Here is a 144,179-nt window from a genome sequence, read left to right on the forward strand (position 1 = left end):
GAGCAGTAAGACCCCCGTTCACCATCAAGCGCGCCTGCGGACGAAGGTACAAACTACGAATCCATTCGGGAAAACGGCCAACCAGGCCGTATTGCTGCAGAACCCAGAATAAAAAATGCCATGAAATGCTGTCAAAGGCCTTCTCCATGTCTAGCCCCACGATAGCCGATTTACTCCCCGTCCCTCTTCTCGAATGCAAGGCCATTAACGCCCGAAACAGATTCATGGAGGCGTACCGGCCCGGAACGAAGCCCACCTGGTCTTCATGAATCAACAAAGGGAGAACAGCATTCAGGCGGCGGGCCAATATCGCCGCCAACAACTTTACGTCTTGATTAAGCAGCGAGATCGGGCGGTATGACCCCACTTGGGCAAGATCCTTCCCTGGTTTGGGTAACAAGACCACATGGGCCATATTGCGCGGTCCTAGACCCTGTCCTGCATGCAACTCATTAAACGCATCCCCCAAAGCTGAAGGAATCAAATCAGCCATGATCTTATAGTATTCGGGCCCAAACCCATCTGGGCCTGGCGCTTTCGTGAGTTTCAATGCTTTGATACCCAGCTGGATCTCCGCCGCCGTGACCGGAGCATTCAGAAGGTCAAGCTGGGCAGCAGTCACCTGAGGCAAAACCAAACCCCGGAAAAATTCCGTGCGGTCAGGTTCGGAAGAGTCGCGGTGGGAGTATAGATTCTCATAGAATTGCACAAACTGAGACTGAATGTCATCCGCCCCGGTATAAAGGCGACCCGCACCATCTTTAATAGACAGGATGACCTGTTGTTTGCGAGGAGGGCGCACCAAATTGGCCAGAAGCCGTCCGGCCTTCCCCCCCCATCTATGCAAACGATAACGCTGGAAATAGATATCCCTATTGGCCCGCTGCGTCAGAAGGACCTCTAGCTGTGATCGGACCTCCCCCAGCCGGCTTTTGTCCTCCACGGAAAGCGAAGCGACATGGCGCCGTCTCAAAGCCTGCAGTTCTCCAGATAGCCGCAAAAGATCAGCCTCCTGGCGCCGCCGTGCCCTAGATACATAAGCAATAATATATCCCCGGAGGACAACCTTAGATGCCTCCCAAAATGTCACCGGATCAACATCCGGGGAAGCGTTATGGTGACAATACTCCTGCCATTGTTCCCGGAGATATCTATGAAACTCCAGATCTTTATACAGATAGCTTGGAAACCGCCACCCCCTGCGCGGAGTATCATTCGTAAGCCTGACCGACAATATTAGCGGGGAATGGTCCGATAAGGGAACCTCCTCAATAGAGACATGGTCTACCTGCGGGAGCAGCGAGGGCGACGCCAGAAAGTAGTCCAGACGAGCATAAACATCATGAGGGTGCGAGTAAAAAGTATATGTAAGCTCAGTAGGATGCAAAGTCCGCCACAGATCCATTAAATGCAACTGGTCCATCAAAAAATTTACCCCCTTGGCTCCATGGTCCCCCGAACACGCCCTTGCCGGCCTACAGTCCATGGAGGGATCAGCCGTGATATTAAAGTCCCCTCCCACCAGAAGTTGATAATCGGAATACTGAGCTATCTGGGCCAAAAGCCCAGAAAAAAATCGGTGACTATACACATTAGGGGCATAGAGATTACAAAACATCCATTGCTGGCCCCACAATTCCCCCAAAACTATTACATATCGCCCCTCCTTATCCTGCAGAGTTTTATGGATATGTATAGGTAATTGTTTGTGAAACAAAATCGCAACCCCCCGCTGTCTGGAATTAAAAGAAGAGGAGCATACCTCCCCCACCCACTCCCGACGCAACTTGGCATGCTCAGCCCCCGATAGGTGGGTCTCCTGCAGGTAAGCAATATCTATGTGATTTTTCTTGAACCAATTCAGCAGCTTTTTTCTCTTTACAGGAGAATGGATACCATCTACATTATATGTGGAAATGCGAAGGTTAACCATTATCAAATAGAAACCTAAAGAACAAGACAGGAAATACTAATAGTAGTGTCAAGAGGAGAGGGCCCTCCCAGCTAAGACCCTCCCCTCGCTGCCGGCAGGGCATGAAAACAACCGCCCCCACGTGCTTCCGGCCCCGTCCGGAAGCCGCGGGCCCCAAGATAGTATAGAAAGGTGTCATTCCCACACACACACCCCTAACCCGCCCCGAACCACACTGCCATTCAGCCGTCCAAACATCCCACAAACCACTACCAAACATCCCAACAAGCACACACCCCCACCCCCCTCCCCAATCCCAAAGAACTTGCCCCCAGGACTCTCCCCAAATCCCCCACAGACCCAACAAAACCAGTACAGGAAAACAAAATCCCATAAGGGAAATCTAAGAATAGGGGTTAGTGAGCTGGGCAACCCACGAACCAGTACTAGCTAGAAGTGACAGCTTCTAGAGCAGTATACCCTGTTAACAGAAAACAAGAACATAATCACCAGCTCCGGACAGAAACAGTCTCCGGACGGAGACAAGGCATCCAATTCCCCAACAGGGTGGCCCTGCACACCAGCCGCACCTGCCACGGTAAAGGCAGGGGCCAGCCGCGTCCTCCCCTGCGGAGCCACCACAAGTCCCCTCGCAATCTCCAGGAAGGTCCAGGTCAAAGATACACAGGACAGAACAGAACCAAACGGCATCAAATCAGAAGATCATGCAGTCCCAGAAGAGGACCATCGGGACCAACAGGGGATTCTCGTCTACGCCGAACAGGCCACCCCGTCAGATCATCAGCTGCCCGGGACTCCTCCGCCCTCTCCAGAAGGATCAGCGGCGTTGATGGTATCCAAGAAGCGCTGCGCCTCCCCCTTGGTCAGCAGAGTATGCACCTTGCCTTCTCTCCAGATCCGCAAGCTTGCAGGGTATACCAGAGCAAAGCGTACCCCCTTGCGATGCAGGGTGGTACAGATGGGCGCCATTTCCCTCCGCCGAGAGGACACACCCGCAGAATAGTCATTAAAGAGGAGCAACCGCTGTCCCTCATACTGCAGACCACCAGCCAGACGATACGCCTTCAAGATTTGTTCCTTCTCCTTCCAGTTCACATACCGGGCAATAGCCGCTCTGGGCTTCGAGTTAGCTCCTGAAGTGGATCCCAGCCTGTGTGCTCTTTCACACACAAAAGACATGGCCGAGGTCTCCAAGCCAAGATGTTCTGGCAGCCAGGAATGGAAAAACTGGTACAGTGCATCCGCGCCCTGCAGCTCCGGAAGCCCCACAACCCTCAGGTTATTTCTTCTCTGGCGGTTCTCCGTGTCCTCAAGTTTTTCCGTGAGGGCAGCCACCTGTGATTGCAGGCTATCCACCCGCCGCTGTGTCTGAAGGGCCTCATCCTCCCCAGCTGAAACACGGTTCTCCACCTCTGTGAGCCGTTGAGCCTGGGTCTCAAATTTTTCATTGATCCCATCCACCGCCGATTGCAATTTATTTAGGCGGTCCTCCAGGGCAGTGGTCACCAGGCGAGAGATCTCGAGAGCCCAGTCGCCCAGCTCCAGCGGCGGCGAGGCGGGAGCCGACGCCATTTTTGGCTCCAGCGTGCTGTTTTTACTCTTCGGGGTTTTTGCTGTTTTTATGGGCATACCGGGGCTTCTTCCGCACGGAAAAACACACCGCCGAACCTCCCGGTCCCGACGCTCCGTGCCTGCCAGTCCAGCGCACCCCCCGCAGCTGCCAAGTAGGATATTTATCAGGGTTTTTGGTGATCGGTTCGCGGAGCCCAGCAACGCACGTCCGTTTACTTCGTGCGCATCACGTGACCCCCGCAGTGACTGTTCTAAATGAGTGAGGTCTTGCAATACAAGTACGTATAGTATTTTGTATTAAAGTTTTTGGGTTGTGGAACGAATCATCTGAGTTTCCGTTATTTCCTATGGGGAAATTCGCTTTCATATGCGAGTGCTTTGGATTACAAGCATGCTTTTGGAACGAATTATGCTCACAAACCAAGGTTTTACTGTGTGTACTGCTTAAGTGCAAGGCCTCTGGACTGAACTGCCATGTGCGCTTAAGCGGAGTACCACTTTTTAGTCAGGCGGTCATTTAGCCAGTATCGGCAGCTACCTGGGGTGATTGCAGCAATAGCAAGCAGTGCTGAGAGGAAGGTGCTAGTGAGTGCTCGGCGCACTGGCGTAGGTCTCCCGTCTACTTGCTGCCTAGGACGGCTTGTGATGCTGTGACGTTCCAGGGAGGGGGATGGAGGGATAGTAAATGCAGGGCAATAAATACAGAGGACCCATGATTGCATTTAACTGGAGTGAATATAATGGGAAAAAATAGAGGTGGGACCTATGACATCATTGCGCATAAGTGGATTGTGTGCTTATCAGAAGTGCAACTATCCAGAGTTTACGCCCATTGACTTTAATGTAAAAGAAACGGGACCGTGGTGGTAGGGTGTGGATAACTGGAGTGTGCGCTTATCCAACGTGCACTTAGGTGGAGTCGACTGTATATATAAGCACTCAATACTGTGGCAAATGCTCTATCATCATCACTTTGTCAATAATGTTATAAGTTTCTTGAAAACTTATCGGTTGTTAGTTCCAATTTGAGCATTATTAATCACTTTACATGCATAACTGCCATTCTTCTTTAATGTATAGTATGTGCACAATTTTACGCACCAGCCCGTGGATTCTATATGCCACGACTAAAGCTGTGCACACAAATCTGTGTGCTTTGCCAATTTGCACGCACAACTTAGCTAACATGCCAATCCATGCTGATAATTGCCAATTAACCAGCAATTATTGGCACTAATTAAAGTTTGCATGCACAGATTTCTAAGCGTATTCTACAAAGTGATTCACATAAGTTCTGCTTTATGGATCTCAAACGGGTGCATGGGCAGGTCATGGGGCATTCCTAAAATTTAGATACAGTATAATCCCGTTATAACGGACTTCAAGGGACCTGGAAAAACAGTCCGTTATCCAGAGCTGCTTTTTTAAAAAAAAACACAAAACTTTAGGGCAACCTGAAACAACGTAAATCGATGATCAACAGTCACTGCACAAGCATATCGGCAACATCAATAACAAAACTCAGCAAAATATTGGTATGGCACGAAATGACTGCAAACCAGAACACAGTACTGGAAAGAAAAATACTCTGTCATTTTGTTTTTTTTTGGGCTGCATTTTGATACTATATCACCGGCATGCCACGTGCCTTGTAGGCGGAGCCTACATGTCCGTTATAGCCGAATAAAGCTACAGCTAAAAGTGGCTCTGGGGACCAAAATAGTCGTCCGGTATATCCGAAAGTCCGTTATATGCGAGTCCGCTATATCTGATGATTTTCTGTATATTTATAATAGCGCTCAGCTGGGACCAGCGGACCTCGTCCGCTATATGCGAGGTTCCGTAATAAGTGAGTCCGGTATAATGGGATTATACTGTACACTTATAAAATATGCCTGATCTGCACAAAATTTAACACACAGACATTTATGCCAGGTTTTAGTTGGCTTAAATGGCTGTGCATAACCTTTAGTCACAGGGACAAGTGCTACGCATATTCTATACACTGCGCCTCACACTGGATATGATTTAAGAATAATGCTAAGCACTGATTTTTTAGGTGACAGAATCTGGCTAAGTGTGAACATGCCTGTGCAAGATTATTGAAGTAGGGGAAGAGTGTATCTTTCCTTTCATGTGCCCTGCTTTTCACTTGGCTTTTTGAGCCCATGTCCTGCACACAGCTTCTATGGAACAGTTTATTTCCGACTGGCATTTTTATCCACATATCTTTACTATAGATCTTCATAGGGACCCCTGAAGCTGACATTCTGTCGAAACACGGACCGTGTTGGGTCCAGGGTCCAAAGCTTTTCAGCGGACTGCGTCCTAGAGGTTTTTATGCGGTTTGCCAATTTTAATATTATTTTAACATTAATAAAGTCCATCTCAAGAACATCATTTCTCCACATTGTTTTTTGTTTCTTCTTGGATTTGTCTGTGGAGATCATTGGGTCAATTCTCTTGTTTGAATAAGTCTAATTTTCACAAGACATTTTTCATATCAAGCTATAATAACTCAAGCATCACAATAACAGATTTAAATGTATATTTGTCCACCATAAAGCTTTTTTTTTTTTTTTGCAAAGAAATACATTATAAAAGGTCAACCCTGGACTGAATCCTGACATTACTAATTCACACATGACACTTAATGAATCTGCATGCGATTCCCAACTAAGTTCATTATCCATCTAGCCAGGCCATGCTATGCTATAATATTGCAGTTGGGATTTTAAGTGCAAATGATAACAGACTGAGGAACATAAAGATGGAAAAAAATCTATAATGAGTAATCTGAAAAGTCTTAGTCCAATAAATTGTACATGGACAACGTTTCTCTTGAAAACATTTCCAGGCATGCATCCCACTGTAGGAGGTGTGCCACACTGGTAAGAGCAGAGGGAGGGTGGTACTCAATGCCCTGATTGCTTGTACCTATGACTCATTTGTTAGCATCTCTATGACCGGAGCTGTCATTTTGACATCTCACTCACAGAAGTTTCCAGTCAATTCATCTAGGAAAAATCAACAAAGCAGTCAGCTTATTGGCTTGGGAGAAACTGCTGTTATGGTACAATAGGCCATGTGGAGAAGAGTGATAGAGAGGCTGGTACAGACTGTCTGGCAATGGCAGAACAAAGTTAGTTCTAAGCAAATGGAAATACGATGAATCACAGTTTCTGTATCAGACTTTTTCTTTCTTTTATATCAATCAGTACTAGGTTGGCTTATGTGCTGTACATGCCAAAAAGAATGACTCACTGTTCCACTCTCCTCCCCTCCACCCCCAAGTCATTCCTGTTTTCATAAGCAAATTATGACAGGGCTGAAATCATACACAAACCCATGCCACTGTAGTGAGATACGGACTTCCATATAGAATGAGCCTATGTGAGTGTTAGAGCTGCAGTGAAATCATGACTCATTTCTTTTTGGGTCAGGCAAGGAAAGGAACACGGCATACTTTGGCTATGTAAAGACTCCTGAACAAAAACATTTCCAAGCTGTTTTCTTATCATGGACCTTTTAAGACTAGCATGAGATTGCACCAAGCTCTGCCCCTGAAAGGCCGAAAAGTTCTTCTTAATAAATAGAATTGATATGGGCTCTGAAGTGATGATGTCACTCTGGGAGAAGCTGATCCAGCTCTACAACTGAGCAACACGTGGCCCCACTTTTTCACCCCTACTGACTTATAAAGATAAATCTCTGTACATGACCCCACGTCCCAGAGGAGAAGCAGAAGTAGAGGCGTCAGGAAATGAGTATGGTTGGCAGAAATTAGCCCCCTCTTTTACTAAGGTGCACTAACCGCTAACCTGCCCATAGACTAACATGCATGCGTTAGCGTTTAGCGCGTGCTAATCGGTTAGTGCACCTTAGTATAAGAGGGGGCTAATTTGTGAGTGTGAGTGTGGATGCTGTCTTCTCTCTCCTTCCTCAGGAGCAGCACCCAGGTATGTGGTAGTGGCTTCATGGGGTCCAGAAATATCTAAAAACTTGTAAAAAGTCTCTGTCTAACGTTTGAATTTATGAGACCCCTGAACATCCATACTATGCTATGAAATGTGTGTACACCGCCTAGACAGCTTGATAGGCGGTATATCAAATAAAAATAAACTTGAAACTTGAGAAGAGAACACAGTCAGTGGCATAGTAAGAGGGGGGAGAGGTCCTCCCCCGGTGCCATGTTGGTGGGGGCGCCAGCTCGCCTCCTCCTCTCTGCCCCGCCTCTTCCCACTTCCCCTTCCATTCACCATACCTCTAGTTTGTTCAAATGAATCCCTAGAGAAGATAGATGTATATTAAATAATGTGGGGAGAGTGGGGAACCCTGAGGGACCCCACAAGGGTTTTTCCAAACTACAGAAAGCTGATAGTTAGACTTAAGAACATAAGCAATGCCTCTGCTGGGTCAGACCTGAGGTCCATCGTGCCCAGCAGTCCGCTCACGCGGCGGCCCAACAGGTTCATGACCTGTGCAGTAATCCTCTATCTATACCCCTCTATCCCGTTTTCCAGCAGGAAATTGTCCAATCCTTTCTTGAACCCCAGTACCGTACTCTGCCCTATTACGCTCTCTGGAAGTGCATTCCAGGGGTCCACCACACGTTGGATAAAGAAGAACTTCCTAGCATTCGTTTTGAACCTGTCCCCTTTCAACTTTTCTGAATGCTCTCTTGTTCTTTTATTATTCGAAAGTTTGAAGAATCTGTCCCTCCCTACTCTCTCTATGCCCTTCATGATCTTGTAAGTCTCTTATCATATCCCCTCTAAGTCTCCTCTTCTCCAGGGAAAAGAGACCCAGTTTCTCCAATCTCTCAGCATATGAAAGGTTTTCCATCCCCTTTATCAGACGCGTTGCTCTCCTCTGAACCCTCTTGAGTAACGCCATGTCCTTCTTAAGGTACGGTGACCAATATTGGACGCAGAACTCCAGATGCGGACGCACCATCGCCCGATACAATGGCAGGATAACTTCTTTTGTTCTGGTTGTAATACCCTTCTTGATTATGCCTAGCATTTTGTTTGCCTTCTTAGCGGCCGCTGCGCACTGTGCCATCGGCTTCATTGTCATGTCCACCATTACCCCCAAGTCCCTTTCTTGGGTACTCCCCTTTAATAACATCCCTTTCATCGTATAGTTGTACCTCGGGTTTCCGTTTCCCACATGTACATTTCTCAACGTTGAACTTCATCTGCCATCTCGTCGCACATTCCCCTAGTTTGTTCAAGTCCCTTTGCAATTCTTCGCAGTCCTCTTTAGTCCGAGCTCCACTAAATAGTTTGGTGTCATCTGCAAATTTTATTATTTCGCACTTCATCCCTGTTTCTAGATCATTTATGAATATATTAAATAGCAGGGGCCCGGGAGAGACACAAAAAATAGAGGTGTTACCTTGTGAGGATCTGTTACTGCCCAGGACTGCAGCGCTCTCTACCAACTTGAGCTGGAGCGTTGGGAGCCGAATCTCTGCGGGCACCCATAGAGACAGATGCTCTGTCGTCACGCAGGTACTCTTCCCGTGAGTGAAAGGGACGCCGCGACTGCAGAACCCCGAAGAGACACAGGAAATAGAGGTGTTACCTAGTTAGGACCTGTTACTGCCCAGGACTTCAGCGTTCTCTACCAACTTGAGCTGGAGCATTGGGAGCTGAATCTCTGCGGGCACCCATAGACACAGACGCCCTGACGTCACGCGGGTCCTCTTCCCGCAAGTGAAAGGGATGCCGCGACTGCGGCGCGCGGCCACAGGGTGTGGCCAAAGGGGCGTGCCTTAAGGGGCTCTCCCTGCCCCTTGGAGACACGGGAGGAAACTGTATGTATTAAATATTTGACACTATGGGAAAAAGAAAAGGGAAAGCTAAAGTATCTACGCCCATATTACCAGGTCCCATAGATAGACACCTGGTTTCTACCAGTGTCTTAGGCCACAGCCAGGGAGCGGATTCGCTTTCACTTAGTCCTCCAGGTAGAACTCCACCGTGTCCACCCAATATTCTTGTTGTCCTGGAATCCAAGATTGGCTCCAGTTTTCAACCGGAGGGAGTCTCAGAGCAACAGGTATCGTCCTCATTAGTATATGGGGTGATACCAAAAGCCTTATCTTTTCAAGATGAAGTTTACTTGCAAGAGACTCCCAGGTAGAACCTCAGGAATTTACCTTAAAAGATTTACGGCAAATCAATATTAGAATGGAGGGGTTGTTAAAGTCAGTGGTGACACAGAATGTTAAATTTTCACAGAAAGTGATTGATAAGTTTGAAAATGTTGATTCAAATCTGAGGATTATGGAAAAATCTATTAGAACAACAGAGTCTCATGTGGTCACATTGCAAGCAGTATCTTCAACAGCTGTTAAAGATTCTCATATCACTCACATGAAATTCGAGAAAATGGAAAATTTACAGAGGGCAAAAAATTTACGTTTAGTTAATTTCCCAAAAACTCATTTGTTGTCTCCAGAAATATTGGTTAAGAAATATTTTAAAGAAGTATTGGGGATGGCTGACGTAGAGAATTTACCTCTTACAAATCTATATTATATCCCTCAGAGGAAAAGAGTTCCTGCAGAATTGGGTGTAGATCAGTTAGAACAAATTGATTTTGATTTAACTGGTTTCCTAGAGGATTCACAAGATATAATTCAAACTAGATATACACTTTAATAACGTGTACAAGAGAGATAGATAAATCTTTAATCATGAAAGCTTATTTTCAGAATAAGCAAACAAAATTTTGTCGAGATAATGTATTAATATTTCCAGATGTGGCCCAAGCAACACAATTGAGAAGGAAATCATTTTTAGCTTTGAAATCAAGGGTGTTAGCTTTAGGGGCTACATTTTATTTGAAGTTTCCTTGTAAATGCTTAATCAAATTTAAAGATAATGACTATGTTTATTAGGACTCTACTCAGTTGGAACAATTTTTACAACAATATGAAGCTAGTTAGCCACCACGTGAATTAATATTTGGAGTTTTGATATATAAAGCACCATAATGTTTGATCTTTATGATCATGATTATTTTGAATGTTATGTTTAGCTAATACCTGGATGTTCTCTCTCAATTATGTGGACTTGAGGAATCAGTGATATAATCTTCGGAGTTTATAATTATCTTTTCTGTTCTTTTTCTGTAAATTTCCTTTCTTTGTTATTATTTGTACAAATGATAATGTTAAAATATGATAAATAAAAAAATAAATAAATAAATAGCAGCAGCCCGAGCACCAAGCCCTGCGGGACCCCACTCGTGACCCTCCTCCAGTCCGAGTACTGGCCCTTCACTCCTACCCTCTGTTTCCTACCCGCCAAACAGTTTCTGATCCATCTATGTACGTCTCCTTCCACCCCATGGTTCTTCAGTTTCCGAAGTAGGCGTTCATGGGGCACCTTGTCAAAGGCTTTTTGGAAATCTAGATATATGATGTCTATGGGGGTCTCCTTTGTCCATCCGTTTGTTAATTCCTTCAAAGAAGTGCAATAAGTTCGTTAGGCACGATCTCCCCTTGCAGAAACCATGTTGGCTGGTTAACAGAAGTTCGTTTCTTTCAAAATGTTCATCGATGTTTTCATTTATCAGTGCTTTCGGAACCGAGGTCAGACTCACCGGTCTGTAGTTTCCCGGGTTACCTCTTCATCCCTTTTTAAAGATGGGCGTAACGTTGGCTATCTTCAAGTCCTCCGGGATCATGCCTGTTTTCAGGGATAGATGCAAATTTGCTGCAGTAGTTCTGCTATCTCCTCCTTTAATTCCTTCAGAACCCTTGGATGGATTCCATCCGGACCCGGGGATTTGTCAGTTTTTAGTTTTTCTATCTGCCTGCGTACATCTTCAAGGCTCACTCCCATGGATGTTAATTTTTCTGCTTGATTTCCATTGAAGAATTGCTCAGGTTCCGGTATGTTGGATGTGTTTTCGTTTGTGAATACAGACCAAAAGAACATGTTAAGTCTTTCTGCCACTTCTTTCTCCTCCTTCACCACTCCCTTCCTGTCTCCGTCGTCCAGCGGTCCCACCTCCTCCCTAGCTGGTTGCTTCCCTTTAACATATCTAAAGAACGTTTTGAAATTTTGTGCTTCCCTGACTAGCCTCTCTTCATACTCTCTTTTGGCTTTTCAAACCACTCAGTGACATTCTTTTTGATACTTCCTGTGCTCTTTCCAGTTCCCCTCAGTTTTGTCCTTTTTCCATTTCCTGAATGAATTTTTCTTATTGCCTGTTGCTTCCTTCACTATTTTAGTTATCCACGCCTGGTCTTTTGTTCGACTTTTTTTGCACCCCTTTCTGAATCTAGGGATATACAGATTTTGTGCCTCGCTCACCGTGTTCTTGAGAAAAAACCAGGCATGTTCTACCATTTGCCATTTTTTGGAAGTGTTCCTAAGTTTTTTCCTTACCATTTCCTTCATTGCTTCGTAGTTTCCTTTCCTGAAGTTGAAAGTTGTTGCTATGGTTCTCTTTCCTTTCGGTATTCCTACCTCAACCTTGAACTTGATCGTGTTATGATCGCTGTTTCCCAACGGTCCTACTATCTCTACTTCCTTTGCAGGTCCCCTTAACCCATTTAGGATTAGATCCAGAGTGGCATTTCCTCTCGTTGGTTCTCTAACAAGCTGCTCTATGAAACAATCTTGTATAGCCTCCAGGAATTCTGTCTCCCTAGCGCATTTTGAGCTTCCAAGACTCCAGTCTATCCCGGGGTAGTTGAAGTCTCCCATAATAACCGTGTTACCGCTTTTGCATTCTTGCTTCATCTCGGCTTCCATTTCTTCATCAAAATCTCCAGTTTGCCCGGGTGGACGATAGTATAGACCCATCTTTATTTCAGGCCCTTTCTATCCCGGTATTTTAACCCATAGCAATTCCAGCTTGTTGGTCATCTCTGCTGTGTCCATTTTTGTCGATTGTATGCTTTCTTTTATGTATAGGGATATTCCACCTCCTTTCTGTCCTGACCAGTCCTGGCGATAGAGCCTGTATCCTGGCAGTGCTGTATCCCATTTGTTTTCTTCATTCCACCATGTTTCAGAGACTCCAATGATGTATATGTCCTCTGCATTGGCCATGGCTTCTAATTCCCCCATTTTGTTTCTTAGGCTCCTTACATTAGTATATATGCAATTTAGATCCTGGTATTTTCTTGTCTTCATTTCCTTTCCCAGTGCTTCGGTCTTTAGTTTCTTGTCTTTTGTTACAATCCTTCTAACCTCCTCTTCTGAGTTAGTCGACTCCTGTAATTGGTCCATTGTTTCTTCCCAGCCTTTTTTCCCCTCGGTATCTTCACAGGACACTTTCTTCCGAATCATCGACGCTTGGTCGACTGTCGGCTTTCCCCTTCTTCTTAGTTTAAAGCCTGTTCTATTCCTCTCCTGACGTTGTTTGCTAGAAGTTTTGTTCCCGCTGTGCTCAGATGCAGTCCCCATCTCTCCTGTAGAGCTTGCTCTTGCCCCAGAACGTTGTCCAGTTCCTCACTAAGTGGGACCCTTCTTCCTCACACCAACTCCTCATCCATGCATTTATTGATTGTAGTTCCTCCTGCCTTTTCACATCTGCCCTCAGTACTGGTAGGATCTCTGAGAACGCTATCTTCTGGGTCCTCATCTTCAGCTTCCTTCCCAGAATCTTGAACTGTTCTATCAGCATGCTTCTTCTGTAGTCTCTCCTGCTGACATCGTTCGTCCAGATGTGGATCATTACTGTGGTCTCTTCCGTCTCTGCTCCTTCCAGGATCTTTCCAATTTTGTCCACAATGTCCTTGGTTCTCGCTCCTGGGAGGCAGGTCACCAGTCGATCCTCTCTCCCTCCTGCTATGTGGCTGTCCACATGCCTCAGGATCGAGTCTCCCACTAGGATCGCTGACTTTCCCTTCTTTAGGTTTCCCTTCGGTCTCAGGTCAATGTCCTTGGGGTGCTTCGCTGCTTTCTCTCCTGGGCATTGACTAGACATTTTCTCCCCCTCGTGCGATGTTCCTCTGTGGGTGTCTTCTATGAGGTCATCTGCTTCTTGTTCTCCCTTCCTTAAACTGATAGTCTCGATCTAAGGAACCCTTTGAACCACGAGAGAACATTACCTTGCAACCCTAGGGCATCTAGGCAGGCCAGTAGCTTGGCGTGATCCACCAAGTCAAAGATGGATTAATGAGCAGAGAGATCCCTGCATTCTCTCTTCCCCTGGATGCCTACCATTCTCCTCCTACTCACCCAGGACAAACCTCTGCAATTTTACTTGTACCTGTGGTGTAGAATGGGAAATACTTTTAAAACCAATATGAGGAAATATTTTTTTCTCTCAGAGAAGTTAAGCTCTGGAAAATGTTGCCAGATAATGTGGTAAGAGCAGTTAATGTAGCTGGTTTAAAAAAAACAAAACAAAACAGGTTTGAAAAAGTTCCTGGAGGGAAAGTCCATAGTCTGCTACTGAGACATACATGGGGGAAGTCACCACATGCCCTGGAATGTTGCTACTATTTGGGTTTTTGCCAGGTACTTGTGATCTGGATTGGCCACCGTGAAGACGGGATACTGGTCTAGATGGCCAACTAATCTAACCCAGTAAGACTATTCTTATGTACTAAATTTTTCTTTGTATCACCAAATTTAAATGAAGATATTACATCTGTTTTAAATGATACAATCTATAGTATCCAGTCAACCATAAAGATACTTGGTGTAATTTTAGATCGTACCTTTACTATGAAAAATCAGGTTGCCTCGTTGGTTCGAAAGGGTTTCTATACTTTATGGAAACTAAGAACTATTAGAGCATACTTTGATATTAACTCCACTCCTTTCAATTGTTGGTTCAATCACTTGTCCTTAGTCAGTTGGACTATTGCAACATTGCTCATCTTGCTGGTACTCAGAAAAATCTTCATAGACTGTGCATAATTCAGAATGCACCAGTCAGATTGATTTTCAACTTAAAGAAGTATGATCATGTTACTAATTTTTATCGTCAACAGCACTGGCTTCCAGTTGTGGCATGGGCTAAATTTAAGCTCGGCTGTATTTATTTTAAGGCATTAACAGGCTTAATTCCTGAGTATCTTATAGAATCTTTTATCATTACAAACTCTAAACATTCTAGAAAATCTCACTCATTATTTTTATTCCCTTCTGTAAAGGGATGTTAATATAAGAAATTTCAGGAACAATTTCTATCTTTTCAGGCAGCCTTATAGACTAGGGATTTAATTCATATATTCATATTCCCAAATTCGTATCAACAATTTCAACGTGCCTTAAAAACATATCTTTTTAGGGAATCTTTCGGAAGTTAGATATTGGATATTTATTCATTTGTAATACTAGTCTTTGTGAACCCAAAGAACTTAATTGTATTTGTGGTATACAAGTGAGTTTTATGTTATGTTATGTTACTGTCCATGATTGTAACTCATCTTGATCTTGGATTTTGAAAAGCCAATTAAAATCTAAAACCAAAATCCACACTTCTTACCCCACCCTCGGATGGACAGACCCATTATTCTTCCCCTTATCCCCTTATGGACCCAACAATGAACCTCGGTACTCTTCCCCTTCTCCATCGTGGCTAGACTAGTTTGTTTTACTTATGTTTAATCTGATGGATGAAATTGCCTATTCCTGTTCTTCCAATATGGACCAGAAGATAATGCACTGCCCCTTACTGTTTGTGGAGTTATACCAGACATATATTTTGCTTTAAAGATATAGCAGACTGTTCCTGCTTTTTGAAACTTACAATCTAATAACACAGCCAGACAGATAAGACATGTGTGCATATGTGGTTGGGGGAAAGGGGGAGAAGGTTGAACAAAGTCAGTTGTAAGTAGTGAGGCCTCAGATCTAAGTATGTTAGTAAATGGTGTTCAATGGAGGATTAAGTCTGCTCCACTCAAATATTATTGTTATTTATCATTTTTATAATGTTACAGGTGTATGTAATTCTTCTCAGAGACATGCGACATATAATTGACTGCCTGTTTCTTGAAGCTTACATTTTAATCAATACAGACTGACAAAAAACACTCAGACAAAATAGGTTTAGAGATAAAACAGGGAAATGAATTGAAAAGGACTAAACCATGTTGATCTTCAACAAGGCAGAGTAACTTAAATTGAGTGAAATCGGAAGGATTGAGGTCTCTAAGGAGACTGTATCAAACTGCCACTTTCTCCCTCTCACTCTCTTTTTCACTTATGTGCTTACTTTCTCATGCCCCAGATGCTCCAGAGTCCAGGCCATCTCCTTTCCTCAATCTCACCCCTCCAATTCATTTTACTTGCCCTAATATTCCCCCAGCCTCACTTTATTCACCTCTTTACTTTTCTTACACTTACTACATCTCTGTTTGCTTGTTCTCCCATTGTTTTGACCCATTCATTTTTTTGTCTGCAGCTTCTCTTTTCTCCCTCTCTCCATTCACATTTTGTTCTCTCCTTCCTGCCCCAATCTGCCTTTATTCACTGTCTGTCCTGCCTGTCCACAATAGGAGGAAAGCAGTGCAGTGATAGCTTGCTTTCTTCCTCTCCAGCTCACTGAAGTTGTTTTGATCTGTGTGGGGAACCATAGTCTTGCTGTGACTTGATGGATGTGCTTAGGGTCAGATTTCATAGTGGGCTAGAGAAGGAAGAGGGAGCAAGAAGTCACACACAAAAAAATTGCACTCATCTCTTCTTTGCAAAAGGTATCTGAAATGCAGAGGAATAGAAGCTGGCTAGTCAGGAAGAGAAGAGGATCCGGAGTGAGGATGTGAACAAACCTCTCTGTTATTCACCTAAAATCCAGCCTGTGTGCTCTCCAGCACTAGATAATGCTGTAGTTGGTATCTGGTTTCCTTCATTCTGTAAAATCTATAGCTTACCATACATACTTAAGGTGACCATACGTCACGTTTTGAATGGGACAGTCCCGTTTTCGGATCCCCTGTCCCGTTGTCCTCACATATAGCTTCGGGACGCCAAAATGTGCCGTTTTCAGGGACAGCGTCCCGAAGCTGTGCGCGGGGACAACGGGACAGGCAATCGCTTCCTGTCTCTCCCCTGCCGCACCAAAAAAAAAAGCCTCCTGCCAATCGCTGCCTGGCTGGCCCAGAACGTCCTCTCCGACGTCAGAATTGACGTCGGGAAGAAAGCTTCCGGGTTCGAGTAGTGGCAGCAGAGGAGCAGCGGTGGTGGACCTAAATTGAGCCTGGAGGGAGGCTTTTGTTTTCCGCAGTAGGGGGGGAGGAGGTAGGCAGGCTGGCTGGCTGGCTCTGGGGGAGGGAGGGAGGTAGGCAGGCTTTGGGGGAGGTATGCAGGCAGGCAGGCTCTGGGGGAGGCAGGTAGGCTGGCTGGCTCTGGGGGAGGTAGGCAGGCAGACTGGCTGGCTTTGGGGGAGGCAGGCAGGCTGGCTCTGGGGGAGGCAGGCAGGCAGGCTGACTCTGGGGTAGGTAGACAGGCAGACTGGCTTTAGGGAAGGCTGGCTTTGAGGAGGTAGGCCGGCAGGCTTTTTGGGAGGGGGTGGGACAAAGGCTGGAAGGCAGTGAGAGGACATAGGAAGGAGGGATGAAGGAAGGAGATAAAACGGCAGAGAAGGGGGTGGGGTTGTAAGTAGAAGGAAGACTAGAGAGATAAAGGCCTGGACCAAAGGGGAAAGACAGGAGGCAGAAGCAGGACTTTGGGAGGTGCAGACATAGGGGGAGAGCACCTGAGGAAGAGCAGAGAGAGGCAAGATCATAACAGAGGAGGGAGAGAGATAGAGAGGGAGACCTGGAACAAAGGTACAAAGTAGAACTGACACTGGATCTGGAGGCACTAAGGACATAGGAAGGAGGCACTGGGGGCACTAAGGACATAGGAAGGAAGGAGGGAGGGAATAGAAAGGGACAATTATTGGGCCTGAGTACAGAAAGAAATGAAAGATAGGATGCACAGTCAGAAGGAAACGCAACCAGAGATTCATGAAATCACCAAACAGCAAAGGTAGGAAAAATGATTTTATTTTCAATTTAGTGATAAAAAAGTGTCAGTTTTGAGAATTTATATCTGCTGTCTATATTTTGCACTATATTTGTCTATTTTTCTATAGTTACTGAGGTGACATCATTGAAAACCCCCAAATATAAATAATTAACATTTTCTCTGCATATAGGGTGCTTTGTGGGTTTTTTTTTTTAATTTTATGGTTACCATTATGAAATAATAAGATATTGTATGTACATGAAAAATGAATGGAAGAAATTGGGGGCGGGGCTAGAGTGGAATTGAATATTAATAGATGTCCCGTTTTGATGAAAAAAATAAATGGTCACGTTATACATACTCGAATATAAGTCGACCCAAATATAAGTTGAGACCCCCATTTTCCCCTCTAAAGGAGGAAAAATGGTTGACTCTAATATAAGTCAGGCAGCTTAATATTCAAGTGCCCTGCCCTGTCAGGCTCTGCACCCAAACCCCTTCCTTCCCTCTCTACCCTGTCAGACTGCACCCTGTCCATCGTATCTCCTCTGCTGATCCCTGGTGGTCCAGAGGTGTAGTGGGCAGGCGCAAGCTTTCTGCTCTCCTGCCCCGCTGTTAACCCGGTTGGTCGGTGACTGCTGCGAGTTCTGGGTGTTTCAGCCGCTGAGCAGCACCAAGCAGGAGCGCGCTTTGGCACTGAGCGGCTTCCTGACTGACTTCCAAAGAAAGGAGGTTTTGCTCTCTGACAGTTGGTCAAAAATGAATTAAAATTAGTTCAATGAAAAGATATCATCTTAATTCTATTTTCTATTTATATTTATTAACCTTTATAAACACAGGTGCCACACTACTTTATCCTGAATTAAAAATAAAATTATTTTTTCTACCTTTATGTTCAGCCATTCACTTCTCTGGTTTCTGCTTTCCTCCATTTTATGTCTCTTTCCAGGAATTTTCATAATCTCCCTCCAGTCTCTCTCCACTTCTATCCAGGCTTCAATCTCCCTCTTTCTATGTATATGATTCCCCCACCCCTTTCCATCTAACATCTCCCCTTCCATCAACATTTCCATCCTCTTTGTATTTCTCCCCTTCCATATGTCTCCCCCTCACCATCCATCCAGCATTTCCCCCTTCATTTTCCTCATTCCCTCATCTCTCTCCCATTCCCCAACATCTGCCCTCTCTCTCCCCTGTTCTATCTAGAATCTGTTTTCCCACTTCTATACAAAATCTACCCCCTCTCTATCCCCATCCCAAATCATTTCCACCAGTTTTTGTCCCCTCTCTTTCCTCCCATCCTACTGCCACCAGTGTCTATCCCCTCCCCATCCTACTGCCACCAGTGTCTGCCCCCTCTTTTTTCACCAGCATCTGCCTCCTCTCTCTCCCCAACCCACATCCACCGTCTGCTTCCTCTCCCACCCACCCACCCCACATCCACCAGTGTCTGCTACCTCTCTCCCCCCTTTCCTGAAGCTGCGGCAAACTGAAACTGGCTGCTGGACCTTCCCATACTTATCCACAGCTGCCGGCTTTGCCCCGGAAGAAGAAGTGAGAGGGTGGACCGGTAGCCGCTAGTATATATGGGAAGGGCCTGCAGATGGTTTGTTTCAGTTTGCTGCTACTGCTGCTTCGGGAAAGCAGTGGCACAATATAGAAGAGTGATACTGAGGAGTGCTGGTCCTCTAGCTGTGCGGTGGGGCTGAATGACTGCATGGCCTCCTGCTAAAAGGTGCGTGACTGTGCAGCTGCACAGCTTAGAGCAGGGGTGGACAACTCCGATCCTCGAGGGCCGGAATCCAGTCGGGTTGTCAGGATTTCTCCAAGGAATATGCATGAGATCTATTTGCATGCACTGCTTTCAATGCATATTCATTGGGGAAATCCTGAAAACCCGACTGGATTCCGGCCCTTGAGGACCAGAGTTGCCCATCCCAGAGGGAACATTAGTTTACTGTATTTATATATATATATATATATATATATATATATATATGTATGTATGCACATGCTGTTAATTTAGAACGGCATGTGTGGATATGGATTTCATGTCTTCCTGCCTCAAATGATGTTCCAATAAGGTATGATCTCCTCTCTGGTCTTTCTTTCTTGGCAGGATGCCAGTCCTGCTTAAGAAAAATTCAGCTGCAAAAAAGCATTGTCCCCTCAACTAGTTGGCTCAAAAATGGGCATTCAGTTTAGCTACAACTTACAATTACCAGTCAACCTTAAATCTCATTTCTCCTTCAAACAGCCTTCAAATCTGTTTCAATCGCTTATAATCTGTCCGGCAGAGTTTAAATCACAATTTCAATCCAAACACCCTTTGTAAGTCCTCCAGTAAGGTTTAAATCACAGCTTAAATTCAGCTGCACAGCCACTCCCTTGACACCACCCTTATGGCTTCCTGATTCAGATTTCTTGATTAACTGAATGCCTCCATATCAGAGCCAACACCATCTTCTGTCAGTTTTGTGAAAACAAAAACTTTTTCCAGCTAACAAAAGCAGTTCTTTAACTTTCACTGTCAATTTTTCTGGTAGTCAGTCCCTCTGGGATATCCTCGCAACTCTAGTTCCACCAGGAGACTGTTTTTGGTCTCTTTTCAAGTTTTTTTTTAATACCTTGGCAGGCAGGCCTCTCTTTTCTGGTCCTATTCCTTCAAACTGATTGAGAAACCAAACACTAACTTCTGTACCTAGTGCCCTGGAAATCCTGGCCTGGAATACTGCCCTTCTCTCTCTACCCAGTGTGGTATAAAATCCTGACCTACAGCTTTGCCCTTGACTCTGCTTTCCCCCCCAATGATATATATACACCATATACAAAGTGGAGCATGTATGTGTGTGGAAATGTCTGTAGAGATATTTTTCTAAGAGTTTGGGGGGTGGGGGGTTGGAGTTTATGTGTGTGTATAAGGATATGGGTATGTGTGTTTATGCATGTAGAAACATAGAAAGATGACGGCAGAAAAGGGCTATAGCCCATCAAGTCTGCTCACTCTACTGACCCACCCCATTAAGTCTGAGTACTAATGACCTAGTTCCTTAACTCGACCCTCGTAAGGATCCTACTAGGGCATCCATTTATTCTTAAAGTCAAAAACGCTGGTGGCCTTGATCACCTGCTCTGGAAGCTTGTTCCAGTGATCTACAACCCTTTCTGTGAAGAAATACTTCCTTATGTCACTATCGAATTTCCCTCCTCTGAGTTTGAACGGATGCCCCCTTGTGACCGAGGATCCCTTGAGAAAGAAGATGTCTTCTTCCACCTCGACACGTGATGTATTTAAATGTCTCAATCATGTCCCCCCTCTCCCTGCGCTCCTCTAGAGTGTAGAGCTGCAATTTGTTTAGTCTTTCTTCATACGAGAGACCCTTGAGCCCCGAGATCATCCTAGTGGCCATCCGCTGAACCGACTCAACTCTAAGCACGTCTTTACGGTAATGTGGCCTCCAGAATTGCACACAGTACTCCAGATGAGGTCTCACCATGGTTCTGTACAGTGGCATTATGACTTCAGATTTGCGGCTAACGAAGCTTCTATTGATACATCCCATAAGTTGCCTTGCTTTGGATGAGGCCTTCTCTACTTGTTTGGCGGCCTTCATGTCTGCATTGATGATTACTCCCAAGTCTCTTTCTTCTGAAGTCCTAGCTAGTGTTTCTCCATTTAAGGTGTAAGGTTTGCATGGATTTCTGCTACCGAGATGCATAACCTTACATTTCTTAGCGTTGAAGCCCAGCTACCATGTCGAGGACCAGTTTTCCAACGTAAGCAGATCCTGCGTCATACTATCCTGCAGATTGCTTTCACTTACTATATTACATAGTTTGGCGTCATCAGCGAATAGAGTTACTTTACCCTGAAGCCCTTGGGTCAAGTCCCTTATGAATATGTTAAAAAGGAGTGGACCCAGGACCGAGCCCTATGGCACTCCGCTGGTCACCTCTGATGTCTCAGAGAGGGTGCCGTTGACCACCACCCTCTGGCGTCTTCCACTCAGCCAATCATTGACCCATGCAATTAGTGTCTCACCTAACCCCATCGATTTCATCTTGTTTAATAGTCTACAGTGTGGGACGCTGTCGAAAGCCTTACTGAAATCCAAGTACACTATGTCCAGAGACTCTCCCGAGTCCAGCTTTCCTGTTACCCAATCAAAGAAGCTGATAAGATTGGATTGGCATGACCTACCCCTAGTGAATCCATGTTGACTAGGATCCCTTAGATTCCCCTCATCCAAAATCGTGTCTAATTTACATTTAAGTAGTGTTTCCATGAGTTTACACACTATTGATGTGAGACTTACTGGTCTGTAATTTGCAGCCTCCGCTCTGCAACCCTTTTTGTGCAGAGGAACGACGTTAGCTGTTTTCCAGTCCAGGGGGACTCTCCCCGTACTTAGGGAGAGATTGAAGAGCATGGTTAACGGTTCCGCCAGGACATCGCACAGCTCCCTGAGCACTCGTGGGTGCAGTTTGTCTGATCCCATGGCTTTGCTCACCTTGAGTATTGACAGTTCGCTGTAAACATCAGCTGGTGAGAACCCAAAATTATGAAATGGGTCTTCCTTGCTTGGCTTTGCTTCCAGCTGTGGCCCGTGTCCAGGTGCCTCGCAGGTAAAGACTGAGCAGAAGTAATCGTTCAGTAGTTTGGCTTTTTCGGAATCTGTTTCCACATAAATCCCATCTGCTGTTCTAAGGCGTACCATCCCGTTTGTGTTCTTCTGCCTGTCACTAATATACCTGAAGAAGGATTTGTCCCCTTTCTTAATGTTCTTTGCTAGAGTTTCTTCCACTCGAAGTTTGGCCTCCCTGACTGCTGTTTTGACCGCTGCAGACCTTGTCTTGTATTCAATGTTAGCTTCTTTCTCCCTGGTGCGTTTGTATGAAAGAAATGCTCTTTTCTTGTCCTTGACTAGGTGTGAGACCTCATCAGTGAACCAACGGGGTTTCTTCTTTCTTTGTTGTTTATTTACCGATTTTATGTAGCGGATAGTTGCTTCGTGTAGTGTCCTTTTCAGTGTTGACCACATAGCTTCCACATCATCCGTTGTTTCTTGAGCCTGTAGCGTCTGATGGACGAAATCACCCATGCTTGCGAAGTCAGTGCCCCGGAAATTGAGTACCTTCGTTTTTGTTTGTGATCTAGGGAAGCCCTTTCTAAGGTTGAACCATACTATGTTATGGTCACTGGTTGCCAGCATTTCTCCCACCGAGACTTCCGTGACGCTTTCCCCGTTCGTAAGTACCAGGTCCAGGATGGCCTGGGCCCTAGTGGACTCTAGTGCCATTTGTTTGAGCTGTACTCCCTTCATGGATGTTAATATCCTCCTGCTACTACAAGTTGTTGCTGAGAATGTGTTCCAGTCTACATCAGGCATGTTGAAGTCCCCTAACAGGACAACGTCCCCCCGTAAGGTGATATTCTCAATGTCTTCAATTAATTCTGTGTCCTTGTCCTCTGATTGTCTTGGAGGTCTGTATACCACACCGAGGTATAGGCATTTCTCTCCGCCTCTGGCCAGGTTTACCCAGATGGATTCCCCAGTGTACTTGACATCTGTGATCCTAGTTGTCTTGATGTTCTCTTTGATGTAGAGTGCTACCCCACCTCCCAACTTACCCTCTCTATCTTGGCGAAGCAGGTTGTATCCTGGTATAGTTATATCCCACCCATGAGAGTCTGTGAACCATGTTTCGGATATTGCTACCACGTCTAGGTCTGCATTTACTATTTCTGTTTCTAGTTCTAGAAATTTATTCCCTAGGCTGTGTGCATTTACATACATAGCTCTCCACTCTTTGTGTCTACTAAACTCCTTTAGAGAGTTACCCATCTGAATTAGAGTGTCCCCTAGCGAATCTTTTGCAGCAAGGGTACTTACCTCTGACTTAGAAGTGGAGTTTTGGTCCACCTCATCAGGATTGTTACTTACTGCTCCGGTATATAAATGGGTACCCTCCCCCAACTTACCTAGTTTAAAGCCCTTCGAAGCAGGCGGGCTACTCGGTGTCCGAAGACGTTCTTACCTCTGTTGGTCAGGTGGAGTCCGTCTGATCCCTGGAGTCCCTGTAGTGCCTCCCCGTGATTCAGGAATCCGAAGTTCATTTCCCAGCACCATCGTTGTAGCCACTCATTTGTCTTCAGAATACGTTCGTCCCTGTCTCTTCCCTTGCCCCTAACAGGCAGAATTGAAGAGAATACTATCTGTGCTCCTGTCTGCTTCAGCCTCTCCCCCAGAGCTCCGAAGTCTCTAGCTATGCCCTCCAGAGTGTTCTTGGCAGTGTCATTCGTTCCGACGTGGATGAGCAGCATTGGGAAGTGGTCCTCGGGCCTGAGAAGCCTATCAAGACAGGCTGTCACATCTCGTATTCTGGCTCCAGGCAGACAGCAGACCTCCCTCGACTGCATATCTGGTCTGCATATTGGTCCCTTGGTGCCCCTCAACATGGAGTTCCCGATGACTATTACTCTGCGCTTCCTTTGGGGATGTCTATCAGATGTCCCCGGAACTGGAGTCGTGTGATGGGCGTCTTCCTGATTCTCGTCGGCCGTTCCTTCCTGTAAGATCTGGAATCTGTTCCTCAGGATGAGTTGTGGGGTTGATGTGAAGCTACCCTGTGTACGAGAAAGAGAAGAAGATGAAACTAAATAAGGGGGGGTCTTCTGCGCTTGCCTGTGGAGGATGTTACTAGCTGCCATGAGTTGGCGTCTCTGGCTATCTCCTGCACCCCAATCATTGGTCTCAAAGCTGAAGGTTTGGGCGTCTCGAGGATGGACTCGTCGTGCGCCGGCACGGTGATGTGGGACAGCTCCTGGACGACCTCATCGATGGATGCCTTATCCTCTCGGATGCTCCGCAAGCGTTTCACCTCCTCCCTCAGGTTCCATAGTTCCTGCAAGATGTCACAGTCCAGATGTTCCACCTCCTCTGTCTGCGTAGAGACTGTGGTATACTGCTGGGGGAAGGCCTCGGTCTGCACCGCGACCTCTGTCCGTCTCGGGTCCTCCTCTGTCTGAGCGCAGGCCGTGGCCACCCCCTTCAGCCCCTCGGTGACAGGAATGCTGTTCTTGATGGTAGTCTTAACGCTTCTTGTTCTCCCTGCCATATCCAAGTTGGATAAATAAAAAGAGAAATTAGAAAAGTTTGCCTAAGGTCAGTGTGAGAGTGACTGTGTTGGGCTGCCTTCTATATAGTTAGAGAGGTCTGCCTGTTTGTCAGAGTATTTTTTCCTGCTTGTAAGTGAACCTGCTTGTGAGTGTGTGTTGCCTGCTTTTAAATGATCCTGTTTGTTAGTGTTTTAGCCTGCTTGAGAGTGAGCCTGCTTGTTAGAGTGTTATTGCCTACCTTTAAGTGAGTCTGCTTGTTAAAGTGTTTGGCCTGCTTATTAGTGTTTTTGCCTGCTTGAGAATGAGCCTGCTTGTGAGTGTGTTTGGCCTGCTTGTGAGTGTGTTTGGCCTGCTTGTGAGTGTGTTTGGCCTGCTTGTGAGTGTGTTTGGCCTGCTTGTTAGTGGGTAAGAGGGGACCTCTTTCTGCCCTAAGGTGTCCTGTAGTCTGCTCTCTGGCTCTTCTTAAGGCTCTTCGCAAAGGCGCTCTCGCTAAGGCGAGCGCCTTTGCCGCGCGCCAACGGCTGCGCGCCGTTGGCTCGTGCCTTTTTATGGGGAGAGATCGGGTGTGTGATGTCGGGGGGTGGGCGGAGCTACTGCCTGCTGCTTCCCCTCTCCGAGTCTCGATCGCCTCCCACTCTCCTGCTACAGATCGCTGTTCACCTCTCTTCTCCCCTGTCCAGCGATCTCTGCCTCCCAACTGCCTTTCTCTCCTCTCCGCTCCCCGTGTGCAGCTTGCTCTGTCTCCAGACTACTTTTTCCTCTCCTCGCAGCTATCTCAGCCCCAGCCTTACAAGCACCCGCTCTCTCTGCTCACCGCTCTCCCTCCACGTGCTTGTATCTCTCCTCTGCTGATTTAGCTTGGAGTGGTCCATGGGAGTGTACGGTTGGACAGAGTATTCCCTTCTCACCAGTGTCCAATTTTCTCCTTGCCCTCACTATCCCATCTCATTCCCATTCTCTCCTCTCCTCTTCTACCCTAACTGCATATCTATATCTTCATCTGGCAGGGTTTGGGAACCTTTGAAGGAACTCTGATTTCCTTAATACCACTGCACAAGCTGCCAACTTCAGCTGGTGAGGTTTGGAGATCCCAATGACACTTTAACTGTGATCACTACTAGGTGAATTTCCATCTTAAGCTAGCAGGGTTTGGAAATCCACGTGGTGCTCTGCTCTCTACAGCAATATTTTCTCTCATCTTTGTTTAGTGTTGGCTGCACATGTATACAAGCACTAATAAAGTATGGACGGACAGGCAGATGTAGATTTTTAGATAGTCCTGGATTTCTGACCTTCCAATCCTGGTGCATTATGGGACTTGCAGCACTGATTTCAATGGATAAGGTCAGGTACTGCAAATCCAACATTGCTTTGGGATGTACAGTAAGTTAAAAACCAGGACTGTCCAAAATATCCAGCCTGGAGTTAAATAACTTGGCATGCTGCCAACATCTGAATACTGCCTTGTCTACATGCCTAAAAAGCAAAAGAAAATATGAAAGAAACAAAGAGAGAAAAAAAAATTTCCTGAGCACAAAGTATAAACTAATTCAGATTAGAGAGAGTTAAATAATTCTCCTTACTGTGCTGAGATTCTGTCAGAGTATCTCTGATGTGGTACAAAGGGGTTACTAAGAGCAATAAAAAGACCTGTTGATCTAAAATTAATGTAGTGGTAAGCACTACATATCCAATATTGTTTTTTAATTATATTTGTATAGTTTTTGGTACCTTTTTAATTACATTCAGATAGGTTTTGGCAACTCTTTTCTCATAGTTGTGGTCTCTTATTATTGCTTGTGGTTTTATTTTCACTTTAGGCAAAATGAGAAATACGATTGCCTGTTCCCTACGTCCACTACTCCAGAACGGAAAGAAGGAAGCATGTTCTGGGATACACGACAGTAAGTAAATGTTTGGACTACGCTGCTTTACTGGGGTTCCTAGATCACCAGGTACTACTATTAATTATTTCTATAGCACTACCAGATGCACGCAGCACTGCACAGAGTCACAAAGAGTAAGAAAACAGTCCCTGCTCGAAAGAGCTTACAATCTAAACAGGCAAGACACACAAACAGGATGTCATGGATACAGTTAAGGGGAACGGTTAATCAGCAGGCTGGGGTGGAGGGCAGAGGGGAGTACAGGACAATCAAGCCATTATGACATCACTGATGTGGTTGTCTCTTATTGGTGGAAGGAGGCATTATGACATCACAATCTCAGCTCTGCTTCCCAAAGAAAAACAGGATGCAATGGATACAGTTAAGGGGAACGGTTAATCAGCAGACTGGGGTGGAGGGCAGAGAGGAGTACAGGACAATCAAGCCATTATGACATCACTGATGTGGTTGTCTCTTATTGGTGGAAGGAGGCATTATGACATCACAATCTCAGCTCTGCTTCCCAAAGACAAACAGGATGCAATGGATACAGTTAAGGGGAACGGTTAATCAGCAGACTGGGGTGGAGGGCAGAGAGGAGTACAGGACAATCAAGCCATTGCGACATCATTGATGTGGTTGTCTCTTATTGGTGGAAGGAGGCATTATGACATCACAATCTCAGCTCTGCTTCCCAAAGACAAACAGGATGCAATGGATACAGTTAAGGGGAACGGTTAATCAGCAGGCTGGGTTGGAGGGCAGAGGAGTAGGGTTAAGGATTGAAAAGTATATCAAAAAGATGGGTAATAAGAGAACTGAATATTGATTAACATTTTTCAGTTGTGTGCAAAAATCAACTGTCAAAGTGCTACTGGTTGAGGGCCATGTTGGTATGTGGGATATGCTGAACGTTCGTTTTCTATGAGTAGTATCTCACGGAGCTAACTGTCCCAGTCTTAGTACCTCAACAAATTTGTTTTTGTTTAAAGACTTTCCCACACAAGGGAGTGCCAAGTTTGGGTGACTGCTGCTCGAGACTGATCTTGGTTTTTTTGGAACAAGAAGTTGGATTGTATGAGAGTAAGCACACTTTGTCTCAGTGATTGGCAATCCTGCTTAAATTTATGGCAGCCAAGAGGAATGGGAAGAAAACAAGTTTCCTAAAAATGAGCAAGTGAGAAAGAAAGGGTAAAAGAATATTTTCTACGTGTCTTATTTTTGACCAACAGAAATCTAATTTATTTATTTAATTTTCTATACTGTTCTCCCAGGAGAGCTCAGAATGGTTTACATGAGTTTATTCAGGTACTCAAGCATTTTTCCCTATCTGTCCCGGTGGACTCACAATCTATCTAATGTACCTGAGGCAATGGGGGGATTAAGTGACTTGCCCAAGGTCACAAGGAGCAGCGTGGGTTTTAACCCACAATCCCAGGTCCTGAGGCTGAAGCTTTAACCACTGCGCCACACTCTCCCCACTCTCACAATTAAATACTGTCCATCATACCTTGAGACTGAGTGACCAATGAGATACCATTTCAAGAAAGTTTGCCTAGGAATATTTAAATAAATTGATATATCTTCTCCTGAAGTGAGTAAGAAGAACCTATGATAGAAATTTGTTTGGGAGGTAAGTCTACTCATGTTGTTTAGATTAGAGAGTTGCACGGGGACAGAAATCCCACCCGTCCCCACGTGGAATCCCTCCATCCCCGCCCATCCCTAGAAACTTCAGAAATAGTTATTTCATTTAATTATGCTACTGAATTAAAGGCTCTAGTAGAGACCCATTTAGAAATAAGCAAAGACACTTTATTAATTTGGAAATATTAATTGGGAAGAATTCATACTTTGTAAATGAATTTCTACCAGAGCCTCTAATGTAAATATAAAATATAAATACTCGGCTAATGAGAACCCCCAAGCTGTCAGCTGAGTACTTCCTTTGCAGTTGGCTGGGGGGGGGGGGGCCCTTTTGCCAAGCTTGGCAGGCAGCAGTAGTGGCCCTGAGTTACAGATGCTGGCAACTCAGTGGCTCATGGATGTTGCCAGCGACTGCTATGCTTGGTGGAGGGGAGTTTTGGCTGTCTCTAGAGGAGGTCCTCTGCTGGCGGTGCTTGGGGATCCCCACCATTCACAGCAAGGGTCAGCAAGCACTTCAACACTGTAGAAATAAAACCAGAAATGCATTTCCTTTTCTTTTGAACACAATACAAAGACATCTGCTATATACATTTTCCAAAGCTAACAAATTTTAGTCAATAAATTCTGTTTTTTACCTTTGTTGTCTGGAGACTTATTTTTCCATAAAGTTGGTCCCAGTTTCTTTTTTCCGCTTTCCCATCTTCTGTAAATTCTTCTGTTGCTGTCCATTGCTTCCTCCTACCATGGTCCAGCATTTATCTGTTTCTCATCTTTCGCCCCTGCCCACCAGCCCCATGCCCAACATTTCTCCTTCTATCACCCCTCTCCAGCACCATGCCACATCTGTCCCTCCATTCCCTTCACCACTATGTCCACCATTCCTCCCCCTTGCATCCATTTCAATCTGTTCCACTGTTCCCTTTCCACCACAATATTTCTTCCTCTCATCTGTTCCTCCCTCCCTATGACCAAAAATTCAACTTTCTTCCATTCCCTGTGTACACAACCATCTCTTTCCTTCTCACTGACACACCCACGCCTAATTCTCCCTTTCTATTTCCTCCCCCACCTCAACATCTCTTTCCCTCCCAAGTTCATGCCTTCTGTGTCCAAAAACGCATTCCCTCCCCCACCTCAGCATCTCTTTCCCTCCCTTCCTCCATCCTCTTTCCCAAGTTCATGCCTTGTGTCCAAAAACGCACTCCCTTCCCCTTTTGTGTTCCGCGTTTGCCTCCCATGTTCGACCTCCTTCTGTCCCTCATTTGCCTCCCACGTTCGACCATTTCTGTGTCCTGCATTTGCCTCCCACGTTCGTGTCCAGCCCTCATCTGCTAGCAACTTTCTCATCCAAATGGAGCTCTGGGAGGCAGCTGGAGCCGCGAGGCTCGTCTTGTATTTCCTGCAGCAGCACACATAGCCGACCGGAAGTCTTCCCCGATGTCAGCGCTGACGTCAGAGGGAGGGAGGGCTTTGCTTAAACCCTCCCTCTAACGTCAGCGTTGACATCGGGGAAGACTTCCGGTCAGCTATGTGTGCTGCTGCAGGGCAGGTAGGAAAAGAAGACAAGCCTCGCGGCACGAGTTGCATCGAACCCCATGGGATCCCCGAGACCACAAGGGGCATCCCCATGGGATCCCTGAGACCCGAGGGGGTGTCCCCACGGGATCCCCGTTCAGCTCTCTAGTTTAGACAGACACACAAAGAAAAAGGGAGTCTGCAGCAGAGACAGATACAATGAAACATACATGATCTGATGTACTACAGGTGTGATAAAAAAAAAATACCTCCCATCTATTCTATGCAAATCAGAAATCCATTAGGCACTGATTTTTCCCCCAACCCAGTCATCCTATATAACAAAGTTACCTCCCAAACACTGATAACCCTTCCACTTCTCATCTATGATGTCTCCTCCCACCTCTGTTCATAAAGTTTAAAATATTCAAGCCACTAAATTCCATCTCATCCCAAATTATAAGAAAAATACACTCCAAAGCTAAAATAAAGAACTCTGTTCTTGATTACCCCTCATGCTCCAAGCAAATAAAATACCTAAAAAATAAATCATCTGAAGCCAAAACAAAGAATCTCCTACCTCAGTCCTCTCCCTACTTGACTGAAGCTAAAACAAAATCTGAGGAACCTGGTAGGAGGAGTCAGAACATGGCTGTTTACTGGTCTACTTGGACGTAAGTAAAACTGCATAATCATTGGAATACTTATGAGATTTCTAGAATAGAAGGACTATTTTGCTTGTTTGTTTCAGGCGGAGGCAGGATGGGAACGGAGATTGTTTTTGGCTTTTGGTGCATAAAGAGAAGTGATTTCTTTTGCATCAGACAAGTGAGAAGACCATTTCTTCTGAACCAGGCAAATGGGAGGGATGACTGGCTGGAGCAGGCCATTTGTTGTGGACTGGGTTGATAGTGGAGGATTTGGGGGTTAAGGACAATTCTTTTGGATAGAACAAATTGGGGGAGGGATTAGGAGAGTTAGGGTCTATTTTCTTTTGGCTCAATGACTGGGGGGGGGAAGAGTCATATGGTTTGGATCAGGCAGTTGGGAGAACATAAGAACTGCCATACTTCATGATAATGCATATGAGAACAGACTTAAAGATCTCAATCTGTATACTTTGGGAGAAAGGCAGGAGAGAGAAGATATGAATGAGACGTTTAAATACCTACGTAATATAAATGTGCATGAGTCAAGTCTCTTTCATTTGAAAGGAAACTGCAACGAGAGGGCATAGGATGAAGTTAAGAGGTGATAGGCTCTGGAGTAATCTGAGGAAATACTTTTTAACGGAAAGGGTGGTCAATGCGTGGAATAGTCTCCCGGAAGAGGTGGTAGAAACAGAGACTGTGTCTGAATTCAAGAGGGCCTGGGATAGACATGTGGGATCTCTCAGAGAGAGAAAGAGATAATGGTTACTGTGGATGGGCAGACTAGATGGGCCATTTGGCATTTATCTGATGTCATGTTTCTATGTTTCATTCTGCCCCCACATGAACCACATGTCTCCTTCCCTGAGCTCAGGACCAATATTGATTTTTGGTCGTATATCTTCTTGAGTAGCAGCATACTTCTTACATCATCATTCGCAATTTTTAAGACTCCTGAGGCAGGCCTGATGGCCGAAACATCTACATGTCGAGTCGATGAATGTGTTTTATTGATGTTTGAACAATAAAGATCTTCAAATCATCAGACATATTGGAGGATACTTCTTTAGTGCACATCATTTTCTCCTGGACAATTTCACTCTGATTTGTGCAGTAGTAATTCATGCATAGATGGTGGAGGCATATGCCCTGGGCAACTTTGCTGCTTTCTTCTGGGCCTCCTAACTCTGGCTATGCTCCTAGCTTTTATACTTTATAGTTCTTATTCTTTAGGCCAGTGTCGCAAATGTTTTTCGTGGCACATTATAATTGAAATGATAAAATTGCAAAACCAACAAAAAATTAAATTTCAGAGTTATTTATTTAAAGTTCTTTAAGCTATGTATGGGTAATTGTAACAATGATGAAACTAAAGTAGATAGAACAGAATTGCTAATCAACGTGATGGATCTGCTTGTTTATGAGTTTCAAATTAACTCAAAATGAGGCTCGATAGTTGATAAGCAAACACGCATTTCATCATCCACCACCTGCAGTCGTTCTCTTTTTTTTCAATTTAATTTCTGTCAGAGCTAAAAATCCAGGTTTGTAAAGTTAAGAAGATCCAAATGGTAACAAAGCCTTGATTGCTTTGTTGCTCAAGTTTGGATAACTACTGCATAAAAAATAAAACTAAAATTACTTGACATTAGTTTTCAAGGACCAATCACATCACAGAATGATGCTTGTCTAGGCGGTTGTATCCTTACATACAAAGACATTCATAACATTGACAGACTTGCGTATTCAACATACATGTCATGTATTCTAGTGTATACTTATGAAGGGAATTTTTGCTTCATTTGAGGAATCCTGAGTCTACTATTCCACATTTATTGGACTTGATTGAAAGATTTGGAAAATTTTCAGGATATAAAATAAATTGGAATAAATCTGAAATTCGTTCACTTAATTCTCAAAAAGGTTTGTTTGATCAGTTCCCTTTTCTTTGGCAAGAAGAGGGTATAAAATATTTAGGAATATGGATTTATAAGACATTGGAAGAAACAATGAAAATAAATGAAAAATCTTTATTATTAAAGGTTACAGAAATGTGTGAGCAATGAAATCCATTACATATATCTTGATGGGGGAGAGTTAAAACAGTGAAAATGATGATTTTGCCTGTGGTATGTTATCAAATGGGAATGTTGCCAATCTATTTTCCAAGTTCTTTTTACAAGAAATTGAATAGTATTCTCATAAAATTTATTTGGATGGGCAAAACTGCTAGAATTGCTTTAGTATCTTTACAAAAATCAATTGTGGAGGGAGGGGTAAATTTCCCACATTTTTATAGGTATCATCAGGCCTATATTCTGCGTAAGGGTATGTACTGGATCCTACCTGACCTCATGGATCATTATCCAGATTGGCTAATTTTGGAATGGAAAATTATGTCCCCAAAGCGTCTCTCATATATTAGACATTAAACTACCCAGTTACGCAAAGGACAATAACATCATTTTTGATACTTGGAAGACCTTGAGATGTATAAATAAGTTAACCAAAATACCTATAGAACAGTCTTGGTGTCAATCCCTATGGTTGAATTACAAGATACAAATAGGCGGCTCTAAAATTGCCTGGAAGGATTGGATGCAAGTAGGCATAAGAACATTAGAGGATGTTGTGTTAAATGGAAAAATGCTGGATTTTTCACGGCTGCAACAATCTTTTAGAATTTCAAAATTACAATTTTATAAATGGTTGCAACTGAAGCAGGCCATTCAGAAAGGGTTCCGAGTGGCGTAATTTAAAAAATTATTACAGCTTGCAGTTCCTCTGTTTTCATGCAGACATGCTAGGACACCAAGTCGCCAAGTGGTATAAATTAATATATGAACTTATGAATAAGAAACCCAAAAACGCTCTTAGAGACATTTGGAGCATTGAGATTAAGCAGTATATTTCTGCATCTCGATGGCCATGTATTTGGTCTTGGAGGATGAGATGTACAGCTTCAGCATCTATGAAACAAACTTGTTTTTTTCTGTTGCATCGTTCTTTTTGGACCCCGGTTAGATTGAATAAGTTGGATAATTCAAAGTCTAATAGATGCTGGCACTGTCATCTAGACATAGGAACACTGGATCATTTACTGTTTTATTGCCCAAGATACTGTTTTATTGGAAATCGATTTGGGGACATATTACTAATATTTTAGAATCTGAGATTCCTTTAACTTATGAAGTAGTAATCTGTGGTACCATTTTGTATATCAAAGATCCCCTAGATAAATATAAAAGAAGTCTTTTTAATTATGACAAGTACAGCTATACAATTGATTACACGTAACTGGAAAAGCTGCGATTGTCTAAATTTTACATTCTGGTGGGCTAGTTTATGTCAAATATATAAGTATGAAAAAATGAGAGCTGATCAGTTAGTGAACTTTAAAAACTTTAATCTAAAATGGGGTCCTTTGACGTCTTTTGTAGATTTAATATAATTATACATTCTTGTTGTTAGAAGAATTGCACATCCAGGGAGGGAGGGTGGAGGGTGGAAGGAATATAAAGATTATAATCAATTATTATTATGGATGAGGGAAGGGTGATTTAAAAAGTTTAAAATATGTCTAAGTGGGTAAATATGTAATTTATGTTTAAAATATGTAGTGAATTACGGAATTATGTTAAATTTATAGATACATGAATGATAAAGGATAATTTGAGTGGGGGGTTATTGATCTGTAAGAATCTTGTAATATTTTAAGTGATGTCTATAGTGTAAATGTTTTATTTACTGTTCTTTACTTATTGAAATTATTTTAAAATTAATAAAGATTATTAAAAAAAAAAATAAATAAAGTAAAATTCCGGAATCTGTCGTGGCACACCCGGAATCTCTTCGGGGTACTCCACTGTGCCATGGCACACAGTTTGAGAGACACTACTTTAGACTCTACCCCTCCTGTGCTATGTCCCCCATAGGTGAGACTATGGATCTTAAGGTGGTTCTGACACTGTGAATAGAAACCTGATGGCAGATAAAGGCCAAATGGCCCGTCTAGTCTGCCCATCCACAGTAACCATTATCTCTTTCCCGCTCCGAGAGATCCCACATGCCTATCCTAGGCCCTCTTGAATTCAGACACAGTCTCTGTCTCCACCACCTCTTCCGGGAGACTGTTCCATGCATCTACCACCCTTTCTGTAAAAAAGAATGTCCTTAGATTAATCCTATGCCCTCTCATTGCAGCGTTTCCTTTCGAATGAAAGAGACTTGACTCGTGTGTATTTACATTACGTAGGTATTTAAACATCTATCATATCTCCCCTCTCCCACTTTCCTCCAAAGTTTACAGATTGAGATCTTTAAGTCTGTCCCTATACGCCTTATGATGAAGACCACTCTCCATTTTAGTGCCTTCCTCTGAACTGACTCCATCCTTAAGAAGGGCAGCGTCCTTTAGACCAGTGGTTCCCAACCCTGTCCTGGAGGACCACCAGCCAGTCGGGTTTTCAGGATAACCCTAATGAATATGCATGAGAGAGATTTGCATATAATGGAGGTGGCAGGCATGCAAATCTGCTCCATGTATATTCATTAGGGCTATCCTGAAAACCCCACCGGCTGGTGGTCCTCCAGGACAGGGTTGGGAACCACCGCTTTAGACCCCCTCATAGGGGCCAATGACCAATGTGCCAGTTTTAGTGCTGTGTAGATTTGATAGCATCTTTGTCCTGGTACTAAAGCTCTTGCTATATTATTAGTTTACTGTGCTAAAAAATGCATTCTAATTTTGTCTGTTAGCATACTTTTAGTACATTTACCACACATTGCTTTCATAGTTGACATATACTAACGAAGAGCTAACATTTACATTGTCAGCTGAATATATAGTACAAGTTACTTGAAGTTGTTAATAATCTGGCATCTACACCAGGAATTAAGGCTGAGGTTCTTTTGGGGATATATGCGTTTCCTTTTTTTCGCTAATTCATTGCTCCCACAACATCACAGAGTTCAGGTTTTGGCTTTACAGCAACTTTATTTAATCATAGCAGCACACAGGCCAGGGATGTACATGACCAATTTAAGATAGTCTCTCTGGAATATGTATCCGTTCTCTTCACCCCTTGGACTTTGCATCCAACACAGCAATTGTCCTCCTTCTCCACTTTTAGAAAGAGAGTCACTCCTACAGTTGGTCACATTGACAGCTATTAACCAATTTATCATTCGGATTTATCTGTGTAGCTTAGTACTCTCCTACAGTCCTTTTTGGCAAGTATGCAAAATTAGAAGGCTCTTAAATATGGTTTATGGTTTTATCTGTATATTCCATCTAGACCAAAGCAGATCACAAATTAAAACATATAAAGTTGAAGAAAAAGTAATGTCTGCACTGCCATAACTTTTGTTCAAATGAAAATATTGTAATGAATAGAAACTTGATCTGTAGATTTGCCACCATTCAATGCACATTTCTGCCAACAATAGGCACGTTTTTGAAAGCCATTGTAAAAGAACTGCATATGTTTCATCGGCTTTCACAATCTTTTGAAGAAGTTACTTACTTTCATTCTTGTATTGGGGCAATTTCTCACAGATTTCAAGTTTTGAAGCTTTCATTTCTGCAGATCTGCACACCAAAGGTGGCGAAGCCAATCCGGAGTAACTAGAATCACAAGGCCAGGAAGCGTTGCTATCCAGTGGATGACACGACCAATCAAAGTCCATGGAGGGAACATTATACAGGAGCTTGGGAGCCAGCCAGGGCCAAACCAAGGCATCCGGTCCTAGCTTTTCTTGCTGTTCATTGACCGAAAAAGAGCCCGGCCTTTGAGTTCTCTGCTAAAGCCAACAGAACTCATCCTGCGAGAGGGACCATGCTCCTGTGTCCAGGAACATTCGGCCGAGGAAGTCTGCCTGAACATTGTCAATTTCGGCCCCATGGGCTGCCAAGAAAGACAGAAGATGTGCTTCTGCCCAGTGGAACACCAATGATCTTTCTAGCCCAAGAGAGAGAGCACTAGAGTTCCCTTGTGATGTACGTATGTCACCACTGTAGCGTTGAAGAATCTTGCACCGCTGGTCCTTTCAGAAGGGACTGGAGAGCAAATAGCGCTAGCTGAATTGCCCGAAACTCCAGACGATTGGTCAACTGTTTTGGCCAGGAGCCCATTGCCCCTGAATGGAGTGGGCCCTGCAGTGAGCCCACAACCCAACAGGCTGGCAACTGTCCTAAGAGTCATCCACTCAGAAATTCAAAGAATCCAGTCCTGACTAAGAGCCTTCCCCTGAGTCCACCAGCTCAAATTGTTGCTAGCTGGCACTGTCTTGAGGAGCGGCATCTGAAGGGGAAAACTCTGGGGAGACCATCAAGATAGGATGGGCTCCCTTAAAGGATCCAGGTGAAAAAGCGTAAACATAGCTTTAGAAGGTTGGAAACAGCTATCTGGGTATCACATTGTTCTGAAACCAGACCAAGGAGCTGTGGACAGAAGGAAAAAAAAGGCATAGGAGAACGGGCCAGGACTGAAGCCTGAGAAATAAAAGGTGGAGAATCCAAATGGAGCTCTTTCAGAACATCATTTTTAAAGAGGCAGACAGAAGCCTGCTTAAAAATCTGTGAAGAAGGGTCAGTACCTAAATCCAGATGCTCACGGAGTCCGAGGAGACCAGTCTCAGCAAAGGCTTTAGCTGAATCCAAAACAAAGACAGTAGCAGGAGACAGAAGAATCATAATATCTGCATGGCAACTACTGCAATTGAGGTCTGGCACAGCCAGATGAGAAAGCTCCCAAACAGGAAGCTTTGCCAAAGGCGCAACAGACCGAAAAAGACCCAAGGCGCCCTCCAATTGTGTCAAATGAGCGGGGCCTTTCAGAGGAGCCGAATAAAATCCAGGGAAAAGGCCCACTCCGCAACCATGACAGGTTCTGTTGAGGTATATGCCAAAAGAGTCCCCAGACTCGGAATGCAAGCATTTTGAGCCAGACTCCAGGACGGCCTTTGGGTGAGATTTTCTTTGGAAGGCAAAGACCCAGCCCAGCTCACCAGCCCAAGATTATTCAGAGGAGGTGAAGTCCGAAGCTCCCACCCCCTCCCCCAGCATACTACCGGCATGCGGTACACAGTCGCTGATCCAGCGCTAATCTGGTGTAATCAATTGCCACATGCAACAGATTAGGGGCTAGGGAGTCCATCCCAAATGATTTTGTGTCAAATCAAAGGGTTTTTGAGGCAGAAATAAAAGTTAGGAAAAAAGATCAATTTTAAAATCCAAGATGGCTGCTGTCACAAATTCGCACCACAAATGGCAAAAATAAAACCCAAAAATAAAAAATAGCAATTTGGGGTCTGGGGAGGTGGAGGACCTGAACTCTACCCTCAGAAACTGTGAAAAATGACTTTAAAATTATTTTACAAACCACCCCCGAAGTTCCCATAGGAGATAATGGAGGTTCACAGTATGCAGTGCCAGACTATCAGCAGCTGTAAACAACATTTGAATGGAGGAAAATGATTTTCTGCCTCAGAAACAGCTCCAAATGGATTGAGATTTGAGATCCCTGGACTGCCAGCCGGCCATAGACCAACTATGACCTCTGCCCCCACTGATCCTTGTCTACATGGTCAGGAGCGGGAAAGGCAGCCTGCTTCATGAAACATGGGTGGGTTTCACTCCAGACCCATAATAGCCTGCACTTGAAACCCGTGACTCCCAGGGGAAGGGACCCCAAGTCTAGAAATGGTGGCACACAGCAGGCTGGCTCCACAGATCCACCAGAGTTTCTCTGTGAATCAGCAGTCTTGACACCGTGGGACTTCATCCTTTCCTCTGACAGGGGACCACCAGGAAGGGATCTCAAGGCACTGAAGCCACTGAGAAAATAAATTTTAAGCATAAAATAAGAAAAAGAAGCAGAGCAACTGCAAAAGATTTCTGCACGGATTGTTTGCAGAAATTGTAATTGGATGTATGTACTAGTTTTCAGGCCAAGGGGGTGGAGCATGTGCTCTGAAAAGTTGTGGATTTCTGCAACTCTCGGATTGCAGATTCATAGGGACATAATAATAATAATAAAAAGTCTAAGTCCCCTTTTGGCCTAAGTCAGTAGACGCTGAAGCTGGCAGCAGGGAAATATCCATTCTAAAAAAAAAAAACCAACCTTCCAAATTGAGTTTTATTTTTTTTAGAATGGCCTACCTCATTCAGCAATCTACTCGCCCAGACTGCCACAATGTCTATTAGAGAATGACACGGTGGCGGTTACCCGCAGCTAGCTGCGTTTAGCCACGGGTAACCCGCCGAAACGGGGAATGAAAACTAGCAGTGGCTGCGGGGACTGGGACAAGGCCATTCACCGCCCCGTGGAGCGGTGAATGGTCTTGTCTCCGCAGTGAGGTATCAAGGATCGCGTGGTCCCCACAGCCCCCACCCGCCTGCCCAATCGATCTTAATGTTTAGCTAGCTCTCTCCCTTCTCCTCACCTTAGTTTGTAGGTTTTCTTTTTCGGCGACTCGCACGCTATCAAAGAGCCGCGCACCTGCGGCTGCTCAGTGTTGAATCTTCTGCTCTGACGCAACCAGAAACAGGAAGTTGCAGCAGAGCAGAAGATTGAACACTGAGCAGCCGCGTGTGCGCGGCTCTTTGGGAAAGTGTGCAGGTCGCCGAAAAAGAAAGCCTGCAAACTAAGGTGAGGAGAAGGGAGAGAGCTGGCTAAACACTAGGATCGATTGGGCAGGCGAGTGGGGGCTGCGGGGACTGTGCAATCACACGTGTTCCCGGCTCAAACTGGAAGGAGGGAGTGAAAGGGAAAAGGATTCTGGGCCAAGGAGATGAAGACGGAAAGAAAAACCCACAGCAGGAAAGAAAGGGAAGGACAGGCAGGTGAGCCAGATGCTAGAAGCAAGGGGGGGGGGGGAAGAAAGAGGGAAAAAAGCTAGATGGGGTTGAAAAGAAGAGAGACACTGGTATGGAAGAGGAAGATAGGGGAAATCTGGACACAGGAAGGTAACAGAAAGAGGGGAAATTATGTGCATGGGGCATAGGGACAGAGACATAATGGAGACATGCCATGGGGATGGTATATGGACACGGGGGGGGGGGGGGCAATGGCAGATACATAGGAGAGATATTAGAAATGGGGAAAATAGGAGCACAGAAGCGAGATGGTTTGTGGGGATGGGACAGGGACCGAGCTCGCAGGCTCCAGTGGCTTGCACAAATTACATTATAACGTGCCACGAAAATAATAGGGAGGAAGGTAGATAGATAGGCCATGTGAGAGGAGCTGAAGGGTGGTAGAAAGGAACAGATGGTAAAGGAGGGAGGGAAGGGTGGTGGTGGAAAGGAATAGAACAGACATTGAAGGAGGGTGGAGAGGAACAGACCCTAAAGGGAAATGTGGAAGACAGAGTAGGAAGAAGACAGATGCCAGACTATGGGGGAGCAGAGGGAAGATGATGGGTGCTAGACCAATTGGGGGGGGGGGGTGAAGGGAGAGGCACAGTAATAGCAAATGGAAGATGCAGAGAGAAGACACACAGTGGATGGAAGGAATTGAATGAGAAGATGTGGAAAGCAGAAACCAGACAACAAAGGTAGAAAAAAAAATTCTATTTATTTATTTATTTTTTGCTTTAGGATAAAGTAGTATATTAGTTGTGTTGATAAAAAAATTTATAAACAAAGTCCTGCCAGCTGAACATCTCTTTCTCTAGTTCAGCAGCAGGAACTTTGATTTATAAGAAAGGAATAAGCTAAATATTACAGTACTAAGGCTTATATGGATGCAGCGGGGATGGTGACGGGATGGTGAATGGGATGGCAGTGGCAGTGACGAGGCGGTGACGGGGCGATGAAGAGGATGGTGGGCTGGGGACAGGGCGGTGATGGGGACAGATTTTTTCCCCGTGTCATTCTCTAATGTCTATCCCTACAACATATTCCCGACCAAAAAATTGCTCAAGTACCAAACCCTGACCTTTTAGGCGAAGGAGGGGCCAGTCCTTTACCTTAAAGCAGGATTCTGTAACCGTCATCTGTCGAAAAACAACACCAGTTACAGAATCCTGTAACTGTCCCCCCCACACACATCGCAATGATCACGGCAGGAGAGATGCCTAATTCCTAACGATTGCCTAAGGATTCAGTTGGCCCATGTGCCTAAGGCCCCGCCCATAAGAGGGGCCTTAGGCAACTGGCCCAATTCAGGTTGGCCCAGTTGCCTAAGGTCACTCTTATGGGTGGGCCTAAGGCACCAGGGACAATCAGGTCCTAGGTCCCTCCCACAATGCACCAGGAAGGGGCAGGCCCACCATTTGGAAGATGGTGGGCCTGCCGGCCGGATGAAGAACCCGTCCATTCAGCAAATCTGAAAAGGTTAGTTGGGGAGGGGTTACAGGATGGGCACGTTGGGGGGTTCAGGGGGTGCACCTTCTAGCAGGAGGACCTGGCCTCCCTCCTGCCAGTATTGTCAGGGTGGGGGCTGTCGGGGGGGGCGGTGCACCTTCGGCAGGAGGCCAGGGCTCCCTCCTGCTGGTATTTGTGGGGGTGGGGGTGCCGGCAGGAGGGCTTTGGATCCTTCCTGCTGGTTTGCGGCAGTTCGGGGGGGGATCGCGATCATGGCAAGAGAGATTAGGCCTGTCTCCTGCCATAAACGTTGCGATGGGGGGGGGGGGGGCAGATTGCCGGGGCTGCTGAGCTGATTGCGGCAGCTGCGATCAGCTCAGCGGCCCTATTCACAACTTATACCTGTTTTGACTTGGTCTAAGTCAAAACGTATAAGTTCCAACTGGGCAATCTTGTTAAACTTTTGGTTATATTTGCAGTATGACTAAGTCTAGGTTGCCCACCTCTCGCCCTTTCCCCTCCTCCAAAAGTGCCTCGTTTCCCTCTAGGCATTCAGAGGCAGGATAAAGGCCTAAGCTGGTTTTAGATATGTCTAAAACCAGCTTTGATTATTGGTACTTGGATGATCTGTCTTTCTGATCGTCCAAGTACCGATTTAGGCTAATTTTTGAATGTTTTTTAAAATTATTATTATGAGCCCCCTGGCGTATGGAATCTGGAAGGGACGTAACAGAATTTCCAGTTCTTAAATAATTGTTGCCAGCCAACTGCAATTAACTCCCCTCTCCACACACTTTTTATCAAGTTGTACTAGAGGTTTTTAGTACTGGCTGGCGAAGTAAGTGCTCCAACATTCATAGGAATTCTATGAGTATTGGAGCATTTACCATGCGGCCTTGTGCTAAAAACCTCTAGCACAGCTTGATAAAAGAGGCCCAAAATGTCTTAACTTTGGTTTGCAATTTGAATTAGCAAATCCTGGATGGATAGATCTTAAAACTTACATCGAAAGTTAGGGCAGATGAACAGTCAGTAATTTGTTGAATAATGTTCCAGATATCAGACCAAAAGGTATATTATTTATTACATTTAAATGTCATGTGTTTCAGAGTGCCTTGGGATGAACCACAGTGCCAACCATTATCATTAGGTAGAAGATTGGCTTAAGTTTCTCTCTCTTCATGAGTGATCATGCTTTGTTTAATAAGTGTGTGTGTGTGTGTGTGTGTGTGTGGGGGGGGGGGGGGGTTCTTATGCATTTTTAAGTTTGTGATGATATACAGTACTTCCCTGAAATTCACGGGGGTTCTGTTCTAGGAACCCCTGTGAATCTTGAAAAACTGCGAATACGGTTTTTAGGCAGGGGAGACAGGAGAGGGCACTGGAGAGGCAGGGGAAGGCAGCTGGAGCACCGGTGAGTGAAGGAAATCACTTGCTATATGCTCCGACTGCCTCTTCCTGTACTAAAGTCAGGCCTCACCAATCAAGAGCTGCTTTGACACGCAGCTCCTGTTTGGTAAGGCCTGACTTCAGTACAGGAAGAAGCGGTCGGAGCATACAGCGAGTGATTTCCTTCACTTGCCGGTGCTCTGGCTGCCCTCTCCTGCCTCTCCAGCTGCCCTCTCCTGCCTTCCCTGCTCAGTCATTCACGGTTGGAAAATATCATGAATGACCGGGACCGCGGTCCGCCAACCGCGTATTCTCAGGGAGCACTGTATACCCAACCGCGTATTCTCAGGGGAGCACTGTATACCCATTGTTTTATTGGTTACTCTTATTGTAAACCATTCTGAACTTGTTGGTTGTTGTGGTATACAAATAAAGTATTATTAATATTTGCATGCCATAAGCTTATTATGTACTGTGGTATGTAGTTTCTTAGCTTTGGGTTAAAATGATTTGAGCTAATTTAGAGGTCCTTTTACTAAGCCTGGTAAAAAATGGCCTAGCATGCCCTTACTTTGATTTCTTCCATATATTAAGATCATTTTTAACACAGCCATAAAATGGCAGATTTTTTTATTTTATTTTATTAATGGCCAAGTGCTAATTCTGTCAGCACACAACCATTAAAAAAATTTCCAGGTGAGCACTCACCGCCAACCGTTTTATAAGCAATAAGGGATCTTGTGCTAATGTAGACGCACTGTTTAGCATTGGAACATTCAAACTCTGTCCCCTGACACGTAGTTATCGTAGGGAGCCTGAGTGGCATAGTAAAAGAGCCCCTTAGAACAGCCATACTGGGTCAGACCAATGGTCCATCTAGCCCAGTATCCTGTTTCCACAGTGGCCAATCCATGTCACAAGATGATTACAATATACTACAGGGTCAATATTCAAAGTGGAATTGGGACTTGTATACCCCTTTTTTCTGTGTAGTTTACACTTTTTTTTTTAGACATGTACTTAATTTGTACATGGGACAGTGATATGTTAAGTGACTTGCCCAGAGTCACAAGGAGCTGCAGTGGGAATCAAACGCAAGACCTCAGGGTGTTGAGGCAGCTGCTCTAACCACTAGGCCACTTCTCTTCTTCAGTTAAATGCTTAGAAACAGCTTCTGGCCAGTTAAATTGCCTGTTTGGGGCTAACCAGTCATTTTCTGCAGCATTTAACCTATTAACACTTAAAGCAAAACTAGCTATGGTAATCACATAAATAGGACTGCTTAAAAGTTAGTCCTATTTTTTATGCAATGGCCCATAACTGGTTAAGTGGTGAAGGGCGCTTAACCAGCTGCGCTGCAGCTGGTTCTGGAAACTTAGAAATTCAAAGTAGAAGCCTGGACATGGCCCAGAACTGAATGCCTGACTATCAGCAGCAGTCAGCAATACCTTGAGCGCTACATGGTATATATGGATTACCACTGAGACCTTGCAGAGTGTCATTGTGGCTATACTATTAGCATTTCACCTTTAAATATTTTTTTTGAGTAGCATCTATAAAACCATGTGATTGAAGAAGGGCCAATGGAACCAAATTAGCAATGACTGTGAAAAAAGAGCCATTTGGTGTTATACAATAAAGCTTTACAGACTCCAGGCACATCATTCTCTTATCTCAGATACATAGCATAACTCAAAGCTGAGAACCTAAATACATCTGTAACATCAGGCAACAGTAGCAGAATGTTCCTGAAGCAGCTGCTTCCATGTGTAGGATCACTGAGGATGAGTTTTATTGAATTCAGTTTATTTAACAAGGATAACCCTTGAGATATGCATCTCATTTACAAGAAGGAGCTGGCACAAGCCAGGCTTATCATAAGTGCATACAAAAGATAAGTGCACATGTATTTATACATAAAAGATTGGTTTATCTTTTTAATTGCTAACACTTCATGAGCACAATCAACATGAAGTGAAAGGCACAGAAAAATATCACTTAAGTACATTGGCTAAAACAATTACCTATACTGGCAAAAGAGATTATGGAGAATGCTTATGTTTTTTGGCTCTCATTTGTTTTCTGTCAGAGAACTTTTTAGAATTATGGAGCCGATAGAGAAAGCTACCATGAGCCAAACTGTTATGTTAATGTGTAGGTTACTGGCTGAGCAATGATGTGGAAGGGGACAAAGCCCAGGTATCATGTGGTAAACATGGCTGCACATCACATTAAAATGATAGGTAATCAGGCCATTACCTATTCCTTCAGAAAGCAAAATTTAAAAAGTTTTGATGTGCACACAATGCGAGAACTGTTTCATTAGGTCTGGGGTAGTGTAAAAGGATTGGTTCAGAGGAGTGTCTGCTGGCATCCCCTCCTTCTCTCCAACCTGCCCACCTGTCCCTCATAGCTTTCCGTATCAATCCCTGCCGTCTATGGGCCCTCCTCTCTGCTCCTCGAACTGACCTTACCCAACTCAATCTGACAGCCTCAAAATTAAAAATAAAAATCCCCAGTAATCTCCACTCTTTCACCCGACCTGACTCAACTCCCCCTTCCTCTGATGTAAAAAAGAATTCCCTGGCCTGAAAATCCCCCAGATAATGTCAGCCTTTATGACAGAAAGTTGCATTAGCTGCCGGTGGAGGCAAGAGTTATTTTCAAGTTTGCCTGCTTGTGCTTTAAAACTTTGACTGGTTCGGCCCCATATTATCTTTGTTCCAGTGGCGTACCTAGCATATGTGACACCCGGGGCCATCATTTTATGACACCCCCCCTATCTGTATGAAAACATGATTTTTAGTAACAAGCCACATGTCACACATGAGTACCTAGGAAAAGGCAGCTTCTTACATACTGCAATGAACAGTACATCAATACACCCATTGTAAAACTAAAAACAAGCCAGACTAGTACAGATCAATCCTGCAGTCAATCCTAACAAAAAAACATGTCTTTCGAACACACCAAACTACCTCCGCCTAGTATGGAATATGTAATCACAAACTAACCCCTCCCCCTTTTACAAAACTGTAGTGTGGATTTTAGCCATGGTGGTAACAGCTCCGACGCTCATAGAATTCCGAGCATCAGAACTGCTACCACCACAGTTGGCGCTAAAAAACACTCCACAGTTTTGTAAAAGGAGGGACAAAATAGAAATACATAGACAAAGGTTAAATTGAACCAGCAAGAAGCTGGACTCTGCATACAATGCATCACAAAAACAGTGACACGTCTCCTAAAGCAATAAATAAATAGAAAATTTTTTTCTACCTTTGTCTTCTGTGGTTTCTGCTTTCCTCATCTTCTTGTAACTCTCTTCCTTCCATCCACAGTCTGCCATCTCTCTTCCCCCTATATGGCATCTTCTCTCCTTCTATGCTCCTTCCAGAAACTGTATGCCTCCCTCTTCCATCTCCTTTCACCTCCATTGCTCTGGCATCTCTTTCCTCTCCTACACCTCTCCTCTGCAATCCCTTTTCCTTTTTCCCCTCATTTTCCTTTTCAATTTATTTTCTGCATCTGTTCTTGCTACCCTCTCATCAATTTCCTTTTTTATTGTCTACCTAAAGCTTGCCACCTCTTTCCCTCACCCCTCCAGTGTTTCCCTAACTCAATCCTTTTTTTTTCCATCATGTGCCCTCCTTTTGTTTATCTCCTCCTTCCATCATGTACCCTCTTTCTCTAACCCTTCCATCTTGTACCTTCTCTCTCTGTCCACTTCCATCCAGCGTCTGCTTCCCTCTTTCTCTCCTCCCATTTCCTTCCTGCATTTGCTTCTTTATCTATCCCATCTGCACTTACATCCAGCATAGGCTCCCCATTACCATCAAATGTCTGCCCTTTCTCTCGCCATCCATCCCTCTTCAATCAGCATCTGCCCCCTTTCTTTCCCTCCAATATCCTTCCCCCTTATGTCTCTCCCCTTTCTCTGTATATCAATTCCATCAGCACCACCCTTCCATACCATCCTGCCCCCTTTCTTTCCCTCTAACACTCTTCCATTCCAGCAGTCCTGCTCCTTTCTCTCCCTTCATGCAGCAAAGTCCTGCGATGACTGTAGCTGCCGGCTGCCAGTCCACCCCACTCCGACGTACTTGCTCTGGAGCGGACTCGGCAGCCGCATGCGGGAAGGTTCCACAATGACTCGTCTGCCGACTCTGCTCCGGAAGAAGTAAGTTCCGTCAGGTCCACCCCCTCCAACGTAACTTACTTCTTCCAGAGCAGAGGCACTGGGGGCACTATAGATACGGGAAGGAGGCACTGGGGGCACTAAGGACATGGGAAAGAAGGAGGGAGGGAATAGAAAGGGACAATTGTTGGGCCTGAGTGCAGAAAGAAAGAAATGAAAGAAAGGATACACAGTCAGTCAATTAATAGATGTCCCCTTTTGATGAAAAAAATAAATGGTCACGTTACCTCTGACTTACTTTCTATGCAGAGTCGGCCGCCGCGCTGAGGTGCAGGAAGGTCCCGCGATGCCTCATCTGCCGGCTCTGCTCTGGAAGAAGTAAGTTACGTCAGAGGGGGTGAACCCGGCAGACGCAATCATTGCGGGACTTTGCCGCAACTCCCTGCGTCTGCCGGGGTCTCCGACGTAACTTACTTCTTCTGCAGCAGAGCCGGCAGACGAGTCATTGGGGAACCTTCCAGCATGCGGCTGCCAAGTCCGCTCCAGAGCAAGTACATCAGAGTAGTGTGGGCTGGCAGCCGGCAGCTACAGTCATTGCAGGACCTTGCTGCATGAAGGGAGAGAAAGGAGCAGGACTGCTGAAATTGAAGAGTGTCCCCATTGCCCCCAGTGCCTCCTTCCTGTGTCCATAGTGCCCCCAGTATCTCCGTCCTGTGTCCTTAGTGCCCCAGTGCCTCCTTATGTCTCCCACTGCCTTCCAGATTTGTCCACCCCCAAAGCCAGCCTGCCTGCCTGCCTACCTATCTCCCTCTTTCCTGCTGCGCTAAAGCCAGCCAGCTTGCCTGCCTACATCCTTCCCTCCCTGCCGTGGAAAAAAAAAGCCTCTCTCCTTCCTTTCCCCTGGTCCGCGCCGCTGCAGTCTTACCTCCCCGCTGCTGCTGCTAATCGCCAACAAGAAGTCTTCTTTCCGACGTCAATTCTGACATCAGAGAGGACGTTCCGGGCCAGCCAGGCAGTGATTGTGAGTTGCATTGGCTTCCAATGGAGATTTCCAATGGAGGCTCAGGTTTTGTTTAAGTTGGGTTGTTTTTGCTTTAAAGGTTATGTATGGTACCGCTCCGTTTTACATGGCTAATAGATTTTCTTTAGCATCATACAAATATAGTAGAAGATCTCATGTCCTGTTTACTTTTCTACCAGTACAGGGCTATAAAAACAAGAAATTTCTTGACCATACTCTAGCATTTCAAGCGGCTTCCCACAATAGAGAATTTTGATTGCTATTGTTTAGAACTTGTTCTTATAAACATTTCAGAACTCAATTGAAAACTTATCTTTTTTCAAAATACTTGGTCAAATAATTTTCCTGCCATCATTAAATTGTCTAGTGTTTATAATCTTTTGTAAACCGCGTAGAACTTATGGTTAAGCGGTTAAGAAGTATGATGCTATGCTATAGGGATGCTGTTCATGCATGAAAACCTACAAATGGGTCTGAATTAAAGCAATTCTGTGAAAAAAAGAGTGGACTAAGATTTCTCCACACCAATGTGAAAGACATATCAAATTATAGGAAGTTTTTGCAATTAGTTTTGTTGTGTTTTTTTTACCCTTCCTCCCTTTTTTACAAAACTGCTACTCTCCCATGAATCTTATTTTTGCCCAGTTTCCTTCTTATTGTGGAATCAAGAACATTAACCTTAGTTGAGGCTAGAGAGGCCTGCAGTTCTTTGGATGCTTGTTTTTTTTTTTTTTTTTTTTTGGGGGGGGGATGTTTTATGATTTCTTGGATGAGTGGTTGCTGAGCCCTAGTAGTAATTTTGGCAAGACAGCCATTCCTGGGAAGAATCACCACTGCTGCAATCTTCTCCTTTTGGAGATAATGGCTCTCACTGTGATTCAGTGGACTCCCAGAGCTTTAGAAATAACTTTGTAACCCTTTATAGCCTGGTGTTATTTCAACATCTTATTTTCTCATCTCTTCTGGAATTTCTTTTGATCTTGGCATATTGAATCCTGGTAGAAATTTTATGGTGACTATTTCACTGTCCTGGTAAGGTTCAATACGTGAGGTTTAGATTTAACAGGGCTGTGTGCAATCAAGTTCGTCTGGGTTCAATAAACTGAATCTCAATTGCAGGACTACAGTTAGGGAATACTCCTCCCAAATATACCGAGAGGTTGTACAACTCTTCAGCCAGTTTAAGAAGCATTTGAAACATAGGCTTCCTTTTACTAAACCGCACTAGCGGTTTTTCACGCTGGGAGCCGCGCTGAATGCCCCTGCGCTGCTTCCAACGCTCATAGAAACTATGAGCATCGAGAGCAGCGCACGGCATTCAGCAAGGCACCCGGCGCTAAAAAACGCTAGCGCAGTTTAGTAAAAGGAGGCCATATTTAATGATGCAAGGCTTCTTAATTACCTACAAAGGTATTAACAACAGTGTTGATAGTGGTGTAAAGATGCCGATCTCCTTTTTTATTATTTTAATGTACTGTCTATTTTACTGTGTATGTCTATTTTTGATGCGAGATGCTTAGTTGTAAGCAGGTTATAAATGAAGTAAATTTGGTCAATTTTGAGAACTCACCTGCAAGGGTTGTTGAAGCAGTGTACGTTAAGGTACAGTAGGTATTTTTATACCCTGGAGAGCTCACAATTAAAAAAAATAAATCACAGAGCTGAAATGGGACTACAACTGGGGTTCACTGGTTCTCAGTCTCCTGCTATAAACATTAGGCTATTCTTCCTCTCCACTCTCATCTTAAGAAGTACTATGAATGTTCATAATTGTTCTGTTAGGCTTCCGTGGCTGGCTTCATGATTGTTGCTGGGAGAACCATGACTGGGATATATTTACACTGGGCTACAATACGTTCAAAAAAAAGGCAGGGTAGGAAGAAAGGGGGAAAGTGGTGTTATACGTTAAGGATATTAAAGAGACAGAATTGTAGGACCTCTGGGATAAGGAAGAGGCACTGTGGATCAGTTTGGAAGGAGGGAATGGAAAATATATGCCAATAGATGATTATAATAAGCCAGATGTTGATTGGGATATCCCTTTTGTAGAGTCATCTAGAAGTAGTGAGATCCTGGATTTTTTTTTTTTTTTTTTTACAGGGAGGACTATTCCAGCAGTTGGTAATGAAACTCATGGAGGATGGGGCCATACTTTAGTGCTTATGCATGAGGAGATTTCTGATGTTACAGTGGGTTATCATCTGGCCTTCAGTGATCACCACATGGCGTGGTTCAATATTAAAACAGGTGTGGAGAGGGTTCATTCGAAAGTGGTGGTTCTAGTCTTAAAAAAAACAACTTTGTTGAGATGAGGGATTAAGAACATAAGAATTGCCGCTGCTAGGTCAGACCAGTGGGAGCATCTGGAAGAAATAAGAAAGCAGTGGGTAAAACTGAAAGCCGCTATTTTTTGTTAGGAAAGCAAATTAAAGTAAGAGGCAAAGAAATCTGCTTTGGTTCTCAAAAGTCATCGCTGAAAAGGTAAGAAAAAAGAGGTTAAGTCTTCATAAACTACAAGAGATCACAGAAAGAGGAAGATGGTCAGCAATAACTGAAAAAAAGCTAAGAGAAGCTGATAAAGTAGTCAGGAAAGCAAGGATTCAATTAGAAGAAAAAATAGCCAATATGGTAAAATAAGATATGTTAGTAATGGGATGATGTGCTAAAATGGCATTGAGACTCAAGAGCGGAAGGGAGGAACATGTAGAAGCTGAGGATATGGCAGAATTGCTTAACAAATATTTCTGTTCTGAATTCACAGATGAATGGTGACGGTGAAAAGGTAGACGGATACTTGTGAGCATAGGGAGAGGAATGACCAGCAGAAAAAAAAGGAGGTGATAGTGCCTCTGTAGTATGACTTCATTGGGAGTACTATATATATTTCTGGAGACCATACCTACATATAATATAACCTCTCCTCTTTCTTTTTTTCTTGCCTTGTATTTCTAGCAGTGATTGTTTTCAATTTCTTTATCAGGTTTGGAGTGATGAAGGAGTTACATGAAACGTCTGGGTCTCCTCTAATTTCATCTTCTGTTTTGGGGTATTATTTTACTATGCATTGTCATTTTTAAATCATCACATCTCCAGAACATATGTCCTAAAAACAAATGTTTTGCATAACGGGGCGCTACAGATTCATAGCTTTTTGATGATCCAAGACATAGTTGTATAATAAATGGGCCTGGAGAATTGGCAGGCTAAGTCTTCTATCAGGTCAGAAACCCTAGGCACTGAATCACAACTACGTCAGACTGCTGGAGCCTCCGCCATGTCTCCAGCTCCCTTTGATTATGGGACTGTATTCTGAGAAGACAACATGCATATCTTGCTTTCTGGCTCAGCTCTGTGGCTTAATGCCTCCCCTGGCAGCAGTTCTTTTGAAATTCAAGAATGTATTAATTAAATTCAGTTCTTTAAGTGCATTATTTGAAACAGTTTCGCTAAGTTCAAGGTGCTATATTTCCATATAGTGTCGGTGCCCCTTCAGAAATTTCTCATATTTTTGCAGATTTTGTCTAAACAAAATATTGTTTTAAGTTATACAAACAGAGCTGCATAAAATTACCACTACAGAAACAGAATGAGTAATTCCAGATTTAACATATACAATACATACAGTTTTATGTACATTTCCTGAGATCAGAAAACATTAGGGTGGGAATATATTTTCACAGCTTAGTACATGGACCCTTTGCTTTTCTAAGGGCAAACACACAGAAACTGTGCCCAGAAAAATGAAACTAAGAACAGTATATTAGCATGTCTGAAAAATGTAGATGCTATGAACTCAACAGACATCAATCTATCCATTCTAGCCTTATAAAAAACTTCATATGGGAGACTGAATTCGTGTGTGTGTGGGGGGGGGGGGAGGGGGAAGGAGGTAGTAACCATACTTACTCAGGAAAGCCCAAAACCATTTGAGGGGTGTCTTGAGCATAACACACTGCTAAGAATATCAGACTGGGTACTCAGACATATAGAAAGAAATCTTTAGGAACAGGAAATCTTTCCTGTACAAAGCCTCTGAAAGGAGCCAACACATAATACAATTATCCCACAATAAATGGCAAAAATAAAACTAGAAACAAACCCCCAAGTACACATAAAATGATCAAGTAAGAAACATATCTACAACTGTGGAGCTCATAAGAACATAAGAATAGCCTTACTGGGTCAAATCAATCAAGTCCAGTAGACCGTTCTCACGGTGGCCAATCCAGGTCACTAGTACCTGGCCAAAACCCAAGGAGTAGCAATATTCCATGCTACTAATCCAGGGCAAGCAGTGGCTTTCCCCATGTTTTTCTCAGTAACAGACTATGGACTTTTCCTCCAGGAATGTCCAAACCTTTCTTAAAACCAGTTATGATATCCGCTCTTACCACATCTTCTGGCAACACGTTCCAGAGCTTAACTATTCTCCGAGTGAAAAAAAATTTCTTCCTATTGGTTTTAAAAGTATTTCTGTGTAACTTCATCGAGTGTCCCCTAGTCTTTGTAATTTTTGACGGAACAAAAAAAATCGATCTACTTGTATTCTTTCTACTCCACTCATGATTTTGTAAACTTCAATCATATTTCCTCTCAGCCGTCTCTTTTCCAAGCTGAAAAACCCTAACTGTTTTAGTCTTTCCTCATACGAGAGGAGTTTCATCCCCTTTACCATCTTTGTCGCTCTTCTTTGAACCTTTTCTAGTACCACTATATCTTTCTTGAGATAAGGAGACCAGAATTGAACGCAATACTCCAGATGAGGTCGCACCATGGAGCGATACGGGGCATTATAATGTCTTGTTAACCATCCCTTTTTTAATAATTCCTGGCATCCTGTTTGCTTTTTTGGCAGCTGCCGCACATTGGGTGGAAGGTTTCATCGCATTGTCTACGATGATACCCAGATACTTTTCTTGGGTGCTAATCCCCAAGGTGGACCCTATCATTCGGTAACTGATTCAGGTTATTCTTCCCAATGTGCATCACTTTGCATTTGTCCACATTAAATTTCATCTGCCATTTGGACGCCCAGTCTTCCAATTTCCTAAGGTCCACCTGCAATTTTTCATAATCCACATGCATTTTAACAACTTCGAACAGTTTAGTGTCATATGCAAATTTAATCACCTCACTCGTCGTTCCAATTTCCAGATCTTTTATAAATAAGTTAAATAGCACCAGTCCCTGTATAGACCCCAGCGGCACTTCACTGTTTACTCTCCTCCATTGAAAAAAATGACTATTTAACCTTACCCTCTGTTTTTTTATCTGATAACCAATTCCTAATCTACAACTGAACTTTGCCACCTATCCCATGACACTTTAATTTTCTCAGGAGCCTCTCATGAGGAACTTTATCAAAAGCATTCTGAAAATCTAGATACACTATATCAACCGGCTCACCTTTATGCATATGTTACATTGGCCACCCTCCAATCTTTAGGTACTACAGACGATTTTAGCAACAGGTTACAGATCACCAACAGCAGGTCAGCAATTTCATGTTTGAGTTCTTTTAGTACCCTGGGAGGTATACCATCTGGTCCTGGCGATTTATCACTTTTTAAAATAATGCTGAGATGGATGCACATGTGGCTGCAAAACATCCAAAGTGTATAATCAACCCCCCTCCCCCCAAAAAAAATGATTCACAGTGCTAGTAAAACCAAGACATCTGCAACATGGGCATTCTGTGGGTGTAACATAGACATGACACGGGCTCCGTAAAGGGATAGAAACATAGAAACAGACGGCAGATAAGGGCCATGACCCATCAAGTCTGCCCACCCCAATAACCCTCCCTACCTTTCCCTGTGAAGAGATCCCACGTGACGATCCCATTTTGTCTTAAAATCAGGCACGCTGCTGGCCTCAATTACCTGTAGCGGAAGATTATTCCAGCGATCAACCACCCTGTGTGTGTCTTGGCGCGATAACAGACAGTGAAAGGATTCGTTTAGGCATTTTAAAACATGCCCAGATTTACATTTGCTTTAAAAGCAAATGAGGAACAAATGGTCTTTTAACCCACTAGCGATTTATTTGCATTGGAAATTGGAGAGCAAGAAACAAGCAACTGTCTGAATTAATGGAGAGTTGCTGAGTGCTGTATTACCTGTCTGTGTCCTTGTCTGAACCCTCACCTAACCAGCCACCTCTCACCCCACATCTACCAGACCCCAGCCACCCTATCCACCTTTCTACTTGCTTGTTGTCTCTCACCCACAGTCTAATGTATATCCGCTCCCAGTTAGTCACTGTGCCCTATGTCACTGCTTTGTCTCTGTGTACAAACTAGTGCTGCCTGATTCAGGGAATTTTAAAAAATTCTATTTGATTTGGACTATTGAATTGATTTTTTGATTTGATTCGATTTGCTTTTCCCGCCCAATCAGGCATTTTTTTTATTTTTCCAAACGTCCTGGCAGGTTTATTTTGTGGCCTCTTCAACTAACCCTTTCCCCTTTGCCTTCTCCAACCCCATGCAGGCACTGTGGTGTAAACAAAACAAATAAAAAAAAGGCTCCCTCTCTCTGTTAGGTCCTAGCTCACGCTCACTGTTTTAACACCAGCTCTGGCAGATACACATTTCAAATAAGACATATCATAATCACAAAATAGAAAATAAAAATTATTTTTTTTCTACCTTTTCTTGTCTGGTCATTTTATTATTCAGGCCATGTTGGTCCCAGTCTCTGGTTTCTGTTTGTCTTCTGTTAACTCGCTTGCCAGGGTCTCCTGCCCATTTGACATTTTCTTCTTTCCCTGTGCTCACCATCCATCTTCCATCTCTGTACTTTGCCTTCCACTGCCATATTCAACATTTCTGTTTCTTTCCCACTGTCTACCATCTCTCTCCCTGCCTTGTACTCTGGGTCTAACCTCTCTATTCCCCTCCATGCAGCATCTCTCCCATCCTCCCCTCCATTATTATGTGCAACATTTCTTTCTCTCTCCCCATGCACCATCTCTCCCTGCCATCCAACCTCTGTCCAACATTTTTCTCCTTCTCTCTCTTCTCCATGCATGTCTCCCTCCCTTTCACCATATATAGGATTTCTCCTTCTCACCCCTTTCTACCTCTTTGTTTCATTTTTCCCTTCATCTTCTCCACCCCACGTTCAACAATTTTTTCAGACCTCGTAAAGCAGCAGCAGCGGTGGTGGAGGTTGGCCAGCAGAGGCAGCACTCTGAACAGGCTGCTCATGGCCTGTCCCGCCAGGGATTCACTTTGCCACATCAACAGTGATGTTATCAGTGATGTGGCAGAGGGAAGGCCCCTATGGAGCAGACTGCTCTGAGCGCTGCCTCTGCTGGCTGGCCACCGCTGTTGCTACTGCTGCTTTAGGAGGCTTGAAGGTATGTCAGGACTCACTGAATCAGTGAGTCCAATTTTTTGCAGAACTAATCAATTCGAATTGATTCACTGAAGTGAATCGGTGAATCAATTCAAATCCAGTGAGTCAGGTAGCACTAGTGTGCACTGTGTCCTGTGAGCTGAAGAGTGAGTGCCGAGTACTGCAGCTGTGTGTGAGTGTGGGGAAGACTGAGTGAGTGCTGCTATAGGTGTTTTTGTCTGAGTATTGTGTGCCAGGTGTGGGAGAGTGATTACCTGGGTGTTGTCTCTCTGGGGAGGGGCTCATTACTTTGTTGTAGGTGTAGGTGCACACAGTGGTGTTTTGAAGATAATGGGGCACACCTGTGTGGGTGGGTGATGGATTTACTGGTGGCAGGAGCAACCAGCAGGTGGAAGAGAGTGGTGAGGGAGGGCCCTGCAGGAGATACCCCCGTGCCAGAGTGTTCAGATCTCATTTCTGTTTCCTGGACTAAAAATTTCTTCTTTTCCTTCTGTTTCGGAAAACCTCCCAGGTTTCTCCCTTTCCCCCCATTCTTTTTAACTTATACATGAGACTTAGGTTTATTGTTCCCGAAAAAACATGTTGGTTATTTATTCTATCCTAATATTATGCTAATCTTTCCTTTACTATCTACAGTTGCATAGTAAGTGGAGGGAGGGGGCAGTCCATCCCAGGCACCAGCACTTCTCCTCCTCTCCACCCCCCTGCTCCTTCCCATTCCTCCCCCCCCCACTGCATGCACGCCTTCAACCTCCCCACTGTACCCCAACCTGCGCCAGCATCGGCTATCCCTCAGACATCACGGGTCCCGTGCCTAGGGTGTGACATCAGAGAGAGAGCCGACGCTGATGCCAGGGAAATTAAAAGAGGTACAGGTAGGGAAGGGGTTCGCATGCGCAGCAGGGGGGCGGGGGAGGGGCATAACTGCCCCAGGCCCCTCTCACCCTCGCTATGCCACTATCTATTGTGTCTTCAGTTAAGATTTTGATGAATGATGCGACTGTGGCAGTTTTTAATTGGATGTCTCAATATTCTTTGAAGTTAAATTCGGATAAGACAAATGTAATATGGTTAAAAACCACCACATTTTAATATGATCTTGGGGGGGAAGGAAATCAAGTTGATGCTGTAGAAAAAGGTGAAACTCCAAAATATGAATGTCAAATACAAAACTGAAATTAAACTCTGGGGGGGTTTAGTTGGACACAGGCTTAACTACGGAAGTTCAAAAAATTATGATATAAATTAAAATTGTTGCGTAAAATGAAGTATTTCACAGAGAAAAATTTTCTGCAGGTTATAGTAAAGTCTTTATTACTTACCTCATTGGATTATTGTAATATATGTTTGCTAGGTCTTCCTTCCAGACAGATGAACGATTGCAGATTTTGTAAAACGTTAACTTACCTCCTCTTTTATGAAGCCGCATTAGCGTTTTTCTATTGCCGGCCACAGCGGTAAAAGCTCTGATGCTCATAGAATTCCTATGAGTGTTGGCCAGCGATAAAAAACACAAACATGACTTCATAAAAGGGGGGGGGGGTTATATTGGGGGAAATAGATTTGATCGCGTTAGCCCATTACTATGAGATCCATTGTATGCAAATCTTTCTCCTACATATTCATCGTAGTATAGGCAATTCCCGAGTTACAGACACTTGACTTAAGTACGACTCGTATTTAAGAATGCGGTTGCAGCTTCCTTGATTTCACTGTGCAGCATTTCCAGTGGCATAGACTCCTACACTTCTCCTGTAGCAGATTCAGGAATGACGCATGACCACATTAAGAACAGTGTGTGGTTGTGCATGCTGTAACTTAGAGGGAATACTGATAGGGACCGTTGTCCCTTTTATTAGTTGTGAGCAGACATAAGCAGCAAGAATCTTAAAATTTACAAGTTCTGAGTTACATACAAATCCAACTTAAGAACAGCTTTAAAAACGTAACTTGTTCTTAACCCGGGGACTGCCTGTAATCCTAAAATCCTGACTGGCTAGGTATGCTACCAGAAAATTGGGAAGCACAGGTCTACCTGAAGGGACCAAGATAAGACCAAGATAAGACAGCACGGCAAGTTTAGTTTTTCTGAATTATAAAGAACTCAATGCTCAAAATTTCTAGTCTAATGCTCTGCTTTGAGAAAGGGATGAGCAATCATACTATTTTTCATCTGAATGCAGCCTCCCTTCAGCCCTATGAAGCAACATGCACAATTGGACATCATATGTTGCTCAGAGTTAACCGGTTGGCCAAGTTCAACAAATTAGCAGCCAGAAATGTTAATCAGATACTTAATCTTTCGACCATGCAAGTGAAATTTTGTGTTTACAAAGGAACACTGCCAGTTTATGCTCATAAGGGAAAGACTGTCAACAGAGTCCTTGAGGCAGACATTCAGCCAGAAAGAAGTGGCTTTTGAAATCAGTTCGATCCCTCTGACCTCAGGTTCAAAGGAAAAGCCTTCTATTTTTTTTTCAAGCTTCTGAAAATGATGGACAATACTTTTTCCGAAATTATGATGAGCAAATAGTGTTGCAGGAGAAAATAAGGCTCATGGAAAAATGAATCAAACATCATCTTGCTTATTGCTTTACTAACAGAAGAGGAAACAGTCTAAATGCCAACTCTGTTATGGAGAATTGTTTGATAGTAAGATTTTCACAGTCTAGAATGCCACATACTGTGAAACATGCTAGATCCCTGAAGAGTAGCATAGTGAGGGACATGGAACAGGTGGAAAGAAACAAATGGCAACAAACATAAGAACTGCATCATTTTGTAATCTTGTTCCAAAATTACAGGGGGAATAGCAACATGATGATGTAATTAAATATTCCCAGCTCCAGAAAGGTTCCCTAATTATTTTTCCCATAGCTACAGAATCGGATTATTAGAACCAGATGCACCATAGAATTCTTCCAGTTTTGGGTCAGTGTAACTATTTTCCCAACAATAGCAAAATGGGAGAGCCCTGTTACGGAGTCTTACCCTTAAAGGCTGCTGAAGGCATGCCAAGGTTCGAAATATCTTGAGGAAGGCTCAGTGAGAAATTTCTTAGCCCCTTGTGGCATTCTCGCCGGGGTAATCTTCTCCTAAGGACTGGCCTAAACTTTGATAATCATGAAAACAAACAGAGAAATCCAGACATAAGGCATGAGTAATGGAAGTAATGGCAATTCATTTTCTAAGAGCTACAAAAGTTATAGAATTTTAAAAAATGTCCTCAATTTCCTCCATTCCACTAGAATATTACAGTCACCCATCACATTCATTTATCTGCAGTTCACACCAATCCCTTAATCTAGGCAATCTTGCTCTTATAGATAATGAAATAGTATTTTAGAATAACCAATAAAGCCTTTAGGGCTCATAATCAAAAAACGTCTACAAACCATCATGTCGGCACTTGGGACATCCTATTTGCCAGGACATCCAAGTGCTGATTTTCGAAGCCATTTTTCTGGCCATCTAGTGAAGCATTTTGCCTGCTGTGTGTCCAGAGTTCCAGGGGGTGTGTTATGGGCATGCTTAACTTGGATGTCTTGCGACAATAAATCTTTCCCAAGTTGTCCTGGGCAGAATTTAGATGTCCAGAGCTAGACCTGTTTTAGAAGCATCTAAGTGCCATAAAGGTACCCAAACTGACCCGATGCCCACTGGATACATGAAGGTATGACCCTCCATACTCCCCCACTTGTCATTGACTACCTCCTAACCCCCCTAAAAATCTGAATGAAAGAGTAAATACATGTCTCTAGAACAGCAGCAATTGATATGGAAAACCCTAGTAGAGCCATCACAAAGGTGTCTTAAGTAATCTGGTGGATGGGATAGTGAACCACAGAGAAGAAGACCCAGGCCCATAAGCCACTCTACCCAATATATTTATGGTGGAAAGTATGAGGCCATCAAAACCCACCAAAAAACCTACAATACTACCACATATAGGTGCCACCTGCAGTCATAAAGGTTATTGGGATGATAGACAGGTGGGTCTAGTTGGTATTGGGGGATTTTTTTGGGGGGGGCACAATAAGTTATAAGACAGGTGGGTCTAGTAGGTTTTGGGGGGACACAATAAGTTATAAGGGGATTATGATGAAATGCACTTCTGGCACCCTTTATGTGAAGTTCACAGCAGTGCCTTCTAAGGTGCTCCACTGCTCTGTTGGCATGTCTGTGTGGCCAGTCCATTACAATGATGGCCACTCCCTCACATCTAAATGGTCTGAATTTGGACATTTTCAACTTGGACGTTTCTGTGGTCAAAAATGGGGTAGAAGGTTAGGCATCCTAAAGAGTTGGGCATCCTGTCAGCCGAGACATCAAATTAGATGATTTAAAAAACAAACATTGGATATCTAGCGGTTTGAAAATGGATGTTTCTGTTCTTCTGACTTTGGACATTTAGCAGGAAATGTCCAAGTTGGATTTAGACGTCCTTTTCAAAAATGGCCCTTCACATATCTGAAGGCATGTCTCAGGCAGATTCAGGCAGGTTTAAAATATATTATTCCCTCTTTAGTCTTGGTTGCCCTCAGGGTTCAGAATGTAGTGAACGTGGCCCTGTCGGTCACATGCAGTATGACATGTATCTTCTAGGTCAGTGCTTCTCAACCAAGTCCTCAGGGCTTACCCACCCAGCTGGCTTTTCAGGATATCCAAAATGAATATGCACAAGATAGATTTGCATACCAAAGAAGCAGCTAAGTCCTTGGGGTGTGCCCGGAGGTCTTAGACTGCTCTACGTGAACATAAGAACACAGGAGTTGCCATAATAGGACAGATCAAAGGTCCATCAAACCTAGTATCCTATTTCTAACAGTTGACAACCCAGGTCCCAAGTACCTGGCAAGATCCCAAAGAATAAAATGGATTTTATACTGCTTATCCTAGGAATAAGAAATGGTTTTCACATGTCCATCTTAATAATGGCTTATGGAATGATAATATTTTCATTTGTGTCTTTGAAACTTTTGTCTTCTTTTTCCTTCTTAAGAGATCAGTTTAAAAATAAAAAAAAACTTTCACAGAGCACAAGAATAACATTTTACTTTATTGTTCCCTATTTAAAGTAGCTTTATTTTCTTGTTTTATTGACTACATGATTGTTTCTAAAAGTTAGAAGAAGCATTGCTTCTGAAAAATTGCAGGAAGACCTTAGGAAATTAGAAGAGTGGGCATCCAAATAGCAGATGAAGTTTAATGTGGAGAAATGCAAAGTGAAGTACATTGGGAAGAATAATTCAAATCATAGTTATCTGATGCTAAGGTCTACCTTAAGGGTCAACACTTGTAGGTGTCACTGTAGACAATACACTTAAATTTTCTGCTCAGTTTGTGGTAGCAGCCAAAGAAGCAAACAAGATGCTAGAAATTATTAGGACAGTGATAGACAATAAGAGAGAATATTATAATGCCTCTGTATCGCTCCATCGCGCGATTTGATTATTGTATCAATTCTGGTTGTTGGATCTCAAAAAAAGATAACACAGAATTTGAAAAGATCCAAAGAAGAACAACCACAATATGAGGGGCCGCTGAAAAAGTTCTCAGCCCAACCAACAAAGCCGGGGCAGTCTCCATCGAGGGTTATACACTTAGGGGGAAATTCTATATAGGATGCAGGTTTCTGCGTCCACCTAAGAAGCGGCTGAAAAATCACACACCAGCGTCCTTTACAGAATTGCGTCTTCCCTAAAGGACAGATGCCAATCCCACTTAACTGGCCTGATTCTCTAACCGTCACCCGTGTCACAAGCGCCGGTTAAAGAATCGCATCTGATCCCCTCCTATCAGATGATCATGGCAAGGGAATCTTAAGGAGAGAATCATTGAAGCAGTAGAACTCAATTTAAAATACTCCCCTGATGCAGCGGATGCGCGACACAGGGCCTGTCGGGATATCTAAATGAAGTTTATAAATGAAATTTAAACTAGTTTCCCCGAGTGCGGTAAACCTGCACTTGATTTCAACTGCGGACTGCGGTGATTTTGTAATATCGGAAGATATAAAACAAAGAGATAAGTGCTCGTTTCTTTTTTTTAAATACATTGAATACTTATGATAAATGATGGAATAGTGACCATTTCAAAGAAATATAATAGTGAATGTTATAAGAGATTACGGAGTTTTTTTTCTAAGACCAAGGATGTATTTCTCTATGGCAATGATGTATTTGCCATAGAAAGTTTCCCTGGCTTGGACCTGAGAAACACTGAGGTCTTTTACTCCGGTTAAATATTATAAGAAACGTGGTATACAATTTCCGATATTAGGAGTGTGGATGAATATTATTTAGGTGTGGATATATTGATTTAACCCTTTCAGGACCATAAGGATCGTAGGCCAATTTTTGTGGTTTTGACGACATTTTTATGGTAAAAAGGGCTTGCAGATGCCAAAAAATTGATTTTTTTTGTGAAATATCATTATTTTTTTTTAAAAAAAATCACACTTCTGGCTTATGGACAGTGTGGCAAGTGAATCTTCTCGTCAATCTGGCAACGACGCTAATGAATGAATGTCGGAACCAGTTTGTTTACATAAAGGCAGTATCATATGGAATCCGTACATATCAAATTTAGAACTGTAGACTATCCCAATCAAAATTTATAGGATTTTAAAGTTATGGGACAAATATGTCCCTTGCTCCTGAAAGGGTTAAGATATTCAGCTTGTACGGAAATATTTTTGTCAAGGGAATCTCCCTGCCAGGATCAGCTGAGTGGCTGCAGCAGGGAACCCCCCTGTGAATTTGGCCAGCAGGAGTAGGGTTACCAGATTTTCCGGAACTAAAATCAGGACCCATGGCCCCGCTCCCAGGCTTGCCCAGTTCCACCCTCCAGTCACACCCCCTCAACCTGATCACTTGTCGGGAGAACATCTGCGCATACGCTGGTATGACGTGATGGTGACATCACGCATAAGCGTGCGTGCGCATGACATCACGTTGCATCTGCACATGCGCAGATGCCATCCCAACGTCACTTCCAACTGGAAGCTATTCAAAACCCAGACAAAGTGCCGGGGATAGAATTCTTCTCATATGAGGAAAAGCTAAAGAGGTTAAGGCACTTCAGCAATAAGAGATGACTAAGGAGGCATATGGTTTGAGATCTACAAAACCTGAATGGTATAGAGCAGGTAAAATTAAATTACATAGAAATACTTTTAAAACAAATAGCTCATTGCCATAGGATGTGGTAACAACGGCTAGCATATCTGTGTTTAAAAAAGGTTTGGACAAGTTCCTAGAGGAAAAATCCGTAGTCTGCTATTAGACATGGGGGGAAGTCACTGCTTGCCCTCGGATTGGTAGCATGGAATCTTGATATCATTTGGGATTCTGCCAGGTGCTTGTGACCTGGATTGGCTGCTATTTGAAACAAGATACTAGACTAGATGAATCATTGGTCTGACCCAGTATGGCTATTCTTATGTTCTGAGTATGTGGCATGACACTATTATTAGATATGAATTTAATTAAGAATTGGCACTTATTACATAATCACCTTATATAAAATAAAGATTTCTTTACTTACTTAAAATTAATGGAACAATCTTTTTATACCTTCTTTCTTTCACTCTCTGGGTGAAGAAGAACTTCCTTACATTTGTACGGAATCTATCCCTTTTTAACTTTAGAGAGTGCCCTCTCGTTCTCCCTACCTTGGAGGGTGAATAGCTTGTCTTTATCTAGAGAATGACACGGGGAAAAAATCTGTCCCCGTCACCGCCCCGTCACCGGCCCACCATCCTCTGCACCGCCCCGTCACCGCCGATCCCTTCACCGTCCCGTCACCGTCACCGCCATCCCATTCACCGCCCCATCACCGTCCCCGCTGCATCCATATAAGCCTTTTTCCTTTCACTCCCTCCTTCCAATTTGAGCCGGGAACACTAGCGATCGCACGGTCCCCGCGGCCACTACCTGCCTGCCCAGTCCATCCTGGTGTTTGGCCGGCTCTCTCCCTTCTCCTCACCTTGGTTTGTGGGTTTTCTTTTTTGGCAACCTGCGCGCTTTCCCAGGGAGCCGCACACGCGCGGCTGCTCAGTGTTCGATCTTCTGCTCTGCTGCAACTTCCTGTTTCCGGTTGCGTCAGAGCAGAAGATCGAGGCTGAGCAGCGGCGGGTGTGCGGGGCTCTCTGGTAGCGTGCGGGTCGCCGAGGAGGAGGATCTGCGGACTGGGGTGAGGAGAGGGGAGAGAGCTGGCTGGACACTGGAATCGATTGGGCGGGCGGGTATGAGCTGCGGGGACCGCGCGATCCTTCATGCCTCACTGCGGGGGACAAGACCATTCACCGCCCCGCGGGCGGTGAATGGCCTTGTCCCCGTCGCCGCAGCGACTGCTAGTTTTCTTCCCCGTTTTCGGCGGGTGACCCGCGGCTAAAATGCGGTGGCCGCGGGTAAACCGCCACCGTGTCATTCTCTATCTTTATCTACTAAGACTATCCCCTTCAGTATTTTGAATGTTTCGATCATGTCCCCTCTCAGCCTCCTCTTTTCAAAGGAGAAGAGGCCCAGTTTCTCCAATCTCTCACTGTACGGCAACTCCTCCAGCCCCTTAACCATTTTAGTCGCTCTTCTCTGGACCCTTTTGAGTAGTACCGTGCCCTTCTTCATGTACGGCGACCAGTGCTGGATGCAGTACTCCAGGTGAGGGCACACCATGGCCCGGTACAGCGGCATGATAACTTTCTCTGATCTGTTTGGGATCCCTCTTCTTAATCATTCCTAGCATTCTGTTTGCCTTTTTTGCCGCTGCCGCACATTGCATGGATGGCTTCATCAGCTTGTCGATCAGAACTCCCAAGTCTCTTTCCTGGGAGATCTCTCCGGACATCCTGTATTAGTGTATGAGATTTTTGTTACTAACACGCATCACCTTACACTTATCCACGCTGAACCTCATTTGCCATGTCGCTGCTCATTTCGCAATCTTCCTGTGTCTTCACTATTTCGTATCATCCACAAATTTAATCACCTCACTCATCTTTTTGTATCTCCCGCCTCTCCTTTTCTCCACTACCCCTTCCTTATTCCACCTCCTTCCCCCTTTCTTCTTCTTCTTTTTATTAAACTCCAATCATTATATTATATTCTACTGCTTATTTTGGAAAGCTAGTCTTTACCATCTCTTTTTAATATCTTTACACTCATCTTTCTTGTTTTTCATAGGTTGAGCTCTTACCAGTTCGTTCAGAATGAGACAGAGGGGCATTTTCAAAAACACATCTAAGTCTAAAACCCCTCATCCTGCTCATAATGTACAAAAAATGGCTCTCCTATAGCCATAATCAAACAGAAAAATGTCTAGATATATTGTTTAATTATTGTAACCTGTGGTTACAAATAAATATATATCTTTTATAGCTGGCCTGGATTAGGAAAGACCTGACATTTTTAAAAAGACTTAACTTTCTAGTATCCAGCAAAGGTAACGTGACAATTTTTTTTCTCAAAGCAGAACAGGATCCTCCCCTGGACCCCCCGGATCCTCCCTCCCCCCCACCCCTTCCCAGACCACGTTAAATATAGTGCAAAATATAGTCAGCAGATATAAATTCTCAAAAATCACACATTTTGATCACTAAATTGAAAATAAAATAATCTTTCCTACCTTTGTTGTCTGGTGATTTCATGAGTCTCTGGTTGCACTTCCTTCTGACTGCACCCTTTCTTTCTTTTTCCCTGCTCCCTTTTTCTTTCTTTCTTTCTCTCTCCCTGCCCCCCCCCCCAAGTCACCGCTGCCACCCATGCCGATTTCTCCAAGCTGACGCAATAACAGATGCGTGCAACAGATTTCTCCAAGCCAACACAGCAACAGGTGCGTGCAGTTGTAAGCCTACCCCCCCCCCCCGTCAATTCTGACATCAGAGAGGAAGTTCCGGGCCAGCCAGGCAACGATTAGCTGGCCTGGAACTTCCTCTCGGACGTCGGGGGGGGGGGGAGGGGGGAGTTGAGGGAAGGCTTGTGCAGTTGCAGCTGCACGCACCTGATCTGTTGCTGCATCAGACAAATCCCGGGCTCCGTGATTGCCTGTCCCGTTGTCCCCATGCACAGCTTTGGGACCCTCTCTCTGAAAATGGGACATTTCAGCATCCCAAAGCTGTGTGTGGGGACAACGGGACAGGCAATCTTAAACCGGACAGTCCCATTCAAAACGGGATGTATGGTCACATTAAGCAAAGGTAATGTAAATGTGCAGGCATTTCCATAGAATGTCAATGCATGAAGCTGATTGGCTGGAACAGGTCAGGAAGCTGGCTGAGTAGTGGCAGTTGGGAGAGAGCGCAGCTGACGATTAGAGAATGACACGGTGGCAGTTACCCGTGGCTAGCTGCGGGTAACCCGCCAAAATGGTGACCAAAAAAAAAAAAAGGTCACCACAAGTTCAGTGACAAGGCCATTCACCGCCCCGTGGAGCGGTGAATGGTAGCACGGGGCAGTGAACAATCTTGAACGCGCGGTGACCCGAGCGTTCCAACCAGCAGCCCACTCTCACCCGCCGTCCGTCCATGTATCTCCCTCCCTCCTTTTCCCTTACCTTTTCTTCTTAAAATGGCGATTTCTATAAGGCTACGAGCTGTATTACAGCCGGAGCCTTGAAGTCGCATTGCGTTGCCTGCTGGTAAAAGTCTTCTCTGATGCAACTTCCTGTTTCCGGTTGCATCGGAGGAGACTTCTAGCAGGCAACCCGACGAGACTTCAAGGCTCCGGCTGTAATACAGCTAGTAGCCTTATAGAAATCGCCATTTTAAGAAGAAAAGGTAAGGGAAAAGGAGGGAAATGCACGGCTGGCCAGCGGGAGGGAGCTGCTGGACCGCGTGAAGGGTGCTGGGGGTGGGGGGATGGAGAGGAGAAGACGCTGAAGATGGGGCCGGGGCGGTGAAAGAGACAGCAGGGCGGTGAAGGGGATGGCGGGGACGGGGCGGTACAGAGGATGGTGATCCAGGGACAGGGACAAAATTTTTCCCCGTGTCATTCTCTACTGACGATCTTATGGAAGGAGGAACTGTTTATGTCTGCTCTGTGTGTGAGAGCTTGTTGTGAGGGAAGATGGTAAAGTTTGTCTGAGAAAATTAATAAACAGAAGAGTATTTGATAAAAGATTGATTTTGGGAAAAAAAGTGCATTTCAGGAAGTCTAAGTGAAAACAGTGTTCAGAAGGATTAAAGATTTTGTTTAGAGGGGCTGGTATGATTGTGAGCTGAATGTACTATGTTTGAATCATATCACAACTGAAAGAAATTACAGAAGGCTGAAGAGGAATCCTGCTCTCTAATAGATAGAGAAGGGAAATAAAACACAGCACAGGCAGGCCTGCAGTTAAAGAATAAAATATTTTTATTTTCTTTTTGTATTTAAGTAAACAGAAGAGGTATTCTGTTGAGGCAGGCACATTTAAAAAAAACAAACCAAAAACAGGGGGCTCCGGGAGAAAGGTCTCTCTCCTTTTGTTTCCATTTTTAGTGAGGTTTAGGGCGAAGAACAGCACAGAAGTCTGAAGAACCAAAGAGGCCTGAAGAAAAAAAATGGACATGGAAAACAAACATAAAACTTTCTTAAAGAAGAAAACTGAGACTTACCTTAAGGGTTGGACAGTTATCTAATTAAATATTTTTAGAAAGAATAACCATACGATCATTCCAAACCTACCATGACAGAGGAACTTCACCAAACACTGGAAGCGGTCACAACCTGGATGGAAAATCACAAACTTAAACTCAATCAAGACAAAACCAAATTCATCCTCCTAGAAAACGACAGGATCCAAACCACAACCATCCTAGAAATAAACACAACCAAATATCCCATCCAAACAACAATAAAACTACTAGGCATGACCATAGATAGATGCTGCACAATGCAGCCACAAATAAACAAAACAACTCAAAAATCATTCGCAATCATGAGAAACCTGAGACAAGTACGGAAATTCTTTGAAAGCACACAATTCCTACTTATAGTACAATCCCTAGTACTAGGAATACTGGACTACTGTAACATTCTCTTCCTCCCATGTCCGGCAACCACGATAAAACAACTCCAAACAATCCAAAATACAGCCTTAAGACTCGTCTATTCATTGAAAAAACACGACCACATCACTGAAGCCTACATCAACTCACACTGGCTCCCAATCCAAGAAAGAATCCAATTTAAATTTTACTGCATATTATTTAAAACACTACATGGAGACAGCCCATCATACCTGAACAATCGCCTCATCCAAGCAACCAGCACCAGACACAGAAAAACGCACTCCCCATTCATACCCCCCCCATCCAAAGAAGTGAAAAGAACAAAACTACATGACGGCCTCCTAGCCACACAAGCTGCAAGACTGGATAACCAAATCTCCAACCTTCTGATGACCACCCCAGACTATAAGACGTTCAGAAAAGAAATAAAAACCACACTTTTCAAGAAATTCCTAAAACAGAAATAACAACACGACCACTAAAAACCCTCAAGATCTTCATATTATCTCTCTAGCTATTCTCTACAATTCATATAAGTCTGTCATTCAGTAACACTGTAATTCTTTATTCATTGTAATTCTTTATTCATTGTAATTCTGTCCTTAAACTAACCTTTTGTAATCCGCCTTGAACCGCAAGGTAATGGCGGAATAGAAATCCCTGATGTAATGTAATGTAATGTAATGTAATATTTCTAAATGCTTTAGCGCAAATACTAAGAAAACTGGTAATTTATTGAGAATTTTGAAGTTTGTAAGAAACTTGTGATTTTTTTTTTTAGTAGATTAGTAACTGGATTCAGTTTCAAACTGTTCAGTATAGGATGTTAATTGTATAATTGCACATTATAACTTATTGAACATTTTTAAACCCGATTAAAAAAAAAGTTTTTAATGTTTTAAACACTATTTATTGGATAATTACAATAAATATATATATGCACTTAAAACAAAAAAAAGTTATTAATGAATTCAACTCATTGAGCTTGTAACATCTGACCCGATTCTCAATCCACCTTAAGTCCTCCTAAATAATTTATTAATTTAGGAGTGGCTAATGTAATTTGTAATAAACTCCTGCCTCCTTTGTGAATGTTTAGCTGGCTACTCGCATACCACGACCAGTGTTCCCTCTAAGCGGGCGGGTGTTGTGAGCAAACTTTTTTCACCGTGAGCCAAAAATATCGGGCGCCAGCAAGTTATGAGCCAACTCGCCCGATTCTCCTCTCGCCGCCCTGCCATCTGCCGTACGCCTCTTCCGATCGTGCGCTGTGACGAGAAACGTGTGCGCTGCGATGTAATATTTTGTACGCCAGCGCAGCTTAGCGGGAACACTGGTTCAAATGGTTTTATTTATTTCCCCAAATTTATTTTTGTTATACGCATTGAAAATATTTGATATTGCGTTTAAATCAAAATCTCAATAAACTTGAAACGAGTGCCCGTGAGATTGTGGGAGGGTTAAATACTCAAAACTTAGAAGTTTTTGCTACGCCAGCTTTCTGGTATCTTTACATACAGTGGCGTACCTAGCATATGTAACATCCGGGGCCCATCATTTTTTGGCACCCCCCCCCCATCTGTAAGAAAAACATGATTTTTAGTAACAAACCACACGTCACACATGAGTACCTAGGAAAAGGCAGCATCTTACATATTGCAGTGAGCAGTACATCAATACACCCATTGTAAAACTAAACAAGCCAGACCAGCACAGATCAATCCTACACCGTCAATCCTAACAGAAAACCATGTCTTTCGAACACACAGAACACAGAAAACACCTTCGCCTAGTAAGGAATATGTAATCACAAACTAACCCCTCCCTCTTTTACAAAACTGTAGTGTGGATTTTAGCTACGGAGGTAACAGCTCTGATGCTCATAAAATTCTGAGCATCAGAGCTGCTACCACCAAGGCTGGTGCTAAAAACGCTTCACAGTTTTGTAAAAGGGGGGATAAAATAAAAATACATAGACAAAGGTTAAATTGAACCAGCAAGAAGCTGGACTCTGCATACAATGCTTCACAGAAACAGTGACACATGTCTCCTAAAGCAATAAATAAATAGACATTTTTTTCTACCTTTGTCTTCTGTGGTTTCTCCTTTCCTCATCTTCTTGTAACTCTCTTCCTTCCATCCACTGTCTGCCGTCTCTCTTCCCCTATATGGCATCTTCTCTCCTTCTATGCCCCTTCCAGAAACTGTATGCCTCCCCCTTCCATCTCTCCTTTCACCCCATTGGTCTGGCATCTCTCTCCTCGCCTTCCCTCTCCCACACCTCTCCTCATAGTCTGGTATCTCCCCTTCCCTGATTCTCTGGCATCTCTCTCCTTTCCTTTTCTTCCATCTTTCGCTCCCCCTCCATGCTCTCACATCTCCCCCTTCCTTTTCCCTTAGACTGGCATACCTTCCTCCTACGCTCCAAGCCCTGGCATCTCCTTTAATTCCCTCCCTCATCTTCCTTCTCCCTCCAGCTGGGTACCGCAACACTCTTCCCTGCAGCTCTGCACTTCCCCACAATTGCCATGCTTCGGTTCCTCTTCTTCCTTCCTTCCTCCCCCCCCCCCCGCGGTACCCTGCGGCACCATCAACTCTTACTCCCTCTAATGTCGGCCCTGCAGCTCCAGACTTCCTCGCACCTTCTCCCCTCCCCCTTTGGATCGCTATTATTTTAAATGTTATAGCCGCGGAGCTGTATCCATCAGTGGAGATGTCTAACCTCGGCCTGCCCTGGAACTCTTACTGCAGCAGCCGCCCGTCTAGGCAGGAACAGGAAGTCACTGTTGCAGTAAGAGTTCCGGGGCAGGCCGAGGTTAGACATCTCCACTGATGGATACAGCTCCGCGGCTATAACATTTAAAATAATAGCGATCCAAAGGGGGAGGGGAGAAGGTGCGAGGAAGTCTGGAGCTGCAGGGCCGACATTAGAGGGAGTAAGAGTTGATGGTGCCGCAGGGTCCCGCGGGGGGGGGGGGGGGGGGTGAAGGAAGGAAGAAGAGGAACCGAAGCATGGCAATTGTGGGGAAGTGCAATCCCCCCAATGCGTCCCCTTACCTTACCTCCCCTTACCTTTGCGACGCGTGTGTGCGCTGTGAAGAGAAACTTGTGCGCTGCCATGTAATATTTTGTGCGCGAACGCAGGCCAGCGCAGCTTAGCGGGAACACTGACCACGACTACAGATTAGTTGAAAAAAAGAGCTGAAGTGCTTGGGCCAGTTTTTACACTGGAAACATCCATTTTCCAAAGTGAAGTGTACAACTTCTGAACGCCATAAAACCAGAGATATGAATGTCTGGTAACATTTTAAAAAAATATGGCCAAATAGATGTTCCTATGGAACAGAGTTTTTGTGGGCAGAGCAAAGGTGAAGGAGAAAGATTTTTGGAGAAGTTCAATACACTGATGGACTTACCTTCAAGTGTATGAAATAAAGAGTTGTACTGATTTAGGCTGCAATTCTGCCTGTATCAGTAGAATGCACATACTTTGGATTGGATGCACTAAAAACGGTCATTAAGACCATGCAGGTCGCTGTGGGCTGATTTTTTGGGCCAATTTCAAACGGTCATGTCCGACTCTTGGATATTCTGTAGGCCAGTCCTCGCCATGCTTCCCCATTTTCCATGGCTTCTTTCAATTGCTTTGGAGACCGTATCTGGCGAAAGACGTAAGAAGACTTGAGGCGGTCCAGAGGAGGGCGACGAAAATGATAGGAGGCTTGCGCCAGAAGATATGATTCAGACGTTTAAATACTTGAAGGGTATTAACGTGGAACATAATCTTTTCCAGAGAAAGGAAAATGGTAAAACCAGAGGACATAATTTGAGGTTGAGGGGTGGTAGATTCAGGGGCAATGTTAGGAAATTCTACTTTACGGAGAAGGTAGTGGATGCCTGGAATGCGCTCCTGAGAGAGGTGGTGGAGAGTAAAACTGTGACTGAGTTCAAAGAAGCGTGGGATGAACACAGAAGATTTAAAATCAGAAAATAATATTAAATATTGAACTAGGCCAGTTACTGGGCAGACTTGCACGGTCTGTGTCTGTGTATGGCCGTTTGGTGGAGGATGGGCAGGGGAGGGCTTCAATGGCTGGGAGGGTGTAGATGGACTGGAGTAAGTCTTAACAGAGATTTCGGCAGTTGGAACCCAAGCACAGTACTGGGTAAAGTTTTGGATTCTTGCCCAGAAATAGCTAAGAAGAAAAAAATTTAAATTGAATCAGGTTGGGCAGACTGGATGGACCATTCGGGTCTTTATCTGCAGTCATCTACTATGTTACTATGTTCATTCCCATGTCATTCTTGATGGTATCCAGCCAATGGGCCTTTAGTCTCCCCTGATTTCTTTTACCACTGACCATTCTAAGTAGCATCTCTTTTTCTAGTGAATTCGCTCTTATTACATGTCCAAAATAGGTCAGTTTCTATCTGGTAATCTTGCATTCCAGGAACAACTCTGGGTTTATATTATCAAGAACATCTGTCCATTGGATTTCTAGAAGTCTTCTCCAGTACCACAGTTTGAAGGCATAAATTTTTCTTTTATCTGCTATCAAATTGCCACTGTGATAAATGAGGGACCCAAGGAAAATGAAGCTGTTAACCACTTCTATTTCTTCATTGTTGATCTTTATGTGGACTTTCATGTTGGCAGTAGTCATGATTTTGGTCTTCTTCTTGTTCAGGTAAAGTCTCATCTTCTTGTTTTCTTCTTTCAGCTTTAGGATCAGCTTCTTGAGGTTCTTCTCACTCTCTGACAGCAGGGTAGTATCATCTACATATCTCAGATTGCTAATGGTTCTTTCACCTATTTTTACCCCAACACTCAAATCATCTAAGTCCAGCTTCCTCAATTACTTCTGCATAGAGGTTGAAAAGAAAAGGAGAGAGGATGCATCCTTGTTTTGTACCCTTTTGATCTTGAACCATTCTGTATCTCCATACCTGGTTCGCACTGTAGCTTCTTGATCATAGTATAGTGACCTGATTTACCTGATCAGGTGCACTGGCACTCCTACTTCCTAAAGCTTGTCATGCTCAACATATAATCATATAATAATATATATAAACATATAATCAATGAAGCACAGGTAGAGCTTCTTCTGGTACTCCCTTGCCTTTTCTATGATCCACCTCAAGTTTGCAATGTGATCATAAGAACATAAGAATGGCCTTACTGGGTCAGACCAATGGTCCATCAAGCCCAGTAGCCCAAGCTTTTGATGGTAGTCAGTGCTGGTGCTGATGGAAAGAATACACAGAGGAATTATACATCTCTGGTTGATGTCCTGTTGATTGCTAATTTCATTCCCATCACAGTCTTAATTCCCTGGTGTGGCCCTTCTTATAGGCTTCTTTGAGGTTCATGCATCAAGCATTCAGGAAGTTGTTCTTGTCTTTCCTGGCTGCTCTTTGGAAATCAGCATCGAGTTGCCTCACCTCATTCAACCTGCCCTTAGCCTTTGCCTCTCTACTCTTATTAGTGATTTGGAGGGTTGTTGCAGTTAACCAGTTCCCACAATGTACTGGCTTCTTGTATGGCACATGGTTTGAGCAGTTTCAGTGATGATTCCTTTGATCTGTGCCCACAATTCATCTGGGCTCCCTCCTTCCTGCCTGAGCAGGTTGAACCTGTTATTCACTTCGACTGCATACTGCACAGGGATATCACTGACAAACTTCCTCTGCATGTCTGGATGCTTGATCTTGCATAGTTGAACCCTGATTTTGGCTACAGTCTGTACTTGGTAGTGATTTTTCAGAGAAAATTGATCCCTTCTATTTTTGCTGGCAGATGATGTCAATTTGGTTTTGATGCTGCCCATTTGGGTATGTCCAGGTTTAGAGGTGCCGCTTTGGCTAGATAAAGAATGTGTTGGTGATTCTAAGCTTGTTCTCTTGGCAGAACTACACAAGGTGGTCCCCAGCTTCATTCCTTTCCCCTAGGCCATGCTTGCCAACCACTTCTGCATTCTCTTTCCAACTTTGGCATTGAAGTTGCCCATAATGTAGATGATGTCCTTTCTTGGAGTTCTATCGAGTGAACTTTGGACCTGGGCATAAAAGTCCTCATTGTCCTGCTCTGATGCATCTGCTGTTGGTACATAGACTTGGATAATGGTCACATTCAGAAGTTTCCCTCTGATGCAGGTAGACATGACCCTATCATTGATGTACTGGGGGTTCTTTACGTACCTTGTGATCCTTTTGTTGGTCATAATGACAGCTCCCTTTCTCCTTTCTGTCTCATTGCCTGAGTAATAAATGGTGTAGTCATCTGAGCTGAAGTCCCCAGATCCAGTCCAGTGCAGTTCACCAACTCTTACTAGGTCCAAGCTCGTTCTTTCTATTTCCCTCTTGATAATGTCCAGCTATCAAATGTTCATCCCACTCATATTCTATGGTCCAATGGTATATTGTTCTTTGCAGCTCTGGTGACCCTTTTCATCATGGATGCACTGGAGACAAAACAACCAGAAAGACATCTAGAAAGTCTGTTTTGAGAATGCCCTCCTGGACTTTTTGACTAGTAAGACATCCAAATGCTTTTTTATGCTGTCTTTTGGACATCTATCTTTTTTGAAAATGAGCTCCATAGGTACTGGACGGGTTCTGTGTATTCCCTGAAGGACTTCAATTGATCTACTGTCTCAAGCTGACAGACTAGAGGCACAGAGAGTACAAGTTATTTTTGCTGCAGCTAGCTATGCGTATAACTAAATCCTTATATATTATACAAAATAGAGTAAAAAGTTGGAATTAGTGGATCATTGAGGATATGGAGCCTATTCTTATTAAGGACCATAAATCTGCTGATTTAACTAAAGATCATCCAATATTTCCAAACAGTATATAGTTCTGAATATAGGAAAAGCACTGGGGAATAGCAACTACAGTATAAATATCATATTATATATGCATTGACTGGAGGTACTGAGAGGAGAGGATCTTGCCTGATGGAACAGCGGTTTGGGACCCCCATCCTGTCCGCTATACTTCTAACCGAAGATCATCTTAAAGATAATGAGAGACATTATTAAACTGTTTTTATCATCAGTAAGGAAGAAAATTAAACTTTGTTCCTTTTAAAATCTGGGAGAAAGGACTTTGGGCCCTGAAAAAACACTCTCCTTTTATGTGTGTTGGTTTTCTAAGTGCAAGTTCCAAGAAAAAACATATTAAGATTCCATGAGGATGGAGAACTACATGTTTATGGATTTTACTTCAATCAAAAGAAGGCTTGGCTTGCCAAATGGCTCATGGGACCAAAAGATATTACTGTAAGATCAGAGATTCAGATCACATAAGAATTTGAATTGTAGTTACCATGGTATTATTTACTGTCTGCTATGGGGTCATTTTAGTAATGATTTAGATGTAGTAGAGAGTGTGGAGCAGTGGTTAAAGCCACAGCCTCAGCATCCTGGGGTTATGAGTTGAAACCCACACTGCTCCTTGTGACCCTTGAGCAGCTCACAAAGATGAGCATTAAGTTTGCTAAATACTAAACTAAAACTTAGCTTGGTGTACCAGGTCTTCAGCCAGAAAGGAGCTCGACTCGGTTAACAGTAACTAAAAAATACTGAAAAAAAGTAACAATCAGAAAATATTAATATGACTGGATTACGAAGTGTTTGGCAAATAAAATAGTTTTTAAAAAGATTAAGAAAAAGTTGAAAAGGACCGGGACCCCTTAAAATAAGAGGAAGTTCGTTCCATAGTTGAGAAAATTTGAAAACCGAGGATGGACTGAAATTCTTGACTCCTTCGATTCCTTTCACTGAAGGGAGAGTTTGAATTGTTGGGTGCCTCTTGCATTGGAGAATCTATAGGCATTCCATAATAACAGGACAAGAGGGATGAAGATACCATATAAAATTTTAAAAGTAATACATGCACATTTAAAGTGAATCCTGAGATAGACCGGAAGCCAGTGAAGGTTTAAAAGCAAAGGAGACACATGGTCAAATGTACTTTCTCCAAAAATTAATTTCGCAGCGGTATTTTGTATCAGTTGGAGTCTTTGAAGGCAGGTCTTTGTTATGCCGAGATAGATATAAATAGTTATATATAATTAAGTCCTTGGAGAAAAATAAATATTATTGTATTAGACTGATAAAGAAGCAGACTACAAGTATCTCAAAACGCACTTTGTTTTACACCCAAAATCATCATGTCAGCAGATTTCTGTCTTCTTCAGGTCTCCTGGAATGTGTCCTGGACTAAAAACACTCCATCATTAGAAGGATCAATGAACCGTTTTGAGAGTAGCCACCGAGGTCTTTGAAAATTAATTTGCATGTTCAAATGTTCCAAGAGTTATATCTAAGATGACTGGCATCCAAGATGAACCTTTGCAGAATACTGTCATAGGAACATACGCATTGCAGTACTGGGTCAGACCGAAGGTCTATCAAACTAAGGGCTCCTCCTTTTACTAAGTTGCAATAGCGTTTTTAGTGTTCGCTTAGCATTGAGCTGGCGTTAGTTCTAGCCGAGTAGCGTGGGTTTAGCACGCGGGGCAATTCTGTGCGCACTAAAAACGCTATCGCAGCTTAGTAAAAGGAGTCCTTAGTGTCCTCTTTCCAACAGTAGCCAACCCAGGTCCCAAGTAGCAAAACAGATTTTATGCAGCTTTTCCTAGGAATACGAGCAGTGAACTTCCCCAAGCCATCTCAATAATGGCCTATGGACTTCTCTTTTAAGAAATTATGCAAACCTTTTGAAACTCTGCTAAGTTAACTGATTTTACCACATTCTCTAGTACCAAATTCCAGAGTTTAATTACACATTGTGTGAAGAAATATTTTCTCTGGTTTGTTTTAAATCTACCGCTTAGTAGCTTCCAGGATTTTCTTGGTGCCTAATTTTGTGTACCGTTTATAGACTCCTCCCCTCCTTAATTCATGGTTTATCACGCAGTAACTGTTAAATTACCACGAAACCCGTTAACACTGCTCTGTGCTATTAGTTACTGAGTGGTAAACTGTGTGTTAAGTGCTTAACACAATTTAGTAAAAGGCCCTTATATGCGACACCAAAAGAGAAAAATGTTGAATAAACTTTCAATAGATATAGAAAAAAATATATAAAATACTAAAAATGGTGCTTTGATGATTTGGGGGTTATGTTAAATTTGTACTGTAACAAATTTTGATTTGTGGGTTGCTACTAGTTCTTCATTGCAGGATGACATTTACCTGTGATTTGTTACTTTTAGTGTAATATAAAGTACTTGATTCTCTGGGATCCCTTTAATGGTTTTTAAGGCTTTCACAGGCTATTTGATCCTTCTAATGATGGAGTGTTTTTAGTCCAGGACACATTCCAGGAGACCTGAAGAAGACAGAAATCTGCTGAAATGATGATTTTGGGTGTAAAACAAAGTGCGTAAGTCTTTGAAGTGGATTCTACTAGAACGTGAATATGTCTCTCAATCTGAGTGGGACTGACATGGTAATCTCAGTGCATAAGCCAGTAGCTCACAGTTCCCAGGAAGTTTAGAGGCATGCTTACATGCATACACCTTATGCAGATATTTAACTTAGTTCGTGCTTCGCAAGAGATGTTGTGTTTGAATCTTTAGTGGTGATATGTTTTACAGTTTCCCATTGCTAGCCAGAACAGTAAAACCTGTGCTTATGTGAAAATGTACAGTATTTTTGTGAATGCATCTATGTGTATGTGCCCTAACAGTGTAGTAATATTTTGTAGTTAAAATGAGTTCATTATTGAACAGTAACTGAAAGCACTCTGCATTAACTGTTGGGGTGAAGTACTCTATTATCTGCCTAGTAGAAGAGTAAAAGTGAATTTTCTCATGATTGTACTGGATATCTTTATGTAAAATGCCCTTGACACATGTGGAATAAATGGTGGAATAAATGGTTGATCTGTGGAATAAATGAAATGATAACCAGTGTGATGTACTAGTTATGGACTGGATCCTTGATGCTGACAATTTGAGGGACTGCTTCATGGAGCAACTAGTCAAAGAACAGACGCAAGGGGGTGCTACTCTTGACCTCATCCTAAACGGATTAGGGGGGCCTGCAAGAGGGGTAGAAGTGGGAGGACCACTAGGCAACAGTGATCACAACGCGATCAGATTCACATTAGAAAGGGGGACACCCATAGTAAGGAGGACCGCAACAACTGCGCTCAACTTCAAGAAAGGGAACTATGTTGCTATGAGGGAAATAGTGGGGAGGAAGCTCAGAAACATCTTTAGGATGGAGACTGTGGGAAGCGCCTGGACCCTATTCAGGGACACCCTGCAGGAAGCACAAAGAATGTACGTCCCCAGTTTCAGGAAAGGCTGCAAGAACAAGCGATCAAAGGACCCGGTTTGGATGTCAACTGAAGTAAAGAGGGCAATAAATGACAAAAAAGTATCCTTCCGGAGATGGAAAAAGGACCCAACGGAGGAAAATCACCAGGCGCACAGAAAATGCCAAAAGGAATGCCACCGAGAGGTTAGAAAAGCGAAAGGGGAATACGAAGAGGGGCTGGCCAGGGAGGCGAAAAACTTCAAGGCATTCTTAAGTTACGTAAAGGGGAAGCGACCAGCGAGAGAGGAGGTGGGGCCGTTGGACGATGGGGATAGGAAGGGAGTGATTAAGGAGGATAAAGAGGTAGCTGAGAGGTTGAACACGTTCTTCTCGTCAGTTTTCACGAGCAAAGACACATCTAATATACCAGACTCAGAGGAGCTCATGAGTGGGGAACAGGCCTAAAAATTGGAGCACATAGAGGTAAGTAAGGAGGATGTCCTCAAACAGATAGACAGGTTAAAATGTGGTAAATCACCGGGCCCGGACGGGATCCACCCAAGGGTTCTGAAGGAACTAAGACAAGAAATAGCGGGCACAATCCAGCATGTTTGCAACCTATCCTTGAAAACTGGTGAGGTACCAGAGGACTGGAAATTGGCGAATGTCACACCTATCTTCAAGAAGGGATCGAGGGGTGACCCCGGGAACTACAGGCCGGTGAGCCTGACTTCAATTATAGGGAAGATGGTGGAAGCTATGATCAAGGACGGCATTTGCGAGCACATCGAGAGGAATGGCCTACTGAGAACAAGCCAGCACGGATTCTGTAAGGGAAGGTCGTGCCTAACGAACCTTCTGTACTTCTTTGAGGGAATAAGCAGTCGGGTGGACAATGGGGAACCCATAGACATCATTTACCTCGATTTTCAAAAGGCTTTCGACAAGGTGCCACATGAAAGGCTGCTTAGGAAGCTGTGGAACCACGGGGTGGGAGGGGATGTGCACAGATGGATCAAGCACTGGTTGTCGGGTAGACTGCAGAGGGTCGGAGTGAAGGGCCAATATTCTGACTGGTGGGGAGTCACAAGCGGTGTGCCAAGGGATCGGTGCTGGGGCCGTTACTCTTCAACATATTTATCAATGACCTGGAAAAGGAGGCAAAGTGCGAGGTCATAAAATTTGCAGACGATACCAAACTGTGCGGCAGAGTTAGGTCCAGGGAGGAGTGTGAGGACCTGCAAAGGGACCTGGACAAGCTGGAAGACTGGGCAAACAAATGGCAAATGCGCTTTAACGTGGAAAAATGCAAGGTCATGCATATAGGGAAAAAGAACCCATTGTTCAACTACAAATTGGGGGGGGGGGCATTGTTGGGAGACAGCAGACTTGAGAGAGACTTGGGTGTGCTGGTGGATGCATCACTGAAGCCATCTGCACAGTGCGCAGCAGCCTCGAAAAAAGCCAACAGGATGCTGGGCATTATAAAGAGGGGCATAACAACCAGGACGCGGGAAGTCATCATGCCATTGTATCGAGCGATGGTGCGTCCACATCTGGAATACTGCGTTCAGTATTGGTCGCCGCACCTCAAGAAGGACATGGCAGTACTTGAGAGAGTCCAAAGGAGAGCAACGAAACCGGTAAAAGGGCTGGAACACTGCCCATACGCCGAGAGGTTGGATAGGCTGGGGCTCTTCTCTCTGGAAAAAAGGAGGCTCAGGGGAGATATGATAGAGACCTTCAAGATCATGAGGGGCATAGAGAGGGTGGATAGGGACAGATTCTTCAGACTGAAGGGGATAACAAGTACGAGGGGGTATTCGGAGAAACTGAAGGGAGATAGGTTCAAAACAAATGCAAGGAAGTTTTTTTTCACCCAAAGGGTCGTGGACACTTGGAATGCGCTACCGGAGGAAGTGATCAGGCAGAGTACGGTACAGGGATTCAAACAGGGATTGGACGGATTCCTGAGGGATAAAGGGATCGTGGGATACTGAGGGAGGAGCTGGGATGTAACACAAGTATAGAAAGCTAACCAGGTAATAAGTATAGAAACCCAACCAGGTCGTGCATGTGCAAGACCGGAGGGTTAGGACTTCGATGGGAAGATAGGACTTCAATGAGAAACCAAGGTGGCAAGGGAGCCCCTTCTGGTGATTCAGACAGGTCGTGACCTGTTTGGGCCGCCGCGGGAGCGGACTGCCTGGCAGGATGGACCTATGGTCTGACCCGGCGGAGGCACTGCTTATGTTCTTATGTATTTGATTATTAATATTTATTTAAAAACTTGCTATACTGCTTTATCATAAACCAGGGGTAGGGAACTCCGGTCCTCGAGAGCCGTATTCCAGTCGGGTTTCCAGGATTTCCCCAATGAATATGCATTGAAAGCAGTGCATACAAATAGATCTCATAGAAACATAGAAAATGACGGCAGAAAAGAGCCACGGCCCATTTCGTCTGCCCACACTAATGGGGAAATCCTGAAAACCCGACTGGAATATGGCTCTTGAGGACCGGAGTTCCCTACCCCTGTCATAAACAGACAGATCAAAGTGGTGTACATTAAAACAAGCATAAATTGAAAGCTTAAAAGGAACTCCAATTAAAATAGGATAGACAACACACAGTAAAGGCTTGTATTCGATACACTGAACACTGGAGATAAGATTATGATTTTTGGGAGGGGGTGGTTCTAGCCAGAAACTCATATGGCAGGTTCACCTGCCTGGCAGCCTTCCTTTGCTCCAAAATTGACTATAAATCAGTAGATGTTGGCAGAAAAAGACCCTAATGGTCCATCCAGTTTGCCCAACAAGGCGACCATAGCCCCACCCACCACGCCATATAGGACCAGGTCACCCATTCTTAAATGCTGGTTGTGAAGTCACCACCATGTCAACCATACAGGCAGCCAAACATGATGGAGATGTTAAGCTGAATACTGCAATAGAGTAGACATGCCGGATGGTGTGAATAACATGAAGAAAGACCTGGCGAAGCTTGAAGAATGGTCTGAAACTGGCAGCTAATATTTAATGCTAAGAAATGCAAGGTCATGCATTTGGGCTGCAAAAACCCAAGGGAATGGTACAGTTTAGGGGTGAAGAACTTATGTGCACGACGGAAGGCAACCAATCAGGAAGTAGTACGTGGCAAGGTTTGAGATTGCAAACATTGCTCCTACCCTGCACAGCATGATTGGAAGAGGGAGGAGTCAACCGTCAGCCATCCAGACGGCGAAGGGGTTATTTAAGGGGGGATGATGTATAGGCTGCCCCATTGTATAGGCCGATGTAGGTTTAAAAACTTGAAGATAAGCCGCAGCTAGTAACAAGGGGCGGCTTATCTAAGAGTTTTTAAACCTACATCGGCATTTCCTGTGGCCTGTACATGGGGGCGGCCTATACATGGGGAAATACGGTAAGCAACACGTGAATCAAATAAGTGAAAAAATAAATAAATAAAGCTATGACTGTCCAACTTTAAATCAATCATACATAATAGTGTTCAAATCCAATGCCTGGGAATCTATTAAGAACCGAAAAGCTGGAAATAATAACTCCAAAGCAAACACAGTACTTATCTTTTGTGGTAGCATAGGAAAAGTCAATGGCTGGAATACAAGTTGAAAACTGAAAGGATGCTCTATATTCAGTTCTACGGGACTCTGTTTCGGGTAGACCAAATCCCCTTCGTCAGGAACCTCGGCACTGCTCCCGAGTTCCAAAGTTGAATGACTAGCGATGTGGGCGGCAAAAATGAAAAAGACGCTGAAAGGGCTTCTGCTCGAAGGCCAGGGAGCTCCACCCTTGGGCTCCATCTACCTTTCTTACAGGAAAGCTAGTAGGAAAGAACAGAGAACAATTTGGGCTCCTCTGTTATGTCAAAACTACTCATTCCACAAGACATATCTCAGTGGAGAATGTTCATTAGGTCTGATTTACCAACACTGATTAAGATTATTTTGCCATTCCATGTCTGTGGGAAGAGACCTTGATGAATCAGTCTCATGATGTGATCTACTCCTACAGTACAAGCCCATATTTTTCAGCATTTGTTTGTTTTGTAAGTACTTTATAGATACATTCTGAATGTAATTTCCTATTCAAATTATTAATTTTAAATGTCTTTGATCCTTCATGATAGTAAGGTGCTGGTCGCCTATGTACTTTATTGTTTGTATTTTTGCTCTATTCTGTGGGTGTATTTATTGTTGATCTTGTATGTATTTTTGTATGAAATTTTGTTTTTCTGTATGTTAGTTTGTAACCTGCCCTGGTAAGGGTGGGATATAAGTAAATAAACCAAACCATAACCAAATCCAAACCAAACCAAAACCAAGTCTAGCTAATTTCTTCTGCATTTAAAAAGTTATTTCTTTTCTTTATTTCATTCTTATTTATCTTGCCTTTACCCTCCCTCTTTTCTCTCTCTCTCTCTCTCTCTCTCTCTCTTTGTTTCATATTTTTTCCATGTCTATTGCATTGTGGTGGCATTTCTGTCAGTTTATGAATCCATCTAAATTATTTCATTCTCCAGTAACATCACCAGAGCTTCAGTAAAATACTTTTATCCTGTCTCCCAGCCACCTCAGCTCCTATGCCTATCTTTCTTTCTCCTTTGTTCCTATTCTTAAGGCTATTTCTCTTCTTACCTTGCCTTATACAAAATCAACCTTATACACTACCTGTTCTGCTCCCATCTTGTCTCCCAGCTTCCCTCCCTTTCCCCAATCCAGCTTTTCCTGTAAATTACATAGCTGCTGGAACAGAAGATGTCTATGAAAACCACTCTGAATTGACTCCCCAGTCATTAGTAGTGGTATGGAAGCTTCCGATAAAGATAAAGAAAAAGAAGAACACCTTTGTGGTTGGAGGGGCCAAGGAAAACAATTTCTGGCTCTGCCCATAAGCCTTCTAGTTGCACATGCTATATTGGCCAAAATATTGGTACAGCTATGGCCCTAGGGGCCTACCCAATTTCTTCCGAGTATGCATAGTAAACTTAGTAGATGATGGTAGAAAAGACTAGCCAGTCAGTCCATCTAGTTTGTCCAGGTCAGTAGCCCTACAAACTTGAACACTTATAGGATACTGATGTTTATCCAAATCAGTTTTTGCTGTCTTCTGCTTATATTCTGTTATATGGCTATAGAACTGTTACTTACTCATTTGGCCTCCTATGTGCCTAAAGAATTCTTGATAGGTTATTCTAAGCATCTACTGATTGTTTATTCTCTTTTCTTTCAGATTTCTTTTCCTAACATTTCCCCTAAGAGTCGTCTTTTCCCACATCCCTTACCTTGACCTATTTTTATTTACACACAGTGTCCAGTCTCTCCCTTCCACCTTTACTTTTGTCGCTCTCTTTTTCATTTTTTCCCCTTTTCCAGTTTTCACTAGGGATGCACATCTGTTTATTTGTTAGCATACATACAGTTCATTAGTAGGCCTGAAAAATTTTAGTGTTCAAAATCAATTTACTAGTCATGAAGTAATGCACGCACAATTCATTTGCACACATTCAAAACTTGCAGTGTGTTTAAATTATTAAGCTTAAATGTATAAAAACAATAATTTCAAAAATTTGGGGAAAAAAGTCAGAAAATTACCCCCATTAGAATCAAATACGTTTTTCTGTGTATATCTCGATTCCCTCCCTTCTTCCCTCTTTATTTCTTACAGCCTCTTTCCTTCCATTTCTTCTGTTGTACGATATCTGTTTTTGCCTTGTAGCTTTGCAAGAACAATATGGGAATTTTCCAGATGAAAACAATGCTATTGTGTTAATTTGGCTTTCCTGGTTAATAACCATTGAATAAATAAACAGGGTTGTTGCATAGTCTGAAGAATTCAGTACTGGAACTGATTGGCAACACATGCCTCAGTGTGTTTTGGAAATTCTATTTTGTCCAAGCTAAGGAGTCCATGGGATTGGTTTTGGATTTTAAAATGATGATTTGCCACTGTTACTTGCAACACAAAACAAAAGAAAAAAACCCTGCAGGAATGGTGTACAAGATGCCAAGTCTTTAAGGAACACACATTAAAAATGGACATAAAACAGTTTGTATCTAAAAAGGTTAGAGATCCCGGACCCGACACGGTCCGTGTTTCAAAAAAACCACTCCTTCCTCAGGGGTCCTAATGTGAACAATTGCATGTATTAAATGGATGTGAGCATAATGGAAATAAAAGTGGTGACAGCAGAGTCATGCGACAAGATGATCTGTGTGTGATGATAGTGTGGACTAGCTTCCTTTGAATTTCAGCTTATCAGCACTTTAATCTCCGCTCCTGATGAAGATACCGAAACGGGGCTCTGTCGAATGGTGATACAAACTTTGATGGAATTCAGCTAAGTACCTCTTGCTAATTACTATATTTTTTCAATGACTTTTTAACAATAGCACTTGCACTTTGATGTTTTTTCATGTAGATTTTGAATGAACTGTTTGATGAACTTTTGATTAACATTTGATAATTTTTGATGAAGTTTTACTAGGTGATTAAAATGTTTTACATCCTTTTTTCACCTGGTTCGTTTTTAGGCCAAGGGTTTATGGATTTTTGTATCAGTAAATTTAAAATATTGGACGTAATGATGTACGGGGCAGGACTTATTTAGACCTTGTGTCTGATGCTTGTCACCTACGAGATCCTGTCCTGGGCTAAATCCTGCTCTCAGTAGTGAGCTTGGCCCATACTGATGTACTATTAGTAGCACTATTCCAGATATTTTTATTAGTATTTATCTGGGTCCTACACTCTTTGGCTTATTTCGCACTAGGAGTAAGAAGTCTGTTGCCAATTGGGTGTTTTTGAATGATAGTGGTGAGACATCTTATACAATATGGTGGAAGTGTTGTGTTTAAATAAGTATAATTGTGGAGTAAATCACCTGAGAAATGTGGATACAAATATAAACACACATATATAAAAAAAACTAATATGAAAACATACATCCCATTGTGGGGATTAATACCATATGGGCCTTAAAATCCTAGAAATAGTGAAAAAAAGGAGAATAGAACCAGAACAGTAAATAACATACAAGAAATATGTGAGTGTGTTAAGTGGGCAATGATACATACCAAAAAAATGTCATGTGCTGGGGAACCTTATGGGTAACAACTGGAGACAACTAAAAGGACATATGGGTCCATTTAAAACAAGTAATGAATAAATAAAAAAGTAAATAAAGTGAAATGAAATGAAATAAAAAGAATTTGTGAGCATGGCAACTAGAGAGTATAAAGAAGAAGAAAAAAGGCCTTGGAGAGGACAAGGAAAAAAAAAAGCCCTATCTTGTGCTGGTCCCATGGTCTCCTCCAACCTTTTAATTTGTTAGGGCTTTTTTTTTTCCTTGTCTTCTAAGGGCTCCTTTTATAAAGGTGTGCTAGGATCACCGTGGGCCTCATCTGGGGCAGCCTCCTTGGAGCGGCTGGGGCACGGGCAGTGTGTCTGGGAGGGAATGCATGGATGGGAGAACATCGCAGGGGAGGAGACATAGGCATCCTGGGACTGTCTGCCAAGTCTCTTCCCTGAAGAAGCCCTTTCTGGAAACGTCAATCGCTCCTCCTAAACTTACTTGCTCCACTTCATCACTGACGCTGAAATCGTGGATTGAAGACAAAGTTTTATTTTATTTTTCTTTCCAGCTTATGATTTATCTTTAATCTTATCTATTGTTTTGCCTTTTGTCTTTGTTTTGTTCTATTTCTATCATTTAAATTTCTCCAGAATTCTACTGTTCAACGGCTCCCCCTTCTGCTTCTATTCCTTTCTCTCCTCTCTTCTACCTTCCAAAGTATTTAGATCAATGCTGTCTTGTTAAAATGTTTATTTTATTTTTATTTTTCCTCTAACTCTACTTTTCACTTCTCTATTACCCTCCAGGTACTTTAGTTAGATTGTGAGCCTTCGGGACAGTAAGGGAATTTTTCAAGTACCTTTCTTATATCTAATCTTAATGTATATTTTCTGTAAACCGCTTAGAACCTAACGGATGTAGCGGTATATAAGAAATAAATTACATTACATTACATTAACACGCAGAATAGCACGCACTAAACTGCTGAGCGTGCTAGACCTTAACACTAACATTGAACTGGCATTATTCTAGAAGCGTACCGTGCGGTTTAGCGTGTGGTATTTAGTGCGTGCGCTAAAAACGCTTGCGTACCTTAGTAAAAGGAGCCCCAAGGCTTTTTTCTTCTTTTGGTACTCTCTAGTTGCCATGCCCTTCAGCCCCTTCACACCTCCACATCTCAACTATTCAGATAAGACACATAGGACACACATTCATTTAAACCTGTCTTTTTTCTCTCATTAACCGAAATGTTCTGTAGCACATCTCTCTAAACATTGTACGCTTGCAATATTAAAATAATTTCTATACAAAATATACTTTCTATGCAACCACCTGGTTCTTGTCTCATTTTATTTCCCACTGCCTCGTTGAGGACAGAACCCAGGACCTAGACTAGATTAGACTAGAAAACAAGAGACAATAACACACAAAGATTTTTTGTTGTTGTTGTTGGGATTTTTTTTTCCTTCATCACCTTAATGTAACTTTTCTCCTTCCCTCCTTGTTTAACCTCACTTTTATCTCTGTTATTGTCAAATGTCTAATGTTCACTCTTCCCTTTACTCTTTCCCTTCTATCAATTTTATAATCTATAAATATAATTCTACCTTGATTATATCTTTTATTGTAAACCGGCTAGATACTTGTTGATGGGTCGGTAAAAAATTAATAAACTTGAACTTGAAACTTACAACGTGTACTGCAAATAGAGCTTCCTTTTTTCCTGAAATTCCCCTACAAATGCCTGATTAAGTCAAACTGATTATATATTTTATGATCACTTGCAATTAGAAAGATTTCCGATTGAGAAAGGTTGATTCAGCTAAAAGGTTGTGTGTCAGTGTTGGAGATTAGTATAAGGGCTATTGTGTTATTATCCAAGGGTAAATGTACATTTTTCAATAATTTTCCATTGTTTACTCTTGCTCTCTCCCGTGATGTCAGCTTAGTTGTTCCATGTATGTCTTATTGTTTTCTTTACTTATTAATACTGGAACTGTTTGCTTGTTTTGTTATGAAACATTGTAATTTAGAAAATCTAATTAAAACATGATGAGCACAGTTTTGAAAAATCCATCAAGACCTTTGAGATGAGCTTTAGTGAACCTTCTTTAGGTTCTTTTCTCAGAAGTGAAATGTGAGCTCCAGGAAATGAACCCTTTTTTAATCTTATGTTGCACTGGCACTGTATAATTCACTCCTAGGGTTATTAGCCAAATCCTGAATTTACTGTCCTTAGATAGATTGGGACAATTTTAGCTTATTTCTAGGCAGGAACGAGTCTATTTTTAATCTGATTAGGTTATTGGGAGAATAGATTTTTAGATCTGATTTTCAGAGATGCTAAGGAGAACCATCCCAAAGAGTGAGATTCACTATGCCAAGGAGTGAGATTGGAGGCCAAAGAATTATATTTTTCAGGTGGTACATCCAGGGTATCCTATTTAATAATACCCTTAGCGCGCATGCACACTTCGATCTTCATGGCTCCATACATCCTTGGCCAGCAGAGAAATTGTAAAGCGTGTGGCGCATGCGCGTTCAGCACGTGCGCGCATGACGATTTGCTTCGAGTGGCGGTTTAACCTAATCCAGCAGCGGTTACTGTGTGCCGGTTGCACTTCCCAACACAACCGCGTGATTTAAAAAAAACAAAAAAAAAAACAGACGGGACATTGACAGACTGACACACTGAAAGACAGGTAGGTGGGAGTGAAAGACACACACAGAAGGCCAGGGGCCCAGGAAGAGATATTGAAAAAAAAGAAAAAAAAACAGACAGCGGACAAGGAGAGAGAGGGAGAGAGAGAGAGAGAGAGAGAGACAGAAAAAAAAAAGACAGACAGACAACGGCCAAGGAGAGACAAAAAGAAAGACAGACAGACACACACATCTATTCTAGCACCTGTTAATGTAACGGGCTTAAAGACTAGTAAATCTAGAATGATTTAAGTATAGTATTGCATTACAAATGAATTATGGCAGTGTTAAATAATATTGGCTTTTCTCTGGAACTTCTGAAAGAACACAAAGTGTGGAGCAATTTGTATACATTTTTTGAGCTGAAAATTGTCTTCCACCCAGTAGTTAAAAGTATGTACATTGGTTTCAGAGCACAAATACTTGAAGTAAAGGGAAAAAGGACAGGGCAGTGGGGAGGGGAGGGGGGGAAGCAGTAGGCAGGAAGATGTGCTCAGATTTCTTCTTAGGTTGGATCACTTGGTTTACTTCTCTAAGGCTTCCCTCTCATGAAAACAGTGATCAAGATCAGTACACTGGTTAATGAAGCTCTGATGAGTGAGAAATAGGGCCCACAAAGTGTGAGAGTGAGAAAGCTTTGAAATGAGTGTGATACACACCTAATGAGTGAGACTTGGCATCTCTGTATTTTGTGGCACTTTGCATTTCTATTATTTGTGTTTTTAGGATAGTGTTAGGGCACGAATGGTATAGCAGCAGGTGTCCCTGAGAACACTCACTGAAGTTGCAGTTTAGCCACCTTTTGGCAAGTGGCACTAAACCTACCATGTCAGAGGCTAAGTCAGAGGGGCAAGGTTCAGGCTGGGAGGTGTTTAAAAGCCCTGGAGCAGACTGGATTTAGGAGGTCCTGAATAAGGAATCCTCTCAGGGTGTTTCTATTAGCTGCAGTACCTGGGGAGAGCCCCTCAGCAGAGATTGCTACCCTGAGAGAGGTAAGACCTGAATGGGAGGAGGGAAGGAGATGGGATGGGAACATGGATGCTGTTTGGGGGGGGGATGGAATATGGATGCTAGGCCCAAGAGGGGGAGAGGATAGGACATGGATGCTGGATTGCAAGTGTGTGTGTGTGGGGGGGGGGGAGAGGAGGGGACATAGATGATGGACCTATAAGTAGGAGGGTGTGAGAAGGAAGAGATGATTGGCCATGGAGAGAGGGGGGAGAGAGAGATGCCAGACCATGGGGAGGAGATTCAGGGTACAAGTGAGAGAGATGATGGGTGGGGTGGGGTGGGGTGAGGGAACATGGATACTCGACCTGCAAATGGAGGTGTAGAGTGAGGAAGAGAAAGTGACCAAGACCAGAAAGTGGGTGGGAAGGGAGAAAGAGATTCTTAGCCATTGGAGAGAGGGAGAGAGAGATGCCAGTCTATAGGGGCCAAGGAGAGGATTCAGGGTGCAAGTGAGAGAAGAGTGGGGAAACAGAAATGCAGTTGGAGTGAGAGAGGGAACTGAGGAGGCTGAAACCTGAGAAAGTAAAAGGCAGGAGGAATTTCAGGCCTTAGGATAGGAGAATTCTACGCAAAACACTACAAATAAACTGCAGAATTTTGAAATGTTGTGTGTAGAATTTTCAAATTTTTAGCACAGAATTCTGCCAGGAGTAGAGCCTTCATGCCAAGCCTTAGCAATACAGGACCCAGCAATTGGAAGCCTGCATGCCATATCACCCAAACTAGTATCTCAACAGGTCATTATACTAGAGATTGAAGTCTATAGGAACCAGAAGTTATAAAGCTCCTGACCTATTTGGATACATGAGGGTAGATGTCCCTCTGCATCCCTTTTTTGTACACACACAGGAAAAGGGGAGAATGATATATTTGTGAATTTCATCAAGGCATCTTGGCCACAATCTCTGTAGTTCAGGAACATCTCAAGGTTGATGGATGACATTATTTACCATCTCTGCACGATTTCTGGGAATCCAAATCACCAACAATAAGATCATAATCAGAGGCACAGCGCCAGAGCTCAGATATACTGAGGTTCATAGCTACTATCTACAGAACTGTAACTTAATTCAGAGACTAATACTTTCTTTTGGATGGTGCAGCAGGAATAAAACTAAGAAGAATGATATTTAGCGCAATTTAGCTGGACAGGAATGGCTCCCAGACGGCTAAACAGCACATAGCTGGCTATCTCACTATATTCAGTGGGAGACAGATAGCTTTCTTGCACTGAATATCCAGCTTAGCATATTGGCTAATGACCTTCTATGTCGCTTGACATAGCAGGTGACCGCCAATATTCAGTAGTTCAGCGGCTAAGTTCCCCAGCCAGATAGAGCCACTTAAAAGGGTGGTCTTTCTTTGGCTGTTGAGACTTAGCTGGCTAGCTGCTGAATATTGGCCTAACTGGCTATGTCTCAGCTGGCCAGAAATAGACCGGAATAGCTCTTTAGTTGGTACCAAAGCAATCGAACTCCACTGAATAGAAGAAAAAAGAAGAGGCATGGGGAGCTTCCCTGGAAACAAACCATATTTTACTCTGCTCTGTAACTTTATGATAAAAGAACAGCAATTAAAAAAGCATTTAAGAATTTAACACTGATTAACAAATACGCACATGAGTAGCTAGGAATCAGCCTGCTAAGTGCAACCAGTAGGAGCCATCAAGACCCCACAAAGGAGAAAGGGAATAGGGGACCCCCTATTTCTGTAGTGTTGTCTCTGCTAAGTCTTAGATCCAGGAGAAGATGTCCCAAGAAGGACACCGAGGACATCCAAGGCTTAATTCAATGCCAGTCATTGGATATGTTGCCAACATTGGATTTCCAGGTTTGCTGTGGACTGATCTGAATATAGGGGGGAAGTTGTCCAATATTCTGCGGTACTTAGCCGGCAGAGAATGGCTACCAGCAAGCTATGTACCACTAAGCCAGCTATCTGCCAATATTTAGCGGTATGGCTGGTGACTAGCTATGTAACGTGACATAGCCGGTCACCACTAATATTCAGCAGTTTGCTGGCTAAAGCAAAAAAAGCAGGTGTATCTTTGGCTGCTAGGCCTTAGCCATCCAGCTGATGAATGTCAGCTTGACTGGCTAAGTCCGTAGTGCTAAACCTTAAACCTGAATATTCAATGCTGGCTATGCAATCTATCACTCTTTGGACTTCAACAACTGCCAACAATCATTAGAGGACAACGCTGCAACAGAACAAAAGGTGGTAGTGCTCCCCTTTGTCCAAGGAGTGACAGATTGCATAGAAAAACTGTTAAAGAAGAACAACATCAAAACAGCCTACAATGTACCACAGAAACTTGCATCTGCACTCACATATGTGAAACATCGGTTACATCTGCTCCAAACTCCCGGAGTGCACAAAATTCCATGCAGTTGTAGCTAATTGTACATTGGCGAAACCAGACGCACTACAGAGGAAAGGCACAAAAGACACCACAAGTTATGCATGCACCATGGAAAAATCAGCTGTAGCCCTTCATGCCAACTGGTCATATGACTAGATTTGAAGACACAGAAGCCTTGAAGAAAGCAGACTGTTGGTGGCTGAGAAGAATCAAAGAGGCAAAAGAGATAGCAAATAGAGAATGACACGGTGGCGGTTTACCCGCGGCCACCGCATTTTAGCCGCGGGTCACCGCCGAAAACGGGGAAGAAAACTAGCAGTCGCTGCGGCGACGGGGACAAGGCCATTCACCGCCCGCGGGGCGGTGAATGGGTCTTGTCCCCGCAGTGAGGCATGAAGGATCGCGCGGTCCCCGCAGCTCACACCCGCCTGCCCAATCGATTCTAGTGTTTAGCCAGCTCTCTCCCTTCTCCTCACCTTAGTTTGTAGATTTTCTTTTTCGGCGACCCGCACGCTATCAAAGAGCCGCTGCTGCTCAGTTTCGATCTTCTGCTCTGACGCAACCGGAAACAGGAAGTTGCAGCAGAGCAGAAGATTGAACACTGAGCAGCCGCGCGTGTGCGGCTCTTTGGGAAAGCATGCAGGTCGCTGAAAAAGAAAGCCTGCAAATTAAGGTGAGGAGAAGGGAGAGAGCTGGCTAAACACTAGGATCGATTGGGCAGGCGGGTGGGGGCTGCGAGGACCGTGCGATCACCCGTGTTCCCGGCTCAGACTGTAAGGAGGGAGTGAAAGGGAAAAGGATTCTGGGCCAAGGGGATGAAAACGGAAAGAAAAACCCACAGCAGGAAAGAAAGGGCAGGCAGGCAGGTGAGCCAGATGCTAGAAGCAGGGGGGGGGGGGGGAAGAAAGAGGGAAAAAAGCTAGATGGGGTTGAAAAGAAGAGACACACTGGTATGGAAGAGGAAGATAGGGGAAATCTGGACACAGGAAGGTAACAGAAAGAGGGGAAATTATGTGCATGGGGCATAGGGACAGAGACAAAAAGGGGACATGCCATGGGGATGGTATATGGACACAGGGGGGGGGGGCAATGGCAGATACATAGGGGAGATATTAGAAATGGGGAAAATAGGAGCACAGAAGCGAGATGGTTTGTGGGGATGGGACAGGGATCGATCTCGCAGGCTCCAGTGGCTTGCACAAATTACATTGTAACGTGCCATGAAAATAAGAGGGAGGAAGGTAGATAGATAGGCCACGCGAGAGGAGCTGAAGGGTAGTAGAAAGGAACAGATGGTAAAGGAGGGAGGGAAGGGTGGTGGTGGAAAGGAATAGGACAGACATTGAAGGAGGGTGGAGAGGAACAGACCCTGAAGGGAAATGTGGAAGACAGAATGGGAAGAAGACAGATGCCAGACTATGAGGGAGCGGAGGGAAGAAGATGGGTGCTAGACCAATTTGGGGGGGGGGGGGGGTGAAGGGAGAGGCACAGTAACAGCAAATGGAAGACGCAGAGAGAAGACACACAGTGGATGGAAGGAATTCAATGAGAAGATGTGGAAAGCAGAAACCAGACAACAAAGGTAATATTTAACTATGTTTTAAAGTTTTAAAGAATGTTTCCTTTATACGTAAATAAAGAAAAGTATATAAAATCGTACCCGTTTGAGGCTTTTATGTATGCAGCGGTGACGGTGACGGGGCGGTGAATGGGGTTGCAGTGGCGGTGACAGGGCGGTGAATGGGGTGGCAGTGGCGGTGACGGGGCGGTGAAGGGAATGGCGGTGACGGGGCGGTGCAGAGGATGGTGAGACGGGGACGGGGCGGTGACGGGGACCAATTTTTTCACCGTGTCATTCTCTAATAGCAAACACCCCAATAACTTTGATGGAGATAAAGGGCTCTACCTAAACAAAGCACAGCAATTGCTCATCTAAAAGAAATTTAGCGCCAAAAGGACTGGAGCCAAGGACAAATGCCTCTCAAAGTTTTAAGATACGACCTCATAAAATTCTTGCCCCCTCCCCCCAGAGTCAGAACTGTTCCAATTAATTTCCAGCCTCTTTCCCACCAAAATTTAAAATTGATTTTTCCCGCCAAAATTCAAATTCATAATCAATGGACTTTCCTGTCTCAGTCACTTGAAGCCCCAGCCAATCAGGTTTGAGGACCCACTATATAAAAAGACAAACTGCAGACCTCACAGCACACCATGATGGCTGAAACGTCAGTTCTACCTACCCAGATGTGGCAAGACCCATAAAACTGCAATAATCCATCAATAAATTTATTTGTGCATCTGTTTCCCATCACTCAGGGCATGTACTAGGCAGCTTCTCAGATGATTACACAATCCCAGGGTTTCACTTGTTTGAAAATGTGATACTGGAAATTGGAATTAATAGTAGATGACTATTTATGTTGGAATTCTGAATATTTTCCGATATTGTATCATGTTAGTCTTGTTTCTAGGATTTAATTGGCCATCTCCAATTTACCTCACTGATTGAATATTGGCTTATATTTGGTCATTGTGTTATTGTTATGCTGTTAACAAAATTGTAAGTTTTAGGTCAAACTGTATATGCTGTACATTGCCTTTAATAAATTGGTAAAAATAAATACTAAAGTGCTGAAGTAGAACAATTGCAGTCTGAGATACATATAAAACAAAAATGCTGATATTAAAAGAAGGATTTTAAAACAAAAATGTTACTCCTATGCATATCAAGACATCGATGCAAACTAGCTCTGAAAATGAGGCATAAATGTTTCTTTGTAATCTCAAACATGTAGACTTCCTTTGATGCTCAGAGGCTGCGTTTATTTTGCATGTACTGGACAAAGTTAAATTGACCTACCACTCATGTACATTACCTAGATTAAGTGACGCCTCTGCATTATTCATGTTCTTTTGTTTGTCTGGAGCAGTTGTTTTCTTTCACAGTTCATCTTTGTCTATATTTATCATGCTGAGAAGTCTGGCCAAACACAAACCATTCCATTTAGCTGAAAAGGCAAGGCAAGTTTGAAACTTCAGAGAGAGAAACTTCAGAGAGAAAACTAGATAACTACTTTGTTTTGTTTTTTTAAAAAATAACAAACAAAAAAAAAACAACTTAACCCCCTCCCTCTTTTACAAAACCTTAGAGTGGTTTATAGCACCAGCTGCGGCGGTAACAGTTCAGACACTCATAGGAATTCTGGTAGGCGCCTTCCACTTCGAGGTAGGTGTATACTCTGAGATGCCTATCAGAAAGTAGGTGTGGTTAGGGGGCAGATACTGGGTGTGATTTGACTTAGGCGCATTCATTTAGGCCAAGAAATCCCTGGCATAAATGGGAGTGCGCCTAAGGTTTCAACACCTACCAGCACCTAAGACCACTTGGACAATCACCTTGATATGTTCTTCACATCTAATGGACAAATTGCTAATGGGTTATTCAAAGCTAAGCATAATATGCAAATGGCCCACTTCTGGACTAAACTCGAATAGGTCAATGATCTGTGTACTTATCCGGGTAGGAGCAACTCTTACCCAATTAGATACTGCTCTTGCAACTGAAAAATCTTTCCGATTGCCCTAGGATTATCCAGGTAGTTCCAAGGGGGTACAGGAGCAGAGCCTGGTTGAAGTTACCTGTTTGTGGAAATATTCAGTCTCCTATCTAGGTGACTATGGCAAGAAGGCTGTCTAACTTTATCTGGTTACTGGTTTGAATATCTCTGATACCCATGTAACTGCCATTGTCCAAGTTATATACAGATATTAAGAACTGGGAGCTAAAAGTTATGGTATTTTAAAAAATGAGGCTGTTGGCATTTAAATCAAATGCTGACTGCTGCAGCTGAATATCAGGGGTAGATTTACTAACCATATTAACTCATGCTAGCACACATACTTGCATTATTTATTGCATTGAAATATGAAAATGAAGGCAGATAAATAATAAAGCTTTATTAATTTTTTAATTTATATCCTGTCATATCTTTTCAGTTCAAGACGGTATAAAGTAGTGGAAAAGTACAAAGTGGCTAATGAACCTGTTCAGTTCTAGACAGTATACAGTAGTGGAAAAGTACAAAGTGGCTAATGAACCTGTTCAGTTCTAGACAGTATACAGTAGTGGATAGTTACAAAGTGGGAATGTGGGAACAGGTATCAAAATAAGTAAGGGGGTAGGGAGTAGAGGGAAAGAGAGGGAGAGGTGGATGCAGAGGGGGTGGGGAGGGAAGGGGCAGAGAAGTGGGAAGAGAGGGGCGGAGGGTTTTTTAGAATAGGTCAGGGGCTTGGAGGATCAGATGAACTTGTCAAATAAATGGGTTTTCAGTGCTTCTCTGAGAGCTAGGTATGTTGGGGAATTCAAGAGGAAGTCGCTTAGGGTGTTGTTCCAGATGCCTGCTTGGAAGGATAGTGTTCTATCAAGAAATCTTTTGTAGTGGAATCTCTTGGGAGTTGGGAATGAGAATATCAATGTTTTGTGGGAGGGGTGGGGTTTGTCCTGTAGGAAGAACTGATTCAGGAGGTAGGCAGGCGAGGTGCCAAATAGTGTCTTGTAGCAAAGGCAACCAAATTTAAAGATGATTCTGGCCTCGATCAGCAACCAATGAAGTTTTCTGTAGTATGGGGTTATGCGATCGGATTTTTTCAGGCCGAAGATCAGCCGCACCACCATGTTTTGGATCATTCTTAGTTTTTTAAATGAGATCCTAGGTATACAATGTTGCACTAGTCCAGTGAACTTAGAATTAGAGATTGGACTAGAAGTCTGAATGAGGCAAAATCGAAGAACGGTTTTTAGTGTGCATAGTTTCCATAGAAGCATTTTTTGATTAGGATGTTGGTATGGGCATCAAATGCGAGTTGTTGGTCGATGGTAATGCCTAAGATTTTTATCGTGGAGTTGGATTGGGAAATTGATGGGCTCATAATCAAATCTTAAATGCATCTAAAAACCTGCCCAAGTCGGCACTTGGACGACCTAAAAGACAAGTCGTCCAAGTGCCGATATAATCAAACCAACTTTCTTGATGTGCTGCAGGAATTTTTATGCCTCTGAATGCCACTGTGCACTGAGTTGAATGGGGCGTATCTGGAGGAGTGGTTAGGGCAATATGTGGGTGGGATAAGGGCCAACCTAGACTTAGTCATCCTGCAGGGATAATAAAATGTTTTACTAGACATCCTGACAAAGTAAAAACCCCATACACACTCCCCCAGTGTTCACCGACCCCACAAAAATCAGAATAAAAAAGTATATACCTGTCTCCAGAACATCAGCACCTAGTATATGAAAAGCCTAGTAGAGCTGCATACAGGTGTTTTAATAGCCTGAGGGGGGTGGGATAGTGAGCCAGAGAGAGGAGGACCCAGGCCCATAAGTCACTCTAACCACAGCATTTATGGTGGAATATGTGCACCCACCAAATCCCCCCAAAACCCTACTCTACTGCCATATAGGTGCCACCTGCAGCCACAAGGGCTATTGGGGTTGTAGACAGGTGTGTGTAGTAGGTTTTGGGGGGCTCACCATAACCTATAAGGGGTTCTGGTGAGATGTTTATCTGGCACCCTTTTTGTGAAGTTCACAGCAGTGCCTTATAAAGTGCCCCACTGCTCTGTTGCCAGTCCATTACAAGATTGGCCCCTCCCATGTCCACATAGTCTAATTCTGGGTGTTTGGGACTTGGATGAAATTTTGGTTGAAAATGTGGTATAAAGATAGACGTCCTGGTGATTTGGATAAACAATAGCCGGGACATTCAGATAGATAATTTTCTAAAAAAAAATAAAAAATAATAATAATAAATAAATAAAATATTGTAGATGTATTTTTCAAAAATGGGCATTTTCCCATTGCCGACTTTGGGCGTCTAGTGCTATGTGCCCAGATCGGACTTAGATGCATGATTTGATTATGCCCATCTAAATGGCCTATCCAGTCTGCCTATCCATGCCCTTCCTCTCCCTTAGAGATCCAAAGTACTTGTCTTTGTTCCAAGTTTTCTTGAATTCAAATATATTTTTCCTATTTACCACCTCTATTGGGAGTCTATTCCATGAAGAAGTATTTCCTCAGATTACTTCTGAGTCTGTCCCTTTTTTCCTTCATCCTTTGCTCCCTCATATAAGAGCTTCCTTTCAATTGAGAGACTTGCCGCATATGCATTTATGCCACGTAGGTATTTAAACATCTTTATTATATCTCTCCTTTCCAGCCTTTCCTCCAAAGTATACATATTGAGATCTTTAAGTGTGTTCTCATACGCTTTATGACAAAGACCTTCAATCATTTTTGCACCCTAGACCGACTCCATCCTGTTTATATCATTTTGAAGGTGCAATCTCCAGAACTGTACACAATATTCTAAATGTGGTCTCACCATTCGACTGCTACTATCAAACTTTCATAATAAACTTGTGACATTTCATCCAGATACTGGTTTCATCACCCCCCCCCCATTTGTTTTTTTATTATCTTCTGGTTTTTAGTGTGATATTTTTTGTCCCTTTTTTGATTTGTTTTGTTTACCAGAGGCATCATTACCTCCTTTTTCTCCTACTGGCCATTCCTCTTCCTACGCACCCAAGCATTCTTCAGCTTTCGCCATCGTCTTTTCTACCTGTTTGGACACTTTAAGATCATCACGTACAATCTCACTCAAGTTCCGCTCGTCTTTTGTGCACAAAAAGATCTTCACCTCCTAAACTGTACCATTCCCTTGGGTTTTTGCAGCCCAATTGCTTGACCTTGCATTAAATCTTAGCTGTCAAATTCCAAACCAGTCTTCAAGCTTCGCTAGGTCTTTCCTCATTTTATCTACTTCATCAGGCAGGTCTACCCTATTGCAGATTTTGGTATCATCCACAAAGAGGCAAACCTTACCAGACAGCCCTTCAACAATATCGCTTACAAAAAGGTTAAAAAAAATAAGAAAAATAAGAAAATTCTTTACCAAAGAACATTACAAGATCATTGTACAATCCCTCACACTTAGCACCTTAGATTACTGCAACAGCCTCTACCTACCATGCCCAAACAACATGATAAAACAACTACAGACCGTTCAGAACACAGCCATCAGACTCATCTACTGTCTCAGCAAATTTGACCACATCACCCCCGCCAATGTAGACTCTCACTGGCTTCCGATAAAAGCAAGAATTCAATTCAAGTTCTATTGTCTACTATTTAAAGTAACCCATGGTACTGCCCCCTATTACCTAAACAACCGCCTATACCGCTACCACTCACCCAGATCAAGGAGAACTCAAAATCTATTCACCTTCCCCCCTCACAATGGTACCCGACGTAAGAAACTATATGACAGCCTTCTAGTGACACAGGCAGCGAAAATTGACCCCACCATCACTAAACTGATGATAAAAACAACAGACATCAAGGTGTTTCGAAAATAAATCAAAACATTTCTATTTAAAAAACACGTCACCACTAACTAATCTCCTCCCCTTCGCACAAGCTCACCCTCTAACACATTAGTCAACACCTAGAACCTTACCTTCCAAAAATATTCTGATTCCTAAATAAGCATCTACCTTCAGTAACCAACAAACTTCCTCCTTCATTGTTAGGTAACTTTTCTTCTGTAACCAGTATATACTGATATTCTCCACTGTACCCTGTTATTATTTGATTCTCTACTCTGAAATTCTTTCGGAAAAATCCAGATATCCTATAATTTATAATCCTCTACCACACCATGTAAAGTACAAGAACCAATGTTAAATACATGAATCAATGTTATATAATGTAATTCTCTCGGTAATGTCCAGATCTCTTCTAATTTGTAATCCGCCTAGAACCGCAAGGCACAGGCGGAATATAAATCACTAATGTAATGTAATGTAAAAAGAACAGGTCCAAGAACTGATGTAGATAGGCCGCTGTCCAGGCCTACCTCGGTAATGAGACCTCGAACACTATATACTGGCTTCAATAAGTATATATTTATTTAGCTAATCAATAACAGCTTACAGGAATAAATCATTTAGTATATAGCGTAACAGAAGGTGGCTCAGAAGGTGACCTCTAGGCCTAGAGGTCCTCTGAGGTCTGTTCTGACCTCTCCCTTCTAAAGGCCTGTTTTTTATACATTTCTTAGTGGCCAACACCACGTTGGTTCACATCACATGATACATCCTTATTGGTTATTTACTTATGCATTACTGCCTAGCTACATTCATTTATTGGCTATTCTCCTCTACGTCATGTTATATGTTTTACTCTGTTTTCCGTAAAACCTACCTTTTCCCCGAAATGCCTGTTTCCCCACCATATTAGTATTTCCGAGCACAAGCCCCCCTCCCAACTTCAAGCATCTCCGATACTTTCTATTAGATGATATTTCTTATGAATTCTTTCTTCTGAGAATTCTGTCTTCTGACCATGGTCTGTTTATCTCTTTATGGTATCTGGCTGGGTGGGCCTTGGTGTGAAACCACAGCTAGCCCACAGCCTCAGGACCTGTTGCTTTTTCTCTAGCTTTATTCCTACAATAGCTAATTGAACTCATAAAACAGTGTATTTCTCCATCTTTGCATGCTCTTCAGTTAATGGTGAAATATCTTTCCATAGTTAATCTACTGTTTCTATCATCTGCAGAGATAGATAAGGTAGATGTCAGTTGCAGGGGGTGAGGGCAGGTTTTTCTGTAAAGAGAAAAGTGATCTTTGTCCTTATCCCATCTCCCTTCACCTGGCCAATGTCAGGACTTTCCGGGATGTATCCAGAGCTTCCATGCTTAATTCTCTCTCAGAACTGAACCCCGTGGTTCACCACTGGTAACATCCCTTTCTTCAGAGTAAGCCCCATGTACTATATAACCTTCTGTTGCCTTCCACTCAATCAGTTCCATACCGAGGGCACTCAGTTTGTTTATTAAATGCCTATGCGGAACAATGTCAAAGGCTTTGCTAAAATCTAAATACATCATATCTAGCACTCTCCCTCTATCCGATTCTCTGATCACTCAGTCAAAGAAATAGATCAGATTTGACTGACATGACCTGCCGCAATAATGTGGTAGCATGCTATAGTAGGGTAAATCATGGATGTTCTGAGAAGCTAGATATGGCATCAATTAAAGCTTTAGCCCTCATAGCATATCATTAATAAGACAAAATGATCATTTTATTCACTGTTTACACAAGATATGTGATGTATTTGAAGTTCATATTTTGAAGACAGGGTTTCTGATCCTCCGTTACAGGCAAAATATTTCATCCCTGTCTATCCTCAGTAAGTAGGTTCCAAAATTTTTGAGTTTTCATGTATTTCTTGCATTAATATAAGATTCCCCACTGAGATTACTCATAAAGCAAGGTTGAAGTCTCAGAATCAACAAGAAAAACAATGTTGTAGTCAACTCACAGTGGACAGAATTTCATAATATCAGACAGGCTGAGGCACTAAAAACAAAAACAAGAGTTAGTAAAAACAGGAACGCAGGCAGGAGACACTTGAAACAGGAACACATGGGATAGCAAAGTCAGGGGCAGAGAAGCAATGGAAGGTTTGGGTTCAGCAACATCTGGCATGAAAGCAGGAATATGAAGCATGTGTGTTCCATGGTGGCCAATCCGCTTCCTAAGAGCATGGTCTGACAGAAATGGATCACCTGATCCTTGTTGTACTAGTGTCAGTGGCATGTAGCGACATTCACTATATATGTACCAAATAAGAGGTTCTCAATGGCACCAATATCACTTCCACAAAAACAATAGGGGCTCAGCAGCCCCTAAACAGCAATTCCCACACCGATTAAAGCAACAAGAATGGCGTGGCAGCCCCGAAACAATACTACCTACAACAAGAATAGTTTGATGGCTCAAATTCCCTACCACATACTCCAGCAAAAGCACCAAGAGATTTTCACCCATTAACAGAGACAAGTGGGGCTAGCAACTTCAACAAACACTTTCGACTTTCACAAAACCACCACCAGGGTGCTTTCTCACTCCTCTTTCCTCCTGTAAAATGTACTCAACAACTTCCATTCCCTCTCCCTCCTCTTGCATTTCCCCCACTCTTGTCTCCCATCCTGCTTCCTCCCATTCCCCTGTCCCATTGTCCTCATTCCTCTACTTTCTTCCCTGTGCCCTCTCAGTCCCCACTACTTTATTTTTCCTTCCTCTTACTATACCCCACACGCCTCTCTCTGCCCTGTGCCTTCAATCTTCCATTTTTGTATTCAAAACTTCCCTTTGTCCATACTTTTTCTCTCCTTTTATCCCCACTTCCCTCTCTCTTTCCATTCTGCTGTCACCCCATCATTTTCTCTTTTCCTCTCTTGCCACTGTAAACTCTCCCCTCTGTACCCCCAAACTTTGCTACCATTTCTTCTCTATACTTTTTTGTCCCCAGATTCCTTCTCTATTATCATTCCATGACAAAACCAAAACCCACAGTCACCTTTTTGATTCCCACTGTTCCTACCCTTCTCTTTTTCCCTCTCTCCCTTCTCTGCCCTCTGCCTCCTACTTTACCAGGCCCTACCCCCCCCAAAAAAAAATAATTTTACTTAATAATCAATCCCTTCTCCTCCTACTTTCATGGCAATGATTAATGAATCTTTCTTCAATGGTTTGTAGGCCCAGTCATACCACGAAGGCCAGTTTTAGCAGACAATAGAATAGGCACTTATGCTGACACTTAACAAGAATGCAGATAGGCAGAGTCAGCACTCTGTTTACTACAGACAGAAGGACCTGCTCTATTTTCCTCTGGACCCAAGGGCCAAGCCCTGTGAGCAGCCTTCTGTGGAGGTGGCCTGCCCACCACACCAGGGTATCCACTACTGATAAGAACTATCACATGGCCTACTTCATTCATAAAGAAAGTGGGATGGTCAACTGAATACCATCTATTGGATTATTAAAAATATTTGTGGCAATATTCAAAAGCACACAAGTGTTTGTTTGGGTTTTTTTTTAAAGAACATAATATTGTCATACTGGGACAGAATGAAGGTTCATCAAGCCCAGTATCCTGTTTCCAACAGTGGCCAACCCAGGTCCTAAGTACTTAGCTAGATCCCAAGTAGCAAAACAGATTCTATGCTGCTTATCCTAGGAATAAGAAGTGGATTTCCTCAAGCCATCTCAATAATGGCCTATGATTTTCTCTTTTAGGAAAGTATCCAAACCTTTTTTAAATGCCGCTAAGCTAACTGATTCCACCACATTCTCTGGCAGTGAATTCCAGAGTTTAATTCACTTTGTGTGAAGAAATATTTTCTCCGGTTTGTTTTACATCTACTTCTTAGTAGCTTCATCACATGGCCCCTAGTCCTAGTATTTTTGGAAAGAGGGCTGCAGGCCCTTTCTACTCCACTCATTATTTTATAAATCTCTTGTCATATCCAGGGCAGGATTAACCAATAGGCCAAGTGGCACGTGCCTAGGGCCAGAAATGGTCAGAGGGGCCCATCAACATTGTTTTTTCCATACGGCAATGGGCCCCTCCAGCATCGATTGGCAACGCGGGTCCCACCCCGATCGGCAACCCCCCCCCCCCCCCCATCGGCAGAAAGAAAGACAAGCAAGCAACGCGGGTAAGAAAGGCAATGGGAACTGTAATTGTGCAAGCGGTGCTGCTTGCCCAAAGCTTCCCTCTGATGCAGCTTCCTGTTTCCACCTGGGCGCATGGACACAAGGCATGGAGAGAGAGGATGAAGGGAGGGAAAGAGGTGGGGGAGGGAGTGTGTTTTTGGACACCGAAGGCATGAACTTGGGAGAGAGGAAGGGAGGGAAAGAGAATTTTTGGTCATAGGGAGGGAGTGAGGTACAGATGAGAGGGAGAAATATCGTGGTGGAACAGACAGATTGGAATGGATTCAAGAGGGAGGAATGTTGGACATAGTGGTGAAGGGAATGGAGGGAGAGATGTGGCATGGTGCTGGAGAGGGGTGTTAGAAGGAGAAATGTTGGGCATGAGACTGGTGGGCAGGGGCGAAAGATGAGAAAGGGATAAATGCTGGACCATGGTAGGAGGAACCAATGGACAGCAACAGAAGAATTTACAGAAGATGGGAAAACAGAAAAAAGAAATTGGGACCAACTTGATGGAAAAATAAGTCTCCAGACAACAAAGGTAAAAAACGGAATTTATTGACTAAAAAGCACAGTTACTTACCGTAACAGGTGTTATCCAGGGACAGCAGGCAGATATTCTTAACGCATGGGTGACGTCACCGACGGAGCCCCGGTACGGACACTTTTAACTAGAAAGTTCTAGTTGGCCGCACCGCGCATGCGCGGGCGCCCTCCCGCTCGACGGAGGAGAGCGTGGTCCCCAGTTAAGATAAGCCAGCTAAGAAGCCAACCCGGGGAGGAGGGTGGGTCATAAGAATATCTGCCTGCTGTCCCTGGATAACACCTGTTACGGTAAGTAACTGTGCTTTATCCCAGGACAAGCAGGCAGCATATTCTTAACGCATGGGTGACCTCCAAGTTAACAGAGAGGGAGGAGGGATGGTTGGCCATTAGGAAAACAAATTTTGTAACACAGATTGGCCGAAGTGCCCATCCCGGCTGGAGAAGGCATCCAGACAGTAGTGAGAAGTGAATGTGTGAACTGAGGACCAAGTGGCAGCTTTGCAGATCTCCTCGATGGGCGTGGAGCGGAGGAAAGCCACAGAAGCAGCCATAGCTCCTACCCTGTGGGCCGAGACAGCACCTTCCAGTGAGAGACCGGCCCGAGCATAACAGAACGCAATGCAGGCAGCAAGCCAGTGAGAAAGCGTCCGTTTAGAGACAGGGCGACCTAGACGGTTAGGGTCGAAGGACAAAAAGAGCTGAGGGGACGAGCGGTGAGCCCTGGTACGGTCAAGGTAATATGCAAGGGCACGCTTACAGTCCAGCGTGTGTAATGCCTGTTCCCCAGGATGAGAATGGGGCTTAGGGAAAAAGACAGGTAACACAATGGATTGGTTGAGGTGGAAGTCCGAGACCACCTTGGGAAGAAATTTAGGATGGGTACGCAGAACTACCTTGTCATGGTGAAAAACCGTGAAAGGTGGGTCAGCGACCAGTGCATGTAGCTCACTAACCCTCCTGGCAGAGGTGATGGCAATGAGGAAAAGCACCTTCCATGTCAGAAATTTGAGTGAAGTTGTGGCAAGAGGCTCAAATGGAGGTTTCATGAGGGCTGAGAGAACCACGTTCAGGTCCCAGACGACTGGAGGAGGCTTCAGCGGTGGTTTGACTTTGAAGAGGCCTCTCATGAACCGGGAAACCAGGGGATGAGCCGTGAGAGGTTTTCCGAGGATAGGCTCATGAAACGCAGTGATGGCACTGAGGTGGACTCTGATTGAGGTAGATTTGAGGCCAGCGTCGGAGAGAGAAAGCAAATAGTCCAGTATAGTTTCTACCGCCAATGAGGCGGGATCGTGATGATGAAGTAGACACCAAGAGGAGAACCGGGTCCATTTCTGATGGTAACATTGGAGGGTGGCCGGTTTCCTGGAGGCATCCAAAATACGACGGACAGGCTGAGACAGGTTCTCTGGAGAGGTCAGCCCGAGAGAAACCAAGCTGTCAGGTGGAGCGAGGACAGATTGGGATGCAGTAGAGACTGATGCTGCTGTGTAAGTAGAGTAGGAAACACAGGAAGAGGAATGGGCTCCCTGGAGCTGAGCTGGAGCAGGAGGGAGAACCAGTGTTGGCGAGGCCACCGAGGAGCGATGAGAATCATGGTGGCTCTGTCCCTGCGGAGTTTGAACAATGTCCGCAACATCAGAGGTAGTGGAGGAAAGGCATAGAGGAACCGATCCGTCCAGTCGAGCAGGAATGCATCCGGGGCCAGACGGTGAGGAGAGAAGAGTCTGGAACAGAACTGGGGCAGCTGATGGTTGTGAGGAGCTGCAAAGAGGTCCACTTGTGGAGTGCCCCAGCGCGCAATGATGGAGCGGAGTGTGGGAGGATCCAGAGTCCACTCGTGAGGTTGAAGGATGCGGCTGAGATTGTCGGCCAGGGAGTTCTGTTCGCCCTGGATATATACAGCCTTGAGGAAGAGACTGTGGGCCATGGCCCAGGACCAGATGCGGATGGCCTCCTGACAGAGGAGGGGAGATCCGGTGCTGCCTTGCTTGTTTATGTAGTACATGGCGACCTGGTTGTCTGTGCACAGAAGAAGGACCTGAGGGTAGAGAAGGTGCTGGAAGGCTTTGAGAGCATAGAACATGGCTCTGAGTTCCAGGAAATTGATGTGATGTAGACGCTCCTGAGGGGTCCAGAGATCCTGAGTGCGAAGATCTCCCAGGTGAGCTCCCCACGCATAGGGGGAGGCATCCGTGGTGATGGTCATGGAGTGAGGGGGCAGATGAAAGAGTAGACCCCTGGAAAGATTTGAGGAGTTCAACCACCATTGAAGAGATTGCTGAAGAGACGATGTCACAGAGATGGGATTGAAAGAGGATCCGAGGTCTGTGACCATTGGTTGGCTAGAGTCCACTGAGGTGTCCTGAGGTGGAGTCGTGCCAGAGGAAGTACATGGACCGTCGAGGCCATGTGGCCTAGGAGGACCATCATCTGCCGAGCTGGGATGGAGTGATGAAGGAGCACCTGACGACAGAGATGGAGCAGGGTCCGTTGTCGGTCGGCGGGAAGAAACGCCCTCATCAGAGTGGTGTCCAGAACTGCTCCAATGAATTGAAGTCGCTGTGTGGGAAGCAGATGCAACTTGAGGTAGTTGATCTCGAACCCCAGGAGATGGAGGAAAGAGATGGTGTGTTGTGTGGCTTGCAGCACAAGCGGAGACGTAGGAGCTTTCACCAACCAATCATCCAAGTACGGGAACACCTGGAGGTTGTGAGACCTGAGGAAGGTCGCCACCACAATAAGGCACTTGGTGAACACCCTGGGTGATGATGCGAGGCCAAAGGGTAGCACTTTGTACTGATAGTGGCGGTGCTGTACCTGAAATCGGAGGTAGCGACGTGAAGTCAGATGGATTGGAATGTGAGTGTAGGCCTCTTTGAGTTCTAGGGAACATAGCCAGTCGTGTTGAGAGAGAAGCGGGTAAAGCGTGGCAAGGGAGAGCATTCTGAACTTTTCCTTGACCAGACACTTGTTGAGGTTCCGGAGATCGAGGATGGGACGGAGGTCTCCTGTCTTCTTGGGAACCAGGAAGTAGCGGGAGTAGAATCCCTGACCCCTTTGGTCTGGGGATACCTCTTCGATGGCATTGAGAAGAAGGAGGGATTAGACCTCCCTCAGGAGGAGGGGGGATTGAGAGGAGTGAGAAACAGACTCTATAGGAGGATTGTCCGGTGGAAGAGTTTGGAAATTGAGAGAGTAGCCGTGGCGAATGATGTTGAGGACCCACAGGTCTGATGTGATGACCTCCCAACGGTTGAGGAAGAGTTGAAGACGTCCTCCTATCGGCTGAGGAAGAGGCAAGGATGGTGGGAGACTGGCTATGCCCTGGAGAAAAGAGTCAAAAGCGGTTTTGACTGCGGGAGAGGCTTGGTCGGTGGGTGAGATTATGAACGTGCCTGAGTCTGGTGCTGCTGACGAGGCCGGCGAGACTGTTGTTGTTGAGGCGGGTTGAGAGGTCTGGCCGAGAACCTGCGTTGATAGGAAGACTGCTGTTTGTAGGGGCGAGCAGGAGGAGTTTTCTTCTTAGGTTTGATCAGGGTATCCCACCTGGTCTCGTGTGCCGAGAGTTTCTGGGTAGTTGAGTCCAGGGACTCCCCAAAGAGTTCATCACCAAGACAAGGTGCGTTGGCTAGGCGGTCTTGGTGATTAATATCGAGGTCAGAAACTCTCAGCCAGGCCAAGCGCCTCATGGCAACAGCCATGGCAGATGCTCAAGAGGTCAGCTCAAAAGAGTCACAAATGGAGCGCACCATAAATTTCCTGAGTTGGAGCAAACTGGAAAGTTGTTGTTGAAAAACCGGGACCATGCGTTCAGGGATGTACTTTTGGAAGGAGGAGAGTTGTTGCACCAAATGCTTCATATAGAAGGAGAAGTGGAAGGTGTAATTATTAGCTCTGTTGGCAAGCATGGAATTCTGATAAAGGCGCTTGCCAAATTTATCCATCGTTTTGCCCTCCCTGCCAGGAGGAGTAGAGGCATAAACACTGGAACCCTGGGTTTTATTTAAAGTGGACTCCACTAGAAGGGATTCATGGGGTAGTTGAGGTTTGTCGAACCCCGGGATAGGAATGACCCTATATAAACTATCCAGTTTTCGAGGTGCACCCGGTACCGTGAGAGGGTTTTCCCAATTTTTGTAAAAAGTTTCCCGTAAGATGTCGTGGACGGGTAACTTTAAAAATTCTTTGGGGGGTTGTTCGAAGTCCAGGGCGTCAAGGAAAGCCTGGGACTTCTTAGAGTCGGACTCCAAAGGGATAGACAGAGCTGCCGACATTTCTCGTAGAAATTTTGTGAATGAGGACTGTTCAGGTTTGGAACTGGTATCGACCATCGATGGTTCCTCGTCCGTTGATGAAGCCTCATCCTCGGTACCGGGTGGGGATTCTTCCCATAAGTCCGAGTCCCTGACGTCGGTATGCGCGGGACGGGACGGTGGTGCGGATGGCTCAGTATGGCGAGTCTTAGAGAGGGATTTGCCAGAGCGCATCGAGACGGTACCGGGGGAGGAAGATCGGTGCCGGTCCTGGTCTCGGGGGGACTGGTGTCGGTCTCGATGTCGGGGAGGGTCGGCATCAGAGCGTGGTTGCACCGGAGGATGAAGTGGTTCAGCCGTGAGTACCGGCATGGAGGTGTTCAATGGTACCGATGGTGTCGACACCGGTGGTGTGGTGCGAGGCTCGGGCCGGTCCGGCACCGAAAGGAGTGGGGCCAACAGTGTGGGCAACAAGTGCTGGAGTTGTTGTTGTAGTTGCTCCTGCAGTTGGGTTTGGAGTATGGCCGCAATGCGGTCATCCAGAGGGGGCACCGGTACCGCTTTTTTCTTTTTCGGTACCATAGGTGCCGCTCCATGCCCCGGCGATGAGGAGGCCGATGACGAGGCACTCACCGAAATCGGGGCGGAGCGTTTGCGGGGTCAGCGTGATGCCGGGAGGACCGGCGTCGCCGGTGTGGCAGGAGGGCGCTCAAGGGAAGTGGAAGGCTTCTTAGCCGGCTTACCTGGTGCCAGCGACCCCGAGGAAGGATCAGGCGGTGTCGAAGTAGTCGGTGCTGACTTTTGCGATGCCGTTGAGGGCACGGCTGATTCCATGGCAGATCCGGTGCCGAAAAGAATATTTTGTTGGATCTGCCTATTTTTTAATGTATGTTTTTTAAGAGTAGCACAGCGGGTGCAGGTGTCAGCCCGATGCTCTGGACCCAGGCACTGTAGGAACCAATTGTGCGGGTCAGTGAGAGATATCGGGCGTGCACACCGCTGGCACTTCTTAAAGCCCGGCTGAGGGGGCATGAAGGGAAACACGGCCTCCGCAAAATCAAAACCGGAGGCCTGTATGGTGACAACAGGCCCCGCCGGGGCCGGTTCGAAAAATAAAGAGAAAACAAAGTTTTTTTTTTTGTTTTTTTTGGGAATTTAAAACGAAAAAGAAACCCGAAGGTAAAAGAAGAAAAAGGAAGACAAAAACACGAGCGGGAAGGCAAAATCCGATATTTCAACGGCCGTTGAAAAATACATGCGTCTTCTTCGCTCCGCGGAAACGAAGAAACTGGGGACCACGCTCTCCTCCGTCGAGTGGGAGGGCGCCCGCGCATGCGCGGTGCGGCCAACTAGAACTTTCTAGTTAAAAGTGTCCGTACCGGGGCTCCGTCGGTGACGTCACCCATGCGTTAAGAATATGCTGCCTGGTTGTCCTGGGATAATATGTTAGCTTTGGGAAATGTATATAGCAGATGTCTTTGTATTGTGTTCAAAAGAAAATGAAATGCATTTCTGGTTTTATTTCTACAGTGTTGAAGTACTTGCTGACCCTTGCTGTGACTGGTGGGGATCCCCAAGCTCCGCCAGCAGAGACGGCCAGAACTCCCCTCCACCAAGCGCAACAGTCGCTGGCAACATCCATGAGCCACTGAGATGCCAGCATCTGCGACTCAGGGACACTGCTACTGCCTGCCAAACTTGGCAAAAGGGACCCCTGGCCAACTGCAGAGGAAGTCCTCATCTGACAGCTTGGGGGTCCTCAACAGCTGAGTATTTATAGTTTATATTTACATTAGAGGCTCTGGTAGAAACCCGTTTACAAAGCATGTACTCTTCCCAATTAATATTTCCAAATTAATAAAGTGTCTTTGCTTATTTGTAAATGGGTCTCTACCAGAGCCTTTAATTCAGTAGCATAATTAAATGAAATACTATTTCTGAAGTTTATAGGGACGGAAGGGGATTCCTCATGGGGACGGGTGGGATTTCTGTCCTCGCGCAACTCTACATGGGACTCACCCAGTTTAATGACTGCCCGGAAAGGTACCAAGGGTAGAAAGCTGACTTTAAAGACACTATACCATAGTTGTTATGAAACTCACAACAAGGCAAGAGATGAATATGATGATCAGATGGTTGGGACTTAAATCATCAGAGAAGATAAGAGATTCTTGAGACCTGCAAGAAATGTTAGGGAGGCTCGGAGCAGCAATATGGCAATCCAGAAGCCATCCAACAAGCATTAATAAGGAGAATAGACAATTTTCCAAAAATTATCAGCAAAGATAATGATAAATTACTGGGATCTAGGAGACCTTCTCCAGGAACTGGAAGCACTCAAAACTGATCCAAATCTTCTAGGCCTAAACTACCTAGATACATCCTGTGGCATAAAAGAGTTTACAGCAAAGCTGTCATATGACATTAATGATAAATGGTCACCTATAGGCATGCAATACGAGGAGGAGACTCAAGGGAGATTCCCGCCATTTACTGTCTTTACGGATTTAATCAGAAAAATGGCAAAAAGAAGAAATGACAGTTTTCTCAGTGGCTATGATATCATCAAGAAGGGTATCAGAGCTGCAGATGCTGTCCTGCAGGGAACCCTTTCTTTGCATCTCAAAGGCTAGTGTCTTGATTTGAGTGGCCCCTTCCCTCCTACCGAAGGCCGTGTCCAGTTTTCACATGAACTAGGAGGTGCGACTCTCAGCCTTCACACCTACGGGAGTAAAGAAAGCAGATAGTGTGCTTAAGGTTCTAGGATGTGCAACAAATTTTGATTTGTTACTTGGAGGTGACCAACAAGTTCCGGCTATTTGATCACCTCTTTGTGCTTACGAATGCGGCACATCGGGGGAGACTGGCATCTAAAGTGACCAAATCCAGGTGGATAAGGATGGCCATGTCTTCCACCTATATTGGAAGTGGAAAGCAGTCTCCAGTGGCGGGAAGGTGCATTCCACTTGTGGAGTTGCATCATTTTGGGCAGAATCTAGAGCAGTCTCACCTGTAGAGATTTGCAGGGCAGCCACTTGGTCCAATCTCCAAACGTTCATTAAGTTTTACAGAGTGGATTTAGCAACTGGGCTGGACACCGCTTTTGGGTCCTCAGTGCTGGCAGCCGTCCCACTTTAGGAACCAGGGACTTATTCTTACTGTTCATACCTTGCTAATCTTCTTTCTTGTAAACAGGAATGGTGGTTTGAAACCCACCCTGTCTGATATACACCAGCCTGCTTTCCGCTTCAGACATGCCTGCTTAGTCAGTCAGATGTCTTGTTTCTATCTCTTGCCCGGTAGGGTCAGGAATGAAGAAGAATTCACTCATAAGAACTACAGAACTATTGGTGCAGACGGTACACAGGTAGGTGGCTCCTTTTTATTACCACCTTGTTTTGTTTAGTTGTGGCATATGGTGCGGCAAGGACGAAGGGACGGAGTCTGGAGTTGGCGGTGGAGGAGTCATCAGCAGGTGATATTGATAACCATGGGAGGAGATCAGTGTACCAAGAAGCTCTTTGTAACTCTGTATGATAACATCTCTACAGAAGCTCATGCAAACCGCTCTGAATTGACTCTCAATAAACGTAAACTAGCATTGTTATTTAATGTTTGCATTTAGAGCAGAACAGACTTATGTAGTTTTGGAGAATTTTCTTCACCCCTCTCTTATGTTTGCACTCTAGGACTTGCTAGAAACTTTTGTACCGAGTGAGGGGGCAGAACTCAAGGAGCCAGAAAACAAACAGTGGGCTCTTTTCAACCCTTGTAACTAATAGGGGTTTAACCCGATGGTCAAGACTACCATTCTTGTTTACAGAAAGAAGAAGCTAATTTTTCCATGTCAATGATGCTGATCACCTTAACAAATGCAAAATTAAAAAATTCTGCTCTTTAGCAAGGTGTACTACTTACTAATCTGCTTAACTGGAAGGCAGCAAAACTACAAAGTACCAAATGGTGCCAACTCTGTGGGTTCTTAAGCACCCCCAACATTTGAGAAAACTCCTTTCACTTGTGTCAAGTTTAGCATCCCAAATCATTTTGTAAAAGTTGGCTGCAATGCAAAGAACAAGTTAGAAATGACCTTTCCTAGTGTCATGCTAGGCAAGCGATATAAAGGAGACACAAAGTGGGGGTAGGGGGGCACTAATTTACAAAGGGAAACCCCTCAGGGGTGACAGTGCACGACAGCTATGCATAGTGATATGGACAGCTCACAAAGTCTGCTATAGCTCAGAATAAGGCAGCCCGGCTCCTTGGCTGTGTTTGTTGTTATTCCTCCGGCTCAGGAACTTGGCAGGAGGAGCGAGCCAGTCCCCACCAGTCAGGAAAGTCTCACAGCCTGCGGAGGAGCCAGACTGACTGAAAGAGCCCAGCCAGCTCCAGTGCAGATAAGTTAATGTACACAGAATGGACGTAAATTACCACGACCCGCAGCAGCAGGACATTGAGCAGGGCTTGTCAGAAAGAGGACAAATGTCGGCAGGCTCTGCGCCTCCTCCCTGACGTTTACCTCCAGCTAGACTAGAGCGACTCGCTGCCATAGAAGGAAGGACTCACTGGAGTCAGGTTTCTTTGAAAGCAGTCGCATATTCTTGTCACCTATGTGAAGAACTAATGGGAAAATGACTTCACTAGGGGCGATTCATTCTATAACCTTATGATGTTTAATGAAATCTGCATATGCAATCTCTGCTAACTTATTTCTTCTCGTTTCTTATTTGTCTGCATATATATATTTTTAAAAATCTCTCATATCCCTGACAGCATTTTCTTTGTTTACACAGTAGAATCACATTCCATAGGTCTCAAAAGGGACTGAACATATAGAACAAAAAAGTCCCAAAAAGGGGTACTGTATGTTGTGCAACATTCCGATGCCATGAATTCAGAAAAACAAGAGATTGGCCTATTTTTAATTTGCATTTATTTTGGTTCAAATGTGGGATGAAGGGCATTCATTGGTCACCATGCTTGTGAGTTGTTAACTTTCTGAGATTATATCCCCGATAAAAAAATTCTGTGCAGTTTAATGTGTGGAATCAAAGTACTGCAAACCCCCTTAATACAGTCAATGTGTGTTAAGTGCTAAAATGCCACTTATCTGGGAAGATCAACTAATCTTTAGCCAGCAGCCCTTTTTTTTTGGCGGGGGGGGGGGGGGGTTATGCATTTCCTTTTTGCTCCCCTCTCTTCATGTTAAAAATTTTACCTTTGATGGAGAGGATGCCTAAGTCCCGCCAGCTGAAAAGATCTGCTGCCCATACATGCCCAGCTTGGTGCCACCTCAGCAGTGAGAAAATAGGTGGCATGCTTTTCCAGCTGCCAATGCCAACACTCCTCGTGCCTGTGGCAGTGGCTAGAAAGTACACCACCAACTTTCCTCCTGTGGGCAGAGGTGGGGGTTTCCATATACTGCACAAGCAGCCCATACCCAGGGTTACCAGATTTTTATTGGAAAAAAAAAAAAAAAGACGACATGTGGCTCTGCCTCATTTTGCCTCCAACCCTGGCCCCACACAAACTTCATCTCTTTGGGGGCCATGTCCAGAGGGCATCTGCACATGAATGGATGCAAAAAGAGGACATGTCCAGGTAAATCTGGACATCTTGGTTTGCTAAAATTGGTTTAGACCAGGGGTGTCCAACCTTTTGGCTTCCCTGGGCCGCATTGGCCCAGTGAGAAAATAGGTGGCATGCTTTTCCAGCTGCCAATGCCAACACTCCTCGTGCCTGTGGCAGTGGCTAGAAAGTACACCACCAACTTTCCTCCTGTGGGCAGAGGTGGGGGTTTCCATATACTGCACAAGCAGCCCATACCCAGGGTTACCAGATTTTTATTGGAAAAAAAAAAAAAAAAAAAGACGACATGTGGCTCCGCCTCATTTTGCCTCCAACCCTGGCCCCACACAAACTTCATCTCTTTGGGGGCCATGTCCAGAGGGCTTCTGCACATGAATGGATGCAAAAAGAGGACATGTCCGGGTAAATCTGGACATCTTGGTTTGCTAAAATTGGTTTAGACCAGGGGTGTCCAACCTTTTGGCTTCCCTGGGCCGCATTGGCTGAAAAAAAATGTTTCTGGGGCCGCACAATGCTGCAGCAAGACAGAGGAGGGAGCCGGCAAGACGGTAAACACCCGGGGGCAGCAGAGGAAAACAGTGCATTGCCCTCAACCAGGGCCGCACAAAATACTTCAATGGGCCGCATGCGGCCCTTGGGCCGCAGGTTGGATACCCCTGGTTTAGACGCTTCCTCCTATCTAGACTTTAGAAAGCGGATAAAAAACTATCTAGTTAACAAGCCAGGATCCTAAGATTGTTTCTTAATTCATTACTATCCTTAAATCGTTCTTACTTCTCAACATAGTTCAACTTTTATCATGTAGGTCCTTCAGAACTTCAAATCTGATGTTTGCATTTGTACTGTTTATATTGCATTGTATGTATTTGCATTCGATTGTTGTAAAACCGCCTAGAACTTTCAGGTATGGCGGTATACAAAAATAAAAATTATTATTATCTGGTATCCCTACCCATACCATCCCTCTTGAGAGCAGTGATCTTGCACATCAAATACAGATTATCTTGAACAATAGTAGATCTTTTCTGGGCAGCTCAGCATATTTCTATTAAGAAGCCAAAGCTATCCAAGCTGTTGTCACGGTTAAGGCAATCAGTTATGTGACATTCTCCTCCATAAGCACAGGCTGGCTGTTGAGTAAAAAGATGCACTATCCAATGGAATTGGAATGTGTAGAATCTCTTCCAGTAGCTGCAAAATAATCTCCTAAAATTGTCTCACCTTGTCACTGTCCCAGCAAATATGTGTAAAAGAGTCCTCATGGATGCAACCTCTCTAACAAAGCCACATGCCTGACCCCAAAATCTGTTTGAGGCAAACTGACATCTAGTACCACTGAAACAGCATCTTATATCCATGCTCCACAACATTAAAGTTAATGCACACCAACAAAAGTTTAGTAAATTGGAGCTCCTACTGTGGTACATCACACCCTAAGAAAACTTCCCGCTTTTGTTCATATCTGCAGGTCATAGGGTAATGATTTAATAAAGTCTTATAGAGCCCAGAAAAAAGGCCTATATTTACTGCTGTCCGTAAAATCTTTAAAAGGGACTGATCCCCTCCCACCAGTCTGGCAGCTCTTTTAAGCAAACCATCCCAGATCTGGCAATAAGAAAAATAATTAGCCCCTTTCAGCCCATAAGTATCCTACAATGCCTCAAAGGGAATAATTTGCCCCCTGAACACTAATTGACCTAAGGTGTGAAGGCCTTGTGTAGCCTATTTGTGAAACATCATAGTGGTATTGGGACATGCAAATCCAAAAACTGATTGAAAGGGAATGTAATAAAAATATTTATCATGCAGAAACAAACAATCTCTGATTGAGTACCACAATGACAATGCAGAGACTAGACTACTTCATAAAGAGCAGCTCAAATCTTTACCCTGCGATCACATAAGGGAATCCAAGGCAAAGCCGGAAGGTTCCATGGACTGAACAGAATCTGCTCAAGCTGAACCCAGCACTTATCTGGAAAGATGGCCCACTCAAAAAGCACTCTAAGCAGAGCTGCCTGATAATATACAAAGAAATACAGAACTCCCATTATTCCTGTATTTTTTTCATAGCATAAATCTTTTGTTAACCGCATTGAACTTATGGCTATGCGGTCTAGAAATCTGTTATTATGTTATATTATGTTGAGATGAGGTAACCATTGCATGAGAACAATTCAAAGCAATAAATGATGAAGGAGTGAAAAACTAATGACCACGCAGGGGACAATATTATAAAGTTGTTTTAGCATGTAAAACTGTTTTACATGGGAAAAATTGCTCAAAAAGTAGGTGCAGAGAAAAAGTGTGTCTGTTATTATACTGTTTGCATGTAGGCATTCACAGGCGTGTACTTTGGGTGGAGTGGGTGCAGAGTTGCAATGTACACATTATTTGATAAAATACACAAGTACAATGTTACATCATCTTCAGAGCAGCCATAAATCTATGTTGTGTGTATTTATGCACTCTCTACTAGGTGCCTTTTTAATAAATCCAGAAAATTCATATCAAATTAAATCAATTCAGTCATTGATTGTATTTCCTGTACAACTGGGGCTGGTACCTAGACTGATGTGTGGCCGTAGTGCACTCGGTTCTGTGGCCCGACCAATCAGAACCTTTGAAGCAGCAGTTCTTATTTCTTTCCTCTAGAGCAGGTCTGTCCAACTTCAGTCCTCAAGAGTCGTAATCCAGTCAGGTTTCCAGGATTTCTCCAATGAATTTGCATGAGATCTGTTTGCATGTACTGCTTCCATTGTACGCAAATAGATCTCATGCATATTCATTCGGGAAATCCTGAAAACCCAACCTGACAAGGGCCAAGGTCGGACACCCCTGCTCTAGAGGCAGTATGAAGAAAAGTATGAAAGTCAGGAATGTTAAAGAAATGAATGAGCTAACAGGACAAACTGTTTGATAACCATAAACCATCCCAGTCTAAATCAAGAAGAATACCTGAGATGTTTTCAAAAATTCTTTTGAAAGCTCTTGTTTGCTTACACTATATCTTCAGCAAGACTGCATTCAGTACTAATCAAACATATAATTTTGCAGCTTGTTGTTTGCACCATTGGAGTATTAATAGCATGTAACAGGATTAAAACAGGAAAGTATTGTATCCTTCGCTATGCTTCTTGAGAGGATTTTGGAAATATGTCTGTTTATAGTTACCACAGGTAAACTGCGTGGCTTGTAGTTTTAGACTTTGTTCCCATCCAGCTTGTGGTCACACTACTTTTAAAGCAACCTGCCTTTGACTCTGCAGTTCATTCAAGTTTTATTCTCTTTCCTTTTTCCGTTTCTCTCCAGAATTATTTTAGAACACCATTCAATCCCAACTCCTGAATTTGTTTTGCTGAATGCTTTTCAATCTGCTTTCAGGCCATCATCCTCTACGAAGTATTTCTTCATACATTAAACTTTCTTACTACCACATTCCACTCATCCTGGATTCTACCCTCATACTAATTGACCTATTTGACAGAGCAAATTCCTGTTTCCTCCTCTCTTCTCTCGTCTCCCTGGATTTTGCAGCCCCCTCATACTAAGTTTGTGTCCAACTTCATCGCCTGTTCTTTTCCAATAAATATCTCCTTTGCTTTCAGTTCAAGTTTGAACTCTTTTTTGTTTTCTCTGTCTGTCTGTCTCTACACAGTCTCCAGTATGTCTCATTTCTTTTTTGGGGTCAGGCTGCTGGATGAGTAAAAATTTTAATCGCAATTAATCTCATGTTTGAAAAAAAAATAAAATAAAAAAAAAATATATATATATATATCTCTCACGGTAACTATATAGCATGCAGTGAACTTCCTTAGAACACATGCAGATTCTCAAAGAGGATGCTGTACCTCTAACCTCTCCCCCCACCTCATCACCACCACCACCAGTCAGGCATCTCTCTCTCTCTCTCTTCTCCCCCTCTGGCTGCTTTCTAAACTTTTTGCTGTCCTATCATTATGTACTTACTTAACAGGCTAATGGATTGAATATCACTGCTAATCAGTTAAGTGCTGACTCTCTCCAAGCTGTGTCCTCGGACTACCCTGGCATTAGTGGGGGTGGGCTTGGGGGAATAGGGGGTGTCGGCAGGAGGGACTGGGCATCCCACCTGCTGGCGAAGGTTGCGGGGCTTTGCATGGTTTGGGCAAGAGGGATTGGGCATCCCTCCTGCCATGATGCTTGGGGGGGGGGGGGGGGGCTGTCACGGTAGGTTCTGGCAGGAGGGACTGGGCATCCCTCCTGCCACGATCTAAGTCAAAACATATAAGTTCCATCCAGGCAACCTGTTAAACTTTTGATTATTGCTGCTGGATGACTAAGTCTAGGTTGGCCCACATCCCACCTACCTTTCGCCCTAACTACTTTCCTTGAAAAACACTCCTTTTCACTCTGGGCACACAGCAGCAGTCAACAGGCTTAAGCTGCTGATTTTGGCGAGATTTTAGAGACATATTTTCTTTTCAGTTATGTACCTCATAATGTTTATAACTGCAATCCTCCTAACCACGTCTAACATATGCAATATATGATGTAATCAAACAAACATTTTCAGCTCCAGCATATTGTTCAAACCATTCGGTTTAACTGTCTTTAATTTGTAGATCCATCTCACCTTGCAAGGTTTTGTATCATGTTTCTGCTAAAGTTAGGCCCGGCTCTCAGGTGTAAGCACTATTCTTTAAACAGCACCTACATTTAGGCACCATTTATAGAATAGATATTGTTTCAGCGATGATATTTTAGGCGCAATATATAGAATTCAGACCTTAATGTGTAAATTTAGACTTACCTGAAACAAAAGGCATGTGTATGTGGCACAGTACATAAATGCAAAGGGGAGTACACATGGGCGGAGCAGGTCTATGGCTGGTGTAACTGTGAGTGCTTAAATGTAAGGTATGTCTATATTGGGCTACCATAGTATTCTATAATGCAATCTGGGGGCATTCTCAGGGTGTCTAAATGGAGGCGCCCAGTTATAGAATTGTCCCCCCAATTGTTTAAAGCAGTGATTCCCAACCCTGTCCTGGAGGAACACCAGGCCAATCGGGTTTTCAGGCTAGCCCTAATGAATATGCATGAGAGAGATTTGCATATCCTATATCTACCATGTCCTACAAAAATGATCAAAAAACTACAGACCATTCAGAACACGGCTCTCAGACTAATCTATTCCCTCGGAAAATATGACCACATAACTAACGCCTACCTAGACTCACATTGGCTACCGATCAGAGACAGAATCCAATTCAAACTATACTGTCTAATCTTCAAAGTACTCAACGGTACAGCACCTGCCTATCTAATCGATCGCCTACACCGAAACCTTCCACCCAGAATAAGAAGAACACTGACACCATTCTCATACCCACCACTCAACGGCACTCATAGTAAAAAGCTTTACGATAACCTCATAGCAACGCATGCAGCAAAACTCGAACCCTCCATAACCAGATTGTTAACCTCAACATCTGACTTCAAAGCATTCCGCAAAGAACTCAAAACGCTACTTTTCAAAAAGCATATTCAAAACACCTAATCTCCTCTTCCACATACACCGACCAGGTTACCCACTCCCTGACACCACATCCTCAACCGACCAAAAAAATTAAAAAAAAACAAAAACAAAAAACTAATTCTTCCTACCGATTTATTACCTACCAACGCCTGGAAAAAGATTTGATATGTAATGTAATATAACTGCTCTCATCCAATGTTACCAAGTCTATACTCATTCTGTAACTATGTCTTACCCTAAATGTCACGTACTCTCCTGGAAATGTCCAGCTTCTTCTTATGTAATCCGCTTTGAACCGCAAGGTACAAGCGGAATAGAAATCACTAATGTAATGTAATGTAATGTAAGTGATAGGCATGCAAACTTGCTTCATGCATATTCATTAGGGCTAGCCTGAAAACCCAATTGGCCTGGTGTTCCTCCAGGACAGGGTTGGGGACCACTGGTTTAAAGTACTAACAAACCAAATGTGTACTAACAAATGCATCCCTAGTATTTATTGAATCTGACCCTTCTTCCCATTTATCATGCTCCTGCCCTCATTTTCTCAGGATAACAAATGCAAGGAAGTTTTTTTTTCACCCAAAGAGTCGTGGACACTTGGAATGCGCTACCGGAGGAAGTGATCAGGCAGAGTACGGTACAGGGATTCAAGCAGGGATTGGATGGATTCCTGAGGGATAGAGGGATCGTGGGATACTGAGGGAGGAGCTGGGATGTAACACGGGTGTAGGAAGTTAACCAGGAAATGAGTAAACCAACCTGGTCGTGCATGTGTAGACCGGAGGGCTAGGACTTCGATAGGAAGGCAGGACTTAAATGGGAAACCAAGGTGGCAGGGGAGCCCCTTCTGATGATTCAGACAGGTCTTGACCTGTTTTTGGGCCACCGCGGGAGCGGACTGCTGGGCAGGATGGACCTGTGGTCTGACCCGACAGAGGCACTGCTTATGTTCTTACGTTCTTACGACTGCAATATTTTATCATCCTGGTCTGAACACTACCTGATTTCCTTCAACTGGACCCTCAAACTTCAAGTCAATAACACTCAAGCACCCAAGATCTTAGAGAGGCTTGATCAATTCCAGACTACTGACCTAGATCTCATCCTGTGAGAGAAACTAAAAACATTAGCTCAGCTCCTGTCCACCAAAGCAGTTACACTATGGAATAAATCCTCACCAATAGATAAAATTGCACCTACACATGAGGATGTGATTAAATGAACAAGCAATGCCCATGGTTTAACAATGAAATGCGGGAGCAGAAGCACCAACTTAGAAAATCTGAACAGGAATGACAAGCTTACCCAAGTCTTCCAAACTCGGAATCTTACAAAAGAGGTAAACAAACCTATCAATCTACAACTTGGAGAATAAAGAATATTATAATATAAAGATTGAGGAATCCGCAACCCAAACCAAAGAACTTTTCTCGAAAGCAACAAAACTGACCAGCAGCACTAAAGTTAACAAATCTGCCAGTATGCCCATTCCAGCTCAAACTATGGCACCAGGGCTAATAGAATACACAGCATAACAAACTGATTCAAGCATGAACTACTGTCCAATGAGATACTACTAGAGAGGGGTAGGAACTCCAGTCCGAGAGCCGTATTCCAGAAGGATTTTCAGGATTTCCCCAATGAATATGCATGAGATTATTTGCATGCACTGCTTTCAATGCATATTCATTGGAGAAATCCTGAAAAACCGACTGGAATACGGCTCTCGAGGACCGGAGTTCCCTACCCCTGTACTAGAAGCTGACACAAATGCATACTGGTCTGAATTCTTGCCACCTTCACCCAACCAAACTACCAATATAATGAAGAGAATTGCCAACTCTTATTTCCCCTTAGACTGTTGCCCCCCCCCCCCTACTCTGATTAATAGTAATGATCCTGGCCATACACAGGATATATGATATTAGAATATGGCACCATGCTGACTCTGCTAAAGAAGGCATCTGTGAACTGTCTGCTGAAAGTCTCCTCCTCGGATATTTCCTCAATCAATAGTTTTTGCCCAATTTCCAACCTATCTTTTCTGGTCAAAGTAGTAAAAAAAAATAATAAATAAATACATACACAACCAATTCACTGAGTCATAACAAAACATTACGGAATACAAATCGTTGAGTAACTAATGCCCATGAAAACGAGACTCTTAGTTTCCCTACTTGATATGATCTTCACAGGGTTTTGAAGTGCTTCTTCCTAATGTCCCTAGACATCCTCAGCCTTTGACTCAATAAATCTTGAGATCCTCCTAAACAGACTATATGCCGGTTGGAGCTGTTCTCTTTAGCATTAGATCAGGGATCTCAAAGTTCCTTCTTGAGGGCCGCAATCCAGTCGGGTTTTCCCCAATGAATATGCATTAAAAGCAGTGCATGCACATAGATCTCATTGGGGAAATTCTGAAAACCCGACTGGATTGTGGCACTTAAAGAGAGACTTTGAGACCCCTGTATTAGATGATGCTGTGATTCCAGTGCTGCATTAGTGTAAATATTAGGGCCACCAGGCCCTCACATAGGCTGATAGCATCCTGAGTGACCCACAGCCAAACTGCTCTGGCGTGCTGCTTAATAAGGAGACAGTCCCCACAGGCAAATTATCAAACAGAAAAGTCCAAAAGAAAACCAGGCAATCAGTGATAAACACAAAGTGGTGCATTCAACCCTTGCCAGATTATTGTCCAAGGGTTCTTTATTCCTCAATAGTAAAAACAAAACAAAACCAAAAACCCCAGCATGGCAAATAAGAAACAATAAGAAAATTCCAGGTGAAAATCCTGGACAGCAAATCAGGATATACAAACATTCTGGTGCCTCAGCAGTACAGCACAGCTTTCTGCAGCTAGGCCTCTCCTGGCTCTAGAACTGGGCCTTGCTCAAAAGAGAGTTAAGTTCACTTAGCACAGTGCAAAAACTTTCACTGCATTACTTCCACAAAACATAAATGCAAAAGGAAAACGTTCAGGAGGCCCTCAGCTCCTGAGCTGGGGCAGGAGAACTGTCAAGTTTGTCTTCACACAAATATTCCCACCCGAGATCTTGACAAACTTCTCCCACAATAGTACAGTTTTCAGTTCCTGCGCTTTACTGCACTCAAACAAAAACAATGCAGTTCAAACAAAATAAAACAAAACATTCTTTCAGCAAACACATTGAGAAAGCATCAGCAATAGTCCTTTATGAAATTACAGCTAAAGAGCCCTGCCCCTGCCTGGGGCCTTGCATTGGGCCTCAGCAGTGCTGTGAGCCCATGTAGCAAAAAAGAAGAAAAAAAAAACCTCTTTCATACTAGGCCACAGGCTGTAACACAAGTCCTATTAATTGTCCATACCAAAAATCCAAAGAAGCATTCAAAACAGTTCAGTTCAGAACAGTGGATAGCTTTGGAAACTTCCCACAAAACAAACACATTTTTTCAGTTAGTGGCCTTGTAGGCAATACCTATTTCCACTGCTTTAGGTCCTGGAAATACCTGTCCACAAACTTCCATTTCTTCCACTTGAAGTATGGCCTAAGCTTCCTGGCATGGAGTTAAATTATCCACTTCCATGGGTTCCAGGTTATTAAGTTGGGCAGGCTGCTGAGCACTGGAGAAAGGACCCTTTCCTTTCCATTCCTTGTCCTCTCTAACTCTAGAGAGAAAGCTGCTGGCTTTTCAGTGTGAGAGCCACGCCCTGCTCTCAGTGTACCTGCACTGCTCTAAGGCTCTCTTGGGCTCCCCCTCTGGATGGTTAGGTAAATGCAGGGTTTTTTCACAGGGGCATTTTGCCTAAACCTAATATTTGGAGACAAACCTTGCAGAGCTGGGCTGAGTTTCCATCTCCTCAGCTTCTGAATGGTCAGAAAGGACCTCCTCTTCAGTCAGATCCTCCCTAGTGTAAACAGGGAACCTAGGCTGCTGGGCTTTATTGGGTTTGAGAACAGCTTTCCTAGCCTAAGTCCTGCCTCTCCTGGGGTTTTTCCCTGTGAACATTTGGCTCAAAAGAAACCTTCTAAACTCAGCATGGAGAAAACAAAAATAATGCTACTGAGCACCAGTGACAATCATATATTCCCTGTCTCAGTTAAAGTTGGCAATTGCAAGATCCCCCATCATCTACAATCATTTGGAGTTCTCCTTGATTCTGCTCTAAAGATCACATCTCTCTTGTACTAAATAAAATTTTCCTAAAACTGAAACTATCAAAACCCTGAAGAGAATATTATCTGAAGAGAACTTCAGACTTGAGGTCCAAAGCACCGTCACATCTCACTTTGACTATTGTAATGCTTTATTGATGGGAGTCCCCCCCCCCTCAAAAAAAAAAAACAACAACACATCAGAGCTTTCCAATCTGCCCAAAATGCAGTGGCCAAAGCATGAGCACGTCTTGCCAACACTGATATCCTTAAACTGGCTCTCAATTGAGCATCACATCCAATTTAAAACCATGATGCTGGTCTTCAAGGCTCTGAATGGTATGTTATCACCGATACTGGTATTCACTATATAGATCCATCAGCCTATTCAGTCATTGTGGTCCTCAAATGCAAAGTTCCTTGACATACCCTCCACCAAAAAAAACTCACCTAAAAGAACACAGGAACTCTATCTTTTATATTAGAGGGCCCTAGCAGAACCAGCTCCTGGAACAATTTTGATTGATGACTGACCTTATGATGTTCAAATCCTCACTAAAAACACATCTGTTTCCTGTTAATCTGTCATTCCCTTTCATGAATTTAATGTGAATAGACAACTAAAGAACAAAATCCTATCCTCAGAGTCAATGCCACTTAGTCAAATACACAATTGATCCATGTTGTGATTGGCTTTGATTGCATGCCTTCTACTCTCTCCTTGTCTTATAAGTGTTACCCCTGATAAACATGCTATGTCTCTTCTTAAATTATGTATGTAGAGCTGTAATCTGCCTAGAAACCAATTGATAGTGCGGAATATAAATCCTGAAAATGAATAAATCCTGCCTTTCAGTGGAGGTGTGCCTTGTTGTTAGAGCTGCTGCCTCAGTGCCCTAAGGTTGTGAGTTCAAGTTCAAGTTTCAAGTTTTATTAACATTTGATGAATCGCTTATACAAATTTTCTAAGCGATGTACAATTTAAAAAGCCACTAGATAGTGGTCTCACATGCAATTGGACAAACTAATCACAATAAAAACTAAATAAAACAATTAACATATTAGCAATCGAATTAGAGACAGACATGATTAAAGAAGGAAAGGAGGGAAAAGTTACAATTTCTTTCTCTATTAGAAATTACATAAAAGGGAAAAAACAGTGGGGAGGGAAGGGGATTAATGAGTTTGATATTCGTATCAAAATGTAAGGGGTCCAATCCCAGCCTACTTCTTGTGACTCTAGGCAAGTCACTTAGGGCTCCCTTTACTAAGCTGTGCTAGCGGTTTTAGCGCGCGCTAGATACTAACGCCTCCATTGAGCTGGCGTTAGTTTTCCCACGTAGCGCGGGGGTGAGCGTGCGCTAATCTGCAGCGCGCGCTAAAAACGCTACCGCAGCTTAGTAAAATCTTTCCATTGCCCCAGGTATCACAGTTAGACTGTGAGTCTGCCAGGACAAATAGGGGAAATTCTTATGAGTACCTGATTACTATTCGGTGTATTGTAAACTGCTTTGGGTGAAACTCTTCATGAAAAAAGGCTGTTCATCAACCCCAATAAATAAAAAAAAGTATGCCTGCCCTCTGCAATTTCTTGAACTCTCACTTTTGCTTTACCCTTAATTCTACTAAGGGCTCCTTTTATCACGGTGTACTACAGGGGATAGCGCGTCAGACATTTCATCACGCGCTAACCCCCGCAGCAAGCCAAAAAGCTAACGCCTCATCAGTGCAGGCATTAGCGAGTAGCGTGGCAGGCGGTTGAACGTGCGGTATTCCACGCGTGAACCGCCTACCGCACCTTGATAAAAGGAGCCCTAAATGTTTCCACCTCTTTCCTTCAGGGCCTAAGCTGACTTCCTACCCATTGCTCTCTCACTCTAAGTTACTCCACTTCATCTATTTTGAGCTCTAAACTATTAGTTTGTCCTCCCTCTTCTCTAATTCAGTCATGCAGTCCAAAGCATTACTGTCATCTCTCCCCAACATTCCTTTCATTGCTTGAAGCCCCACACTTCTCATTTGCCAAACCTGATTTCAGATCCTTTCCTCTCTTCACTCACTTTCCTCTGGAATGACCTTAATTAATTGTCTAAAAAGCTCCATTGATAGCTTGCCCAGAACACTCCTCCCAGGTCCTCTACTCAGTATTCCTAAAATAGATCCTTTACTTGCCAGCCTACCTCTCATCTTAAATTTTGTTCATCCCCTTTCTGGTTTACTGGCATGTGGATCAACATTTGTGTTTTGGTTTCTCTTTCCTTGATAATTATAAAGTCTTGGCCAATGGCCATGAATGAAAAATTAAAATAGAGAGTTGCCACTGTCAGTAAAACATGGTTATTTTCTTTCAGAACTGGCAAACTTCATGAATATTTGGTATAGTTCATAGAGAAGCAGACAATGGGATAATCTTTATCTGATTCACATGAAATTACTTCTCACATTACACATGTACACCAGCCCTGGCCCATAGTACAAATGGTTGCTTTTTTTCCTAAAATCCCTCCATATATAAACTAGGATAAGGTGGATAGCTAATAACATATAGAGGAGCATTTTTGATATATCATCTAAACCTGAGTTTGGACATTTTGCAAAATACACACAAAAATTAAGTAACAATCATGTCCAGTTTAAAAACTGCAAAATATCTATCTTGTGTTTTCAAAACTGGATGTGTTTGTGTTCAGTGCATTCAAGGTTTATTAAAAATTTGTCTGAAATTCAAAGCGGCGTACAATAAAATTCATTGTCAGCATACAATGACATAAAAAACAATAAAATTCATTATCAGCATACAATGATATAAAAACAATTGATTAAAAACAGAACATATCATTACGGGGGATATGTCATTAAAAACATATGTCAGTAAAAACAAACGTACATACCCCAGACAAACAAAAGTAACAAGATGAAGAAGGGGAGAAATACAATCAGTAAAGAAAAGACCAAATAAGGGAAGAACCGTTTTCGATAAAACTATAGTAAAATTCAACAACCCTACCATAGCCCCTTATATTATATGATGAGCCCTCCAAAATCTACCCCAAACCCACTGTACCCAACTATACACCACACCTACTACTATTAATAATAGTAGGTATGGTATATAGTGTTTAATTGTAGAAATAGAAGCGACAGGCTTTAGCAGTCTATTGGAAGTGCATAGAAAATGAGAGGTCAGAGTCGAAGATGATTCCAAGGATGTGAGCAGAGGAGACTGGAATGATACTAGTATTATTTATAGAAATGGAGAACAGAAGGCAAGGAGCAGAGGGTTTAGGAAGAAAGAGGAACAGCTCAGTCTTATAGATGAAGTGGAGTAACTTAGTTTCATGTGGCAGCAAGACATCCAGGAAGCAATGTCTACCAGACAGGCTGAGACTTTTTCTTTGACTTTAGATGAAATTTGGAGTGCAGAGAGGTAGATCTGGGAGTCATCAGCATATAGATAAATACTGGAAGCCAAGGTTGGAGATAAGGGCACTGAGGGAAGAGGGAGAAAAGAAGAGGTCCTAGGACAAAATCCTGGGATATGCCAACTGCTATAGGGTTAGCAGCAGAAGAGGACCCACTAACACATACGCCAAAGGTGCAATGGGAGAGGTAGGAGGAAAACCAGGAGAGGACAGATTCATGGAATCCAAGCGAGTAAGCTGTGAATAACAGCATCAAAGGCAGCAGACAGGCCAAGAAGGATGAGAATTGAGTAAAGGCCCTTAGATCTGGCCATGAATAGGTCACTGCAGACTTTGGTGAGGGCAGTCTCTGTGGAGTGTTGGGGGTTAAAGCCTGATTGTAGATCAAGAATCTGTCGAGATGAAAGGAAGTCAAAGCAGCAACAGAGAACGAGATGAAAGGAAGTCAAAGCAGCAACAGAGAACAGCATGCTCAAGTAGCTTGGATAGGAACAGAAGAGAGACAGGATGATAGTTGGACGAGCAGGAGGGGTCCACCTATATATGGGTACAGTAGGATTAGAATGGGATTTGGAAGGGTCACAAATTCCACTGTGTGTGCAGTGGTTAGAGTTGAGTATGGGTCTGAGTGCTTGTCTCTACCAACTATCAGGCTACTCCGGGGACATGCTTGCTGCTGTTCTAGGACTGGCCATAACATCTAAAGCTATCATACAAGCAGGTATGTATTGTTTCATTCACATCCTTGGGTAGTGGGAGAGGGTCAGTGACCACTGAGGAGGAAGTTGGGGGGGGGTCATGCTTACAGTTTGGGCACCTTTTTGGCACTTAGAGTCGACTCAGGAGTGGTACCAGAAGATTGGAGAAGGGCCGAGAACATAACATAAAAAATATAACATAATATATCGCTTGTTACCTTACAGTTCAATGTGGGTAACAAACAATAAAAGAAACTATTCATGTACAGCGAATTACAAGTATACCTCACACAATTAATAAATCGACAACCATAAATGAATATTTAAATGCTTTAACATCTAAAAAATTCTTAAACAAGTAGGTTTTAAGCAGTTTTCTAAATTGGAGATAAGATGTAGAATTTAATTTAAAAAAACATGAATTTCTGATCTCCAGTTTGCTGCCTGGTGAGAAAGCAATATACTCTGAAATTTCTTAAACATGCATCCTCTGGCAGGAGAAAGACAAAGAATGCCAAATTTCGCGAAAAGCAAAGAAAATAGTTAAATACAAAGTAATCCAGTAAATAACCAGGCAGCAAACCATGAAATGCCTTATAACAAAAACAACCTAACTTAAACATAATACATGCCTCCACAGGTAACCAATGCAATTTACAAAAGCAGGGCTTAATATGATCTGATCTTTTTAAATTGAAAATCAGATGAACCACCTTGTTACATAACATGCGGTGCCTTCGAAGATGCTTCTGGGTACCAGACAATATAACTACATTACAATAGTCTATAATCGATACAAGTAAAGATTGCACCAACAGTTGAAATGCTGAAGTGTCAAAATATGATCTGATAGAGCAGGGGTAGGGAACTCCAGTCTTCGAGAGCTGTATTCCAGTTAGGTTTTCAGGATTTCCCCAATGATTATGCATTGAAAGCAGTGCATGCAAATAGATCTCATGCATATTCATTGAGGAAATCCTGAAAACCCGACTGGAATATGGCTCTCGAGGACCGGAATTCTCTACCCCTGTGATAGAGCATAATTTCCAAAGAGCGCAGAAACCCTTGCGCACAATTTCATCTACTGAATGCTTAAGATTTTTATTGTGGATTCAATGGAATAAATTGCATCATCATCATTAAGATTTTTTTTCAGCTAACCTATGAAGAGTTGCAAAGAAAAATTTAGTATTTTGTATATTGAGTTTCAATTTGAATTCCTTCCTCCATTCTTCCAACCTTGTGGTCCCTCTTCACAAAAGGAAGAAGTAGGGAACTACAGGCCAGTAAGTCTGACTTCAGTGGTAAGTAAATTAATGGAAACACTTTTAAAACAGAGAATTGTGCAATTTCTGGAATCCAGTCCCCTCCCCAGGCAACATGGATTCACTAGAGGCAGGTATTGTCAGACAAATCTGATCAATTTCTTTGACTGGTTGAACAAAGCATTGGATAGAGAGAGAGCGCTAGATGTGGTGTATTTACATTTTAGCAAAACCTTTGACAGTATTCCACATAGGCATCTAATAAATAAACTGAGTACCGGTATATGGGTCTAGGCTCCAAATAACAGATTGGTCCAGGAACTGGTTGAGTGGAAGGCGATAGAGAGTAGTGGTCAAAGTAGATTGCTCTGAGGAAAGGGATGTTACGTACCAGTGATGTGCCTCAAGGTTTGGTTCTTGGGCCTGTTTGGGTTTTTTATTTACATTTTTGTAAGTGATATTGCTGAAGGGCTGACTGGTAAGGTTTGCCTCTTTGCTGATGATACCAAAATCTACAATACAGTAGACCACCATGATGGTGTAGAAAACATGAGGAAGGACCTGGCGAAGCTTGAGGAATGGCCTGAAATTTGGTAGCTACGATTTAATGCTAAGAAATGCAAGGTCATGCATTTGGGCTGCAGAAATCGAAGGGAAAGGTACTGTTTAGGGGGTGAAGAATTTTTGTGCATGAAAGAGGTATGATAGTATGTGATGACCTTAAGGTGGCCAAACAAGTTGAAAAAGCAAAAACGAAAGCTAGAAGGATGCTTGGAGGCACAGGGAGAGGAATGTCCAGTAGGAAAAAGGAGGTATTGATGCCCCTGTATAAGACTCTAGCAAGACCTCATTTATAATATTGTGTACAATTCTGGAGACCGCATTTTCAGAAAGACATAAACAGGATGGAGCCAGTCTAGACTAGAGGAAGGCAACTAAAATGGTTGATGATCTACATCATAAGGCATATGGGAACAGACTTAAAGATCTCAATATGTATGCTTTGTAAGAAAGGCGGGAGAAAGGAGATACAAGAGAGACATTTAAGTACCTATGTGGCATAAATACACGTGAGGTGAGTCTCTTTCATTTAAAAGGAAACTCCAGAGTGAGAAGGCATAGAATGAGATTAAAAGGTGATAGGCTCTGTGGCGTAGTGAAGGTGGGAGGTGCCCAGGGCAGTGGTACTACCCAGCCCTGCTCCTTCCATGCTCCCCCACCCCTTCCCTTTCACCATACAGTACCTCTTTAACTTCCCTGGGCCGAGCAGCATCTCCAACTTGCTGCCTATGCCAGCCTCGGCTCTCCCTCTGACATCACTTCCTGGTCCCACAACCAGGAAGTAATGTCAGAGGGAGAGCCAAGGCCGGCAAGAGCAGAAGACTGGAGCTTCTGCTCATGGCAGCGAAGAGCTGAAGTCACAGGAGTGTGTGTATGTGTGTGTGTGTGAGAGGGGGGGGGGGGGCGGTGAAGGCGTGTATGCAGCAGGGAAGGGGTGTGAAGGAAGGGGCAGACAGAAGAGGTGTCAGCACCCCCTCCTCCTCTCCTTGTGCATCCCTTGCCTATCCCGTACCCTTTTTACTTCTCCGGCATGAGGTTGCTACCAGCATCAGCGCTCTCTCTGATGTCACTTCTGGGATCCATGTCAAAGGGCGAGCTGACACCAACATGGGCATGCTGCTCACGCTAGAGAAGTTAAAAAGGTACAGGGAAAGGGAAGGGGGCATGTGTGTGACTGGGGTGGGGTGGGGAAGAGGGCAGGGGAGGGGCTCCATCACCCTGGGTTTCGCTCACCTTTACTACGTCACAGTAGCCAGGTATAACTATATCCCAAACACGGTTCTCTGTGAACCATGTCTCCATGACCACCAATAAATTCAATTCAGCTTCTACTATTAAAGTCTCTAGATCTGGAATTTTGTTTCCCATACAATGGGCATTGGTATACAAGGCTTTCCAGCTTTCGTCCTTTTGTCTCATTTCAATAATGGTATTTGATGTCTTATATTCCTGAGAGTTATTAATTACCTCGGGGCATTTTACACCCATCCTCAGTAAACTTAGTTTAAAGCCTTTTTCATTACAATAGCCAATCTGTTACTGAAGACATTTCATCCCTTCTTGGGAAGATGGATACCATCTCTGCTGAGCAGGTCTAGGAAGATCAAAGAATCCAAAGCACTCACATTGGCAGCATCCACGCAGCCAAGCATTCAGCTCTATGATGCGAGTTTCTCTCGTTTGTCTTTTACCTAAGACAGGAAGGATCAATGAGAACACCCTCAAGTCTTTCATTTATAAGAACATAAGAAGTTGCCTCCACTGGGTCAGGCCAGAGGTCCATCTCGCCCAGTGGTCCGCTCCCACGGCGGCCCATCAGGTCTTTGACCTGTGAAGTGGTTTCTGACCCCTTCTATGACCTACCTCTAGTTCTATCATTAGTTTTTCTTTATAAATTTAAGAATACATGATATCAGAGAAATGCACTTGGAATCAACTATGCATGCAATGATTGGATGGTGGGTCTCGCTATAGGGACTTTGGTCCTTGGCAGGGCTATACATCTCTGAGCATAAGTTACAATATTTAATTCAACGTGTATATAAGCACTGGTGAGAATAAGGTGCAAATGAAAAGAGATCTTTTTATATCGATGATTAATTACCACACCACGCTGATTAATGCAATTAAGTTAGGTGCCAGCAGGTGTGATTTAAGCGCCTACTAGCGTCTAACTTTCAGTACCATTTACAGAATCTGGGCCTTAATGACTCCAAGGGCTGCGCTAGCCGAAAAACTACCGCCTGCTCAAGAGGAGGTGGTAGCAGCTAGCATAGACGGCAGTTTAGCGCGCACTATTACACGCATTAAACCGTTAACGCAGCTTCGTAAAAGGAGCCCCAAGTTTCAAAGTTTATTAAAGGTTTGGTATCCCACAATTCGGTATTAACCTTCTAAGTGGCTTATAATTTTAAAATGTTTTGGGGGGGAAAAAGGGAAAGGGATGTGTGATTTCAACCAAACATGAAAGTAAGGGTAGGGGGATGAACTACAATTTTGTGATAGGAAAGAGGGGAGAGGGAGGCACATAAGGATTGGGGCATATCTTCCAATGGAACCTCCAAAGCTAGAAGCTAAAGGAATAGGAATAAAATATTGATTTAAATATAGGCATTGGTAAATAAGGATAATCTCATTCTTTAAATCTTTAAAACATATGTTGCACTTGGAGTTAATATTCCTGATCTGTGGACATAAGCTTCCTTCTTGCTTTTGCCATTGCCTTTTCTACCTGTTTCACTACCAGCAAAGTTTTAAATGAAGACTCAGGCGTAATAAGGGTGAGTCTTAAACCAAGGGACTCGTTCAAATCCCACTTTATTTTGTAATTGTGAGCCTTCCAGATACAGAAGATATCTACTATACCTGAATGTACACCACTTCAATAGTCTTAAGGTTTGTAGGTGGCTGTGTGGAAATCCTCCACTATGTTCTTGCCAGTAGGGGATGCTGTTTCAGTATCACATTTTTAATTGCAAGGGACAGGCGTCTCCCTGGAGTCCTGCAGAGCTTGCCTCTGCCTTGCTACTGAAAATGTGATACTGAAATAGCACCCCTCTCCCAATGGCAGGAACATAGATAAAAGACTCCTGCACAGCTTAGGCCCACCCTGGAAGCTATTCTCCATTACAGAATGGAAATCTTCTCTTTGGGGAGTAATATGACACCAATAAAACATTTTTGGATCTTCCTCAGGTGCTGCACAATTATATAGATATTTCATTTATAATACATAGATAGCATTAACTTTCTTCAAAAAAAATGTATTGGCCAGTTAAAATACATTTGCAATAAATATTATATCAAGATTTAAATAGTACGTAAAGTTCTTTGTGGAACATGAAGCAGTGCCCAGGAATTAGTTCTCCCATCCTTAAAATGCCTTTTATCATGTGGGCATCCATTATGCATTCTCTATTTATATACAAGTTAAAAAGCATGTGCACTACTGGTAGCTAAATGTTGGCAGGCTGAAGTGGAAATTTGTGAGACTGCATACCGATTTCCATGAACCTTTCCCTTTTATCAGCTGGTGTTGGGTGGTGAAGTACTTTGTGCATGTATAGATAACAAAACCAAATAGAGCCTGTGGTCACCAATCACTACACGCTTTTTTTTTACAAACTAAAAAAAATAAATTTCTGAGGATATAAATCGTCAATTAATCCAAGGTTTTCAATGACATAGTTGCTACTATTTAGATTTCTGCCAGGTATTTGTTACCTAGATTGGCCTCTGTTGGAAACAGAATACTGTGCTAGATGGACCATTGATCAGACCCTATATGGCTATTCTTATGAATTCATCAAGGTGTAGGAAAAGTTCACCTTTCACCTTACTTTGATTCTCCATAGGATTCAGCAACCTGGAAGATCCCAGTACCATAGGTTGCTGAATCCTAAGGTAAGAGAATAACGCTGCTTGTGAGCCATGGCTGATGCTCCCAGGCTACCAAATCAGGCTCACGGTCTGGCATCATCCCTTCCCTGATTCCTGGCATCTCTCTCTCCTTTCCTTTTCTTCCATCTCCCCCTCCCCCTCCATGCTCTGACATCTCCTCCTTCCTTTCCCCCTTCCTTTTCTCTTGGTCCGGCATACCTTCCTCCTTCCCTCCATGCCCTGGCATCTCTTTTTCCCTCCAAGCCCTGGCATCTCCTTTCATTCCCTCCATTTGGGTACAGCAACACTCTCCCCAATTCTCTCCCCCTCTGCTCCCTTTCCTCCTTCTGTCACCCAAGCCCTGGTGTCCTGAACTTCATCGGACAGCAGCAGCATTCACAATTCACTGCTGTTGCCGGCTTCAGGCCTTCCTCTCTGCCGGGTCCTGTCTTCATGAAAACAGGAAGTAGGCAGGACCTGGCAGAGAGCAAGGCCTGAAGCCGTGCAACAGCAGCGAATTGTAAACGCTGCTGTTGCCCGAAGAAGGTAATTGCACCAGGCCTTGGAGCACCTGAGGTAGACCGCTTCTTCCCCCTCCCAGCCAAACCCCCGCTGACCCTCCTATTTCTCCCCCCAAGAGAACCCTTCCGACCCTCCCAGCAAGATGACCGAACAGCAAACCTCCCTCCAGTAGCATCGGCAACCGCAGCGCTAAACAGACTGCTTTGTGGCTTTCTCCTGCCGGTGAAGCATCACTGATGACGTCATCAGTGATGCGGCAGATGGACTCACTGGCAGGAGAAAGCCGCGAAGCAGCCTGTTTAGCGTGCTGCGGCTGCTGATGCTACTGGAGGGAGGTTTGCTGCTCGGTCATCTCGTTGGTCACCTTAAGTAAGGAGGGAGGGAGTGCGATAGGGATCGGGACGGCTGTGCCCCCCCCTAAGGCTGCACCTGGGGCGGATCTCCCCCCCCCCCGTTCACCCCCTGGTATGCCACTGGGTATGACACTTTCTTAATCCCCCAATGACCTCTGTCCCCTTCTCGCTCCTCTGAAAGCCAACACTATGACACTTTCAGGTATTATAGGCATTCTTAATCAAACAAGCAGCAAGTATGAAGAATTAACCTAGTAGTTAGTGTTTAGTGGACTGTGACCCAGGAAATCCTGGTTAAAATCCCATTTGAACTCTTTGTAATTGCTTTTTTTTAAAATTGTGAGCCCTCCAGAAATTAAAAAAAATATATATCAATTGTATCAAAATATTTCTTTATTTAATTTTTTATCCCATTCTCCCTAAAGCACTCAGAATGGGTTACAGGCGAACATACATAACATACAGTTAACAGGTTACAATATACCATAGTTGCAGTACAAGTTTTCAACCTAACTCAACACATATTAGGGATCTAATACCAATCATCACTAATAATAAAACCCTAAGCGCACATGCGCACTCCTACCTCCGTGATCTCTGCTTCCATGATCCGTAGCTCCATGGCAGAGTAAGCAGAGATATGGTAGTAGCGGCACGTGCGCGGGTGGCGGTTTTCAGCTCGTGCACGGGTGGCGGTTTTCAGCGCTTTCCTACACTTTCTACAGCTGAGCCAGCGGCGGTTTCTGTGCGCTGGTTGCCCTTTGCACTCTAAATAATAAAAAAAAGCTATGTGGGAGAAGGGTCATGATAAAAAAACAAGCAGGGGGCACGGAGATAGATAGACAGAAATAAAGACACACACACAGAAAAACAGGTAGGTGGGAGAAGGGGCACGAGAAACAGACAGACAGCGGCCAAGGAGAGAGACAGCAGACGGATAGCGGCCAAGTAGAGAGAGAGACAGAAAAAAAGACAGACAGACAGATAGCGGCCAAGGAGAGAGACAGAAACAAAGAAAGACAGACAGTCAGCAACCAAGGAGAGAGAGAGACAGAAAGAAAGAAAAACAGACAGAAAGACAGACAGACACATCTATTCTAGCACCCATTAATGTAACGGGCTTAAATACTAGTATACATAATATATAGTTTACAGGTAGGTACATTGTTGTTCCTGGAGGGCTCACAGTTATAAAATAATATTTTCATGAACTGACAACCCTGATCAGTGGCAGAAAAAAAACTTTATATCACCACTATAAAATAAAAGTTAAATTTGGATTAGAACCCAAGTCCCTTGATTCATAGTTGACTGCACTAACCGTTAGGCTGCCCCTCTGTACTGCATGGATGTCTGTATGGCATTTTTCAAAGAATGCTGTCATACAGACATCCATGTCTCTTATTCCCCCTTTTCATAATTTGGATGTTCCAGCTTGTAAAATGGATGCTCATGCTAGATGTTTCCAGCATATGGATGTCCATCTCACATATTTTCCAACAGGAAATCTTGACGTATTTGCGGTTCTAAAATGCATGTGAGATGGATGTCTATTTGGCACGTTCTGGCGCGAATATCGAATACTCTGACGTGAATACTCTGATGCGAATAACATTTCATAAATGCCTCTCTACGTTAACTTGCACTCATTCTTGTGTCTTCAATTGTATAACGTTTATTTTCTAAAGAAACATAAATTACAGGAGGCTCCAGACATTTCCCCTGTTAAACCAATTTGTATTTCCCATGCCTGTTTCATTCCTATAATCATTGTAGTTCTACCTCTGACCCTTTTTGTGTCATGTTGGTCCTTATTTTATTTATTATTATTTAATTACTAGTATTTTAGCCCGTTACATTAATGGGTGCTAAAATATATGTCTGTCTTTCTTTATTTCTGTCTCTCTCTCCCTCCCGCTGTCTTTTTCTCTGTCTGTCTGTCTCCCTGGCCCCCTTTGTCTGTCTGTCTTTCTGTGTCTCTCCCTACCCCTGTGTCTTTCTTCTTTTCTTTCTGTCTTCCTTCTGCCCGCTGTCTGTCTTTTTCCCCCACTTCCCTATGCAGCAGCCACAGCAGCATTCCCTCCTCCTCTTTTTCCCTGCCAGCATTTCCCCCACCCTACTTCCCTGTGCAGTAGCAGTATTTTGATTTCCCCCCACTTCCCTATGCAGCAGCCACAGCAGCAGCATTCCCTCCCCCCACACCACTTCCCTGTGCAGCAGTAGCGTTTCCCCTACTCCCCCTTTTCCCTTCCCGCGGTCTGGCCAGCTCCCTTACTCCCTTGCCGCCCCCTCCCCCTTCCCTTCAGGCGGTCCTGACAAACCTGCCAACTCCAGCAGCATCTTCAGCACTCTACACACGCTGCTTCGTGGCCTTCTACGTCCCTGATTTACTCTGGCACATCCCTGATGACATCATCAGAGATGTAGCAGAGCAAATCAGGGCAGTAGAAGGCCCCGAAGTAGCGTGTGTAGAGTGCTGCAGACGCTGCTGGAGTCGGCAGGTTTGGAGTCGGGACCGCGGGAAGGGAAGGGGGGCAAGGGACTACGTGAGCCGGTCAGATGTCGGGAAGGGATGGGAGGGTCAGACAGCAAAGAACTTACTTTTTTTAAGTTTAAAGGTGTCACCGCGGCTCCTCTCGATCCCCGTCAGCGTCGGAAGCTTTCTCCGACGCTGGTGTGGCTCATGAGAGGAGCCGACACCGCGATCTTGTAGAGAGCAGGGAGTCCAGCGCTGGCGGCCAGTCCTGCCGGCGAGTGTAGTTAGGTGCTGTAAGGCTGGGGACTCGCGCATGCGCACTCCTGCGGCCACAGACCTACTGATCACAGATCAGAGATCATGGAAGCACGCAGGTAAGAGTGCGCATGTATGGCTAGGGTTTTATTATATAGGATTTATTCAATTTTCTATACCGTTCTCCCAAGGGAGCTCAGATCAGTTTAACATAGAAACATACATAGAAATAGACGGCAGATAAGGGCCACGGCCCATCAGTCTGCCCACCCCAATGACCCTCCCCTACCTTTCTCTGTGAATAGATCCCACGTGTCTATCCCATTTGGCCTTAAAATCAGGCACGCTGCTGGCCTCAATAACCTGAAGTGGAAGACTATTCCAGCGATCAACCACCCTTTCAGTGAAAAAGAATTTCCTGGTGTCCCCGTGCAGTTTCCTGCCCCTGATTTTCCACGGATGCCCCCTTGTTGCCGCGGGACCCTTGAAAAAGAAGATATCTTCTTCCACCTCGATGCGGCCCGTGAGATACTTGAATGTCTCGATCATGTCACCCCTCTCTCTGCGTTCCTCAAGTGAGTACAGCTGCAACTTATCCAGCCGTTCCTCGTACGGGAGATCCTTGAGTCCCGAGACCATCCGGGTGGCCATTCTCTGGACCGACTCCAGTCTCAGCACATCCTTACGGTAATGCGGCCTCCAGAATTGCACACAGTATTCCAGGTGGGGCCTCACCATGGATCTATACAATGGCATAATGACTTCAGGCTTACAGCTGACGAAACTCCTGCATATGCAACCTATGATTTGCCTTGCCTTGGATGAAGCTTGCTCCACTTGATTGGCAGTCTTCATGTTCTCACTGACGATCACCCCTAAGTCTCATTCTGCTTCAGTTCTTGTTAGGATTTCGCCATTAAGGGTCTTGCATGGATTTTGGCTGCCCAGGTGCATGACTTTGCATTTTTTGACATTGAAGTTGAGTTGCCAGGACCTAGACCAGCGCTCCAGTAGGAGTAGGTCGTGCATCATATTGTCGGACATTGAATTTATGTCTGTTGTGCTTTTGCCCACTACATTGCTTAGTTTGGCGTCATCGGTGAATAATGTTATTTTATATGAATTTATTCAGGTACTCAAGCATTTTCCCTGTCTGTCCCGGTGGTCTCACAATCTATCTAATGTACCTGGGGCAATGGGGGGATTAAGTGACTTGCCCAGGGTCACAAGGAGCAGTGTGGGTTTGAACCCACAACTCCAGGGTGCTGAGGCTATAGCTGCAAATCTAAAGCCTATAGAAGTAGTATACATTCAGGTATAGTATTTATTTATTTAATGTTGGGTGGTGAAAATGGCATCAGAGTGTTCCACACTCTCCCTCTATGTTCTTAATTTGTAATATTGTATCCCTGTTTGTAAAATGTATATTGCTTAGAAGTATTATAAGCGATATCAAATTTTAAATAAACCTGAAGCCTTTAGTAAAAGGGTCCCATAATTTTTTAAGGTGAAAACTTAGTTGTGGGGCTTGAAATTTGGAATAAATGTCCTTGTGACTTGTGAGATGAGAAAGATTACATGCATTAGAGAAAGGAAACTGAAAGCTTATTTGTTTTGCATTGGATTCTGCTAAGATATGCTGCATTTTATAGTCTTGAAATGGGTTGTTTTTTTAAATAAATTCTTTATTAATTTTCAAAACTACAACAGTGCAATACAACCATTGCAACTCATAGTAATACAATAAAAGCACATTTATCTTTCTCATGTTCATAATCATCCTTCCCCTCCACCCACCCATCCACCCAAACAATTATCATTCCGTATAACACAAACATATATTATAATAAATATCCTATCTATTCTGAATAATGATATCTTCAGACCCATCCCAATTATAAATATTCAAAAATCAATTTATGACATAAAGAATCCCTCTCCCCCCCTGCCCTGGATATGTACCCTAGTAAAGAACAAACAGATTCAACAAACAATTACAATGAGGTAACATAAGATGCCAATGGGCCCATATTAATTTAAATATATTACCATGTCCTAAATTTTCAGCATTTATTCTTTCAAATCTATAACTAGAGCAAAGACTTGCCCACCAGAATGAAAAATTGAAATGATCACATTTCTTCCAATTTCGGGTGATCATCTGGATGGCTATCTCAGTCATTATAAGGAAAAGACGACCTCTATATTGATCTAAAGGGGATTTAACATGTAATATTGTACCACAAATGACTGCCTCTTAAGTTAAAGGAATTGTTGATTCCTAAATGTTATTAATTTTACCCCATATTGACATCCAGAAGCTAAGTATCAATGGACAATAGAACAACAGATGATCCAGTGTCCCACTGTCTAAATGACAGTGCCAGCATCTATTAGACTTGGAACTATAAGTGATATATTTATTGTTACTGTGAATGAATATATTTTACACTTAATGTAATTTTGAAAATGAATAAAGAATATTAAAAAAAAATTAAAAAAAAAGACTTGGAACTATCCAACCTATGCAACCCAACAGGGGTCCAAAAAGATCTATGTAATAGAAAAAAACCATGTCTGTCTCATAGATGCTGACACTGTACATTTCAATCTCCCAGTCCAAATTCGTGGCCATCGAGATGTAGAAATATACTGCTTTATCTTGATGCTCCAAATGTCACGAAGACCATTTTTTGTTTTTTTATTCAAGAACTCTGATATTAATTTATACCACCTGGCAGCCTGATGTCCTAGCGAATCTATCTGGATGGAAAGGATCTGCAAACTATAATAATTTTTTAGATTTCGCCAATCAGGGAACCCCTTCTGAATGGCCTGCTTCAATTGCAACCACTTATAATTTTGAGAATTAGCAATACCAAATGTTTGTTGCAGTCGTGAAAACTCAAGCATTTTCCCATTTGAGATAACATCATCAAGTGTTCAAATTCTTGCTTTCATCCATTGCTTCCAGGTGATCCCAGATCCGCTTATTTGAATCTTGGAGTTTAACCATAGGGACTGATAAGTAGAATTCCCTACTGGATCTGTTAATTTATTAATAAATTTCAAAGTTTTCCAGGTGTCCAATATAATACTATCGTCCTTAACCCATCTAGGCAATATGATATTTAACTTATGAGAAAGTCGCATTGGGGACATCAATTTCCATTCTAAATATAAGTCTGGGAAATTTTCCATGAGCTTGGGGAGGATCCAATACATACCCTGGTGCATGATATAGGCTTGATGGTACCTATACAAGTTGGGAAAATTTACCCCACCCTCCGCAACTGGTCTTTGTAAAGATACTAGAGCAACTCTCGCAGTATTCCCTAGCCAAATATATTTGGTGAGTATACTATTTAACTTTTTATATAATGACCCCTGAAAAAAAACCTGGCAACATACTCATTTGGTAGCAAATCACAGGCAAAATCATCATTTTGACCATCTGAACTCTCCCCCACCAAGACAGATGTAATGGATTCCATTGCTCACACATTTCTGTGACCTTCTGCAATAAGGATCTTTCATTTACCTTCATCGTGTCTTCCAATGTTTTCTGTATCCAAATGCCTAAATATTTTATACCTTCTTCTTTCCAAAGAAAAGGGAACATAATCCTTTTGGCAGTGAACGTTTAACGGAAGAACCTCAGATTTACTCCAATCAATTTTATAACCAGGAATTTTCTGAATTTTTCAATTAAATCTAGTAAATGTGGAATAGTAGTTTCAGGATTCCTCAAATGAAGCAAAATATCATCTGCATAATCAGAGACTTTGTATTCCCGACCTGCATAAGGAATACCCTGTACTGTATCTCCCTTGCCTGTTGAATAGCCAATAACAAGGGTTCCAGAACAATATCAAACAGCCATCATTGTCTAACTCCCCTCTTCAGACTAAAGCGTTCTGAAAAATTATTATTAATATAAAGTCTAGCAAAGGGGAACTATACAAGGTTTGAATCATTAGTATGAATCCAGAACCAATACCAAACTAATCCATTGCTTGATATAAGAAGGTCCATTTTGATACATGAAGGTAAATGTTGATGCTGCTACTTATTTTCATTGTGTTTTTATTTGTATTGCTTTTATTTATGTGTTTTGGGGTATTTTTGTGATTGTAGTTAGCTTTGTTGTATTTGTTTTAATTTATTTCTTCACCATGTTGAGTTCTTTGCAGAAACAGCATTAGTGGCTTGGGTGAGCAGACTATAAGTGACTGGCTTTAAAAATGAAATGGAAAAAGAATCTGGCCACATGCTCATAGAAGTTTTTGTTTAGATCTTTTTTTTTTTTTAATGGGCAGAAACTTACAAGTATTCTCATATTCCCACTTAATAATGTCTCAAAAAGTTATGCTTTACTGAATTAATTGACAATTCTCAGTACCTGATTCCTTCTTGCTTGGACTGTTTGCCAAAATCCTTGGGCTATTTGGAAGCAGTGATTGTCCACTCTTTTTCTTGTATGTTGATTAAAAGACCGGATATGTCACATCAGTATGCCTTTATCCACCCTCTGGACTATCAAAACATTTTCTTTTTTATCATCTGAATGGCTCCATAGTTCCAAAAAAACTTCCCAGGCTCCCTCCTCTTAATTCTCCATAAAAGTTCATTGTTTACATTTCTGCTAAAGAAGAAACCCTACACTTTGAAGCAGTTAAATTAATGAGATAAAAAATTGTCGGAATGGAAAAAAATCATCATACTTCTTTTTGAACTATTGTCTTGCAAATATACATTTTCTTTCCCTCTCCATTTGTGGCAGGTCTAGCTTGTTGTCCCTGGTGCAAACTTTGTTACAGGCAAGCAGGAAGTGAGATCATGCTTGTTTTGGCCGATTCAGTAGCAGCTGAATTTTATCAGTTACTTTAGCCTTTGCTCTCCAAGAAGTAAAGTGATCCGCCCCTCGTAATCATTTGTAACACCTCTTTAAAAAAATATTAATTGGACTCCTTTAGAAAAATGCTAATGTGAGTTAAGACTACCGTATGGCTCCAGAAAAAGGAGGATGGATTGAAACATCCGGGTTTTACTTCTGCTGAAAGCAATGGAAGTAAGGAGGACAGATAGAGACATCTGGGCTTTACTTCCATTGAAAGCAATGGAAGTAAAATCTGGATGTCTCAATCTGTCCTCTTTTTTCTGGAGCCATATGGTAACCCTAATTTGGGTACAAATAAGACAGGAATTCAGGTTTGGACACCATAATCAATAGACTAGTCAAGCATGAATGAAACACTTTAGAAAATAGGGTTCTATATGTTTTTCTTATTTTATTTTTACTTTAGTGAAACATAACCAAGGTACCATGGTTTAGATATTTAGCAAAATCAATTCATCAACCGTTTCCAAGCTAAATATAGTTAATAGAGAGGAACTTGGCTATGGAACTGGATATTGTGACGAATTGTTGCAATTGTTTTCTTTGCAATTGCTGCGATCTCAGAATGGAATGGCAGTAAATCAATCTTATATACATACAATAGTACTATTCCAGTGAATTTTGTAGGAATCATCCAAAATTATAGAATATACACCCAAAAATGTTGGCTAGATTTAGAAAATAAATACATCTAAAGTTTTAAAAATGTGGCGCAAAGGCCCTGCATATGTCTTAGAAAAAAGTATATTAACTTCCTTTACATCAGTGGTTCCCAACTCTGCCCTGGAGGACCACCAGGCCAATCGGGTTTTCAAGCTAGCCCTAATAAATATGCATGGAAGAGATTTGCATATAATGGAAGTGACAGGCATGCAAACCTGCTCTATGCATATTCATTAGGGCTATCCTGAAAACCCGACTGGCCTGGTGGTCCACCAGGACAGGGTTGGGAACCACCGCTTTACATGGCTTTATACGAGGGGTGCTGAATAGTTCTTAGCCCATCCAAGAAGAGAATGACATGGATAGGGTTCAATCAATGATCTGAAACAATGTCAAATTGTTCTGCAAATTGGCACTTAACGAAATAAGATAACACTCTTTTCAGCTACAGCAGGGGTAGGGAACTCCGGTCCTTGAAAGCCTTATTCCAATCGGATTTTCAGGATTTCCCCAATGAATGTGCATTGAAAGCAGTGCATGCAAATAGATCTCATGCATATTCATTGGGGAAATCCTGAAAACCTGACTGGAATAAGGCTCTCGAGGACCAGAGTTTCCTACCCCTGAGCTACAGTGGCAAAATAACACTCAGAATTTAGGAAGTTGGTTGGTTGGGCTGAGAACTCTTCAGTACCCCCTCATGGAGTACATAATATGCTATATATTATGATCTTTATAGAATATGGATGGTCTTCACTATTTCCTGATCTGCAGCATCTAGAACTGAGCAAAAGAAGCTCAAAGAATATGTTAACACAGTGATTAGGTACAAGAAACCCAAGTACTAACTCCCACTTGACTACGTTGATTTTATAGTTTGTGTGCTTATTTTGTTCTCTCCCTTGGAATAAAGTGGATTATAAAAAAAATAAACCATAACCATTATCCAGGTGCTGAATATACTGGGAACTCATTTGCAGCTGCCTTGATCTCTAGTGCCAGATCCTTAGAATCAATGCATTTCTCTTATGTTTCATCAGTTTCTACATTCTACTGAACGTTTCTCAATTATCTTCTCCATATCTTTGACAGAGTACAAAAGGTTATACAAAACTATGTCAGCTGTGAAAAACTTTGAGACTAGCAAGGTAAGAATCATACTTAAGCATTGCTCAGTGTAGCCACTGTTTTCTCTCTTTCCTCATACAGAAATGGGTAAAGGTGGTATTTTTTTTCCTATTATCTTTGTCACGTCTCAAAAGCCTCTTTATATAACCAACATTTTAGCATTCCCACTATAATATACAGATCATGCTTCAGAACTGGACTGAGACTGTCCAATCAGCACATGTTATTTCTGACTAATCAGGAGGCTGCTTTCCTCAGCCAAACACATTCCAGACATCTAGGTAACAGGGCAGCTATAAAAAGTGCAGGCATTTTAGGTTTCATACACTTTCTGCATCAACCATGAACAAGACTTGGAACTTGACATTGAAGGTGTATGTTCATGTGTCAGTGATGAGTGAGGAAGTATTTTCATGCCGCCAGATTGCAAATTTGGCTACAGTCACAGTGCAGTAATAAAGATTGAACAAAAGAAGAAAGCAACGGGTTCAGTGGTAGACAAGTCTCAGTCCGGTCATCTACATGTATCACTATCATGCCACAACCGTGCACTTTGAAGCATTTCATTGACCAATCACAAGTTGACCTCACCTCAGCTACTGCATGAGTGGTCAGATGAGTGTCATGTCAATGTCAGTTCATCAATAGTTCGTTGGCAGTATCAGCAGTTTGGTCTGCGGGGCTGCAAAGCCCGCTTCAAGTGGGCATGGAAGCACTCAAACTGGACATGTGAAATGTGGAAAAAGATGCTTTTCAGCAATGAAAGCACCTTCTGCCTGTTTGGTAACCAGGCCCACACCTATGTGAGGAGGCTTTCTGGAGAGGGGTTTAAGTCTGGGTGCCTCAACCTCACTGGGAAGCACCCTTTGAAGCATCAGTCATCTGCACTTTGTAGCTGGAATGGTCAATGGGACCAAGTACATCAAAATACTGCAAAAGTGCATGGTTCCATCAGCTCAGCAGCTGTTTCCAGGCCAGTTCCAGTTCCAAAATGACAACACATTTTGCAGTCACTCCAAACAACTGGATCAACTTGATCAACTGGAACCGTCAGAGCAAAGTCGAGACAATCAACTGGCCTGCCCAATCTCCAGATCTGAATCCGATCGAGAACCTGTGTCACAAGGTAGTCTGGGAGATATCCAAAGACATCCAACATCAAAACGTGAGTTGAGTCACTCATTGCAACCTGGAACCGCATTGTCACCCATGATCACCTCATTAAACTGGTTTACTCAATGCCGACATGGTGCAGACAGGTGATCAAGAACAGAGGGTGGCCCACTCAATACTGAGCCATCACTGACACACAAAATGGCCACCTACATGAATATGAAGGATAGATGATGCTAGTATGCACTTTTTTGGCCAGTGAAGTTCATTAAAAAAGGAAAGGGATTTATATAACACCTTTATGTAGTTTTACAACAACATTCAAAGCAGTTTACATAAGGTACTTCAAGCATGTTCCCTATGGCGCTCATAATCAAAACTTAAACATGTCTAAAAACCTACCCAAGTCAGCACTTGGATGACCTAAAAGACAGGTTGTCCACCTACCGATAATCAAACCGATTTTCTGGATGTGTCATGGGACATTTTAGGCCCCTGAATCCCAATGTGCGCCCAGAGCTAAAAGGGGCATATCTGGAGGAGTGATTAGGGCAGTATGTGGGTGGGATGGAGGCCGACTTAAACTTAGTCGTCCTGCAGGAATAATCAAATGTTTTACTAGACATCCTAGATACTTAAACTTAAATGTTTTGAGTTAGATGATTAAAAAACAGATATAAGTGGCAAAAAGTTATCTAAAGTGACCAGATAACCACTGCAGAGACAAAGTAAAGACCCCCACACAATCCCCAGTGTTCACTGATCCCCTCACATACCCAAAAAGATCGGAATAAAAAATACATACCTGTCTCCAGAACATCATAACTTGGTATAGGAAAGCCTAGTAGAACTGCACACAAGTGTCTTATATAGCCTGGGGGGGGGGGGTGAGCTAGTGAACCTTAGAGAGGAGGACCCAGCCCATAAGCCACTCTAACCACTATAAACCCTACTGTACTGCCATATAGGTGCCATCTACAGCCATAAGGGCTATTGGGGTTGTAAACAGGTGTGTATAGTGGGTTTTGGGGTGTTTTGGTGGGCTCGCCATAACCTATAATGGAGTTCTGGTGAGATGTTTATGTGGCACCTTTTTTGTGCAGTTCACAGCAGTGCCTTCTAAAGCACCCCAGTTCTCTGTTGCCATGTCTGGGTGGCTAGTCCATTATAAGATTGGCCCCTCCCACGTTCAAATGGTCTTGTTCTGGGTGTTTGGGACTTGGTCAAGATTTTGGTTGGTTGATTTTGGATGTGACAGGACTCCAGCAAATGGCTTCACTAAATTTTCATAGAAACTCACTTGACCATCATTAGTGTAACTTTTACAATTCTATAATAATATGATAATTATGGCAATTAAGAGCTTCAAAAAGGAAATATTTGGAGGAAGGCAAAAATATGGAAGAAAGG

General features: G+C 43.5%; 1 long non-coding RNA gene across 2 annotated transcripts; it reads right to left on the bottom strand.

Moving 5' to 3' along the window:
- Positions 1 to 65,856: 65,856 nt before the first annotated feature.
- Positions 65,857 to 121,066, bottom strand: LOC117353646. 2 transcript variants are annotated; one of them, XR_004537995.1, is made up of 5 exons: positions 120,857 to 121,066; positions 92,789 to 92,920; positions 89,881 to 89,975; positions 66,142 to 66,183; positions 65,857 to 66,004 (listed from the first exon to the last, which is right to left on the bottom strand). It is a non-coding gene; the product is annotated as an uncharacterized LOC117353646 (long non-coding RNA). The 2 variants fall into 2 exon arrangements; XR_004537994.1 differs by lacking the exon at positions 66,142 to 66,183.
- Between the last annotated feature and the right edge of the window lie 23,113 nt (positions 121,067 to 144,179).

Source organism: Geotrypetes seraphini, chromosome 2 (genome assembly GCF_902459505.1).
Source record: "Geotrypetes seraphini chromosome 2, aGeoSer1.1, whole genome shotgun sequence".
Taxonomy (NCBI): Eukaryota; Metazoa; Chordata; class Amphibia; order Gymnophiona; family Dermophiidae; genus Geotrypetes; species Geotrypetes seraphini.